This window comes from Lemur catta, chromosome 11, assembly GCF_020740605.2.
Source record: "Lemur catta isolate mLemCat1 chromosome 11, mLemCat1.pri, whole genome shotgun sequence".
NCBI lineage: Eukaryota > Metazoa > Chordata > Mammalia > Primates > Lemuridae > Lemur > Lemur catta.
Window position 1 is genome coordinate 9,972,477 of NC_059138.1, and position 141,220 is coordinate 10,113,696.

The window sequence follows — 141,220 nt, forward strand, 5'->3', positions numbered from 1 at the left end:
CAAGCTCCCCCCCCACGGGCTCAGCACCACAGTCCTGCCTCACACCCTGCTCCCCCTCCTCCAGGGTGCTTTCTCCCCAAACTTGGAAATCACACACACCACACCACACACTCACACACACCCACATTAACACTCACACAAACACACACACACCCCACACACATATACAATCTCACACACTCTCACATATTTACACATCACATTCACACAAACATACACACATACTTACACACATGTAACTCACACCACACCACACACACGCCTCACACATTCACACATATACACACCACACTCACTTTCACACACACAGTCTCTCTCTCACACTCGCACCGTCCCTCCCTCAGTCCCTCTTCTCCTGCCCACGTGTGAGACCAGGCTACACCAGCAGCCCCGTTTCTCACCACCCACTCCTTACATTCTGTCCCCATCACATGGCACAGACGCCACGCCAAGGCCATCTACGATTTCCTAACCATCAAATCTTGGGCCTTATTTGAGTCCTCATTCTCCTCAACCCCCGCCACCACACTCTCTTCTCCAGGACCCACCTGACTCTCTCCCACACTCTTTCCCCCTCCCCTATGTATTCCCTGGGAAGCTCCTCAGCTTTGGGGCCCTACTGTGCACCACTCGCAAGCCACACGCCTCTACTTAGGGGCTTTCCTGAAACCCGGCCCTACATTTCTAACTGAAGGCTGGGTCCAGCTGAAACAAAGTCCTCTGGGAACCTGTTGCTCAACATGTTGACAGCTGGACCCCTCCTCTTCCTGTCCAAACCATTTCCCCTTCTGGACTTCTCTATTTTGTCAGCAACAGTCATCCCCCAACACCCTCTGCTCCAAACCTCCCTGGCTTTTTTTTTTTTCACTCCTCCCTTCCCCTTCCAACTGCTTATCAGTTGCTGAGTCTTGGAGGCTCTTCCTTTGTAAGAGCTCTCATACCAGGGCCTTATTTTTCATTGCAACTAATGCTGCTGCTGCCCAGGAGTGAACTCACTGACCTCCCTACCTACAATACACATCTCTGTTGGAAAAACTTTCCAGAAAGGTTCCAGAAGCACTGCTTTCAGCAGCCCTCCCAACCCGCCACGCACCTACTCAAAAGTCATTACGGACTCCCCAGGACATCTGAATGCCATTCCCTTTCCTGTCTGGATTCTCCAGCTCTGCCCACCCTTCAAGGCACACCAACTCCATAAAGCTTTCCAAACTTGCCGGCCCCAAGTCCACTCTCTGTTCTGAGTTCCTGTAACTCACAAGATTTTGCAAAGCTCATTGGCACTTGGCATTTTTCCTATACTGTGTCTGAGTACATGCAGAAAGCCACGCTGTCAGTGGACTCTGTGGATGGCTGGACTAGATGACCACCAGGGTCCCCGATCTCATATCCCAAATTAGAGGGCAAGAACCATTTTGTAATGACAGCGTTTCTATTTTTAGCATTTATGTGCCAGTTACAGAACCCAGCACTCTCTAGGCATTAGCTCACTTAATCTCCACAGCCACTGTATAAGCAGATAGTGTTACTTTAAAGATGGGGAAACTGAGACTCGAGGTTCACCTAACTCGACTAGGGTGTAATGGCTGTGAGATGCCAAGCCAAGAATTCTATCCCAGGTCCATCTGACCCCTGAAGGCTGAGCTTCTTGGAGAGATCTCTTCCCTCCCGTGTCCCAGCCTCTGGAGCACAGAGCACAGAGCCTGGCACTCAGCTGATGCTGGCTCGGCCAGTGTTTACTGGGGCTGAGACTCTTATCTCCAGATGGCCCTCAGGCGGTGAAAGTGCTCAGAGGAGCAGGGAGATTAACTCAAGACACAAGAATGGGAAAAACCAAGGTTGGACTGCTGATGTCATCCCTCCCCTGTAACATTCTGGGGCAGAGGCACAAGGGAAGGTCCACTAAATCCTCCTAATTCAGAGCTTGTGCTGCTCTGCCCACTCCCAGTCAGGCCCCGCCCAGCCAGGCCCCTCCTCCAGAAGAGCACTCTCCTACCATTGTCCCACCAGCCTAACTGGCAGGATGAAAACTATCCACCCACCCCCACCGCCCACCCCTACTCTCCTGGGTAGCCTTGGATGCTTATTCTCTGGCTCCTGAGCCAGCCCCACTCCAGTCCCTGGCCTCAGCTTGTCCCACAGCAGTCCCTTACCTGATTTTGGTTCTGAGCCGGCGGGGCCACTGGGTGCTGCTTCTCCTGCACTCGGGGCTTCTCTCTCTGCTGAGCATAGGTGAAGCTGGGGGGCTGAGGGGAGCCTTTGCCAGTGGAAGAGGGAGCTTCGGGGGGCCCCAATTTTTGACTGGGCTGTGACCCGGGTCCACCTGGGGCTCCAGGGCTGAACTTGGAAGCCACAGAAGTAAACTTGGGAGTTGCTGGAGAAAACTTAGGAGCTGGAGCTGGAGCTGGAGATGGGGCTGGGGGACCTAGGGGTTGGGTGTTAGCCAAAGACGCAGGCTGGGGCGGGGCCTGGGGTTGGACCTGAAGCTTGGCCTGGGGCTGGGGTTGCACATGGAACTGTGTCTGGCTCTGAGGCTGAGCTGGAGCCAGGGGCGCAGCCTGGGAGCTGGAAGGGGCCTTCCAAGGAGGCAGGGGCGCTGTGCCCCCAGCTGCAGGTTTTGTACTGGACTTGGAAATGAATGGAGTGGCCACTGGTGGGGGTACATATCCAGATGACACCTGCAGGGAGCAAGGGAGGGGAAAGAAGTGCAGTCAGAGGAGGACAGGGCTGTCCACAGTTCTAGCCCCAGCCTCTCCTGCCCTGAGCCCGGCTTTTCCTACTTCCTGGTCCCTTACCCGGGCTTTGAAGGGATCATTCTTGGTCATGTCATCCAGCAGTGAGGACAGAGAGTCGATCTCCAGGTCAATACTGCTCACCTTCTCCCTGGGCTAGAGGGTCAGGGGTCAGAGCACCCATCCCAGGCTTCCCCCAACCCCAAACAGGGCAGAAGGGCAGAGGCGCAGGAGAGGTAAGAGGAAAGGTCCCTCCTCTCCTAGGGGCTGTCCCGGCGCAGCTGGCTCTCCCAGGCCTCCATACCTGTGGTGGGAGCGGTGCGGGGGCCTCAGGCCCTCCCTCCTCCTCCAGGGGAGGCGGCGGGGAAGGGAAGATCTCCTCCTCCAGAGGCACAGGGGGGAATGGTTCTTCGATCGGGGGAGGCGGGGGTGGGAAGGCACCTCCCAGAGCACCCTCGTCGTCGCCATCCCCAAGGAGCGGAGGGGGAGGTAAGGGAAAGTCTGGGGTAGGAAGGAGAGAGAGGGCCTTCAGCAAGGGCCCCTCCTCCCCCGAGCTCCCCTCGGCCTACAGCTCTAGCCCCTGGCCCAAGAACTCTCTCCCGCGTCCCGGAGCGTGTGGGGAAGAAAAGGAGGGGGAGCGCCGGCTCAGGAAAGGCTAGGGGAACCGCCGAGGGTGGTGCAGCTCCCGTTACACTTCGGAAAACGGACACAGAGGGGAAGATTCGCGGCCCACATTCCCGCCTCTCACCCCCAGGCGGGGGACTTGGAACTGTCCCAGGAGCCCTGGCTCCCAGCCATGAGCTCCACGATGAGGTAAGAACATCTGCTCGGGACAGGGTGGCTGCGCCCAGCCCCCTCCGCACCAACCAACCTTTCCAGACACCCCAAATTCCCGAAACCACTGCCCCCACGCCGGCGCCCGCCGGGGTCCAGTGCCCATCCCAGCTGCATACCTTCCGGGGGCGGCAGGGGGATCTCGCCCACCCGGCCCATCTGTGCGCGCTGGGCCCCGGCTGCCGGGGCGGGCTCGCTGTCCCCGGGCCGGAAAGGATTCACTTTGGGCTTTGGGGCCACCACAGGGCCGAACTTCTTCTGCGGGGCGTAAAAAGCCGGAGCCGAGACCGAGACGGAGATGGCGGGAGGCGGGCGGGGGGCCGCCATGGCCTGGCCGGGCTGCTGGGGGTAGGTCGCCAGGTTAGGCGGCGCCGGTCGGCCGAGAGACCCCCCAGGCGGCCGGGGCTCCCCTCGGCTCCCCCCGCCCCGCCCGACGCCCCCTCCCTGTGGCGGCCGCCGGGCCGCTCCCCGCGCCTCACCGCGGGCCGGAGCGTGCGCGCCGCGTCTCGGGTGGCCGCCTCGGCGCCGCGTCCGCGGACTGTGCGTCCCGGTCCCGAGCAGCCTCCAGCCGGGCGGGGAGGGACGCGCGGAAGAGGGACGGAGGGAGGGAGGGGGCGGGGAGAGAGAGGCGCGAGACCATACAAGGAGCGGCCTGGAGAGGGGGCGGGGAGAGCGGGGCAGGGCGGACCAGGCAGGAAACTCCCCCAGGAAGGGGCCCTGGTCCTGCCCCGGGCCGGAGACTCCGCCAAGTCCTTCTGTCCCCGCCCCACTCACCGCCGCCCCCGCCGCCCCGGCCCGGCACAGACCACCTCTCCCCAAGCACAGGCCTCTGATGTCATTTCCTGACCTGCCCCCCCCCACCCGACTGGCGGTGCCGGAGATCTGACTCACCGTCCCTGCTCCCGGCTCAGCCGGCGGGGATCGGGCCAGCGCCCCGAAGGGACCCAGGCAGCCCGGTTGCACCTCCGCCGCGGCCCAGCCCCACCCCAGGGACTGCCGTTACCTAAGGCCGCTCCCGCCACCACCTCCCCAGCCAGCTGCCAGCCCCGCGCCCCAGGTTCCCCCCCACCCCCCTGGTCAAGCTGGGCTGGCAGGACGGATGGATCGGGCTCCAGGCTGGACGCGATGGTGAGGGGGCGTTCTCTCTCCCTGCACCCCGCCCAGGCTCGTCTGTGACCCGGGGGAGCAAGTATGAGCACGAACCTCCAGCGTTTGGGGGGATACTAACTTCCTACACTGGGCAGCCTCTTAAGGCTTCTAGGAATTCTCATCACCCGCGCCCCCGCGGGCGTTTCAGCTGCGGGAGGGACGGTAGGGGCCCTGGGGTCAGGAATGAAGGTGGGAGGGCGGGGCCGGCGGGCTAGGGATCGCGGAGGACGGACGTGGACGCGGGCGACATGTCCGAGGCAGTTCTCCAGCGCCCACCGCGACCCACCCTCTCCAGGAGCCGCTGGGCGACGGCGGGGCTCCCGGGGATTCGGAAACCGCGCCCGGTGGAGCCCCCCACTGGTCAGACCGGATTCCTCGGCCCGAGCCTCTGCCCCTGGCCACGGGAAAGAGACCAGACCTGGGTCTGGTTTAATTGCACTGGGAGAGGTCTCTTGCTGCTGCTGCTTCTTTCTCAGTTGCACTGGGAAACTTCCCAGTCACGGCCCGAATTCTTCCACACTCACTGCCTGCAAACTACTGAGTCACGGCTTTTCGCCTCCTAGCCCAATATCCACCCCCAGGCGCTTCCTTTTCTCTCGTCCTGTCAGCCTTTACTGCCATCTGAGACAGTCCTCAGATGTTCACACCCTACTCAGTTTCCAGTCCTTGGCCCTCCAAATCCGCTACACTGTACTGTCGAGGAGCATCTGAGCCACTCTTTAGAGATCATCCAAACTAATCCATTAAATTTATGATGAAAAAATGGAGGCTGAGCGCTGAAGAGATGGGGCCCGGGTCACACCCAAGTAGCGCAGGTCTAGACTGGCACTGGTGCCAGAGCGCATCCCCGGCACTCTGATGTCAGGTACGGCAACGCTGGGCGAGAGAGAGCAGAGAGAGATCAGAGTGACAAGTCTCTTCCTTCTCGCTGCTCCATCTGTAAGAGTGATGTTATTTAATCTACCCAGCTCATTGCATTATATGGAGAAGTAAATGAAACGCCATAGCTGGAAGCGCTATATAATACTCAGTATTATTAAAGTCTCGGTTCTGCCCAGAATGGAAATTCTGACTCGATTAAAGTAAGACATTTCCCCCCATATGTTCCTTGTTGGGTTGCCAGGCAGATCTCTCATGGGCCTTGGTATATACAATGTCCTCTCCTTCAACTTTACTAAGTCCTCATTATACCTAACACTACATCTCTGGCACCTTCCAGACCTCGCTGATCTTTCTTTTCTCTGGCATCTTGTTTTTGTCACCAGTGTTTCTCACAGCTGCAGCCTGTGTAGCCATATATGACATGGAAAATACACAGTGCACACCTTGCTCTGACGCACTCAAGCCAGTCCTGGGCCTGTCCCTTTGAAGACATGTTAGAAATTTGATACTGGATTTCCTGTGCGTGTTGGAGACTGTGTCTTAGTCTCTACAGACCAAATGTCTCATCACCAATATTTCAAAATATACCCACTTGGAAAAAAAAAAAAAAGTTGAGAAGATGGTTTCCAGATAACTTCCTAGGAGTAGAAGCCATCTACCCTCTAAATGTCTCCTTGAGGAATGTGCATGTGCAAAATAGAGTGTGTGTAATTGTTAGGCAGCTGAGCCTATTTATAAATCAGGAATAGAAGAGCGCGTAGGCAGGCTTAGTTTTACTGACAACTAAGAGCATTTGGGATGCAAAATATTAAAGCTAAGAGTTTTAAGCCAGCCATCCTAAATACAAGTAGAAACACACAGAGTATTTCAGAAGGACAGAGTCACTGGGCCAGGTTGTCTCACGTGGAGCTGAGAGTCACTGCTATTAAAATGCAGACAATGAACTGGAGCAGCCCTAATGATTCTTGGGGATTTTTCTTAGGTAAGCAAAACTCTAATTGATATCCTCAGGTAGTCTGTGTAAAGTGTAACAAATACGTAGATGTCCTTGCCTAAAGCATGTCCAACAGCTTGGGACCAGGTCAGGGAGATGAAGTGAAATATGAGCTCTGACCTTTGCTACACACCTCCCAGGATTTATCTCCACCAGGTACCAGATGTTTTCTTTACAGGAACACAACATAAAGTAGTAAGTTAGAAGCGGTCGAGGAAGAAAAAGGAAGAAACAGCATCATGACAAAAAAGTGAATTTCAAAATGAAAAGAAGAATGCTAGCTATCAGGAGGTTCCTTCCATACGCCGGCTGCAGAGGGACAGAGGATCATCCATGTGCCAGGCACCATGCTAAGCACTCTAGCAACAGCAGCAATAGCACCAGCATGACAGTAACAACAACAACTATAATAACAGCACACACTGAGATAAGGCTTAGGTTGTCTTGTGAGGCACAGTGCTAAGTACTTTAAATAGATTACTCGCTTCCTATGAACTGACCTACCCGGAAAAAAAAGTAAATATATTACCCTCATCTAATCTTGCCCATAAACCCGTGAAGAATATACAGCACCTCATTTTTCAGTTAAGGAAACTGAAGCCAACTAGATGTTGGATTTCTTCCTTGGGAAACTGCAAAATTTTTTGCAACACAAATATTTTATTATTTTACAACACCCCTGCCCAACCTGGGCTAACCTGGCCCCCAACAGCCTCTGCAGTTCTCCCTCCAGCCCAACCTTCTACTCTACATCTCGGGCCACCATTCTATCCGTGGGCCACCTTGAAATTCTATCTATCTGTCTATCAGCTTGTGAATACACACACACAGAGATGTTGTATATGCCAGGTGTATGTATGCAAAAAGACTTCAAAAAGTTCATGGAAAATGGAATTAAAAGATAAAAATGTAAACTTTATTCCTCAACATAAGCTCAATCAAGGTCAAGACACTTTTGTAGGCAACGATACCAGCCACTTAGTGCATCTGTAAGAACTGAGGGTCCTGGGAATTTAACCATGTTGATGCAGTCTTTTTTACATTCTTAACTGAAGAAAAATGGATGCTTCTTGTAGATTTAGATTTTTTAAGATTAGGAAACAAAAAGAAGTCAGAAGGAGCCAAATCAGGACTATAAAGTGGATGCCTAATGATCTCCTGTCAAAACTCCCACAAAATTGCCCTTGTTTGATGAGAGGAATGAGCAGGAACATTGTTGAGGGAGAGAAGGACTTTTCCCAGGTGTTTTTGTGCTAAAGCTTTGGCTAACTTCCTCAAAACACTCTCATAATAAGCAGATGCTTTTGTTCTCTGGCACTCCAGAAAGTCAACAAGCACACTGCCTTGAGCAACCCAAAAAAACTGCTGCCACGACCTTTGCTCTCCACCGGTTCACTTCTGGTTTGAGTAGACCGCTTCCACCTCTTGGTAGCCATTGCTTGGATTGTGTGGTCCTCAGGATTGTACTGGGAAAGCCAAGTTCTGTGTCCTGTTTACAGTTCTTTGGAGAAATGCCTCAGGACCCTGATCGCACTTTTTAAAAATTTCCATCAAAAGCTCTGCTCTTGTCAATCGAGGACAATGGTTTTGGCACCCATCAAATGGAAAGTTTGCTCAACTTTAATTATTCGGTTAGAATTGTGCAAGTGGAACCAATGGAGATGTCCACCATGTTGGTTATTATTTTGTGCTGTTAACCGTCAGTCTTCTTCAATTAAGGCACAAACAAGATCAATTTTTTCCTCACAAATTGAGGTGGATGGTTTGCCACTGCAGGCTTCTTCTTATCCCTTCTTAAAATGTGTTATCTATTTGTAAACTGCTGATTTCTCTGGGGCATTGGCCCTATAAACTTTTTTTTTTTTTTTTTTTTTTTTTGAGATAGGATCTCTCTGTGTTGCCCAGGCTGGTCTTGAACTCCTGGCCTCAAGCGATTCTCCCACCTCAGCCTCCCAAAGTGCTAGGGTTATAGGTGTGAGCCACAGTGCCCAACCCCATAAACTTTTTGTAAAGCATCAATGATTTCACCATTCTTCCACCCAAGCTTCACCATAAATTCGATGTTTATTCTTGCTACAATTTTAGTAGAATTCATGTTGCTCTCATAGCAGCTCTTTTCATACTGATGTCTTCTCTTTAGTACCTCAAACTAGATCCTATTCAGACATGTTATAACAAGTTAGTACGAGTTTATTTTGGTGCAAAAATAAGTTTGAAATCCATGCATAGTTTTTTCGTAATATGCATTTTTCATGAACTTTTTGAAGACCCCTTGTGCATGCCTTGGTATAATAGCACATTTCCAGAAAGCTTCTCAAGAATGGTTAATAGCAGTCAGCGTAAGGGAGTAGAATGGGGAAGGCAGAAGGCTATATACTGTTGTATTTTTCCCCATAAACATGCATTGCTTTTATAATCTAAAAAAAGAAAAGAAAGGAGGGAAGTGAGAGGACCACTGTGTCTTTTTTCCTGACAGCAGAGTGCTTCCCTTGCATGGAGTACTGTGTGCACTTGGCTTGCAGCTCTCCCACCTGCTCCCACATTACTGCCCCTGTCCCTCAGGAATTTTCCCGTCATTACAGAAGAATCTCTCCCTGGTGGAACTGCAGACTTGAGGGACGGGCTGGGTGGGAATGAGGATGTGGTGAGGGTGAAACACTCAGAGAGACCCAGAGATCTTTGCGGTCAAGGCCAAGGATAAGCAGCTTCCTGCTCTTCCCCAGGGCCACTCCCCTAACCGAAGGGTGGGACTGACACCCACAAATGCCCCTTTTTCCTCCTTTCTTCAAGGTCAGCCCAGGAGGCTGACATCAGAGCATCACCCTCCATATACTCCCTCCCATTTTCCAACCTGAGTTCAACTAATATTTACTGAACAACTTCTGTGTCCTAAGGCACTCCAGATATAAAGATAAATAATGCCAGTTCTTGCCTGCAAGAAACTCTTTATCTAGGAAAAAACATTGAAGTAGAGAGTTTTAGTATAATAAGTTTTGAGATTACAAAAAAAATTTTTTTTCTACTCACCCACCCAATAGTCCTTGCTTGGTGCGGCTATGCTAATTACAATAGCTGGGTGCTTCCTCACCAGTAAACCTCTTTATTATCCCTCCAGATCAGAGCGGCAGTGAGGATTCCAGCACCAGGGGAGCAGGATCTGCAAGGGCATCCAGGGAGCAGAGGTCAGAGAAGCAGTAGAAGGCAAGAGTCCTTCCCTCCCAGGGGCTGGGCCAGATGGGCACCCAGAGGCACTGCAGGCATCAGCAAGCCAGAACTGTGTGTGTGTGTGTGTGTGTGTGTGTGTGTGTGTTGGGGCAGGGGGAGAAAGGCAGATGGTCAGATGGCCGAGAGTCAGCAACCGAGGGAGCCGAGAAGGGCAGACAGGAAAAGAGACCCAGGGTACCAACAGCAGCACAGGCAGGTTGCTGGCACCGAGGCAGCCGCTAGTGGAGCATCAGCTGCCTTCCTTCTCCCTGCACCTAGAGGAAGCCAAAATCAGAGGGAGCTTGGCCTCAAAGCTGGAGTGTTTGTCACTGAAAATAGCAGACTAAGTCACTAGAGGGAGTAAACATTTCAGGGAGGGGGCTGAATATAGATAGATAACCTATCTTGCTTGAAATAAAAAGTACAGTCTCTCTAGTTGCGCTGCTGCTTCCACTTCCTTTAATAGGGTGGGCTTAATATGAAGAAACCCACTAGGCTGATCTGACACGGGAAATGGGTACTCCTGGGCAAACCCAGAGCTTGCGCAAGCTTCCTTAGGCTGCCTGTCCTGCCACCCAATTTGTTGTTATTTGTTTCTATGTCATCAAGAATCCTTCATTTGTTTATTCAGCAAATATATTTGTTAAGCACCTACTATATCAGGACACTTTGCTGGGAACATAAAATTGAGCAAACACAGACATGATCTCAGCAGAAAGTTTGTGGACTTGTCCGGGGGGTGGGGTGGTCTGCTAGGGAGAGGAGATAAAGACTAATTAAATAATGACAGACAAATGCAAAACTGCAGCTGTTACAGGGACCTCAAGGGAAAGGTATATGATGCATGTGATAGAGCACATGCGTGGAAAATGTGGCCTGGCTGGGGAGCTCAAGGAAGGGGTGTCCAAGCCGAGATCTGAAGGATTAGGAGTCAACTAGGCAGAGTGGGAAGGAGCAGCATGTGCAAAGTCCTGTGACCCCAAGGCAGGCGTGGCTGGGGTGTCCAAGAGGGAGGTGCAAGCACAGGGTGAGCAAAGGCTGGACAGGTGGGCGTAGGGAGACTGCAGAGCATGTGAAAGAGTTTCAACTGGGTCCTGAGAGCCAATGGGGAACCACTGCAGAGTTGTAGGTTGAAAGGAATAGCATGAAAAGACCTGGGAATTTTCAAAATGTCACCCTAGAGTCAGTGTGGAGAGTAATAGGAGGGGCCAGTACAGATGTGTTTAGGCCAATGAAGAGGCTGTTGTAGAGCTCGAGGTGCAAAGGGGGTCTGTGGACAAAAGTGGATAGATTAGAGATCTTTTTAGGACGTGAACTCATCCCCAGAACCTTGTGATGGATGAAGGGAGGCAGAAATAGACACTGCAGGCCCAGCCCAGCTCCTGGCTGTTCTACGTGGAATGCAGTGCTCCCACTGAGAGGCACAGATCTGTAAGAAGGAATGTGTGTTTCATTCTGGACATACTGAGAACGAGCCAGTACAGAGGGCAGCTGGATATCTGGGTCCAGAGCAGAGAAGAGACGATTATACTGAAGGTCCACATTTATGAGTCATCTGCCTCCAAGTAGGAATTTGAGTAGGAAGTTGAGAAGGCCTAGGTTGATGGGCTTTGATGGAATCCACATCTGAGGACAGGTAGAAGAGGGAGGCATGTGCCCTGAGTAAAAGCCAACCTTCCTCAGCCACCCTTCCCCAGGCCTCCAGGTCTCCTCCAGTAGGAGTGAAGAAAGGATGCCCACTCCTTCCCTCCTCCTACACTCATGGCCTTGCCACCAGTTGCTCTGCCTCAAGACCACTAGAGCCAATTTCATTAAGCCCCTTAACCTTAGTATGTCAGGCACAGAAAGGAACCCAATTCCCAGCTCACCCCTCATCTCCTTCCCCAGCCCAACTCCTGAAACCTGTCCAGGGTGCCCTCTGGAGCAGATGGACCATTCTCAGCAGGTGCTCCTCTTCTCTGAGCATCCTCTTCCCTTCTTGGTCTAACCTGGGTCACCTCTGAGCACATGCCTCCTCTGTAGCCCTCCCAAGTAGCAGCAAAGGTTTTCCCCACAGCCCTGAATGTGGGACAGATAAGTCTTTGGATCCTCATTGCTACATCCAGAGAATTCTCCTTCCCCGTTCCCTAAAGCCCCCTAGCTTTGAATACCGTGTGATCAAACTCTGTATCTACTGCCTGTCCTTGTACAGTCATCTGTCGCCCTGGGTCACATGTCCTCATTTCTCAAACATTGTTATTTTCTAGCTCACTGTCACTCACTCCAAAATGACCCTGCTATTAATTCTTAGTTGTTTTGATATCCACATGGATGCTCCTTCCTTCGACCTGCCCCTCTGTGCCTTGAATGTCTCTCCTTTCATGACTTTACCCTACCTCATCCCCTATCCCCATGGTGACACCCTAAACCAACATGGACCAATAGACATATGATGTGAGCCACGTGTGTAAAGTAAAAAATAAATGAGTGACATTAATTTTAATAACAGACTTTAAACCAGTGTATCCAAAATACTATGATTTTGACACATGACCAATATTTTTGAAAATATTAATAAAAGCAAATTAAATATTAATGAAATATTTTACTTTTTTTGGCACTAAGTCATGGGAATTTGGTGTGTATTTTACACTCATGGCACGTCTCAGTTTGCACTAGTCCCACCACACGTGCTCAAAGGTCACACATTGCTAGTGGCTCCCACATTGCACAGCACAGCTCTAAGTACACATTGTGCCATCTCTTTCCAAACCTAATTTTAAGCCATACTTTCTCCAACCAGCTCCTATTTTTCCAGCCCATTCTCTCTTTTCTTTTTTAACTTAACTCAAACAATCCTGAGACCCACTGGAATCTACAATTCTTTCCCCTCCCCACCCCATCGTGCCCTCCATATTGGTTCACAGTCCCTGAACAGTCACTGGAGTCACTCCCTGGGCCTCTGCTCTCAACTCCCTTGTGCCCTCACTCTGTGATACTCACTTGACAAAACCCCAGCCTGAGTTAAGTGCAGCTCTACCAACTCCCCACCTGCAACCATGCAGCTCAGTGGGACTGAAGAGAAACATGCAGCTCTTTGGACCGGTCTCTTTGTAAAAGTCATAGCAGTGAAGTTCAGGTGCCACCTGAAAATGCTACTTCCTGATAGCCATACCAATTTCCCTTGTCCTTTCACTCTCCCACTCTGTTGGAAGCCTTCTAGACCTTCTCCAACTTCATGTACAGCTGATGCCTTGCTGCCTGTTGCACTGAGAAAATTAAACAAATGGAATAGAACCTTGCCCAGGCTCTGCCCACATCTACCCAAACTAGTCCTCCATGCTCATCTCCCACCATCATTCTGCTCCAGCCACACTGGCTTCCTTGCAGTTGCTCCAGTGTGCAGGCACATTCCCACCTTGCACTTGCCGTGCGCCCTTCTTGGAATGCTCTTCCACCGACATCTGCATGGATCACCCATTATCTCCTTCACACTCTTCCTCATGTGCTGTCTTCTCAGGGAGGCCATCCATGACCACCCTATTTAGAACCACGTAGACCAACCTCCTTTATTTATTATCCACCTCTCCTGCATTTTTCTTCATAGCATTTATCACCTTAAATATATCATTTAGTTTCGGGTTTGGGCGCCAAAAATATATATATTCTATCACCTAATATTTTATTGCTGTCCCATCCTTACTAATTCCCCTAGACTATAAGCCCATGGCAGCATGAATGTTGGCCCCTAGCACTAGAGAGGTGTTGCCACAGAGTAGTGCTCCATAGCTGCTTGTAATGTGGAATGAATGGATGAATGGATGAATGGAATGAACTAGTAAAGAAGACAAAGAAGGAGCAGTCACAAAGGCAGGAGGAAACCAGGAAAGAGTTTAGGAATGAGGAAGTAGTCATGAGTCCCTCCGGAGGGTGTGAAATGCCCCCATGTACCAAGTAAGATTAGAGATGAACAAAGTCTATTGACATGGAGAACAAGGGAGCCCCCCACCATCTGAGCTGAGTCTGTAGCGTGAAGGCACCAGATTGGGGGGGTTGGGAGGGCACGGAGGTGAGGAAATAGAGGAGATGAGCATTGGCAGCTCTTCAAGATCTCTGGCTGTGAAGGAAAATAGGGAAATCAGGGAGAGAAAGATCAAGTGGCAAATTCCAGCTCTCACCTTAGAATGAAGAAATCTTGGGCATTGCATTCCTTTGCCCCACCCCAAAACAGTTTTCCACCATCAGTAATAAAAGTCAACCTGGCTACCACTACCCACCTCATTGCATATACATGTACAAAGAAGTTGGAAAGGAAACACATCAAAATGTTAATAGTGTAAGAAATAGGGTGATGACTTTGATTTTCTTCTTCTTGCTTGTATTTTTACATTTTTCCAAAATGAGTACATATTACTTGTGTAATTTTTCTTTACGTTAAAGAAAGGAGCACACACCCTTCACACGAAGTTCAAAGTTTCTGGTCTCCATTAGACTTGCTCAGCTGGGTAGGTCCATTGGCAGGATAATCATGATTGATTCAGTGGGTGGACAGCCCTAAAGTGGACCCCCACCCAGGACAGTCATACCTTGTCCCCACTAGCTTATCACCGGCACAAAACCTTAACCAAACAATGACCTGAACATACATTCTAGGATGCCACACCCATTCTTAAACATAAAGTCCAAGAGAATAATTAGCTCTGGAACTCCTAGATTACAAAGAACAATGGTGGGTTTTTTTCTTTTAATTTTACTGTGGTAAGAGCACTTAACGTGAGATCTATGCTCTTTAATACATTGTTCTTTTAAACTCATTTTTTTTTCTTTTTTTTGAGACAGAGTCTTGCTCTTTTGCCCTGGCTAGAGTGCCGTGGCATCAGCCTAGCTCACAGCAACCTCAAACTCCTGGGCTTAAGCAATCCTTCTGCCTCAGCCTCCCGAGTAGCTGGGACTACAGGCATGCACCACCATGTCTGGCTAAATTTTTCTATATATATTTTTAGCTGTCCAGATAATTTCTTTCTATTTTTAGTAGAGACGGGGTCTCGCTCTTGCTCAGGCTGGTCTCAAACCCCTGAACTCAAACAATCCACCCGCCTCGGCCTCCCAGAGTGCTAGGATTACAGGCGTGAGCCACAGCACCCGGCCCTTTTTAACTCATTTTATCCACAAGGAGCTGATCAGTCTCCATAAGCAAAAAGAATATGAGGAACAAGCTTATTTCAACAGGGTTTAATGTTATAACAAAAATCATAGAAAAATAATCTAACATAGATTTAGGGAGGCAGAGGACCTGAATTTTGGTTGCAGTTCAGCCACTTACTAGCTATGTGTGACTGCAAAATTCCGAGAGATGGATTTTCCTTGTCTGTGAAAGTACAACAGGAGACTTGACTTCTAAGGACTCATCCAGTTCTAGCAATCGATGATCTGTAATTAATGCCCTACATATCCACTTCTCTTTAATTGCCAGGAAAATGCCTCTGCTGTCTTCTCTCTGGACTTGATTGGCTCACTTAAAGAAGGAGACGGCAGATGGGAGCTACATCTACCCTTTATGCATTAAACACACCATTTAGGAACAGGACCAGGCGCAGGAAAGGGGAAAAGGTTTCAGGCAGTTAGACTTTGCAGCCAAAAGCGATCTTTGCCCAAGTAACCATTTGCAAGAGGAATCCAAGCTGAGATTGCAGGATATCCCAAAAGCTAGGGACGATGGCACAGGGCTAGAGAACCCAGAGGAGAGTATAGTCAGGAATCTAAGAAGTGTGCTGTCAGCTGTCTCCTGGCAACAGAGAAGTCTGACAGGTAGTAATGGAGCTCCAACTACCAGGCCCTGTGTGGTTCACAGGCAGGACCTGGGAAGGAAGCCCTGTAAGCACAAGGCAGGACATCACTCCTAGAAGAGCTGTGCATGCAAGTGGGGGCTAAGGGGTTTCTGCAGGGGAGGTGGGGAGGCTCCAGAGGCAAGATGTGACATCTCCTGCTCTACCCCGAGTTCATAAATACTAGCCGGGCAGCTATGAGTGATGGTGAGGAACAAGCCTTCCAGTTCCAGGTTCTCATTGGTTCTCCCTGCAGGTGGAGCCACTGAGGCCGGAACAGACACCTGCCTTGTGTGGCATATGTGCTCCTTCCCTTGCTTTGCTGATGCACTGGGATTTGTAAACACTCAGTACTTGCTTGACCTTTGAAGTTTCCATCTGTGTCCTCTCTCCAGGATTTATGATCTCCGTATTTGGCTGCTCACCTGGCCTCTGACTCATGGTTGCCCAGACCCTAGGCCCTGCTTGCTTAGTCCCGGCATCCTGCGTGTTCGCTGAGACTGTGGCCTGGTCATGGTGAAGGGACCCTGAGGCCCTGAGTGTGCTTAGGGGCCTGCCCAGGAAACAGCAGGAAAGCACCAACATTCTTCCAGGCTCTCTGGCAGAGATGCGGGATCCCCTCAGCCCAGAACTCCTAGCCTCGTCCTTCACATCAGACTGTTTAGATGGAATCCCCACATCTGAAATAGTTCTCTGCCAGGCTTTCCCACAGACCTACTTCCCAAAGGAAAGACGGGGCAAATGCATCCCCTGGATGATGTGAAGCACAGACTCTATGAGAGTCACCAGCTGTCTGGACACTGTGCTCTGCCAAGGCCATCCAGTGGTGCTGGTCTGCCTATACGGGAGGCTTTGGCTCATGGAGGTGTGTCCCTGGGGACTGCACCAAGGAGAGAGCTTGCCACCACTTTCGTGCTGGTGAGTGTCCCTATCTACTACCAGTTCGAGAGTGCTCACCTTAGATCCCCAATATTTTGCAAAGGTTTCGAACCTCGTCTAAAAGTCAAAGGAGCAATGGCCTATGCTGATCTAACGGGTTTTATCTTCCTCGCTGTTCAACAGATCAGAGATTGGTCAAGTAAGGCCTTTCTGTCCCTGCTGCCAACACTGAAACCAGATAACTTCTGCTACAGACCGTGTAGTCCTCTGTAAGCAGCTGCCCTGAGCCATCCTTCCTTCCTCTGTAAACCTGCTCTGCCCGGGGAAGTGCTCCACCCCAGCACAACGGCCAGGAAGGGGTGAGGAAGAGAACTACACAGACCACCAGGATGGATGCCATGGCCACGTCCCACGCTGTGGGGGCACAGCTTACACACTACAACGTCCCCACTCCTCATGACTTAGCTCGGAGCCTGCCCCTATGTATGAACGGGGTCCCTTGTCAGCAACTGAATGGCTCCCAAACTCCACTCTTGGTCCTCCTGTTCACGGGGTATTGAGGACATTACTCGCATTTTAAAGAATACAGACCTCTATCACTGTTCATTCTCAGACCCTTGTGATTGCTTTCACCAAGGCTCTCCGCCGGCAGCACTCTCTCTCCTGGTGCTTTGAGCAAATGGGGCCTCCGGGGAGCCACTAAGAGCTACCGAAAGCTGCCCCTGAATAGCCTCCTGGGCACCGAGGGTACAGAGGCTCTGACACCATACACAGACAGATAAGCGGTAACTGAGACACTCCTGTCATCAGTACTTCATATAGTACCAAAGACCCATCACAACAAGTCACTCTGAGGAAAGATAATTTTCATCATATTTAGATAGACATATCCCTCTCTTTACCTATAGTTCCACTTTAATTAAAGAGACAAGAGTGAAAGAATGTGTATCAATTAACATTTCCTGAACCAAGCAACTCTAATTATTTGAAAAACAAATGAACAAACACATAAATAAAGCACTTTTCTACAGCATCCAGAATGGATTTTCCATCTGAGGAGCTTAGTTTAAGCTCTAGCTCTTCTCTTCCCTGCTGGCAAGTCTTGGGGGAAAGAAAGTCAATTGGCCTCTAAGCCCAAGTTTTCTCAGCTGCGATGCAAAGATCATGTCTTTCCTATAGGGCTGTAAGAACAGACTGAAAACTCTTTGTTGACTGTAAAGTAATATTTGCATATTATTGAGCTTTATTTTTTTACTCTATCTCTTCTATCCTGACTCTCAATAGATGATCTCGCCTCCTACTTCTCAGAGAAAATAGATGCCATCAGACGGGAATCCCTCATCTTCCCTACAGCAAATATGCAGCCTACTGGCATCCGGCCTCTTCTCCCCGCTGCTAGAATAGAGGAGCCGGGCTCCTCCAGCAAAGCCTGATCCCTCTCCCTGAGCTTTGCTGCCATCCCTTGGGGCTGCCTTAGGAATATCGATTAATCTTCCCGTCCTGTACTTTGAACCTCTCCCTCTCCACTGGATCTTTGTATAGGCCTTTAACTGTCATCTAATGTCTCCCATTAAAGCAAAATAAACACTTTATTAAGCTGTTGTGTTTGGGAGCTGTCTCTCCATTTGTTGGGGCCGGCGTGGAGCTTTGGTGCCATCTTTCAGTCCTGCAGGTAAAAGGGAACCTACTGTTATTCTTGGAGACCCCGGCTTCAAAATAAGGTGTTAAATGTGTTGCTTGACCATTTCATACTGGACTGTTAACAGCATTAAGCCCTCACAGAATCAGAGAATCCTTCAATGAGTAGGTATTGTAAATCCAGAGGTTTTTAAACTTTTTGGTGCCCTGGACCTTTTTGGCAATCTGGAAAGCCCATGGTTTCCCTCTCAGAATAATATTAAATGTGTAAAGTAAAATACATTTGATTACAAAGGAAGCCATTTATATCACAATGTAGTTGTAAAATTGAAGGGAATTCAAAAAGTTCATGGAAAAATATAATTGAAAGATCAAAATAAAAAATATAAACTTTATTCCACAACATAAGCTCCATCAAGATCAAGACACTTTTGTAAGTGACAACACCAGCCACTTAGTCCATCTGTAAGAACTGAGGGTCCTGGCAGTTTGTCCATGACAATGTAGTCTCTTTTACATTGTTAACTGAAGAAAAATGGGCACCTCTTATAGATTTTTTAAGATTAGGAAATAAAAAGAAGTCAGAAGGAGTCAGTTCAGGACTGTAAGGTGCAAGCCTAATGATTTCCCATTGAAACTCTCACAAAATTGCCCTTGTTTGAGGAGAGGAATGGGCAGGGGCATGTCATGGTGGAGTAGGACTCCCTAGTGAAGCTTCCCCAGGTGTTTTTCTGCTAAAGCTTTGGGTGACTTCCTCGAAACACTCTCATAATAAGCAGATGTTATCATTCAATGACACTCCATAAAACCAACAAGCAAAGTGCCTTCAGCATCCCAAAAACTGTTGCCATGACCTTTTTGCTCTTGCCCAGTTTGCTTTTAGTTTGACTGGGTTTTGATTTTACTTGTTTAAGATTTCCACTCTTGTCTGCAGCCGATTTGGCCACAACCGTTTTGGCACCTATCGAGTAGAAAATTTGCTCAACTTTAATTTTTTAGTCGGAACTGTGTAAGCTGAACCAGTTGAGATGTCTATGGTGTTGGCTATTGTTTCTACTGTTAGTCATCAGTCTCCTTCAACAAAGCACAAACAAGATGAATGTTTTCTTCACAAATTGATGTGGATGGTCTGCCTCCATGGGCTTCATCTTCAATACTGTCTTATCCCTTCTTATGAAGAGTTACTCATTTGTAAACTGCTGATTTCTTGGGACATTGTCCCCATAAACTTTTTATAAAATATCAATGATTTCACCATTCTTCCACCCAAGCTTCATCATAAATTTGATGTTTGTTCTTGCTTCAATTTTAGCAGAATTTGTGTTGCTGTGATAGGAGCTGTTTCAAACTGATGTTTATCCTTCTTAGTGCCTCACACTCGATCCTGGTCAGACATCTTATAACAAGTTAGTATGAGTTTGTTCAAGAATGTTTAAAACATTCTTGAGATCCATGCACAATTTTTTCATAATACTCATTTTCCATGAAATTTTTAAAGACCCTTCACATAGCTGCTTCTTTGTAAATGCATTAAATAGGAAAATACAGAGGCGGGTTCAATATTACCATAATTTCAAAGTAGTGATGAACATAAAGGATATTGTAAAAACTCTGCAACAACTTTCATGTATGGTAAACATCTGTGATTTTTATTGGTGGTAGACACAATATAATATTAGTACCTCTACTACTACTGTAACTTGCTGCCTACCTGGATAACTGAAGTAAATGGGGAATCTCAGTTACAAGTTTGTGAATATAAACATGTAAGGTCATGAATTCTCGCTTCTGTCCATGGATCCTGGGAGAATAATCCCTGTTTTAGATCGTACCATCAGTGAACTTGGCTGGTTCCTTCTGTCCAAGAGCTATCCACAGGAGACCAGCAACATGAACCAGCAACAACAGAAAGAATAGAGGGTATAATTTCACCTTGAGGCTGTGTCCCCAAAAGGACCAATTAGGAAGTGCCAATGCCACACTGGGGCATTCTGCCAAAGTCCTATATTTTTAGACCTTAGAAATGAACTGGTTAATATTGTGAATTCATTGAGGGTCAAACTATAACCCTAGGTTTGGAGATTTATAAAATGTAGACTTTCCTCAGGGAGTCCCTTAAATTTCTCAGGATGGAAAGACTGAAAAAAGGCAGGAAGAATACGTGTGTGTGTGTGTGTGTATGTGTGTATGTGTGTACATGTATATAATTTTTAAACAAAAAGTGATATACTCTAATTCTTATAGCCTGATGTTTTACAATGTCACAATAGAGCATGAATAATTTTCCATGTTAACAAATACAGAATATAATTGGTGGCTGCATAGTATTCTATTATAGACATATACCATAATTAATTTAATAAATCTCCAGGATTGAATGTGTGGGTTGTGTACAATCCTCATTATGATGTAAACAGTGCTCTAATGAGTGCTGTAGATTAAATATTTGCCCACATTCTAGTGTTCTTTCCTTAGAATATTTCTGTAAATGGAATAGCTGTATCATAATTTAGTAATAACCACAACAGCAATGCATAATTTAAAGATTCTTTTGATCAGTAATGTCAAATTGTCCTCCAGAAAGGTTGTTCTAGTTGATACCAGAAGTAGGATGTTTGGTCTTGGCTCAGGAGATGAGAAAGAGACTGGGAGAATGCCCCTAACTGGTGAGAGTAACAGGATCTCCGTATAAGAAGCCCTGTAGGGAGCAGGAAGGAAGCTGGCAGGATTGTGCCTGGGATATTCTACTTTTTTTTTTTTTGGTACTGGAAATACCTTCAAGACAGAATGTCAGGTGGGACTGAGTCTCCAAGACCTGGGATCCCTCATGTTAACTTGCTTTAAATCATTTGGACAGATCTAGCCTTATATAGCTGTGCTAAGGAGATCAAGGGAAGGGGCTTGTATCCAAGTATGGACCAAAGTAAGGGATATGTAGTAATATATAAATATATATTACTCAGGGAGCACCCCAAGGAGAGAGCAATTTCAGGTGGAAAGTGTAAGCAGGATGGCCACCTGGTCTGCTACCTCCTCTCCTGGCCAGTCCCCTGTCAGTGTTCGCTCAAATAATGTTGGGGTGGGGGGGCATTGCTACAGTAATGAAGGATTTCTATTCTTCCTTTTTCCTTTTTACCATCTTTCCATTTTCTTTCTTTTGTTGTTAGACAATATATATATTCCACGAGGGCAGAAACCATTTGCTACTTCTCTTGTATAACCAACAATGGTAGATATGAAAAAAGAAAATACTTTCTAATTCTCTCCACTGGTATCAGGGCTTGCGACAAATTATACTGGGTCATTAAAATCTAAGCAGACCTATAACTGATTCTCTTCTCCATCATGGTTTTATAGATGTAGATTTGGTTTATTTCTTCATGTATGTAGACCAAAGATCAGTTGTCTCTCCATAATCTCATCTCCCAAATTTACAATTAGATGGTCAGCGTCTTCTCCCACATCTTCATCTTTGATTCCATAGGATGTAGCTCCCCATACATAATTTAAAGGTTAAAAAGTTGCATCCATCAGACTTGGTCTCCCTCTCTGTTAGGAGCCCACACCAGGGACCCCTGGCCCACTGCCCTCTCCAACTTCGGGAGGGACATAAAGGCAGGTGGCGGCAAACAGACCCCGGATTAACATTTGCTTCTCTGAGCACTAACCTGGCTGCTCTCTGACACTTAGGGCTTTCTGGGTATTGTTTGGACAAAAGGGTCTCCTTGCCCTTTCTTATGCATCTTTTCTGGATTCCACTTTTCGCCTGCTGCAACTGCAGTGTCGACTTAACTTTTGCAGCTTAGATCTCGGCTCCTAACCGTGGGGCCTGCGGTATCTCCCCGACCCGTTCCCAGAGGGCAATCTTCCTCTCTTTACTGTGCCGGGACATCCTCGCTCGCATTTGTCCAAGACCAAGGCTCAGAAAAGTTAAATTGGATTTGAAGCGATGTCTTCTAGCCAGGCTTGGGTCCTGAGATTTTCATTTCAGTGTCGCTGCGACTGAATTATCAGTATACGCTCCCCATCCCCAGTCAGGCCTGGAATTAGATTACCTGCACCATCCCCACACCCACCCCTGCACGTCGGAGCACCGAGCAGGGGAAAGTAGAATACACCATGCACTTGCAGAGACTTCACGATCTGTTTGGGTGGCTAAAATAGCGCCCCTGAGACGCGGAGCAACCAAAGCTGTCTCCAGTCACGCTCCTGCGTGTGTCCCAGATGCGGCCCCAGGAAGAAAACAAGTGTTTGCGGAATTTGATGGCCAAGGCCCTTCAGCCCGGTTTTATTCCCACCCCACCCCACTTTCTCCCAGGGCATCCCCAAGCCCCGGCCCGCAAAATCCATCACCCAGAGCCCAAGGGTGGGCTCTGCTTTCGTGCCTGGCTCCTGAGCCTCGAGCCGGGATGCTCCGAGCGAGAGCCGGGCGGGGACTCGGCGAGGGGCCGGCGCGGGGCTGGGGGTCGCGGGGCGCAGGGACGCGGCCGCCGAGGCCCCGCAGCCCGCCCGGGGGCCCGGGAGCCCGGGGGCAGCGCCGCGGCGCGGTCGGGGGCAGGGGCGGGGAGGCGCCCGGCGCAGCCAATCCCGGGGCCGCCCCCTCCCCGGCCGCGGCGAGCCGAGCCGGGGCGGGGGAGCCAGGCGGCGGCGGCGGCGGCGACGGAGGCTGCCGTGGGGAGGGATGGAGAGGGGCGGGGGGAGCGGAGCCGAGCGGAGACAGCCGCGGCGCTGCAGAGCGGCTGGGGCGGCGGCGCGGCTGCCGGTGCTCCCCCCGGTGCGCGCCCCGAGTCGGTGAGGGCCCGGCCCGGAGGCCCGGAGCCATGGGCTGCATCGGCTCCCGGACTGTGGGTGGGTACCGCGGCCTGGCGGCGGCCCGGCCGGGCGCGCCCCTCCCCCACCCCTCGCGCGCCCCCGGGACCCCTCTCCGCACCCGCCTCGCCCAGCCTCGCTCCCGCACTTTCCCTCCGCCCGCTCGCGCTCCCTCCAGTCCGCCTTCCTCCCGCTCTCCTCGCGCCTCCAGGGCCGCCGTCCCTCCGGGCTCTTTTCCTTCTCTCGGTCGCCCTCCCCCGGGCGCGGTCCCTTGCTCCATCATCTCTCCATCAGCCTCCTTTCCGCTCCTCGGCCGCTCGGCCCTACTCTTGGTCCCCTCATCCCTCCTCCTCCAGGCCATCCGCCTCGACTCCGGTCCCCTGCGCCTCCTCGCCCCCTCTGTCCTGGGGCAGCCCCTCTGCTGGGGACCCCTGCTGAGGGTCCTCGGCCGCTGCCTGTGCCCCGAGTGTCTTTCGCACGCCCCCACCCCACCCCCGCCACCGCCTCCGTCTGGCTCGGGTGTTTTGCCCCGGCCCTTTCCCTCTCCGTTGCCTTTTTCTGTCGCTCCTGCCTCCTCCGATTTGCTTTGTTCACGTGCATTTTCCCTCTGGGGCGGGGGCGGGATGCGCCGTGCCTCGCGGAGGGGCTGGGTTCGGCGCCCGCAGGGAACGGGGCAGGGCTGGGGCGGGAGGAGGAGCGGGGGGAGCTGGAGGAGGCCAGGGTGAGGGACCCGAGGGGTCGGTCGCCAGCCGCCCTGGAGGGTGGGGCTGCACCTGTCGGCAGGGGCCGGCGGGGCGGGGCCAGCTCTTTATTTACCTTTGGCGGGGGGAGGGAAGAGAGGCGCCTCCTAACCCGTGGTCTCCCTGCAGCCTCTGCCTTGCTACCGCCGACCCCCCACCGCGTGCACCCACTCCACTCTCAGCTCAACAAATAGATCCAACCCTCTCCCAAACCCCCCAATTTTTCCCATTGCAACTCCCAATTTCTCCCGCCTACACCTCCCAGTGACCTCAGGCTGAGAGAATAACTCGTATTATTATTACAAACTCTCCAAGCCCGATTTCTGAGACCCGATTTATTTCCATGGATACCCCCTCCTCCTCTGCTGTCACCTCTGCCGTTCTCTTCCCTCCCCCTCCCTGCCCCCCGCGGCTCTGACTCAGCTCTCCCTCTTCCACAAAGGCCACCTCCCCTCTCTCGGGCTCTGCCCTCCCCCGGGGCTCATCTCCTCACATTGTGCTCTGCCGCCCCGTCCCTGCTGTCCGTGTCCAAATGTCCACTTTTCCTCTTCTTCCCCAGCCACGGCTTCTGGCCTGGCCCATCTCACCACTCCCCTGGAGCCCCAAGTGACAGCAGGCCAACTTTAGAGGGCTTCCGTCTCCCTCAGCCCCTTCCTCTGCACCAGCTGTGCTGTTGGGTGCCCAGTGCCTTCTGCCCAAGCTGCCCTTCCGTGCACCGCTTCCCAAGAATGGGCCGTAACCCGAAACTCAGAGTCATAAAGGCACATGTGTGTACAGGACCTGTAAGGGCAGATGGTTCAGGCAGCCATCCCATGCTTGACCCTTTACAACCAATGGCCCCAGGTGCTGCTTCTCCAAGGAGTCTCCCTTCCTGCGAAGCTGACCTTAGCAATGACCATCCATCCTCCAGTTTCCCAGCCAGCTCTCAGACCCCTGACCACCCACTCCCACTGTCTTGTCTTCTCTCTGACTTGAATTCCTATTCTTTTAACTCTTGTTTTAAAAAGTTCTCACCTCTCCTTCTGCTTCTCTCCTTCCTCTCCCCGCTTCCCTCCACTTCAATCCATCACTTGTCTCCCCGCAGTCAGGTGAAATGTCTCCTCTCTCGCTTCACTTCTCTGCTATCACTGCTTCTGGGAGAACACACCCAACTCCCTGCCGTCCCCTCCAAGTCTTCTTCCTGCAGGACTCACCGACTCCTGTGGAGAGCCTGTTAGGGAAGACACATTCCACCCACCCCACACCGAGAGGAGCTTCCCCCTTGAGAAGCTCTGCCCTTATTTGTAGAATGACAGCAGGGGAAAGGCCCGGCTCCCATATAGAAACCCTCAAAGATTCCTCAGGATGGAGTAAGAATTGTTTTCCTGCTAAAACCCAGCCCCCGATCCCTCCATGTAAACAACAACAGATAAGGCCGTAGAAAGAACACTTAGTTTCTGAGTGTGCTATTCTTGGTTGAGCTAAAACTGAATATTTTGGCTCAGCATTATTATTTCTCTCACCAAAAATGTGGGGACAGTGGGGCTGTAAGAGGAAAGGGGCCATCAGCTGGAGGGAAGGGAGGGGTGTGAGGAGCTGGCCCCAGTGTGTGGCCTGGGCATTTTCTGGGGGCCCCAGGAGGTGAGGGCAGAGCAAGTAACCTCTGGCCCCTCCAGGGAACGAGGTGATAGCAGTGGACTGGAAGGGCCTGAAGGATGTCGATCAAATCAACATGGACAGCACCAGCTCGCTGCACGGGAGCAGCCTCCACCGGCCGTCCACCGAGGTGAGGCCCTCCGTGCTCAGCGGCCCCCTGGCCAAGGCCTCTGAGAGACCAAAGAACCACCATGAATAAGGCCCCCTAGCCTCTAGCTGCCTGATCCTTGAATTTTCTTTCTAAACTCCAAGGCAACATCCCAAACACTCCTCCTAACTGACACTTTTACAGAACATTTCTCCTGACCTTCCTCAAAACACATGCTGAACATTCCACACAGACATCCTAATTCCCTATGTTAGGCTCAGGAAAGCCTTCCCCACTCCACACACCCCTGGAAGTCCCTCTGAGGAAGGTGGGGTTACTTGCATTCCTGGGATGCCCATTGCCTTTCCTCTCTCCTCACAGCAAACTCGAACCGATTTCTCCTGGGACGGCATCAATGTGAGTGCAGCTGCCCCCAGACCTCCCCAGTCCTCCCGACTCCTCTTCCTCATACTCTCCCTTAGACCTTACACAGAACATGGTGCTCCCTGACTCCAACAAGCTCTGTGAGCCCTCACATTCTCCACCCGTCCCCAGTTCCCAGGTGGTTGGGGCATACACCTCCTTGGGACTTTTGGGTATAGCAGTTTGCCTTACCACCTGCCCTAGCTCTGATCCTTCTTCCTGGAAATCATGAACTCTCCTCCATATATAAAGCACATCCATACCTTTTTGTTCCTCTGCCGTTCCTGCCATGTTCCCTATCCTAGCTCTCCATGGAGGACACCACTTCCATTCTTCCGAAGCTTAAGCGAAACTCCAACGCCTATGGCATTGGGGCCCTGGCCAAGTCATCATTCTCAGGTGAGACTCCCGACCTAGGGATGGCACCCTGGTGGGAGAATGCCTTCAGGCTCCTGGTCTCAGTCTCCCTGCTCATTCAGACTCAATGAAGACCTTTATCCCCACACCCCTGACCTAGCTGCCCTTTCTGTCAAGCCTCTCCCAAACTCCAGGCTACCCCCATCTGTGCAGTCCTAGGGGCTACCTGTCCCAATGGATAGAGTCCATGGAACTAGGGTGGGGCAGTGGGGAGGGTCTGGTATGGGTATTGTGTGATATTCTGGAGGGTGTGGGAAATGTCTGGCCCTTTAGGGATCTCTCGAAGCATGAAGGACCATGTGACAAAGCCCACAGCTATGGGGCAAGGCCGGGTGGCCCACATGATTGAGTGGCAGGGCTGGGGGAAGACGCCTGCCATTCAGCCACAACACAGCCACGAGGCCGTGCGCAGGGATACAGATGCCTACTCCGACCTCAGCGATGGCGAGAAGGAAGCACGTTTCTTAGCAGGTACTCGTATCTCAGATCCTCAAGAGACACATTTTCAGGTTGGCCAGGGACTGACATTCCAGCCTGGCTCCCTGTGGCAGGATTGTCTCTACCCATATGTTGACCATAGGCTTACATTCCCCAAACAGCTTGAATTTCAAAAATTTTGACTTGTTAATTCTGCTAAGTGCCCTCAATGATATTTTAATAATCATTTCATAAAATGAGGAGAATTAGATGGAATTTGTGGTCCACCTGTCCCAGATGCCTTCTCTTTTCATTGTTGGGACTGTCCAACCCCTGGACTCCCTTAATACAGGAGAAAAATGCAGGGGCCTTGGTCTTTGACAGGCTCTGCTTCTACTCACATTTCTAGAAGTAAATGGAAGAAAGGCCTTGGGGATCTCTTCTAGCCTTTGCCCATCAGCTTTTGCTGTCATGAATTCACTTGCTGGACTCATTACGGTGAAAACAACTAGACAATCAAGAGAAGTGGGTGATGGAACAGGTGTCTGCAGAAGGTTTAGTTCAAGGAAAGCAGTGTATGTCTGATGATAGGCACATAGTGTGCCTGCAAGGGTGCCCTAGCCCTAGTGTCAGGTCTCAATAAGAAGCCTAGGAAGAGGGACAGGTCTGGAAGAGAAGGGAAGTTCTTTGTGTGAGTGACATGGGTGGTAGAAGAAGTATGGGTGCGGAGGGTGACACACTGACAGGGCAGTGGCAGTGGCAGTGTTAAGCTTCAACTCACTCATGGCTTTGACCAGAATCGGGACCCCCAAGTCTATGCATCCCCTCCATGTGCCCTCCATTCTTCCAATCCCTTGAACTTTCAACTTTATGTCACTGTAGACCCACAATCCCACGATGCTCTCTTGGGAGTTCTCTGTTCATGTGGAAACCTACCCTCTACGTTATAATTCCTGAAAACCTCCAAAAATAAATTTCTGGAAATCCCTAATTTTAGTTCCCAAGGATATCTCACCAGAAGACCCCCAACTCTTTCCCCTCAGGAATCCTAAATCTGACGTTTTGGGAAGTCCCCTACGATTTTGCCTTGTTTCAGGGCATATACAAAGGCTGCTGTCCAATACAGCAGCCACTGGCCACAGGTAGCTGTTGAGAACTTGCAGGGTGGCTCGTCTGAATGAGATGTGCTGTAAGTGTAAAATGCCAACAAGACTTCCAAGACTTCGTACAAATAAAAGAATGTAAAATATCCCATTAGTCATTTTTATATTGTTTATATGTTGAGGTGATAATCTTTTTATATATTGGATTAAATAAGATATATTATTCAAATTAATTTTACCTGTTTCTTTTTAATTTTCTTAAATGTAGCTACTAGAAAATTTTAAATTATACCAGTGGCTTGCATTATATTTCTATTGAACGGCGCTGCACTAAGCTGTCCGCCACCCCATGCATGTATCTATGGGTTCCCCAAGGCATTTTGTGGTCACTGCATTTCTTCTCACAGGCGTCATGGAGCAGTTTGCTATCTCCGAGGCCACACTCATGGCCTGGTCTTCCATGGATGGTGAGGACATGAGTGTCAACTCCACACAGGAGCCATTAGGCTGCAACTACAGTGACAACTACCAGGAGCTGATGGAGAGTCAGGGTGAGAATCCAGCCCCTGGGGCCCACAAGGCCTCCCCAGCTATCTAAGCTGTCTCTACTCATCTCTGTTCTTTTGAGACTTCCTTGTCCATCCCTCAGCTTTCCTTCTCTCCCATCTACTCTCTGTGTCCTCTCTGTCTGGCTCTCAATTCTCTGTGCTGTCATTACTGCCTCTGGTATTTCTGTGGCCCCACTTACCTCTGTGATTCTCTTTCCAGATGCCCTGGCTCAAGCGCCCATGGATGGATGGCCTCACTCCTATGTGTCCCAGGGCATGTACTGTCTGGGGTCATCGGATGCCTGGGAAGCAAGCGACCAGTCTCTCATTGCCTCCCCGGCCACAGGATCCTATCTTGGCCCCGCATTTGATGACTCACAGCCCAGCTTGCATGAAATGGGGCCTTCCCAACCTGCTTCCGGATACTCTGCTCAGGAACCTCCGCCTTTGCTGGGGGGAGACACTGACTGGGCTCCAGGGGTGGGCGGGGTGGACCTGGCACGGGGCCCTGCCGAGGAGGAGAAGAGGCCATTGGGCCCCGAGGAGGAAGAGGATGCGGGATGCCGGGACCTGGAGTCACTTTCCCCACGAGAAGACCCTGAGGTGTCCACTGCTCTCAGCCGGAAGGTGTCTGACGTCACATCCTCAGGCGTGCAGTCCTTTGACGAGGAGGAGGGTGAGGCCAACAACTAGTTTCCTCCCCCGACCCCTGCCTTCCACCCCCACCTGAGGGCCGTGCACCCTCCCTTCCCCCGGCGGTACAGCTGACACTCAGCAGCGAAGGTGGGGAAGTGGAGGAGCAGGAGGGGATTGTCCAGGCTTACGCTCTAGAACCACAGGGCCAGGAACTGAGACCCAGGCACCCAGAAGGCTGTGAACTTGGCGTGGCTGCGGGAGAAGGGCCCGGGCGGTGGGCTTCTGGGTCTGTGCCCACGAGCCGCCAGTGCGTGCAGCCTGGGGGCAGGAGCGCAGCGGCCCAGCCGAGACTGGACCTCAGTTCTTCACTCCCCGATTCCGTCTTCCAGGAGTCTTGACTGTGCTGTCTGAATACCTCCTTTCTCCATTTCACTCTTGCTTTTCCCGACTGTTTTCTCTGGCTGTGGCCCCAGCTCATCCCTACTGTGAGGAACAGAGCTCAGGGGCCGCGGGACGCGGCTGGCCGGCGCACAGGGACGGCAGCGACTGCGTGGAGGCCCAGTCTGCCCTCAGCGGGTCATCTGGCTTCTGAGATCGGGAGTGGAGGAGGAGGTGGACGTGGCAGCTGGATTTATGGGGCGCACAGATGTGATTCTTTATGTCAAGGCCTGCCCACAGACGAGTCACCGATGAGACCAAGAACCAACACGGCCACTTGTTCTGGGATCTTGAATATCCCGTGGCTGAAAGGAGTATTCTAAAGGATCTGGGAAAAGACCCTGCCAGGGGCTGGCCGCTCCAGCTCTTGCTTCCCTTCCTGCCTTCTTCCGTCCCTGCTCTGGGAGCCCGTGAAGGCTCTGTCTGCCCCTACCCACCCCTAATTCTCTGGAGCTGTTTACACTTTTCTCTTTGCCTTTTCTACATTTTTATAACTTCTTGGGGACTCAGGGTTGAGTGGGGTGGAGGGAGGAGTCGGTGCTGTCACTTTCCAGGCTGGGCGGGGCTGCTGGCCAAGGGCCAGGGTGGGCGCTCGTCTACTGCCCCTTCGTCAGCTCCTCACGGTGGCTGTCCTCGCCCCCTGCTCAGGCCTCCTGCCCAGGAAGAGAGACACAGCAGCGGATTCTTCCTTCCAGGACAGTTTACCGTGAGGCACAAGCTTGCCCTTCCACACCCACTTGCACCCTGGTGGGGACTCTGAGCAGCATGTGAGCCCCAGCACTACTGTAAGAGCGCATGCCGGCAGGGGACGGGCAGAGGACACAGCAGTGCCGTGGGACTCCCTGGCCTTTGGCGTAGGCAGTTTGGGGAGGAGAGAGAGGCCTAAGAGGTTCATTGCCCTAGTTCCCTGTTTCCCCGTTGCAGGCTCCAGCTCCCAGCCCTGGTATCCTACCCACTCTCAGTCAGGGGTCCTATTACTTGCATCCTCTGCAGGGAAGGGAGCACTGACATCTTCTCCCAGACCCTGGGCACAAACTTCCCCTGACCCCTGGACCCCAGACTTCTATTGCTTTGGAATGAGGAGGTTGAGAGTTGGAGGTGTTTCTGTCCATCTATGACCCCACCCTGCCGCCAAGTTCATACTCATGACGTTCACACACATGCTTCTGAAATGCAGCCAGGGCAGGGGGTCTCGTGTCCTCCAGTGGAGGGAGAATGGTTATCCTGAGGTTGGTTCTTGGAGAAAACATGGGAGTAGGTGTGAGCCAAGGTAGGTGCAATCACCTACTCTCATGCAGCCTGCACAGAGGAGGCCTCTTGTGCTTGGTAACATGTCCTGACTCAACATCCCAGGACCGCATTTCTAGGAGCGCTAGGAAGTGGTCCAGCATGCTCACCCTGGCAGCTGTCCCCTGCCCATCTGCTGCAGGCCCTGGGGTTTTGCATGCTCACCTGACCTTCCTCCCACGGGGTACCCGGTTCCTCACCTTCTCCAACCTGCTCTATCACCACGTCATCTCTTTCTCTCATCTCCTCCCCTCAGTGCCCGTATTCTCCCCCAGACCACGGTGGATGTCTGATCCAGTGAGCCGGTTCATTTGTTACAGTTCCTTTTTGCCCAAGGCCCTGGGAGTAGGAAGGGTAGACTATAGCAGCTTTCCTCCCTCCTTCCCTTTCCCAAGGAACCCAAATGGTCCCTGACAAAAGATGACTAAAGGTCTGAAGGCATCTGGCAGGATTGATAGATAAGCAGAGGCTTGGAGTCCCCAGGGAGTGGGCACGTCACTGTAGACCAGAGGTCAGGTGGGGGCCTGCCTTTTGCAAGGAGCTCCCACTCCACTCTGAAGAGGGAGGAGACCCGAGGAGCTGGCCTGGGACCATCTTGGGACTCTTCTGGACAGAGGGACTGCCTCTCTGGTGCTGGGCACAGGGTGCATGGGGATTTGCTTCTAGCCTATTTGGGGGAGGGGGGGCATGTGCAGGAAGAGGCTATCGGGGGGTGGGAAAGGGTCGCTTTTCCTTTGGGGTTAAAGGCTGTGCAGCACGTTTTACAGCAGTCCTGGAACAGGGCTGTTTTTATATTCTTGTGAATGAAACTGCTCTTGCTAAATGATTTTCTTTTGGGGGGGAGGGGTGCACTTTCATTTTCAATTGACTTTATTAAATGAAAATCCAAATCTTCCATTCCTCCCCTTCCATTGCCCCCTCCCCCCCACACCTTCCTTCTCGTCCTTGTGTTAAGGAGGGGATCTGGGGAATGAGTTTACTGTCTCCTTCCTGTCCCCATCTGTGTACCCCACACTTCGTCTTCCAGGTCTGGGAAATATCCATTTTTATGGCCAGTCTTAGCATGTTTTCTTAATGTGACATTCCCACCCCAGGCCCAAGAGAGATTCTATGACATATATTACAGAGAGAATTCTATATCAATATATATAAATATTATAGATTATGTACACACGGGCTCGGGCTCGAAAGCCCACCGCGAGCCCCCACCCAGGCTTCAGCGTCTCTCTTGGCCTGGGGCGGGGGAGGGATGTGATGTGGAGAGGGCTAGAGGCTGTGTTCAATGACACTAAACAGAATGGTGGCATCCTTTGACTATGCGTGTCTTATTTGGGGGATGGAGGAGGCGGGGCACAGGGGAGGAGAAGGAGGGGAATGTCGGAGAGGAGGCCTGTGGGGTCAGGGCAGGAAAGCCTTGCGTATGGAGCAAGGGTTTGGGGATGCTCACAGCACAACCAGCTCCCGCTGCTGATCTGGGGAGGGTGAGGATGTGATTGTCCCGCATGTGGGCAGCACCAAAGAGGCCGGCCATCTTGACGCTACACTCCCAACCTTCCACCCCTAGGACAGGCACCTGAGGAGCTAGTCTGTGAGGAGGCTGGTGTCTGAGTGACCCAGTGACCTAGCTGCTCTGAGCCTCAGTTCTTGGCAGGAGAGGCGTCAGCCACAGCAGCTCTGGGGCAGAGCTGACCCTTGGCAGGACAAGCCAGTGACTACAGCAGGGAGAGGGAGGATGCTTTTCCCAGGGAGTGACCTGGGCATCACAGGCTGTGCTGTGAGGTAGGAGGACTTTCTGCCAGAGAGAGCCATGTGACACCGTGGGCACTGGTTGTTAGGGAACAGGGTAGCTGCCCCTTCCCCACCGAGCCTTTGGCAACCTTTCCTGACAGGCTGCTGCCCTCGCTAGTCCTTCTAGTCGCATTTCGCTGCTGAAGCGGAGGGGGATGTGGTTGGTCGCTTGCTGCCCTAGTCATGCCCAGCCTGGGCCTGAAGGCAGGCGGCGGGGGCAGGGAGGGCGGAGACAGACTGCTGTGTGCATGTGGCTTGGAGGGAAGCAGCTGTGGCCTGTTCAGAGGCACATTCTGAGGTGGTCAGTCCCTGAGGCCACGACCTGGTCCCATCTCCTCCTCCCATGTGGTGCTTACAGAGCCACATCATTCTGGGCCTCTCTTCACCCACCTCCTGCAGACACAGGAAGGCAGCCAGGCAAGGCCAGCCAGGCGCTGGGACAAGAGCCCTGGGGAGTTGGGGGTGGGGGACGAGGGGAGGCAGAGAGGCAGGGCATTCCCTACCCGCACCGGGAAAACTCAGGAAGCCCCACAGAATAACAGGGGCCTGCCACCAGAGTTAGAACCGCCTGCCTGTCTGGGAATGGGGGAAGCGGTCGAATTGACCACGGCCCCTCCCTGCCCAAGTTCTGACTCCTCCTTTAAGACTATCACTATCACATTTAAAAATCCCTGGGAGGGGCCAAGACTTTGGGTGAGTTCTCCAACTTCAGGACACACCCTGTCCCACACAAGTCCACCCCAAGTCACGGACAGTCTTTATAAGGAGGTCCCAGGAGGTGGTCAAAGGATCAGTTCATCCTCATCCTCCTCATCCGTGGACCGCAGGCTGGGGCCCTGCAAGATGTCGGCCAGCTCCTCTTCTGGCCCCGGACCCTCCACCAGCTCCAGCTCCTCCAGCTCGCCCTCCACCTTGGCTGGGGCCCCGGAGAGAAGGGGCTCTGGGGAGGGGGAGGGCACGGGGCTCTCCGGGGAGGCAGGGGCCACATCCCCTGCTCCGGTGGCCCCTGGTCCGTCCTCGGGTAGGCTCCAGCCCTCTGCAGGAGGGGGTGGTCCCCCAGGACTCTTTCGAGTTGAAGTTGTGTTCCGAAAGCTGGCAAGAGGAGGACGGAGCTGCACTCCAGACTTGGTGTGCCCCTCGATGGCCTTCTGTAGCTGGGAGCAGCAGGAAAGGAAAGAGGGCACAAAATTGGAAAGAGAAGGAAGACGTGGGCAGTGGGAGAGAAGTGGACAGGAAGGAACAGATCCTGCAAAAGCACAAAGGGATGGGGAAGCTACAGAGGGGCAGGACAGAGGCGACACAGAACAATCAAAGGAAGAAGACAGAAGGACAGGAGAAGGGGCAAGACAAAGAGACCTGCCTGCACAGCGGTGAATCCCAAGCCCCTGCTTCAGACCTGGGGTGACCCTTCCTGCCTTCCCCATAGCTCACCACCAGGAACTGTGACTCATGGCCCGAACCCCCATCCAAACCCACACCACCCACGAAGGGCATGTGGGTCCCAGCTGGGGAGAACTGTCTCCTTCAGGACTGTGGCTGCAACAAGCTTGGCAACCCCCTCTACTCCCACTGGCTGCTCACCCCAGGCCCCCATCTCTGCATGAGAAATGGAGAGGGAAATCTGAGGGACTTCCAAGATGCTAACAGCACCCCTTCCCCTCCCGTAGCCCTGATCCTGTGCTCACCCTCCCTCCTGCTGCTCCAATGGGACACATCTGATTACCTCCTCCAGGGCCAGGACGCCTCTGAGCTTCCCCATGCTGGTCACATAAGCAAGGTGGAGGCCGAGGAGTGAGAACAGCGTGTGAGTCTGGAGGGAGAGCACAGGTCAGCGCACGTTTCTTGCCCCACACTCCCCCTGCCCTCCCTGAAGCCCTGAGCTGTCAGCAAGGACTTGCCTTATGCAGGGTCGTCTGCTCCACCAGCTGGAAGGGAGACTGGTCGATACAGCAGCAATCAAAGCAGACAGGCTGGCTCAGCTGCTCCTGCTCCCAGGCCTCGATCTGCCAGGCAGAGGAGGAAAGTCACCCAAATCACAGAGCTTCCTTCAACCCTAGATACCTGAGTGGGACCCCAAATAGCCCTCCTGGACCTGCCCAGGATCCTGAAACATGCAATGACCCATCCTAGATCCTCCAGGTCAGTGGCTCTCCCCTTCTTCCTGGGTGACAGTTCCTGCCCTGTCGTCCCTCATTAGGCCCCCACCCCAACGTGCACCCCTCCCCTGGCACCCAGAATAAGGATCCCTCTTCTAGTCCCCCATCCCTCCCATGCCCTGGTGCCCCAAACACTTGTAATTTCCAGCCTGTCTCTCCTGGTTTATTTTCCACTACTTCTAAAAGATCGGGGCTCCAGGCAAACCAGACTGCTTTCTGCTCTTCAAACATGCCTTCCTCTTTGTCTGGCTGTTCTTGCCACCTGGGGTTCCTGTAGCCGCCCCACCTGCCTGGCCTGTGTGTATTCCCCGCTCTCCCGATCACACGTGCTTCTCTTTTTTGATTCTGTAGTACTTTGCCGGTCTCTTCTTTTTAGAAATGACATTGGTCATGCTCAGTCTTGTGTGGCCATCTGTCTTATCTCTGCCGACTGCATGTGAACTCCTCGAGAGTGCTATGTGGCATCGATTGGTGTATATTCTGGAGAAACCAGCCCGTTCGCCTCTCCCGCCGGAGATCACAGTAAGTATTGGTTAAATCTGAAGAGCTGTACTGGACCTCATGGCACTTAGTTGACTCAAGCAAAGCCAGTTTTTGTTTGTTTTTGTTTTTTTGTCTATGACAGAAGCATTAAGGCACAAAGGCCAACTATCCTTGTGACTTTAGATATGCACTATGAAATCCCCATGATTTCAAATAATCCATTATATCTCTGTCTTTCATAAATTTATCTAAGATTTTCTAAAATTGCTTTTCAGCCAGAACCCTCTAATGATCTAATACTCTGTTTTTCTGTTTGTCCAAATCTACATCTTGTAAGCTTTGGAGAATATCACTAGGCCATTACCTAGTTCTAGGGTCTAGTGCACAGTCCACAGTGACACTGCCTCCACCAGTCCTGTCCTGATATTTCTGGACTGTAGTCACGCCTCTGCTACACTCTCATCTTCCTAACGGATCACGCAGGGTGGAACCAGCTCTCATAGCACAGGATGGACAACCACTTAGAAGGTGTGTTATAGAGAAGCTTTATGTATGGGATGGGGACTAGACCTTGCCAATCCTAATGTGGCAGATCCTGTCCTCTTGGGTCCCTTCTACGATCATCTGTGGACTTCTCAGGTTCCATTTTTACCTTTCCATAACAACACCAGCAGCAACATTTTCAGGGAACATTTATCAAGGACTTCCTCTGTGCCGAGCATTACTGTAATCACTTTACATGTATTAGCTCATTTAATCCTCTCCGACAATTCTATCATCTTCATTGCACAGATGAGGAAACAGAGGCACAGATTGAATAGTTGCCCAAGTTTACACAGTAATTGGTGGAGCTGTGCTTGTAACCTTGACGGCTGATTGTGTTCCAGGTACACCCCTAGCTTTTGTCCAAGGGCAGGAGGATGTTGCTGTGGAGTCTGATGTGTTTCCCTACTTAGAAAGCCCAGCACCAGTTAGAAACCAGAGTGCTGTGCATACCTCAGAGTATGCAGAATTAAACAAATCAAAGCAGGGACTTCTGATGACATATAATTGAATTCTTTCAACATTACCATACTGTCCCCATACTGTTTTTTGTCAATATCAACATCTTGATATTGTCAAGGGTGTCATTTTATCTGGTCCGAAAATATCATGTTCAAAATATCCTGAATTTTGAATTCTATTGCATCTTATCCCTCCAAAATGTCTCCAAGAACTGCAGGAGAGTTGGTAACTTCTTAAAGTCTTCCTTGGAAAAGATATAAGCTAGAAACGTGTGATCTATCTTCTTCTTAACCACGGCTGCACTTGATCTCTGGTTGTCGATAAATAGCCGGATCAAATAGCTGTTTTTCTCTCTTTAATGCATTACAAAACCCTCATTATTATTGTTTTTAGCAACCTAACAAAGTACTCCTTAATTGCAATTATGACCCTTCTGATTCCTGCTTGTGGGCAGAGGAATGGTTTTTCTTTTTCCTCTGTGATCATCTGTTTGATTTTGGCATAAGTCATTTGTCAGAAATGTGTGTGATTTGAGGAGTGGCAAGGGGAGAAAAGAAGGTTTCCTTTCTCTCTTGTCACTCACAACCCCCTCCTCCAACCGCGTAGTGCTTTTAATATTCAACACATATTTATTCTGGATGTCACATAAGATGTTTATTTTAATATAATATCCACTGTGGTTTTGGGGTCAGCTTCATACTTTAAAAAGCTCTACCTTTGCCGCCTTTGCAGTGAGACTCATTCTCTTTTACCATATGGAATAGTTGCTAATTGATTTTCCGTTGTTGTTGTTCCTCTACCCCCGAGGGTGTTTCCTGATCAGGACTGGTTAGTTGCCTGTTCCCAGTGGCTGCTCCACATTCTGCTCCCTCCTCACAACCAAGCGCAGTCCCTATGCTTGATTTTTCTCTCTCCTAGATTTGATAACTATCTCTTTCAGGAAATAAGCATTTGTCCTGACAAGGCACCGTGGTCATTATTTGCCTTGTGTTTGTAGTTCCTCCCAGTCTTGCTGCCTGACATTTTCTAGTCGTCCTTGGTCTCAGGGCCCTGATCAAGGCAGCACTGTAAGCTCTGCCAGGCGCATGTCCCCACCTCCCTTTGATGCTATTCTTCCACACTGCTGTGTTTTAGTGCTGGCCCCCCTGGTGCCATCTTACTTCAGTAGAGCCCTGCCTGGTCCAGGATGTCCCTATTCTCTAAAAGATCCAAGGCTCATATTGGCACCATGGTCCCACTTACACATGGAGGCTCAAAACTTCCTCTTCTGAAACAACCGTGTCCCTCTGAGAACACTGCCAAGTCCTGCCACATGCTCATTACTCTCTCCTTAACTGACCTTATTTCCAACCTCTCAAAATACTTTCCAATCTAGATTCACATTTTATTCTTACGACAACACAATATAGAAGGTAGGAAAAAAAATAGCTATATCATCATTTGCCAGAACAATCCACCCCAGGTTGCTGTTTCCCTTACTTACCTCTTCAGGTGACATGGTATCCACTAAATCCATGGCATCCTAGAGAAGAAAGACATAGATCCTAGTTCTTTATCTTTTCTTCCCCTGGAAGCTGTGATTCCCACCGAAACAACAGCCATTCCTCCCTGGCCAGAGCCACAGATGTCTCCTTGCCAAGTCATCATCCCTTGCACCTGATCAAACGTCTCCTCTGTGGTGGGTCCTCTGCCCCTCTGATTTAAGAACCATGAGTTTCTCCCTTCTCAAAGACTCCCTTTCCCCTGTTCCTCCCGCACCACATCTCCTCTCACCTGGACTGCTTTCTTCTTTGCGGGTCGAGCCCTGCCCAGCAAGCAGCGCAGCAGGGACTGGAAGACGGAGAGTCTTTGACCTGAGGGGAGTGGCAAGCAGATGCAAATGGAAAACAAGCAATGTCCACCCCGTAGGAAACGACCAGGGGTTACCGAATGGTCCCTGACACTTTGTCTCCAAAGAACTGCCCTTCCCAGGGGCCTCCACAGACACCCTCTCTTCTACCCTTCCAAATCACCCTCTGCCCCCACTCCTTGGGAGAGTAGCATGGACAATCAGTGAATGAAAAAGGACCCCTCCCAATGCCCGGCTATCCCCTAGCCTCACACCTCCTCACGGGAGTAGCCCTTAGGTTGAGGTGGGCCCAGTCATAACTCGGGGGCATGAGTTGGGGTGCATGACAGGGGAGCGTCACCTGCAGGCTCTGGTGCCTCTGGCTGCTGTTTGTGGTCGGGCAGGGGCCCGTTGGGCTCTTCTGGGGACAGGCAAGCAGTAGGAAAGGGGTGAGGAGGAGGAGAAGGAGGCAGCTGTAAGAAAGAGCAAGAATTTTCAGTCTCAGAGGCAGAGGCTGCCTGGGGCTTCCCTGCCCTCACTGGTGGGTGTCCAGGGGAATCTGCCTAACTCTGTTCTTCCCCCGTCCCCAGTTCAGAAATCCTATATCCCTTTGAGTTCTCATCCATGCCATCATCCACAACCTATCTCCTTCAGTCCAGGGACCCAGGGGCATTGGTCTTCTAGGCACTGGTCCAGAATTTCTGGCTTTCTCGAGGATCAGCATCTCCCTCCCCTTCCTACTTTTCCTGCACCTGTCCTGGCCCAGCCCAGCCCAGAACCACCCGACGGTGGGACGCGGCGGGCTGGCGACCCCTGCTGACGCCTTTCCTTTAGCCCGTATCCATCTGCTCCCGGACCTTCCCAGCGCGGTCACCTCGATCCTCCCAGAGAAGTCCTCGTCGTCATCCTCATCCACGAAGGCAAAGGACTCGGGCCGGCCGCGATGCGCGCCGGGGAGCGCCCTCCCGTCGTACGGCAGCTCCGACAGCTTCCGCGCCATGTCCTGCGCCGCCCGCAGCCTCCGCTCGGGACACAGGTGGCGCTGCAGGAGTGACTGCAGCTCTGACCGCTCCACGGAGCCCAGCAGGATCATGGAATCTGCGGGGAACCGCGCCCAGCCTGAGGCCCCGTGGACCAGCAGCCCAGCCCCGCGTGGCTTTCCCCGCTCTCTCCCTCTCTTCCTAAAAGCCATGTCAAAGAGCCGCCCGCATCAACCTCACTCAGTCCCTTTTATTTCACCCATTTAGCAGGTGCAGACCATTTGATAGAACACTAATTGGTGCTAATTTGTACTTCTTTTGATGCAGCGCATATATGGACTGTTAGCGGATAGGTGAGTCGGTATTAAAATAGACTAATCAACGCTGTCCAAATGAAAAGAAACCTGAAAAGCCATTCAAACAGGCTGAGATGTGAACACGCTTTAAAGGAAATCTCCAAGCAATATAAACGTTATATCTCTACCCTGCAAGAAGGGAAACAAGGGAACTCTCCCTTTTGTATCTGACGTTTAATCATTAAAGAACCCGGGTTCTTCTAGGATATAAACAAAATGCCTACTTTTCCTGAGAAGGTCTTTTATATGTTTATAAGAATTCTGCTACTATAATTAACATTTTCATTAAGTTTTAAGGCCATGCAATTGTGGCAGTGTTACTGAGATCAATTTTACTGTTAGGTCTCAGTCACTTCTATGAAAACCTTGCACCCTGTTGACTGTGCCCCAGTTCCAGTAAAGAGCCACTCCCGTAGAAGGTACTTCGATGGTATCTGAGATTTGGGGAAACATTTGAACTCATTCAATTTGAGAAATTTGGATGCTCTGATTATCTAAAATCAGAATTAATGCTCTTAATAGCTCCAAATAGCCCTACATTAAGTACACCAATTCAAACACCAGGCAAGTATTTATTTAATATGTAGTAAATACCTGTAAGAAGGTACGCTGGGGATATAAAATGCATAGTCTCTACCCTGAGGGAACACCCAATCTAGTGAGGAAGACAAGATATAGATACACAAACCACAATAAGAAATAATACAAAGCAGGAGGTGCCAAAGGTGGGCAGAAAGGATGGTGAAGACAGAGAAATGTGAAATCACCCTTTACTGAAACGATTCACTCCTCCATATGAGACAATTTCATCTCTCCCTTAAGTCGGGCATTAAAAAACAGGTATGACTTAGTTAAGTGGCAAGGGGACCATATAAGGAGCTGTGAGATTCACAGTTGATCCTCATTATTCATGGAGTCCCTATTTGTGAATTCACCTACTCACTGAAATATACTTGTAACCCAAAATCAATAGAAGAGGTGCTTTCACTGTAATCCACAGACATGAACAGATAGACAAAACACATGAGTTGCCCAATGCCCACATTCCCAGCTGAGATTGAAGAAAGCAGTGCTTAGCCCTCTAGTTTCAGCTTTCACATTGTAAACAAATGTTCTTTTTTCAGTCTATTTAATGCCACCTTTTGTTGTTTGCATTTTTATGCTTTGCATTGGTGATTTTGCTGTTGAAAATGGCCCCCAAGCCTAATGCTTAAGTACTGTCTAGTGTTCCCAAGTGTGAGAAGGAGCATATGAGAAAATATGTATGTTAGGTAAGCTTAATTCAGGAATGAACTATAGTGCTGCTGGCTGTGAGTGCAATGTTAATGAATCAACAATATTGATTAAGTAAGGTGTTCTTCAAAGAAACACACACAAAACCAGATTATGTATTGATTGGATGAAAATGATGTGACCAGAGGCATGCAGGAACCTAGCCCTGTATTTCCTCTAGGAGCAAATTGTTCAGTATGGTGCTCACTAATTCGGTGTTCATGGTGACTTTATGTTAATAGAATGCAACTACTATGAATAATGAGAATCGACTGTATTTTTTAATTAGATTTTTAACTTTTTGTGTATGTGTTATGGCATTATTTTTCCTTCTCAAGGATGATCATGTTCCCCAAGGAGCATAGGCTGGGCCTCTCATAGCAGAATGGATGGCCCTAAAGACAAGCCCATAGCACAGTGCCTCCTCTACCTCTCTGTGACCTTTGTTCAGGTCATCAGCTCAGATGTCTGCTTCCTTCCTTCCCACTGACCTTTTGAGTCAACCAGTGGTAAAGTCTTGACTGTGGTGGTCTGGAGCAGGGTTTGCAACTCCCCATATGTGCAAGAAGCTGAAACAAACTTCACATCACGTACCATGATGTCCTCAACAAAGATTGTGTATTTGCTATGGAGGGAGAAAGCACAGTGGATCAGCCCCACTACATGCCTTCGCTTTGCCATCCCTTCCATTCCTCCCATGAGATTTATCATGCATTCACTCACAGTATTTATTAAGTGCATGGGAACATAAAAATAATTAAAAACAGTGCTTCCAAACATTGACCCTAAGCTCAGTCTCAACCTCAAAACCTCCCACCCCACCAGCAAACCTGAACTAATTCCAGCTAGGGCCCCTGACCTGAGCTGGTTCCAACCAAGGTCAGGCAAGTAGGGTAGCTTCTTGACCTGGATGATGCTGTCATAGAGGGAGGGCTGCAGGCTCTGAGCCACCATGTTGGCCAAGATAACAGCCACCATCATGGGTAGGATGTGAGCAATCTGACCCGTTAATTCGAAGCAAATCACAGCTGTGGAGACTGTGTGAGACACAGCACCAGTCAGTGCTGCTGCTCCTAGAAGAACACAGAAATATAGCTGGGGGTTAGAGCTGCCATTCCTGGCATGGAAAGCACAGGGGGATGTGACAGGAATGACACAGAATGGGAGACATGACCCTGGTGAGTGCCAACATTCCTGAGATAACGATTTGTCAAGAGGAGGAGTTAGAATGCTGAACTCTTAGAAAATCACCATTTTTATCTTATTCCATGACCTTCAGCAAATCACAAAATCTTTAGGTGTGCCCAAATTTTCATTTATAACACGGTAACAGTGATGTCCTATCCATTTCTTGCTATAAAAAGTTTGGATCATTCTTAACTGAGCATTTTAAAACTGTTATGATAGTTTGCCTTGGGCATCGGGTGCTGCTGCCAATAATTAATGAATAAATCGAGTGAAAATCCAAGAATCATGTGTAGACTTGGAGCAATAAGACCTGTGTCAGATGCTGATCCCACTGTTTCTCAACTGTTTGAGGAGAGCTTAATGCCTCTGGAATCCCATGTTCCCCTCTGTAAAGTGAAAGGGGTCGCTAAATGATTTTTTGCAGATCTAAAACTTTATGATTTTACAAGCTCTCTGAATATAGACTCTGTCTTGCTTATTTTTGGTTGTTTTCCCATCTGCCAAAATAGTTCCTTGTACATTAACTATATTTCTTATGTAAATATGGGGGAGATATACTATGGGAAAAATGTTGGGGAAGGCACACAAAAATGTCGTAAGAAAAAGTCACAAAAGGGAAATACGGGGAGGAAAGACACTACTGGATGTTGCACACAATATACTTCAGAACCTAAGCTATCAAGGACTTGAATACTAGGAAACATACACCAGGCAGGATGGGGAGGGATACCTCATGGGCATGAAGATGGGGAATATGAGTAGGTGACTCTCACTGTTGGAAGAGGCTTCTGTAGAGGGACTATGACGGGGCAGTAGGGTACCACAGGAGCTAAGCTGGTCAGCGCTTCTCCATCTGAGGGAGGCATGGCCTTAGATGTTACGAGATTTTGGTGAAGAAGGGTGTCAGGGAGGAACCCTAATAATCCCAGGGATTATATTGGTGTTAGGTATGGCTCTATCTCAGAGGTGATTTTAGAATGAAGAAATTAAGGCTCAGCAAGGCAGCTAACTTGCTCCGTGGTCATCTAGGTCACAAGTGGCAGGGGTAAGTCTAGAACCATGTTTCTTAGCCCCTAGTCCTGTGCTCTTAGTCCCCGTTAATATTAGCACATCTCAGATGGAGTATCTGAGCAAATCATCTGCATTGTTAGTTCCCTGATTCTTAGGAAGGAAAGAAAAAAAACCCTTACCTAACAACCCAGGTGTTTTCATCTTTGTGATCGATCTCCTTTAATCCCCATAATCCCTTTTCCTTATGAGGAAACTAAGGCTCACAGAAGTTCAATAAGAGCTAATGAGAATTAGCACCATGGATTGATTATCTGAATAAAAGTTGAATTAAATAGCATTAAATTAAAACCATATTGTGTAGCCTGGAATGAAGATGTAATAGTAGTGTTGGAGTGTGGGGATTTGGGGTACTCAGTGTTTGGTTATGGGGGGTGGGAATGTGTCTCACCAATTACTGCATAGCCCCCAGGTAGGATCTTGTAGATGATACCATCAAATAAGATTCCATCAGGGAATAGCATGGCCATGATCTCTCCTACCAGCCTTCCAAATGCAGCTCCTAGAGGGAAGATAAAAGGTGGCAAAGTGTTATGAGATGCAAGCTTTTTATCCTCTATGTTTTCAGAGCCAATCTGTCCTTGGGTGCTAAGAGGAAATACAATGCACCCCGCCCCACACTGCATCCTGGGCCTTTCCTTAAGATCTCAGGCTTCCAGCAGAACTTACCCAGCACAAACACAGGCATGAAGCCTCCACAGGGTATGGGCATGGTGGTGGCCACGATGGACATCCAGAACTGGGGTGAAAAGAAGCGTCAGATCATAACACCCTCTCAGCTCTACCCACATACATGCACACACCCAACTCCCTTCCCGCTATCCTCCTCCTTCCTGCAGAAATCCTGGGATAGCTAATCCTCCTGGAAGCCACCTTGTCTGTCACCTTTCCTCTAGATCCAAAAACCATAGTGCTCTCAGCCTAAGAGATCACCAAGGACAACACCATAAGAAAGTTCCTCTGGATGGCTAATCCAAATCCCTCCTACTTTGAGTGACTGTATTTGCCTTTCAGCAGTCTAGAACAAGGAGTGGAGCCCCAGAGAACTCCTCTTTCACTGCCCCAAAAGGACCCTAGGCCACTATACCCATTGAGTCCAGAAAGTTCGCCTCAGTAGAGTAGCCTGAAACTCTTGAAGCTTTTGAATACCTTGAATAGCTTTTCCTAGTCAGGTTATGTTTCTGAAAAGGAGCCTCAGTTATAAATGGCAGAAACCTTAAAGTCTCAGTGACTTCCTATGTGATTAATCTAGCTTCAATATGGTCATTTACAGAGCTGCCTACATGGCAAACCTCACAGGGGAACCTGAAGGGAAAACGGTCCTGCCCGAGCCATTTGCTTTGACACCAAATTACCCTAAACAAGGATCAAAAATTAACCTGGTCACACTGGAAGGGCAAATTGAGAAACCCTGATAAGTCAGCCCATATAATAGAAAAGATTTCCAAGGACAACTTTGTAAGGTCGTATTCCAGTAGAAATTAGGACACTTTTGTCAAAAGCATTATGTACATCATGAGGCAAAGAGTGCAAAAGAATTGAGAAATATAATGGGAAAAGGAATAGTGGTTTGAAACATCTGTAAAGTAAATAAAAGTTTGAGAAATAATATATAAAGTAAATAACAGGTGTATATATCTTCTTCTAAAATAAGTAAGCCAGTCTTAGGAAAAGATCTCAAACTAATTAGGTTCAAGATGGTAGCAGCTAAAAGTCAGGACAAACTACCAGGATCAAAGTTTTCACAACTTTGAAATTGCACCAGTTGTATTGTAAACTAGTGAGAAATAAATTTCTTAATTTTCTACACCTTAGAAAGAATTCCCCTTAGCCAGGGCTGACCTCAAGAGGCAGTGACAAAGACTCTGATAAAGATTCATCCCAGAAGCTCTGACATGAGGCAAACATACTTCTTCATGCCAGAATATGACTATTTAAGACAGTTGAGAATTTCCAAGATAAATGTGCAAAATGAAGAGACTATAGACCGAGAATTCCTTGAGGGCAGAGAGTGTATCCTGTTATTTCTGCCTTCTCTCTGCGCTGGCAGAGTGCTCAGTAAATGTATGTAGGTAAGAAGGAAGGAAAGAAGATAGGCTGGTCAAATATTAATAGTATCCAATGCAAAGCAGAAAAAGCTCCTCAATGATAATATTTGCTAAAACATGTAATAGCAATGTTCACAATGAACTTGTTTACAATACTTATGACCAGACCCTGCTAGAATCTACCAAATCAAATTGTCTGGAGACAGGGTTTTAGGCACTTGTATTAATAGTTTAAGCTTCTTAAGTGAATCTAACATTTAACAAGTTGAAACCCCTTGAGCTGTCTTGTACCATCTCTTTGGAGTAAGTACATAACAGCCATAGGGATTTTGCAGGCTCAGGTTAATCTGAAAGCTCCAGTAATTCAAAAAACAGGGGACCGATAGGTCTGATTTCAGAGGATAAACTTTAGATTATCCTCCAAGATATGTATAAGAACAGTAACAGGATCAGAGGGCACTGAAGTTGTCAGCTGCTACAGCATAAAGAATGACACGTGAGATTAACAAACTTCTTTAGCTATTGGCACATGAAAGAAAAGATCCAGAAGTGGTGTGGAAACAACTCCGAAGATTTCAAACACACAAGTCTAGAGAAATGGGACACTAGAGATGCAGGATCACAGATTCTGCTATATTTAGACTCTTCATAAGGAGGAGTGAGACAAACATCAGCCAGGAAGAATTCTACAGAGTCTCAGGCTGTGCCTAGAACTTGATGATACAAGGTAGCAATGTTAGACTTACTCAAAGGGAACTGAGAAATTGGAATTACATTCATACTAACTGTAAAAGCTCTTGACTTAGAATATTTTCCATGTCTTGAGATTGAGGAAGACAGAAATTCCCTTCATCAATATTATAAAAGAGTTGAATTGGGAATCTTGCCTGCCTATACTGATACTGGCAGAAGACCACATAGACTAAATTTAAATCAGACTGTGGGAAAATACTTTTAGTCATTTTTATATTTTAATTTGGCTATGTATCCTATTTCCCACTTTTCAAAAAAAAAAAATAAGGGTATGGTTATGTGTCCAATGATTAGACAGTGAAAATGCTGGGAAGGAGTGATAATTAATGAATATCATGGATTTGTAACAATGAATAGTTTTATGTTTATAAATATTACAGGCCTGCTGCCAACTGTTGGACTTGAATATAGCCCAGGAAGTATGTGTTTCTTTTCCTGATGCACTTATGATGTAAACATTATCAAGGATCCAATCCAGTGAAAAATTAATGATAGAGACATGTAGTTGAGTCCTCCTATATCATCCAAGTAGGTTTCTCAAAACAAGCTTGAATGTATGAAGTGGAATCCCAGCATATAGCTGAGAATCTGAGGGGATGGGTTGAGGTGTGGGGGAAATGTTGAATAATATATAGTATTTTGTTTCTACAAAACTTTTCAAAATCTTGGCATTTTAAAAGTACATGTGATCCCATAGTTATCATATAGCTCAGTCTAGAATAATATCAGAAAAACACAGTTCTCGTCATTGGACAATAAACTCTAAGATCCATAAAAACTTGGACTTGGTTACTGCCGATGGGTTTGTCTACTCAACAATTAATTACAGGAGGCTGGGATTTATAAAGTAGAGAAGATAAATCCTGTGATGAAAGTCCAAAAATCAAATCCCTAACAAGACACTGACACTTTGTGACAAAAATGTCAAATCTTTTGAGAAAAGAAATAAAAAAGGATTAAATTAATAAAGTAAGCCTGCAAAATATGGATGCTATAGACCCAATTAACCCACGTAGAATGGAATGGGGAAGATCATACATAAATACAGCTTCCAGAAACCCACAGAAAATCCTGAGAATATAAGTTACAGAGAGTTGAAATCTGGTGTGTCAAGCACCTGGTATCTCTAGTCATAAGATCATTGACAAGTACACTAAAGGAGCAGCAAAAAGCAGGAGGAAATTTTAAAATAATTTTTTAAATTGCAAGCATAAGATTAAGGAAAGATGAACAATCAAGTAGGATGTACTTGGCACATAGGAAATGCTTAATAACATTTACTGAATAAATGAACCCACTGTAACCATTACAGTATAAATATGACTTAGTGACTCATATCCTGGGAAAGCGTAGATTCATAAAAGGTATCACATATAAATTATACAGCAAGATATGCAAAAGCCTGGAAGTTCTGTGTGGACAGAGGTATAAATGAGAACACTAATATACAGGGGAAAATGTTGGATTATTCAGGCAAGACATACCATTAGTAAAAAGGCAATCATCAAAAAAGAAAATAAAAGGCAATCAGCGTTGTAATAGATGTCACAACCAGGGGTAGAAATAAAAATACCTTGTGTAAGGTGGTAATTGAGAAGTCTATAAATACATGATCCTTGATGATGGGTGGATATGAAAAAAAAACACTGATGTAAAAGAAATCAGCTTTTGTTTCTTAATTGCAGCTAGGGGAAAATAGTTTGAGAACGCCAAAATCCCCACAGCCTCACTACCTAAATAGAGAATAATAACATTTATAAAAATTATTTATAGTCACTAATAAAATTGATTTAAATATTTTATCTCTTTTGAAATTCTAGAAAAGAGATTACCCACAAGACTAAGGAAAAAATGGATGTGCAAATCATCTAAAAATGAATCATCAGATACATGGAGGATGAAGCACCTTACTAATATGTGGAGGGAGATTTGGGTAATTAATCTGAAGTTTTTACCAAGTTATCTATCAGGCTAAACTCTATTTTGTCCTTGTTTACTCGGCTGTTGTGATGGCTTAATAATGTAACAAGTAGACCCAATAGAAGGGTTGAATAACTGTGCCAAACACCACCAACTATGACATGAATAGAGCAATTAACTCAGATATCGGTTCACTGCTATAGACGAGCAACTTAGGCTGTGGTTTCCAAATGATTTCTCTTTAGCTTGGACAAAGACCAGATGAAGTTCTACCCCCTCCTACACTATGCAAACCCTGGGTTCCCAGACTGAAGGCAGATAGGGATTCGGGGGTCAGTAGTGTGGGGAGCAGTACCTTCATGACAAAGAAGAGAGAGATGACGACGACAACGTTGACTTGGGGGTGAATCCACACAGCCGACCGGCCCAGGCTCTCAGGGTCTCCTGCGTGTTTCACCCACGTGTTGTTGTCAAACAGGGTGCTGATGGCTTCGCGGGGCATGAGCTGGGAGGGGAAGCAGCAGAGGGGTGTGTGTTCCAGGTATGCTGTGCCTCCTCCTCTCAGAGAGCTGATCCGCCAGCCTCATCACTCAGGGTCTCTTTGGCACTTTTCTCAGGGAGAATCTACAAATTCTACCTTTGGCCAAAACTACATATGTTCTGAAGCCTGAGGGGCATCTGTGCTTCTGCTTTTCCACGTGTCCCCAGTCTTGGCTTAATGACCCGACCCGCACCCTTAGACTCCCCCAGAGCTGACCTCTCCAGCCATGAATTGACCCATTCCTGGTGGAAAGGTGAATGAGGCGATGACAAAGGTAACAATTCCAGGATACAGCAGGCGGCTGAAAAAGAAACAGAGTTAACCCTACCCCTACCTTAGCCACCTCACAGTGAGCGCCACACTGAACTTCGGCAAGCGGAAGTTCCCTGCAGTCCTGTAGCCTCAGCTCTTTAAAGAAAGAGCATTCTCTTCGCCAAAAAAACAATCTTCAAAGGGGAGAACTCACGATTCCTACCCACAGTATCAGGGCTTCCTCATATTTTAACACAAGCCACCTAAAGGCATCTAATGTAGTTTATCTTCTACAAAGATAAAACGGGAGGAACTCTTGGAGAAAGCAGAAAGCAAATGTGTAGGGCAAAAGAAGGGCAGTGACTCACTGCTTAGACAGAAACTGGCTGAGGGCCTTGTGCTTTCGGACACCGAGCATGACGTGGCGATGCAGATACACAAATACAGCTCCCAGGAACCCGCAGCAGATCCTGAGGGTGTAAGTTACAGACATGAGAGCCTCATCCCTCAGACCTAGCCTCTGCAGGGAAGCAGACGTCAGGCTCCCACCTTCCCTTTCTACCCGCCCACTCTCAACAATTTCCTCTACCCATGCCCACCCCACCTTCTTCCCAGCTTGGGGCCCTTCCAATCCACAGCCTCACCCCAATCCCTGCCCACCACACCAGAGCAGGAGACCCCACTGACCCGATGACAGCAAAGGCTGGGAGTTCCTGCAGGTCAAAGGGGAAATCCATTCGGAAATTGGTTCTGAACAGAGCAGTGATGGTGACTACAGGATGAAAAGACAAGGATTACAGGGGCAGCTTCACCAAAACCCACAGATAGGGAGACAGAAGTCATCAGTGTTAAGGACTATTTCCTCCTTTCTTCCAATCCCAATTCCTCCTCTTCTATTTCATTTCCCTTTTTCCATGCACAACCACTCCTTGGCTGTACTCTCCTACTCCATGACATATACCCTTGTCCTATACCCTTGGGCCTTGGTCCCACTCCCCGAATAATGCCAACCGTTCCTTCTCTGAACTGCCCTACAGAGCTGCCCTCCGCGCCCTGTCGCCAGCATCTCTATTGCATACAACCTGCACCATGGGCCTCCCCTGTTACCGGCGTCCTTGTTCCACACCGCCAGGACGCGAAACACAAAGGCACTGAAGGTGGCTGCAAAGAATCCTCTCCAGTAGTTCCGAACGGCAAAGTAGGTAGAGGTGACCTCGATGCTAAATAGCACTCCTGTAGGGCACGGAAGCAGGGTCAGGTGCAGACACAAGTGCAAGCTCTCTCCCACACTCCCCTCCCCTGGACCTGAGGAGCTTTTGCTGAAACTTAAATCTGGGCAGAAGCAGCAAAGAGAAGCATACACCTGCTCAAGCCAGAATTATTTATTTATTTGTGTTTTTATTTTTTTGTAGACCAGGGATGTAGTTAAACAAGACACAGAAAAGACGAGAAATGAATGGGCCCTCAACCTCTAAAATGTGAGAATCAAGTGGCCACATCCTCTCCAACCCTAGAATGCAGGGTTGAATAGAGTTCCCAGCTGTTGGATATCCACGGAGACTTAAAGGTAGTTGGAAAAAACCTGCAGAGGGCCGGGCGCAGTGGCTCACGCCTGTAATCCTAGCACCCTGGAAGGCCGAGGCGGGTGGATCATTTGAGTTCAGGAGTTCGAGACCAGCCTGAACAAGAGCGAGACCCCCGTCTCTACCAAAAATAGAAAGAAATTCTATGGGCAACTAAAAATATATTTAGAAAAAATTGGCCGGGCATGGTGGCGCATGCCTGTAGTCCCAGCTACTTGGGAGGCTGAGGCAGGAGGATTGCTTGAGCCCAGGAGTTTGAGGTTGCTGTGAGCTAGGCTGACACCACGGCACTCTAGCCCGGGCAACAGAGCAAGACTCTGTCTCCAAAAAAAAAAAAAAAATCTGCAGAAAATATAAAAGAGGAAACAGCTTCCGGAGCAGGTACTCAGCAGAGCTGGCAACCAGAGGCCAGAATTCAGAGACTCTCCTTAGCATGTCCCTCCCCAGCCTTTCCTGCCTCCCGCCATACACTCTGGGGCAACTTTATAAGGAAGAGATAAGCAAAATAGGCGGGCTTTGTAAGAGCTGGCACTGCCCAATATTTCCAGAAAAGAAAACAGAGGAGTCATACAAATTAAAAAAAAAACCAAAAAACAAAACAACAACATAAAAACCCTGATGTAGAAGGACCATAGCAGGGGAAAAAAACCAAGAGGCCAAAGGAAGATAAAGACAACCATGCTTTCGCAAGGCAGGCATGGTAAAAGAAAGCTAGTTGGTGGTCCTAAGTAGTACTGGTCTGCGAGTAGGTTCTGCAGCAGAAAAGGAGGGGGTAGATCTACAGAAAAGAGAACGAGGGTGGATAGGGGACAAAGTAAGGAACGAGAACAAGGGCATGAAAACAACGTTCAAGAGATACAAAGAAACAATCTTTAAACAGATTAAGAACTAGGGGGTTGGACTTCGATTAGATGCAAAGTAAAAACTGATGACAAGATTTCCTAAAACCTGGCTAAGCCTCAACTTTACCAAACAAGAGAAGGGGGGCGGGGAGAATGCAGCACATGATGACATGAGTGGAGAGGAGGCCTGGCCTCAAGGAAACCAGGAACCCGACAGGTCTCCTCCTCTCCATGGTCTGCCCAAGACCCTCCACCTGCTCCCTCTTGGCGCAGCATCCCACATCCTAGTAATTTTCTTCTCCCTGTTCTATATTCAAAAATCACATCTCTTGACTCCCTCAGGACCTCCACCTTCTCTTTGATAGGTGTCAGTCAACTAGTTCCATTGAGTCATCCGTGCCAAGGAGATGGTGGCCTGACGGTCACTCCCTCATAGAGCAGCTGCCGCACTTGGGCAGAAGGTTTCTAGTGGTCAGCCCCAAGTCACCTTCTCTGGGAAGCCATCCCCGATCCTTCTCTGTAGGCGGAGAATGTCCATCTCTCATCCTGTACTCAGAATTTTAGGTTATTAGAGCACTTAGCATTTTTAGATCTAGTTAGTTGTCGGTTTACATTTCTGAGTTACCCCTAGGATTAAAAATTTCTTGGAAACCAGCACCTCGTACAGTGCCTAGTACATAATCAGGGTCTAGTGCCTATTCTAGGAATGAGCAAGATGAGGAGAGGAGAGGAGAGGATGAGGAAGAAAGAGAACAGAAGAGAACAGACTGGGTGGAATTGCAGAGAACAGAGGAAGGCAAGGGGTAACCTGGGACAGACAGAGCTTTGTCAACTGCCCCTTCTACCCTGCTCTTCAAGTCACCTCAGGTAAAGCAGCTGCCTCTGGGCCTACAAGGAGGATTTTTTTTTTAATAGAGACAGGACCTCACTCTGTCACCCAGGCTGAAGTACAGTGGTGTGATCATAGCTCACTGCAGCCTCAAACTCCAGGCTCAAGCTATCTTTTCACGTCAGCCTCCCGAATAGCTGGGACACAGGTGCATGCCACCATGCCTGGCTAATTTTTTAAATTTTTGTAGAGATGGGGTCTCACTATGTTGCCCAGGCTGGTCTCAAACTCCTGGCCTCAAGCAATCTTCCCACCTTGGCCTCCCAAAGTGCTGGGATTACAGATGTGAGCCACTGCGTCTGGCTAGAAGGATTTGACAGCAGGAATCAAGTAGAGTGAATCTCTCTCCTTTTCTTTACCAGTAACAAAAGCAAAGTTAGCTTTGATTTGCCTGGGTGTAAACTATCCAACTTATGAATATTTTACAACAATTTTTTGAAATCCTGGGCTAGGTTTTGTTTCTGGGACACTTTCCCTAGCAGTCTGTCACTGTATGCTCTGGAATGAGAGCTAATTTTAATATTAGCCTGAGCCAAACATAAAATGTGCTGCTAAAAGGAAACAAAGCATTGAAAACACAAACAGCTTTTGGAAACTCTCTCGTCTCCTAGGCTGTGAAACATCGCTCTCTCCTCCCACTCCGGATTCCTTCCCTGTCTTCTCTGTCGCTCCTGCGCCTCTGCCCAACCCAGGGCTTTGTCTTTGGTCTGCTAATGTCACTACTCATAGGCACACTTTCTCTCGCAATTTCATTTATGCCCCTGGCATCAGCTACACCTACATGCTGCTGAGTAGCGAAGCTGTTTTCTACCCGGTTCCTGAGCTTCAGACTCACCAACCCAGCTGCCCACTTGACATCACCTGGATAAGCCGCAGGAACTTTAAACGCAATATACTCAAAGTAAAATTTATCAATTTCCCCAGGCCTGTTTCACTTTGCATATTCCAGTCTTGGTTACTAACACTATGCGCCCCACTGCCCTTGCTGGAAACCTAGGCGGCAGCCCCTGATCCCTCCTCCTCTCTCATCCCTCACATCCTCACATAAAACCAATCACCAAGTTGCAGCAGTTTTGTTTTCTAACTCTCACATTTATCATCCTCTTCTCTATCTCTTCTGCCTCTGCCCAGTTCAGTCACTTATCATCATGAGGACTGTGACAATTGTCTTCTTGTTAATCTTGGCTTAATCCTGGTAATCCACAGGCCAATTCTATCCTGCACACATCTGCCAAAGGGACGAGATGGACATTTAAAGCTGGTCATGTCACTTCCTTGTTCAAAACTCTTTCCTGGCTTCACTTCACCCATGACAGCATTTCCCTAGATCAGGCCTGTGAGATACTACAAATCCCATGAGACAGACCCTGCAAAAAGGGCCTTATGGGAAATGCTGTGTTGGAGCCAAATTCACAATGCATGTCAGCATAGCCAACGTTCTGGTAACTTCTCCAGTTTAAAAAACTATGTGTTTAGACAAGCATTTCCAACTGATTTGACCTTGGAATCAATTTTACACATTACATCTATTAACACCACAAAGAACTGTGTTCTGCAAAACACATTTGTGCAAATCCTAGCCTAGAGAATAAAAGTTACATTCTTGTGCGTGGCCTATGGGAGCCTTCCTAATTCAGCCCCCATTTACCTGTCCACACTCATTTCCTGCTATTCCTTCCCCTGCGTTCCCTAGTAAAACTCATCTACTGTCATGAGAGTCTGCAGACCTTGACTTTGCAATGCTGTTTCCTCTGTCCAGAATACCTACCCTTATGGTCTTCCTTGCAAATTCCTACTTATTATTTAGGTCTCACATCAAACACTACGTCTTTTGTGAAGCTTCACTGGCTCCCCCAGGCAGCTTAGCAGAAGGTTGTCACCACGCTTTGCCCAGCCTGCCACTGAGACGTGTATCGCAGGGTGTGATGATCTGTTTGCCTGTCTACCCTTTCAGCCACGAGCACCCTGAGTGTGCAGTATCCAGCACCGTGCCTGGCACATAATGGGAACGAGATGTTGGCTGTTTTAGTGGAACATTGAATTATATTCCTTTCATTGGTGTAAGCAATGCTTAATTGTAAGCAATTAAATTGACGACATAGTTAATAATTTTTTTTTTTTTTTTTTTTTTTTGAGACAGAGTCTCGCTGTGTTGCCCGGCTAGAGTGAGTGCCGTGGCGTCAGCCTAGCTCACAGCAACCTCAAACTCCTGGGCTTAAACGATCCTACTGCCTCAGCCTCCCCAGTAGCTGGGACTACAGGCATGCGCCACCATACCCGGCTAATTTTTTCTATATATATATTTTAGTTGACCAGATAATTTCTTTCTATTTTTAGTAGAGACAGGGTCTCGCTCTTGCTGAGGCTGGTCTTGAACTCCTGACCTCAAGCAATCCACCTGCCTCGGCCTCCCAGAGTACTAGGATTACAGGCTTGAGCCACCGCACCCGGCCAATAAATTATTTTAATGCTAATATTTTTCTTTCAGAAAAATCTTTAATATTCATAAAAAGCAAATTAAATAATACCACCTGCAAATACATTTATCATTTAACACTTAATGCAAACAGCCTAAACTGTTAAGGGCTTAACAATGTCTTGTGTCAAGAGCAACGTTTTATCTGTAACTTTCCTATGGTCTTTACTTTTCCCACACTAGACCCAGGACCACAAAGAACCTTCCTAATTCATCTCAGAAATTCCAGTTTTATAAGGAATATGCAAATTCTCCTCACTTTAAAGAATCTGGCTGAGTAAAAACAAAACAAAACAACACAACAAAATTCTTCCTGTCTAAAAATATTCTTTTGACCTTCTGGATTTGGAAGACTAAAGAGTAAATAAAGGCGACAGTGGGTATAAATATAAGTGTGAACGTTTAACATGTGTGGAAATTCAAACACACCATCCTCCCCTGACAGCGACTAATGACTTCAATGACTAGAGCTGAGGACAGAAGTGCAAACAGGACGCTGCCGACGCATTTGCTGACTTGGTCTCCTTATGCCGTGCGCTTGGTCACAGCACTAGCACCAGTTAGCGTGATACATGTTCGTTAACTTCAAACTCTTAGCCATGTATCGTTCCTGAGCCAAGTCATTTAGCTACCTGGAAGACTCCCCTATGAAAAGACTGATTATATTTTCAAAATTGAAAAGAAATCTCTCGCAGCTGGTCATTTAAGAAGCGCATGCCCTTCCCACAATTTTGTTTTTTCAATTGTCAACTTGGGGTCCTTTTTGTCAATGATGAAGCCAGTGAATGATCTATGTAATCCTTACCCTGTTAATCCGGCTACAGCTGATTTTGATGAGTAAATAAACAAATGCAACTGCTTTCTCTGACCACACCCATTTGTTAGTCATCCATGATAAGGAAAATAATCCGATAGATCAGTGTTTTCCTTACACATGTAGAAAGAGCTAAACTCAACTTTAAATTGCTATCAAGGAACAATTATCCTTCAACCCCCCCCACTAAGTATTCCTCATTGAAAGCTTACCATTGATCTGAAGAAAGTCCACCTAAACTCTCACGTCCTTAACAAAGCACAACAAAATGTACATTTTCCCTCAGAGAAGGAAGTTCATAGAGTCCCCTGTTACGAGGTGTAATAAGTGCAGGGCAAAGATATGCAACAGCACAAATAGATTTTAATGTAAGTGGGGGAATCCTGGAGACTGCCTGGGTTTCACTGCCCGGCTCCTCAACTTACTAACAGAATGACCTTGCTCAAGTCACTCACCTCCTCTCTAATTCAGTTCCCTTCTCTTCCTCCTCTGTAATATCTGTCTCACACAGCTTTAGGCAGGAATAGACGTAAAGTGTTTAAATCGTTGCCTGGCACATAGTAAATGCTCACTGAAAGTTAGTATTCTTTCTTCAGTGAGTAACCTGGTGCTGCTAGCACTCGTGGACGCTGACTAGAACAGTTCCGGGAGCCAGGCCCGGCAAGCCGACGGATACGGGAGGGATCCATCACTTGCCTCCGAGAGGTGTCCCGAAACAACAGCCAACTCCGACAGCACAGCCCACAGTCAGGATGTCAGCATAATAGTATGGCTGCTACTGGGGGAGAGACAGAGGCAGGTAGAGGCGAGGAAGGGGGCAGACAGGATAGGAGAACAAGCAGGGAGGGGGAGCAAGGCAGAATAAGAGGCCTAAGTCACAGAGAATCACCTGGTCCCATTGCCCCTGTGATTCCCATTGTCCCCGGCCAGGAGAAACTCAGTGAGTTTGGCAAACAGGAAGTGACCTTGTAGCGCAAGGCCCAAAGTAGAAAATGAAATAACAGTCAGGCAAATATATGACAGGCAAGTAAGTCAATAGATGATGACCAGAGAGGGGCTGGAGATGGGGACATTCATGGTGAGAAGTGGCAACAGCATGAGACAGCAAGGACTCCAGACGGAGCAATACCATTAAGACCTGCACCAAACAGTAACCAGCCTCAAAAGAACACACTGTCCTTTGGTGGAAAAATACAGGTGTCTGAAGCCTGGGGGCTGTGATCCATGGTCACTCCCTGGATGCCCACCCCAAAGCTCGTGGCAGCCACCCAACCCCCTTCCAAGTCTTGCTCAGGCAACCGGGGTAGGGAGGAAGTGAAACTTGCCTCCAACAGGGGCCGCAAAGCAGCATCCCACGCCCACTGCGCAGGCCGACACCAGGAGATCAAGCTGCCCAGGCACGGTCTGCAACAGAGAAGCAGGCAGACCAGACGAGGACAGTGGAGGCAGGGCGGGCAGGGTGGGGTGGGGATCAGGAGCTACAAACGTACGCGGCAGCACAGGAGGGAAACGTGGAGGGAACCGACATGGGGGGTGCTGTGGATTCTCAGGGGTAGTGCAGGAGCAGACAGGGGTCCAGGCTACCATGTAGGGACACAGATCAAGAAGCGGTGGGCATTAGGACAGGCATAGGCTACAGAGGCATTATGTGATTACATGGCGAGGGTAGACGGGTCCGGGGCTGGAGAAGAAGGGAGCGCGGATTAGTGCGATGCCCCCGTCAGCAACACGGCCGGCCCAGAGCAGAGGCAGCCCTCCTGCCCTCCCGACACCCTGCACACACGGCCGATTCCTTCTACCGACCGGCCCCTGCCTCATGTCACCGTCTCCACCTTACCTCATAGACCCCACAGAACATGGACATGAACTTGCTGAGGACGGCAGCACAGATGCTGGCAATGTGGACAAAGGGGCCCTGAGAGGAAGGAGAGTGAGAGGTCAGGAGTCAGAGCTGCCGGGAGGGTTTGCACTGCACTCATGCTCCAGGCACTGTACTAGGCACTGCAAATGCAGAAGACAGACAGACAGACCCTGTCCTCCCAGAGCTCCAGCCCAGCGGGGAGGGAGAAGATATACCAGTATGTTACCCTTTGCTATGAAGAAAATCAGGGCAGAGAGAGGGGGAGGGAGAGGCCTGTGGGTCGCATGTTTAGATAAGAGGGTCTAGGCGCCTCCCAAGCCAGGTACAATTCGGTAGGGCCGTGAATGAAGTGGGGAGTGAACAGCACCTGCAGGAGCCCTGAGCAGAGCCCAACAGAGGGGTTGAGGGTTGAAGAAACGCAGGGGAGAGGGCAGAAGCCTGGAGAGAGAGGAGGAGCCAGAGCCCCAAGGCCTCACAGGCCAGTAAGCAGTTCAGATTTTATTTTAGGTGGGATGGAAGGCCATTAGGAAGTTCCTGACCAGAGGTCAGATGGGGCTGGTTCCAGTTTTAAAAGATGAGTCTGGCTGCCGGGTGGAGGCCGGGCAAGGACTGGCATGAGAGTAGGACTGAAGGAGGCCTGAGTGCGCAACCTTGAAAACAGCAGAGCCTCTTTCTCCGGCTCAGTTTTCTCAGATCTGGGCAAGGGAGCTGGTCTGGAGTCTCGCTAAGGCAGCAGTTCTCAACTAGGGGAGGCTGTGTCCCCAGGGGCCATTTGTCAATGTCTGGAGACATGCTGGTTGTCACAACTGGGGGTGCTACTGGCATCTGGGGGTCAGAGGCTGGGGACGCTGCTAAATATCCCACTGTGCAAGGACAGCCCTCACAGCACAGCTTCCCCCACCCAGCTCGGATGCTTTTGTCATTAGACCCCAAGCCGAGGACGTTCCAAAGCATTTCCCCTCCCTCGTGCCCCCGGCCTGGCCTAGCCCCATGCCCCACAGTGCCCCCACTTCTGCTCCCAGAGCACCCTCTAGATTCGCTCCCGAGTGCCCCTCCCAGCTCACACCTCTTTTCCCACGGGGATGCCACTGCCCAGCCCTGCGGTCAGGGCGACAACCTTGGCCACAAAGGCCTTGAGCGTGAGATATTCCTTCAGGACAACCCCACGAAGTATAGTCTTCATTTCAGGGATTCCAGAGCCTAAAAGGGTTAAAGGATTTTGTGCAGGTTCAAGGTGGAGGTTAATAGGGAGCTGAAAGTGGAAATGGGGACCGGGGAGGGCCGGAGGGGCTGCAGTCGGGGGATGACGGTGAGCAGGGCCAGGGCTGTGAGCGGGGAAGGGGTGGGAGGAGACGGAGTGGACCTTCTCAGGCCCCCTGGATCATGTTGGTCTGGTGGAAAGTTCTCACCAACAGCCTGGGGAGAGATGAGGTGGCAAAAGAGGGCGCTGAAGAGGATGAGGATGAGTGGGAAGGTGACCCAGACCAGGAACTGCAGAGGAAGGCTGGGCTGCATCTGCGCATAGGTCCACTTGTAGGCTGCGGAGACAGGCCTGGGGTCAGGGTGGGCGAGGGGCCACGTGCCCCGTGTGTTCTCGTGCCAGGGTTGCCCTGTTTGCCCCTCCTGAGATGGTACCACTTTCATTTTACACGTGGAAAACCTGAGTCGCAGGAGGTGAAGGGTCCTACAAATGACACTCGAGTGCTGGGGCTACAGGAGCCTGGTTAGAGGCCATCGCGTGACCGGTCTCCCGGCGTGTCCAGAGCTGAGGGGTTCCTGGGACTCAGTACGTTCGGTGCTGAAACTGGGAAAGTCCCAAGAAGACTGGGGAGTTGGTCACTGTACCAGAGGGGCACTCAGCTTGGGTGGCAGCAGGTAGAACGGGCAAGAGAAGTGGATGTGGGTCTGAGTCTAGTCTTGTCTGGGGCTAGAGTCCCGCCTGAGCCCCACCTCGTGCACATCTCCCTCCCCAAACACACCCGAAGTAGAAACTCTAGAAATGGCTGAGAGCAAAGGTCCAGGTTGAACCTACCCTGCAGGCTTTTGGCACTGACGTAGTCCATGCTCCAGCTGACCAGAGCCATCAGCAGTCCCAGCAGCACCAGAAAGATCCAGTCTTCCCCTAACTTTCTTCTCACCACGAGTCCCAGACGGCGGACACAATCTAGGAAGAGAAAGGGGTAAAAAACAAGAGAAAAGCCGCTAACCAGTCACTGCCGTGGGTGCAGGACGCGAGAGCAGAGGGGAGGGGTTGGGCCCTAGGGTCTGTGTGTTCATCTCATTCCCTGCGTTTCCCTTTGCCTCTCTGCCACCTGTGGCCTCTGCAGAAGGCACCAAAGTCCAACTCCCCATGAATACTTGAATCCCTTTCTAAAATTCTTATTTCTTGAGGTTGGGCGAGGGATAGCAGGGAGCAAAGTGTGGAGGTGAGAAGAATCCTTAATACTCAGAGGAGGCTTTTTGGGGGGGGTGTATGTGCAATGGGACACCCAAGTTATTCTCCTAATCCTGGTACCTCCTAGTCCAGATTCCTTTATTGCTCAGTCCCCATCACCTTGACATTTGGAATAGTGATCCTCATCCTTGCTGTCCAGGGTGGAACTGGAGCCCGTCTTCTTGGGCATGCCCGTGTCCCGCGCCCTGTCTGAGACCTGTTCTTTGTGATGGCCATAGATCTGGAGGCAGGGAGAAAGGTCAAGATCCGTCTTGTTGAAGAGTTAAAAAGAGGGCGGTACAGAGACTCACAAACTGAAGAGAAATCACTTCTCTGAACCCTGGCTTTTGGGGACTGCATGCAGGGTTGCCTCGTGGTCATCCCTCATGGTCACCCCTGGCCTCAACTCTCCACTCTCCATCCCTGCAGCTCCCACTCTTCACCTTTGTCCATCCTTCCCACCTTCTTTCCACCCATTCCATGACCCGTCCTCACCTCCGCCCATAGAAAACTTCACCTAAGAGGCCAATTTCTACTTTGAAGCAGAGACACGGAGAACTGTGCTGAGCTGGGACTGCATGAACCTGGTGTTTCATGATTTCTGTGTGTCTCACCCTTTCCCCAGTTCACTCTGCATTGCCCTTCCTGCTAAGGGGCCGAACGTGGACAGCCTGAGGACAGACTGGCCTCACCAACAGGTGACTCTTGGTTGCCCTTTGCCTTGGTGCTTCTGGCCTTCCCTGAGAAACCTCGTGTTCTCTGTCAAGCCTAGGTAAAGCCCATCTTTCTCATCTCCCAGTGCTTGTACGCACAAACAGGAACCAGCCCCGACAAGGCAAGTCCATCTACTTCTTCCCAAAGCGAGATAATCAGCCCCCACCAACACATGAGGAGGGTGGAGCAGCACCCCTCAGGTCTGGTGCCCTCCCCGTGTGTCCCTCCGTAAGGCATGTGTGTTTTCTTGGGCCTGCTCGAGTTCTGCCCGCCGTTGGCTTGCCCCACCCCCACTACGCTCACTGTCCTCTGGGGCCGGGGTCAGGCCAGGCCATGGTGCTGATTCTAGGAGAACCTGAGTAGAAGAGATCTGATTTCACAATACAAGCAGCGGAGTTTTATGCCTCAGTCCCGAACAGGCACACACTAATTGCCCTGCTCACGGTATGTCTTCTGGGTTAGTGACACAGGGAGGCAGCATTTCCCTCCAAACCCCACCTGGAACCCAGACAGAGAAGACACTCCCAGTGGAGGTCAGACAGCGAGGCTATCTCAGCTCGCTGGGGTCCCAGGCCAATGGAAATTGCGGGGGCGGGGCTTCATATTATTATATACCTGGGCTGGGAAAACTCAACAGCAGCCAGATGTGTCCTGGCTGCTTCAGTGCTACCCACTGCGCCAGGGCAGGGACAGGAGAGGGGTATGGAGAAATAAACCTCAAGTTCGCGACTGACACGGTGTCTGGGATTTGTTAAAGGATTCCAGTTTGTGCAGAGGGGAGAAGGAAGGAGAGGAAAGGACAGATGAAACAATATTGACAGAGTGTTGATCACTGTTGGATACCTGGAGGTTCATTATGCCATTCTATTTTTGTGTAAGTCTGGAGTTTTCCATAATAAAAATTAAACAAAGAAAAACTGAAATCCAAACTCCTCTTGTTTGATTTCAAGGCTCTGTGGAAACCAGCCGAACCCTCCTCCCCCAAACTAATCACCATTGCTTTCCAACAGGAAGCTTCATGCTTGCCTGGCCAGTTCACTGTCGCCAGAAAGGGCCACGACTGCACTTTTACTCAAGCTGTCGTTCCACCCATGTTTGTCCACGTGCACGGGTGAGAGTGAGCCAGAGTGTGCAGCCCCCAGTGTTCAAAGGTGTAGGTCAGACCCCACCACCTCCAGGGAGCCTTCCTATTCCGGCCCACTCCGACCTTTATGTCCCCGCTTTCCAACCGAGTCCCTGGTGCTGCCTTTGCAACTGCCCTTGGGAGCCAGGCAGGGACTGAGAGTGGATCCTCTTGACCCGGGTGCTGAGGTCACCTGCATGGCCCACCCCTCAGATTCCAAAGGGGCAATACGCTGCCCATTAGTAAAAACCCTTTCAAACTCTAACCTCCGGCCCCTAGACACATTTCATCCTCTGTCGCACCCTGCGTTCTTTGGTGTGAGAGGCACACTTACTTACTAAATGTGACCTGTACATTTCTGCATGACAATTTCACCTTTGCTTTAGTTGTGTCCATCCCCACTACCCTTTCCTAGGTGTCTGTAACCCACCAATTCCAACCCATGGATGATACTCGTCTCTGAACACCCCTAATTAATTTGCAAGCTCCTGTCACTGGGATCACATCTCTGCACCTTTACAGGTGTCTAACACTCCATAGGTTCTTACTTGATGATCTTGCCACCTGAAAGCTCGAATACGTTTCTCTGCTCATTCTGACATTGGTAGGTCTTTGATCATTGACACGCAATTCAGTCTGTTTTCTCCACTTGTCCCAATTCCTTTCTTCTGCCTGCTGCAGAGGGTTCATTTCTATGTGTGTTCTGCCAAGGGTCTCGGTGGCAATCTGGTGGCGTGTGGGTGAGGGTGAGGGTGTGGGAGACAGCTTGCAGCATGCAGCTGCGTGGGCTCCTGCACAAACCACTGCACGTGGGTTATGTAAGCACGAGCGATTCATGTGTGTGTGGTGCTGCCATTTCCCCCACGACTGGGGATTGTGTTAGTAAGGTTGTATAAAAGTGCACAAATATCCAAGTGCATACTTAGGTGAGCCCAGACCCTTGAAAGATTTTCTTATTTTGAACACATTCCCATGTACTTTTTCTAAGTTAAAAAATAAAAGTAGCACTGCTCCCTCTGTTCATCCAAGTCCTAATTTTCACCAATCTCTGGCCCCACTGTCTGCCCTAATCCACCGCTCCCCCTCCCCTTAAGGACTTTACCTGCGTGGGGTGGACGTTGTGGCGGGGGCCGGCGTCCTTCCGGAGCCTGTGCTGCAGGCCCCCGTTCTCAGAGGGCAGTCCATAGCTGGTGCAGTGCTCGAAGGGCATGTACTGGTACTGGGGGTCACTACCCCACCAGCTTTGCTCCCCCCCACGCTGCTGTGACTTGGATTGCTCCATGCCCCCACCCCCCCAGCCCCGGCCAGGCTTTGGCCTGCTTGCCCCCGTCCTCCCCCCAGTGTAGCTCCTTAAGCCTCTGCTCTTGCTGTCCCCAAGGCGTCTGGGGCAGCATGCCCACCTCCAGCTATTTATAGGCCCCTCTCCGTCACATGACCCCCCCATTGCCACATCTGATCTGCTTGGGGTCGAAGCAGGTGTAAGAGCAGTGCAGGGTGGGGGCTGGGAGAGGACCTGAGGGACAGCCCCACAGGGAATTCCCTCCGCCAGGCCAGCAGCATTGTCCCCCTCCTTAGTCACTAGTAGGCTTCCAGCCCCATGTCACTGGTCCCTCTATAAATATCGCCCAGACGAGGATGGGAAACTGCTGAGTATGCTCTCAAACCTGCGTGCAGAGCTGGGCCTGCTCTGAAGCCCTCCATGTTGCCCCCCTCTCTTTTTCACCATGTAGAAGGGGAGGGTGGGTGCTGGATGGAGCGTTAACTCACCTGGCAAAGTAACTGGTGCCTCTCTGCCATCTCTCTCTGTTGGCTTGTTCCCAGCTCTGTGAACCCCCGGAATTTAGTCCTCATCTGCATCGTAAACTTCTGTCTGGCCAGCTCTCCCAATCCTTCCCGTTTCCAGTTTTCTCCTACAGGTCTCTGCCCTCCTGCTGCCAGAGGCTGCTAATAACACCTGGGGCCACCCCTGGATCCCACCCTTTGCACCCACTGGGTGTGGCAGGCTTGTGGGAAGCAGGGGTGACAGCCCTGGGTTCTGGCATTTCTCCCACTTCCCAGACTGATAAGTGTCAGCCACAACGCAACCTTTGATTTACAGGGAGGGCCTGAGCTTCCACTGAACTGCGGAGCACCCACCATAGCCCCATCAGCACAGGTCAGATAACAGGGGACAGGGGAAGTAGGCCAGTGGCACAGGGACGGTGTGGGTGGCAAGGGAGTGAGGGCTTTTCATGACAAGCTGACAAACAAGAAAGATGATGGGGAAGTACTCTCTGCTATTCTTCCCTTTTCAGGCCAATAAATAATTTTTGGCCGAGGACAAACTATTAATATCCGGCATCACATTTTTTTCAACATTTTTTTCTAAGACATCCCTTCCCTATGAACTCCTCACTATAGAAGAAAAGTTATAAATTGAGCCAAAGTGAAGTTTACTATCCATCACCAAGTGGGGTCTGTCTCAGGACAGTCCAAGTTCAGGGACCAAACATTTTCACCAGGAAAATGCAAACCAAAACCACAATAAGGCATCATTTCACATCTGTTAGGGTGGCTATTATCAAAAAGTCAAAAGGTAAGTGTTGGTGAGAATGCAAAGGGAACCCCTCTGCACTGTTGGTGGGAATGTAAACTGGTACAGTCATTATGGAAAACAGTACGGAAGTTGCTGAAAATTAGAAACAGAATTACTGTATGACCCAGCAATCCCACTTCTGCATATACATCTAAAGGAAAACAAATCAGTATCTCAAAGAGATATCTGCACTCTCCTGTTTATTGCAGCATTATTCATAACAGCCAAGATACGGAGACAACCTAAAAGTCTGCCAACAGATGAATAAAGGTGGAGCACGCACGCGGGCACGCACGCACACACACTATGGAATACTATTCAGCCTTAAAAAAGAAGAAAATTCCACCATTTGCAACAACATGGATGAATCTAGAGGACATTATGCTAAGTGAAATAAAGCATGATCTCACTGTGGAATCTAAAACAGTCAAACTCATAGAAGTAGAATATAAGGGTGGTTGGCAGGGGCTGGGCCGGGGCAAGGATGGGGGATTGGGGAAATATTGGTCAAAGAGTACAAAGTTCCAGTCATGCAAAATGAGTAAGTCCTGGAGATCTAATGTACGTGGTGACTATAGTTAACAGTACTGTATTGTATACCTGAAATTTGCTAAGAGGGTAGATCTTAAGTGTTCTCACCACACACACACACAAACACACACACACACAGTAACTATGTGAGGTGATGGATATGTTAACCAGCTTGATTGTGGTGATCATTTCACAATGTACATCAACACATCAAGTTGTATACCTTAAATATGTACAACTGCTATTTGTCAACAGTACACCAATAAAACTGGAAAAGAAATAAAAGCACATTTTCTAACAATAATCCTGTAAACCTCAAGGCCTACAATATACCCATAAACATTACAGATGTGGGATGGTTTCAGGGACTAAAGGTTCTGTGATGATGCCCACCTTGCCTACAGGCAGAAAATAAGGAAAGACATCTGAGGGACTGCTGTGAAATGAGAGGAATACTTTCTTAATTAAAAAAAGAAAAACATAGTACCAAAGTGAAATTATGTTCTTTGGAGGGTTTCAGAAACAGAAAAGATTTTCACCTATTTGTGCATTATGGTTCTCCTGAAGGTGATCAGTTTCTGTAGAAACTTGATAACCACAAGAAACAAATATGAGATGCAATTACTTCCTTACTATTTGTGAGAAAGTCAGGTCCCTAACACAGAGCAGCCTGGTCCCAGACTCTGAGATTGGAAGGCAGAGACAACTGGGGCTGGCAAAGTGCTCACATGGCCAAGCCGAGTGAAAGCATGAGGTCTAGAAGGAAAGCACCAACCATAATTCTTAAAACCGGATTCTATCAAGAGCACCCACAGGCTGCTAATGCTGGATGGCAAGGATTTGAGTGTAAGTATCCAGTGTTTGAAATTAGGAATGGTGGTTTAAACTATTTAACCATGGGATTTAACCATGAGATATTGTCTTGCGAAAGAACAAGAAAAGAAAATGTAAACTATGCCCACTCGCACCCCAACATCCCATTGGACCTAGTGCTTAGGTTCTTACTTGGAGGGACAAAGATGGACTTCTGGGGATTTCTATGAAGCTCCTAACTGTGGAAGCCAATTCATAAGCATGCATGAATAATATGTATTCTTCCAGGGCTTTAAATAGATTCTCCTAGGATCCATGATATTAAGAGGTTAAAACCTATAGGCTTATGGAATTGCTATTTGAAGGAAGGTTGTATAGTGGCCACAGAGGATACAGCATGGAGGAGAAAAGTGTGTGCTGAGGCTATCTGTAGGTGGCTGTCCCTCTGGCAACCCCAAGCCCATTTGAGCACGCATTTTCTTGCTGGGTTCTACCCTTGTTTTCAGACTCTCACCTCTGGCCTTCCCAGCTTACTGGGCAGTATAACCATCACGCCCTTTAGGGGTGTTTTCAGTCTTCATTTCCCTCTGCACATCTAGGCAGCATGGAATCTGTGCCCAGCTACTTTCTGAAATTTCAGCTAAGCTACTACAACTTCCTTGGAAGACACTTTCTCTTTGTAGCACACATCACTGTGGTTATTTCTTCTCTACTCTTTATTGGGCCTTGTCTTCCCTATCCTTTAAGAATGCTTGGCCTTTTCCCAAGCCCTGTGTATCAGCGCTTGCCTGTGGCACTTGATGGGTCTCTTTCTCCCCCTTCTGGCTTTTCAAACATGATACACTTTTCCCTGAATTCCCACCCAGATAGTGCTAAGATGGAATAAAACTTTTGGGTCTCAGTTTCCTTCTCCCACTCTAATGAGAAGAATCTATAGCTCAAAAAAGGGAGGAGGAAAAAAAAAATCTCATGCCAGGAAAAACGTCACAGAAGCAAGATTGTTAGTTAAGAACATACACTCAAGCTGACAAATATAGTTTCATATCCTGGGCTCAGTTTCCTCAGAAAGCTGTAACTAGAGGGTTATAAAGATAAAAGAACGCACGTAAAAAACTTGCCATAGTGTACGACCTGTAGTAAAGCACTGACTGTTGTATTAAACTGAAACTCATTCTGCTATAGTTAATGTATAGCAAGCATTTTTAATGCATCAACACCATCAGATTTACATGCATCATCACATTTAATTCTCAGAGAGAACTTTCAAGGTAGAAACAATTTTCATTTTTAGATATGGGAAACCAAGGCTCAGTGTTGGCTACCGTGTTCAAGGTCTCTGATATCTTCAAAGGCAAAGCTAGCATTCAAAATCAGAGCTACCTAATTCTAGACTCCATTCCCTTAAAGCTACATTTCTTCCTCTTCTGGTAACTGAAAGTCTCTGAGCCTCATTTCCCTCTTCCATAAAAAAAGGGAAAATGACTGTGGGGAAGATGGAATGGAAGGCTCCATGCTCAGTGCCTACAGCATACCATCACTCAATCAGTTGTAGCTGTTATTAGTGTCTTTTTCCTCCTCAAATTAGACACCTTCCCTCCCCTCCTAATGTCGCAGCTTCAGTCCGATATCCCGCTTCTTCCATTCCTTCCTGTTTTCCTCCCCCCACTAGAGGAAACAGGATGGGAAAGGGCAGCAAGGGCAGCCCCCAGCTCAGGGAGGGGGATAATTTTAGAAAAGAATCCCCTGGCAGAGGTATGCGGGGGAGGGGAAGAGAGCTGTGAAATTCAACCTCATATCCTTATTCCAGGCGGGGGTGAGGACGTGGAATCTAGTCAGAGACAGATGCCGCTTTGTAATTCCCAAACATATCACACCTCCAAAAAGCTTTCCTTTCTTTTAAATGGGTACTTACCTTATTCCTACTATTCTAGTAATTTCTTAACCTGTCCTCTACTTTGTATGCCTCCCTTCAAGCTATGCCACTGTTTTTCCTTGCAGTATCATCGACAAGCTTTATAGTCCATTTTTCACAGCCTTTTGCTCCCAGTATTCTTCTGCACCAAATTCCCCTCCATCTGGTGGTGTGCTTCAGCTCAACTCGACCCCCCCTTGCTCTTCCTCGACAGTCATCCCTCCTCTGTATTCCTCAACAAGCTTCCACAGCTGTTTCGTACCAAAACACTCCTACAGAATTTCCTATCTCTTGCTAAACCTCCACAGCCCATCTGCACCTGCACTTGCCTCTCTAGGAATATACTTTAGATACAATGCATTCCCATAATACCAACTTACAAATAGCCCGTTGTTTTGATCTCTTTTATGCTGCCTGATAATTGTCTTACAATGTGCGCCCACTCTAGAAACCCTTAAATCCAACTTGGACCACGTGAGAAATGAAATTCTATTAATACTATCCCCTCCCTCTCGTCCTCCTATTCTAACCCAATCTGTCACTTCAGCATCCATCCCATAATCTAAATAACACAGAAACAACACTGCTTCCATCTCATGTGGCTGTGAGAAATTCCAGACTATGCCAACAGAGATGGGCCCTCATCTGCCTATTAAAAAATCATGGCAGCAAAATAAGAAGGGGTTTGCAGTTCTAGGTGTGTCTTATGAGCTGGGGAGAAATGCTGCAGCGTGAGGGGCTAAGGAAATGAAAATACGTGGGCTTCACAGGATCGAGCATCTACAGACACAGAGATACCAGGCACACATCAGTAATAAATATGAGCATTTATTTGGCACCTGATGGCAATACAAAATCCTGGCAGTGGGAGTGGAAAGGTTATATCATTCAAATACTTCCATACTATACTGACCCAAAGGCAGGACTGGGCAGCAAGTCTTCAAACCACCTGGCTCGCAGAACAAGTATTTATTGAGCACCCTGGCTACTACAGGCCTATGAGAGATGTGAAGGAAGCTATCTCACACATGATATGTCCTCAAGTAGCTAAAAATACCAGTGGATAAAAACAAAACACATAGAAAAACATAGAGTACAAACACTAAACACGTATATTGTCAAAAGGGAAATTTTATCAAAAAGTGGGATTTTAGCTGGGGTTGGCTTCCTTGCTTCCTTCCTTCGACAAACATTTACTGAAGACTTACTATGTGCCAGGCACTGGGTACATACTGGTGAATAAAAGAGACAAAGTTTCTGCCCTCATTTACAGCCTAGTAGAGAAGAATGAACAAGTAAAACAAGCAAATATATAATTATAAATGGCAATGAAGGTAACAGACAGGATGTAGTGAAAGACACAGGAAAAGAATGCTTAGGAACACAATGACCAAAAACTACACTATTATATGAAAAGAAAGAAGGGGGTAAGAATGGAAGTTAAAAAAGAAGAGTAAAGTTTCAGATAAGCATGAATAAAGAAGGCTTCTAGGCTGAAAGAATAACAACATGTACAGCAACAGCCTCGCTGAAATAAAGGATAAAATCAAAGGGGAGATTAATACCGAAGCAGAAATCAGTAACAAGGTATATTACATCTTGGAGTGGCCAACGATCCAGTGAAGTAGTATTTTGGATAGATTTGGTGGCAGAATTAAACAGGATGAAATGAAGGTAAAGGGGAGAGACATAAAGCAGGGAGCTAACAACCAGGAAGCTTTTCTAGAAACCCAAATATGTTGTATAGGTGGATTGAATGGAAGTGAGAACAATAAGGAAGAGAGAGAGACATTTCAAAGGAAGGAAGAGAGGAGACGGCAAGGTTAGAGTCTGAGGAAGCACACCTGGCCTTCTGTGACACTCCCTACAAGGCTCATTTCAGTAACAAAGGTCAGATAAAGAATGACCAAGGAAAGGTCTTCGGGACTTCTATGGGCAAAGATCAGTAAGGTATAGACGCAAGGCACCCATACCTAACCTATGAGAAAAGGCTGGGTGGCTTGAACCCAGAGGAGCCAAGAGTGTCCTTCCATTGGGTGGCCCTGCAGTACTGAAGGGAATGCACAGGCCACTTCCGCACACGGCAGCAGGGTGTGTCTCCAGTCAGGGCTGCCTCTTCAAAGCCAAATGAAAAATGTCTACATTAAATTTGGACACCTTCCAAACTCTCACTCTGGGACAAATGGGGTCGAGGATATGAAAGAAAGGAAAGATATCAGATGATCTCTGAGACATCTTAACTAATGTAATAAAAGCAATTACTAAAGTGCTACCTACAAAAGCCCTGGGGGCAGGAAGTGAATACAAATATGGAGAAAAACCCACATGCCCTCTCCCCATGACACACCGTGTTTACAACGTCACTTGTCAGGCTCTTTAACTGTAGCCAAAACATTCCTGGCAACAGGTCCAACAAGAGCCGGCTCTACAGGGAAAGAGCTTCACAGAGGAGGAGCTGGGCTGCAGTCCCACACTCGAAGGTGGAGAGGATGGGTACAGGAACCAAGCCTGGGAGATTCCCACATCCCTGAGGGGGAGGAACAGAAATCATGCATCCTGAAGAGAAAAGGCTCTATCACACCTCCTGTGATCCAGTGGCTTCCATCTAGCAGGGATAATGGAGGAGTGGCATCACATGGGAGGGTATCCTGGGAACAGGTAGAGGTGGCGGCACAGAGAGCTACAGTACTCAGACATCTCCTTGCATCGGTGGAACTCCGTGCCAGGGGCATAGCCTTCACGCTCCTTGATAAGTGCATTCACCTGGAAGGGCAGAACAAATGGAGCCAAGTCTGAGAATCTCGTGCTATCATTATAGAAGCACAAAACGGGTAAAGAGACAACAAAAAAGAGTGCACGGGAAGAGGAAGGTAGTACATTGGAGATGCACAGGCTCATGAGCCAGCCTCGGCTGACTTACCTTAACCAGCATGTCGGCCACGTGCATGTCATAGGCTCTCTCAGAGAATACTTGGGTGAGGGCCTCAATGTACCAGGAACCCCGTTTGGTGTTCCGCATGGCAGCAGTCCCTGCAATCAGAAGAGCATGAACCACAGTGTGAAGGTCACCAGGTGACTCTCAAACAGCTGGACTTCCCAAACGAGACTTCCACAGCACCTGCAGCCTCCCCATTCAGAGGACCAAGAGTGAGAAATGCCAAGTCTTGGAGAGAGTATAATCTTTAGGATTACAAGCGCACCTTGGACATATTGTGAGTTCGGTTCCAGACCATGGCAATAGAGTGAATTGCAATAAAGCGAGTTACACAAACTTTTTTGTTTCCCAATGTATATAAAAGTTACATTTACACCGCACTGTAGTGTAATAAGTGTGCAATAACATTTTGTCTAAAAAGACAATATATATCTTAACTAAAAAGTATTTTATTGCAAAAAATTGCTAACAGAGACACAAAGTGAGCACATATTGTTAGAAAAAGGGCACCAATAGACTTGCTTGATGCAGGGTTGCCACAAATCTTTAATTTGTAAAAAAATACAATAGACGTTGAGCATCCCAAATCTGAAAATCCAAAACACTTCAAAACTTGAAAGTTTTTGAGCACAGATGTGATGCTTAAAGGAAGTGCTCACTGGAGCATTTTGGATTTAGAATTTTTGGATTTGCAATGATCAACTGGTTAAGTATAATACAAATATGCCAAAAAAAAAAAAAAAAAAAAAAAAAAAAAAATCCCAAATCGGAAACACTTCCAGTCCCAAGCATTTTAGGTAAGGGATGTTCAACCTGAATCTGTGAAGCACAACAAAATGAGGCAAGACTATCCTCTTTTGGAATGGACAATACCTTTGAGGCAGGCATAGCCGCATATCATGTCTGAGCAGGTGGGCAGTCTAATCCTCAGCAACTCTTCTTTACCGGCGTCACTCTCCTCGCACCCAGGGGAGCCTGCATGGTTCTTTCCATCCTGCTGGTCGACCCCACGATCAGTCTCATCTATACAAAGGCAGACAGAATGGACAAAGATGTTATTTCCTCTCATTTCTCTTGGACCTGTCACAGGAAAGCACAAGTTCCCAAAAACTTTGACCAGGAAGAGCCATTTCCAGCTGTTGTCTCCAACTTTTGGCTGATAAATGGGGGGAAAAAAATCATTACTTTCCCAGCATGCATCCGTTACTCAGGGGGTGCCTACCACAAGCCAGGCACCGTGCTCAAGAACATGCACATATACGTGGTTGGAGCATTTCCCGTACCGTGTAGGGCAGGGAAATGCCAAATCAAATACTCCTTGTAAATGGAACTAAAAATCTAAGTCCATGATTCACTCGTTCAATTAGCAATGTACCTGGGAGTCACAGTGCTTTTTACTGCAGCATACAATAAAAAACACATACATTTAGCTTTATTACATAAATAAGAAAAAAACAAGTTAATAAATCAAAAATATGGTTACTACATGTATGTTATATAAAAATCACAACCTCAAACTATGTATCAATAAAAAATTACAAAACTAAGCATGACCAGCTGTTTCCAAGGTGGTTTTTGTATTTTCAAAGCAATTACTATTTGATTATTATTAATAATTTCATAAGATAAGTGACAGCAGGCATCTAAGATTTTAAAAAAATTTAAAAGAGGAAAAACTTAAAATTAGGACTATTTTCTCCTAAAAAATTGAAAAAGAATGCCATGATTGAATTTTAGCAGTAGTTTCTAAACACACCCTGAGCACATGAGTGAGCTCTTGACCCAAGCCTTATCTACCTTAAGACAGAATCTTATTTTTGATGTTACTGTCTTATTTTGGGAGTGGGCAGGGGTACGAAAGAGTCAGGGAGGACTCTCAGGTCAACACCACAAAGGTAAAGAGCAGGCTCTTCTACAGTACTTCCTGCTGCATGCAACACACAAGAGAGCCTAACAAGGAAGGGAAGCTTGAAGAATTGCGGGGAAAAGGATCAAGATTCACAGAGTAAATAAAAATTTACTGAGCAACCGCCATGTGCCAGGCACTGTTTTATTTTAAGCACTAGTGATATACTGAAGGAAAAAAGTCCCTGCCCTCATGGAGCTTACACTCCAATTTAGGAGCCAACTGGGGCATGGGGTGGTATTTTTACAGACAAATACAGCAGGGACAGGTGAGCTCCAATTTCCAAAGGACCAAATGGCTACTGGTTATCTCTTGAAAGATTTAATTTTAGAGAGAGGGTAGAGAGGCAGAGCAAAACATTATTACCAGAGAAAAATTTCTCCCTATCCAAATACAATATTGTATATATCTCCGAATATAGAAAAGAAAACGTCTACACATCTTTATTTTGCTAATAATGATTCCTAAAGGAAACAGGCCAAGCTGAATGTGTCCCTCAAGAGAAAGGAAACTCTCCTACTTTCCTTCATCTCATAGATCTATCATTCAATAAATGCTATTGGTTCTTTCACCAATATTCCCATATCTGTTCTCTATACCATTGCTACACTTAATCAGGCAGACTAATTTCCATCCATTCATTCAACACTCATAAGTGCTACAACGCATCAGGCAGTGCTCTGAGCCTGGGGACACACGAGTAAATCAATGAACAGTTAAGTTCCTGCACCGCGTGCTCTTTCCTTAGTGCAGCCCCCGCCATGGCAAACCTCCTGGAAAAAAATCTATCACATTTATTTCTTACTTAAGCTCCCAACAGCTCTGTAGTATTACCTGTTGGAGTCCAAAATCTCAGCTATGACTAAAGGCTTATAATCAGCTAGATCTACTTCACATGACCAGCCACATATCACTACATACCTACACAAATGCTCACTTTTTGATTAGATCTGGGCATTTTTGGAGGGGGGGGAAGCTCTTTTAATCTTGTGCTTTTCATGTTGCATTGTCCCTTTTCCTGTGAAAGACTATCTGCTACTCCACAAATACATAAATTGTATTATTCTGAGTCCAAACTAAGCCTTAGCCTATCCACAGAATCTCTTCAAACTAACTTCACTTAAAACGATCTATTCTTACAGCATACTCCTTCAGTTGTATAGGTTGTAGCTCACAAATTTCACCCTTGCTTACATGAGGCCTTTGAACTAGTCGGAAGCTACTTCTTAGATATTTGCTTTGTTTTTCTGGTAGACTCTTCAGAGAAGCTACATTTTCTTTTGCTTTTGTGGTAGTGCCTAGTGCAGTCCTAGTCATCCTGATGACCTCAATAAAATATATTCTATGTAAATACCAGAGTAGGAGGATACAATTAATAATATTAGCCCTTTACATTTGGCCATACAATAGATTTAAAAAAATTATTATTTGAATGTTTGGACAAAGCAACCTTTAAACCAAACTATAAGCCCTTTGAGGGCATTGATCATGTTAATAGGTTGCAGCTACCACTTCTTGTGGATTAACTATGAGGCAGGTATAGTACTAATTAAGTCCTTAAACGCAGAATTAAATTTAGCAATCACAACAACTTTATGAAGTAGGTCCAATGACCATCTATATTTTATATTATGGAAACTGAAGTGGAGGGATGTCACGTAACTTTTAAAACTTCACACAACCAGTAAGTAGTAGAACCAGAATTTGACTCCAAAGTTAGGGCTCTTAATTATTATTATTTTCTCCGGGTTGAGGAGCATGCCTGTATGTCTTCTGGTCCTTGTCCTGTAGTTCTGGCTCTTAAAGAGGTAAAGCAGACTGCATGCAAGAAAGAAGATGGACAGAGGCAGCTCGGGAAAGAGGAAGGGTCAAAGGCTGATGTGGATTCCATACTGCTATCCTGTAAGGTCCACGAATGATAAAGGAGGCAAGAGGGGGAAGTCTAGGTAAACAGAGAAGTAAAAGGAGCAAGTGGAAAGAGGGAAGAGAAAGGAGTAAGAAAAAGAGGAAGGAGATAAAACGAGAGGGACAGGAAAAAGAAAATGAGCAACAAAAGTACAGCAGAGTTAATAAGCACAGACAAAAGTAAGAGTTCTCAGAAAAGAAGGCAAAGACACTGATAAGAGAATCCTGAGATAGGATATGGTGGTGCACAGAGAGCTGACCAGCCGGAGAGCCATGGGCTGCCCAAGTTCCAGCACACCCCATGCATTGGGAGACACTTACAGAGCAAAAGAGGCGGTGGCAGCAGTGAACAGAAGGAGGTGCCCAAGGGATCCAATAGCACCTGAGAGGAGCAAACAGGAAAGTGAGAGCTGGTGGGAGGCTGCCCAGGAGCCACCACCCAGGTGCTGGGCTGCCAGGGCACTCACCTCCACGGCAGGCCTGGATGAAGAACATTTTCGGCTTGTTCTGCAGGCTGGGGCAGTTGGCATTGTCAAAGAGCCGAAAAACCTCTTGTAGCTGCCAGAAAGAAATAAGGAAGAAGGGAATTTAAGTAGTCAGTCAGGCCTCCTGAAGTCCTACACATACAACAGCAGCCATTCCTCGAAAGACAGGCAGCAGGAGGAGAAGCGGCCTCATTTCCACAGCTATCCGCACCTGGAGCAGTTTGCCATCCACACCATAGATGGCGCCCTCCACACCATGCGAGAGGAGGGCCACGATGCAGGAGTCCGTGACACGGTGTGCAGGTAACTGTGCAAAATTCCGGAGTTTCTCTTGCATTTCCTAGAAGAAAGGCAACTTTTAGTGTTGTTCACTGCAGTTAGCACCAATATAAGCACCAATCTTTGGCTTCTATTTGAAACCCTAAGCTATTAGAAGATAAAATATTTTACATGTATTCTGTGGTCAATAAGTCAGAGACCCTTGGAGAGACTAAGGAAAGCTATGGACTCACCAGAAAAATGCACATGACTTCAGATACAGCTCATTGAGACAGGTGAAGAATTCCTGAATTAAAGTAAGTTACTAATGAAGCTAATTATGAACTAGTCAGCTTTCATTCATTCCCTGATCATAACCACATCCTTCATTAGAGCAAGTGCCCTTGTACATAAATGGCACAAGGGAACCACCAGGTAAGCTGTGAATGAATAAGTAACATACCTCTTCAGCTACAAGAAAATAAACCGCTCTGTGACATAGCCTTAAGAGCATCATTACAACAGCGAATAGCGATACTTGTACACCGGTTTCTGTCTGAGATTTTAAGTATCTAAGAGACAGTGATGATGTAAGCATAAAATGCTTTGTTCAGAGAAGAGCACACCATGCAGGAGGATTCTGTTCAGAGCAGTCAATACAAACATAAATTCTGGGCTCAGATCCATCTAGGTTTAAACCTTGGGTTCATAAACTGGAACAAGTTATTTAGCCCCTCAAGGCTCCAATTTCCACCTTATAAAAAAATTACAAGTAAATTTTCTCTAAGTTTGTGAAGATTAAGATAACTGTGTGTAGAAAGGACTTATCACTGTGTCTAGCACATATTGCAAAGATCTGACATTACAATGTACACAGTTAATAAAGGTTTTTGTTTTTTGTTTTCAAAGAAACCTATTACTGGTCAACCTTGTAGTCCACCTTAAGAATCTTATTTATCTTGCACTAAGTTGCCATATATGAATACCACTACCATAAGCATTTGGTCCACTGCACAAAAAGTTATACTGTACTTAAGTAATAGTATAATAATCTGGCACAAATTTTTAAACCTATGCCTTCCTCTACAACTCAAGATGTCTGGGTCTTCTATCTGAGATGAACAGAGAGAAAACAAGTTCATTTTATTTTAAATTTGAATGAAATATAATGAAGATGAATATGCTATCTAGGCAGAACAGTTACATAACACAAATATTCACATTTACCACACACACTCCCAAAATAAAAAGCATAGTTGTATAACATATTGCAGTGGTTCTCAGAGTATGGTCCCTAAAGCAGTACAACGGCATCACCTAGAACTGGTAAATGTGAAATCTTGGGCCTCAGCAAACTGTTTTAACAAGCCCCCCCAGGTGATTCGACATGTTCATGTTTGAGACTTACTACTAATCTATTTGGGATACTTCTGTTTGCAGATAATTGAGAAAGTATAAAAGATGTGAAAGTGTAATATAACTAGAAATGAATAAATGATTTTGTTGGAAAAGCATGTATATTTTCTGGGTAAGTAGAAGCCAATCATAATAATGGAACCCTTAAGGTAACAAAAGATATACAAAATGCATTTGTTTCAAGAATATATAATTTCAAGAGAATATATAATGGTCAATGTTCCTCTGGAGCTGACCATAATAAAATCTAACATATAGCAGTTCAAGAAGTTAATTTTGCTTAAAGAAGTAAATAAAAATTATGTACTTGGGCACCTCATCAAGAGCATTTTGAACTTAGTGAGATTATTAGGCCAGTAAATAGAGAACAACAAAGCCCGAGAAAGAACATACACATTTTGTAACTGAACTTAGTAAGACTAAACCATTCAATAAATGGGGATTACTCATTTGGAGGAATTTTTCCACAAGGAACATAGCTTAAAATAGGATCTGTAGATTTATTTCTGATAAAATTACAGCACTTCTATAAATAGCAGGGTTCTTAACTCTTGCATGTGTTCTGGCTGGTGGTTGGGGGACACATATGAAGAGAACAACCTGTGAATCCTCTGAAATTACATGCAAAACTGTACAGGTAGCTTCATTTTCCAGAGGTGATTCAAAGCTTGTCCCTATATCTTCTAAGCAGTCTGTCACCCAAATGCAAGTTAAAAACAATTGAAAGGAAATCTGCCACATTAAAATGTACTTCATTTCTTAATATATGGTAAATTGTAATCCCAGAACTAGCAACCTCATGAGGTAGATGCAATGAAAATCTAATGACAAAAAAAAAACTGAAAACATTCTGAGCAGTAAGAATAACAGTGTTCTCTCCAGCACCATCAAGGGAAGAGGATTCTCTAAGACTCATGACACTATTTCCTACTTTTAAATGGAATTTATCTCTAAAGTCAACAAGATTTGATAACAGAAAGAAAAAGAGGATCTTCATTTTTTTTTTTGGTTCTGTTTCTTTGCTTACAAAATAATTGTATGATAGAAGAGTCTTGAAAGGTCCCACCAGGAAAAGAGTATTCCGTGCAGATGCCCAACGCACCAAATTATGACACCCATTTTAACTACCTGGTTTATAATGCAAGTTTCTTGTCTATACACCATGCTCCCTGCCTAGGATGCCTTCACCACTTCACTCTGCTTTAGTAACTTCTATCTCTCAAGGCTAGCTCAAGTCCCACTTCCCATTTACCCTTCTGACCACATCTACCCAGGCATTGCTTCTTGGCTACTACAGAAGATACTGGTCTCTAATCTTGTTTGGTCTTAAGGAATGTAAGAGGACATGCTTCCTTTTCTACTGATGTCATGACTCCTCCGTCTAAATGAAATCCCCTGAAATTTAGGTTTACCTTTTAAAAATCTCTGATAGCTCACACACTCCCCATGATAACTCACTCACAATTTAACTCTACTGCAATTCCAGTTACAAAACATAACCACAGAATTAGAATCCAATAGGTCCTTGAATCTGCATCAGGTTTAGCATAAATGGGAATGGCATTTATGAAGTGGGCTCATAAACTCATCAAATCTACAGAATGTCTATGAGAAAACAGCAGTATATAGCTGACTTGTTGACTTAGTACTGTACCTTTAACTATCACGCATATAAGATCACTTATCAACTGCAAAGAATTTGGAGAACCATGACATAAAAGGTTTCTAGTAAAAAGAAATGGCTACACCAAAACCTCTAAGAAAACATACATAGAGTATGTTTTGTTAAGTGACCTGATGTAAGAATTATGGCTGATATCTACCCTCATTCCCTTCAGGCCCATCAGACCTCTGAGGAAAGCATATCACCTACTCAAATACTTGATGACTGAAGAAGCTACTCCTGCCATGGCTTTGAAGCAAGGGTGGGTCTACTACTTTGCATGGCTACTCTTGGGAAGCCAGCAAAAACAGCATGTAAAAGACAATACCCAGGTACCTACTGATGAAACTGGCCTTCCCTAAGGCATAGCAAATACATAATTATTCTCCCAGAAGCAGGACAGCTGAGAAACAAAAATTAAGACCACAGACAATGCTGAATGCAGAATACAAAACAAAGAACCCCTACCTCAACAGATCAAAGTGAACCTCCTAAAAATTTTAATTTCACCATTGACAACTCCAAAGGCAACTTTAAAAAAGTACTATTATTCTCGAATCAAAATAGTTAATATAAATTTACAAATAGGCTACTACTGATTTCAAAACAGAAATCCTTGGCGGAGCGTGATGCTGTAATCCTAGCACTTTGGGAGGCCAAGGTGGGGGGACAGATTGAGGTCAGGAGTTTGAGAACAGCCTGAACAACATAGTGAGATCCCCATCTACAAAAAGTAAAAAAATTAGCCAGGCATCGTGGCACGTGCCTGTAGTCCTAGCTACTAGGAGGGCTGACTCTGTCTCCAAAAAAAAGGGAGGGAAGGAAGGAAGAAAGAGAGGAAGGAATCCTAAAGCTAACAAAGTCAGTTGTGCAGCTCAGTAACTGAAGTTAACCCAAATGACCCAGGTCAGGTGGCACATGCCTGTAATCCCAGCTACTTGGGAGGCTGAGGGGGGAAAATAGCTTGAGCTCAGGAGTTCAAGAGCAGCCTGGGCAACACAGTAAGATTCTGTAACCAAAAACAATGCTACCCAGTAATAACCCATAATGAAAATGCTTATGATTTGTGGGAATCTAACCCAGAGGCAATCTACCCTAAGATATGACTTATGGACATAAAACTGGTAAAGAATTTCCCCATATGTTAATTCATTAGACTGCCACTGAATAGTATCTACAGGGATAATTCTAGCAAACTTTCATTTGCAAGATTTTTATCTGCCAAAGTAATCTTTTAAATAATTGGACTCCTGAGTAGCAGTATCAACCAAGAAGTCAATGTCCTGTGTAGTCCTGGCTTATAAATATCTTTTCTGAGTCGGTTAGGGTGCATCTCAGTGTCCCATCACTTCCTTAGTGATTGGGAATCAAGTTTCCGAGTATGTAAGACTGAGAACCCAACCCTGGACTATTATTACTCTCTGAAAGCACAGCTACCCAAGATGTCAACACTACCAGGCCCTAATTCTTTTTTACTAGATTACAAAGCAAGAGGCATAACAGAGTGAGTAAAAAGGTAAGGAGAGTAAATAACTTCTAAATGACATATCCCAGCAGGCACAGAAGCAACGGATGACTCTGGCCCCAAAGTGTTGCCCAGTTCTAATTTACATGTCAGTTTTTCCTGCCTCAAGTACCTGTGCAGTCTGGTCATGTAGGACATGGACGTCGTAGCCCAAAAGCTTGAAGAGGGTGACTAGAGTACTGTGGTCTACGTCCCCTCCAGAGCGAAATTCCAGGTCTTTTTCTCCAGTGAAGCGCACATTGCTCAGCACCAGTGCCAGGCCACGTGGCCGAGACTGCAACCTATAGGCCTGGGGAGGGGAACGCAGTTAAATCATGAGCTTCCTCATTAGAGATTTCAAGAAAACAAAGACATCATACTCTCCTTCTTAACCCCACCAGGTGAAAATAGAGAAATGCCCATAGAAGGTATTCAATCGGCAATGACTTTCTGACTAGGCAGTAAGGAAATGCATATGCAAAGTAGGTTCAGATGCCCAGGAAGGGCATCTCATTTCCCAACTTCTTTCCTCTTGTCATTATGCAAAACTCACCAGCTGGCAGTGTGTCTGATAAAACTCAGGAGTGCAAGGCTTCACCTGAAGGCAGGGTGGACCATCTCCATTGTCTAAGGAGTGTTCCACAATATCTGTGGTATAGACAGAAAGCCAAAAAGCTAGTATACAATATAAGCATTAATACTAGTATGTCATTATAACTTCAGGCATTCCTTTGAACTGCGGTTTTGATAAATACTGTCTCATTCACTCCCTTAATCTGTAAGCTCCCTGAGGGCAGACTCTGTTGGCGTTAGCTCACCACTGGAGTCCTCTGCACTTAGCCTGCATGTAGTAGGTGCTCAACTCGTTGAATGACTGAAGGGACTATCTGATAAAAGCCTGGTTTTATTCACTAGGCTATGACATAGTCTTTTCTCATTAAGCTTTATAGAGGAGACAGGCCAATCATGTGTAGGAATTTCCTACCCATACAAGTTGCTCAAAGGGCTAATTACCATAAAAAAATAGTATCTGTGATATAAGGGACATGAGCCCCACTAATACTCTATCCATACTGTCCTGCCTGCCCCTAACAAAGTCACTGAGAGAACTGTTGCCAATATAAAATATGTCTCAGGTTAGAGCAAAGCCAGATATCAGTCAAGAAAAGGGAAGTCAATCTGTAGGACCCCTTTTATCTCATCAATTCTCACCTGTCGACAGGCGTAGCTGCTTGTGAGGGGGACAGGATTCACACACCGGGAAAGGGAGACTCAAGTCGTAGTCACAGCTCAACTGTAAGAAATCAGGACTCACCATGACAGACCTTAAGGAGATAGTCTAGTCCAAATAAAATAAAATCTAGTTGCCCCCACCCTGCCTCAAAAATTCCTCTCAAGCCAAATTAACCCTTCCCAACACATTTCTAGCGTTCCATACCGGTGGGAGTACACGCTGAAGACCAGAGAGCGTTGTGAGCAACATATCCTCCAGGTGGCCCTGCTTGGTTTCCCTCAGTGCCGCACAGAAAGCATCAAAAGCCTGGGGACCCCTCTTGGGCAGCAAGTTGAGGAGTTCCACATTCTGGCTGAAACTGCCCCCTTTGGCCTAAGACCGAAGAATAAAACATGAAATCGTATTTACTTATCTAGCTATTAATATAATTCTATTTCTTCCCATGAGCTTCCTTGTAGTGTCCTCATCCATCTCAAGAATTCCTTTTACAAGGTAAATATGTACAGGTGAAGTCCTTGCCATTACTGTTGAACTACGTATCTTTTCTGTCAAATGCTCTGAGGTGGAAGGCATTTCCAATTCCTTAGTAAAGTATATCCTTTCCACACTTTGTCAGGCTCCAGTCCTACCCCACAATCAATTTACATTCTAAAATTCTCTCTTTTGCCTCTAGTTACCTGGATGAGCTCCCTCATTTCCAAGGTGATAATGTCCTTCTCCAGAAGATGTTCTAACAGCTCGCTCAGCAACAGCTGTTTGGCAAGCACCACGCGGTTCTTTTTTAGAGTTTCCTGATGGTCAGGATGCATGCCGCACACGGCCAATACCCTTCAGATAAAAACGTAGAGGGAAAGGCTGTCAAGTACAAGATCTGGCACAGAAGAGTGCAGTGGAAGAGGCACGGGGAGAAAGAACAAAAAGAACAGGACCTATAATAACCAAGATCAGGCACATTTTATTGAATCTGGTTAAGCCAAAGATGTACTAAACAGTAACATGTTGACCACAGGGAAATGATGAAGAATTCTTTATGGAGAATGTCCAACTGAGATCGTTTGAGACAAATGGTCTGACTAGGGAAGGGAAATATCAAACAATACCATCTTAGTTGAAATAATACACACAAGCACATGTATGTTCATGAAAAGGAATACTTTTCTGTTTGATAGGCCAATTTTAATTAAAAGAATTATTGCAGAAAACATTTTATACTATTTATCTAGGCTGCTGAAAATGATGTAAGTTTAAAATAATCTTGGGTGAGGATAAAATAACTCAATATAATGGCAGAAACTCAAGCCAATGGCCAGTTTTAACAGAAAATAAATAAGACAAATAATACTCTCCCTCACTAGCCTACCTATACAAATTATAACTATTTTTTTTAAACTTTAAGTTCTTGTGACAAAATGACACTAGAAATACTCAGAATCCTGTAAGACATGGATAAGTAGAAAGAATGACAGAAAATCACAATAGATAAATACCAATGTTGAACACAATCAACATAAGTTGAAATCATTTAAAGAGTTAAATTAAAGATAAATTTATTTTGGTAATTTAGTTTATTTAGGGATGTCTTTATGTCAAGGATTCCTTTGTTTTGCTATTGGCTTGAAAAGAGATTATCTTCTGGTTATGAACTAAAAGAATCCTATTTTCAATATATGTCATCTACGTGTCTGTCTAGTTTATATAAATCCAGGGCTCTCCAGCCTGCTTAGTCAGTTTCCAAATACTTAACAATAGTAAGGGCCTGACAGCAGTGAGAAAAGGATATAATAATAACTCAGTTTGTAACTTAAAAACCTATTTAAAAATGCACGCTGATTTCAAAAATGTTAAAATGTGTGTGTGGGAAGGGAATTTGCATCTTAGAATCAGTGAAATACCATGCATCTATAGGAAGGATGTATTTGGCTTAGAGATGAACTTGGGTTAGAGTTAAAGTTAGAGGGAAAAGCAGGGACTGAGAGACCCAAGAAGACAGCAAGTGGGATCCTTAGGCAAAGGAAGTGGGATGGAAGCAGCCAACGAATTGCATGTTTGGGACTGTAAGTCTGAAACTTCATTTTAACTTCTTTTTGTTCTACTGTAAGATTTCTGCTACACCAAATCTTCAATAAAATCCTGCTACATCATCATCTACACAAATCAAAAACCCTATTTAAGAATCACTTTAAAACACAACAAAGTAGTAACGATGATATATATGAACTCTGGTAGAAATAAAATAACATTGCAGCTGGGTGCTAAGTATTTCCATAGGATGATACATAGCCAATGGTGGAGCAGATTTTTCCCCTTGGTTTATCAGTAGCATTCTCTTCTTAAAACTTTCTCTTCCCTTGGTTTCCACAACACCATTCCTGACTACTCTCTCTGTCTACCATGTTTCTTTTTACTTTAAAAGGCCTTTGGCCTGCCCTTAAATGTTGATATTCCATTAGGACTCCCCCGCTCAAACAGCCTCTCCCTAGGCAATCTCATCCATACTCACAACTTACTGACTCCCAGTTCTTGAAACCGTCTCAAGTTCCAGACTTGAATTTTCAATCAACAGATACTCTTTAGTTTTAATCTGAAGCATCATAAACTCTCTGCACGTTATGGGGAGAGTCTTAAATGTGAACGTTCCAAAGGTTGCCCATCACTTAGAATTTTAGAACACATCTGGAAGGGAAGGAAGGGGTGGAGAAAAGGACACCAAGCGAGTTCTTAGGTCTTAATTCCGTATCCTGCAGTTTCCTGTTCGGAAGACCTAAATTAATCTTCTGGGTCTATACCAGGAGGCATTAAAATATGTGCTTCTGGGTTAAGTCCGCCATGAAATGGAATGACGGGGGCAGAAGCAGAGACACTTGAAGCCACAGGAACCTCCTTGTCCTCTCAAGGTACTCAACCACCAAAGCCTGTGTTGACTTCTTTGAAAATCTGGTCATTATACGCAAAGCAATGAAGATCATGATACAGTCAATACAAATCAAATGCACATCAGGGAGAGCACCGAGGTCTGCAGGTCTCATCGTTTTCTAGGGGAACAGAGAATAGTTCCTCCTAAGGGAACCAGAGGAAAGGAAGGAAAATCTTTAAGAAAAGCCGAAGCCCAAATCTGGCAGGACTGGCAAGAGCGCCCCTTATTCAGAAGGCCCTGGGCTGCACGAAGGGAGGCTGGGGTAGTCTTTGCCCAAGAGGAACTGGGCCAAGAAGCACGCCCGCGCGCCCCCGCGCGGAGTCAGCTCCGTACGGCTTAGCAAGGCCTCCCACCTTTGGCAGGAAGCGCGGACTCGGCAGCTTTCAGGGGCTCCAAGGGGAGGGGGCGAAGGGGTCCCCGCCAGGGGCCAGCGCTCCTCTTGGGTCCCACGAAGGACCCCTAAGACCCTTCCCCACTCACCTGCGCCCCCTGTCAGCAGCCATTAGCCCCTTCTGTTGGAAGGCGGGCAGGGACCCCGCGCTCGGTGCCGCCATTTCCCGCTTTTCCCGGGCTACGCGTGCACCGCCCACAACCCAAACAAACTGTGGGCAAGCGCTTCCCTCGCATCCCTCTCCCGGCCCGCGATGCACTCAGCGCCTGCGCCCTGTCGCCTCCCCGCCCCTTCCCGGTGCCAGGCCAGCTCCCCGCCCCCTCCGTCGCTGGTGCGTGCGCAGGCGCAGAATTCTCGCGGTGGTCGCGCTGTCCAATGGGGTGCGGGAAGGCGCTCGGCGGAAGGGGAAGGGGCGGGGAAAGAGCGAGGGGCGCGGGCCTGTCCTACCTGGGAATCCGATTGGTTGTAAATTCCCGCGGAAATCACCCCGGCACCTCCTACTCCTCCTGCCCCGCCTATTGCAGTAACTTCACCAAGACAGGCGAGGTCGGCCTTTGCGTTTACTGAAGTTGAACTGTTGGGACTAGGGTGCGGAGATGGTGGAGAGCACCAGGGGGCGCTAGACAAATACCCGCGCGGTGAATGAAGGCCTGCAAGGGGAGTGCGGCGTCAGCGACGGTTTAGTAGCTCTCAGTGGCCGAAACCTGTATCACAGCCGCAGCACATAATGCCAGAAAATCTGGTGTTCTGTACTGGGATCTGAGAAAACACGGCGGGGGACTGGGGTAAAACCCAGCGGCCCAAGCGCGGGGTGAGGCTGAAGCAACCAGAGACACTTTCCAAGTGGTCCGGCACTTCATAATAGGTAAACGAAAGGGAGTCTCCTTAGATACTATCCCTTCACCCCTCGCCAAGAAAGTCGCATGTTGTATTTTTTTTGGCCTTCACATCCACCCGTTGTTAAAACTGGAAGTCCGTCCACCCGGGGCCATTTACTCCACTGCTTCTAGATAAGATGGGGGACCCTGTATTGGGGGCTGCTCTCTAGCCCTGGGCAGGACAGAGGCACAGTAGATGCTACCCGCACGGAGCGGCAGGGCCCTGATATAAGAGCTTTGATTAGCTTTGCTCATCTAGGAGGCTGGGGACATCCCTCTTCACGCTCAGCCCACCCTGTCTGTAGACACATTCTGGCCCATCATTCTGTCTATATGCGGTCTTCCACCCCTTACCAGCAGTTGTCCCAAGACAAAGACTGAAATATGTGCAGGAGGCTTGGCTTCCCATTACCTTGTATTGAAAACACAATAGGCTTTGGAATCAGGAGTTCATTCAAGTTATTTTTATGCAGTGTGCCCTTGTACAAGTTAACAAATTCCTCTGACCCTTGGAATCCTCATTTTTCAATGAGGATAATAATAGCCCACAAGGCCTGGAAGCAAAAGGGAATAGAGGCAAAGCACCTGGATCAGAAGCAACATAGCTGTCACTCAGATGCTACTTCTTTTCTTCCTTCTCCAGCTTCTCTGGATCACCTCCTCACCTCACCTCAATCTAACTCTGGAAATACTGGATATGGGGTAGGTTACTGAATGTTGCCAGAAGGCTCAAATTACACCACCCATATCTCAACTGGGAAGGGCTTACCGTAGCCGAACTCCCCTCTGGGTCCAAGTACCCATTTATGATGTTCAGGCAGAAACACAGCCCCTGACGCATAGAAGGCACTGGGAAATGGTCAAATGAATGCGTGGGTCTGGTATGGGGAGAAAATAAATCCTGGGAGAGCTGTTTAGGGGGGTGACCGGTCGGCTTCACGGAAAACAGAGTCATCATCAGGGTGACCGAAGCAGATATCATAGGCAGGGGGTGGAGTAAGAGGCTCCAATTTGGGGACAGCTGCCAAGCTTCGAAGATCAGGAGCAGTGGACACGGCCCGTGGTCCCTGAAGCCTGATTGGAATTCTTCCAGGGCTTCCTTCCTGGGCTATAGATCCCTCTGAGCCCACTCGCCTTTCCAGTCTTTCTCTGTGCCCCTCCTGTCCCTCCTCAAGTCCTGGGGGGATCACAATACTGCTGTAGGGGGGTGGGTGGTCCATCTCTTGGTGGCGGTACTGTGACTCCAACACTACCACGGCCTCTTCATAGGCTGGCACCTCAAAGGCTGCATTGTCCCTGGGGAGGAGAAAAAAGGTGGCTTCCTGAAAGCTCCTTTTCCCTTTTTTGTCTGCCACCAGCAAAAGATTCCCTCCCGGCACCTGACCCCTTCTCTCACTGTTGCCAGTGACAGAGGAAAGCAGAGACTCTATGCTTCAGAGACTAGAGGGACAAAAGGAGAATGGGCCCAAGGTGTATTCCTCTCATGCTGCCCACCCCTTAACTCACCGTGCATTGCCTGAGGCCCCTGGGCTCTCGGACTGCATTGTTTGGAGCCGGAGCCGGAGCCCCCATTCCAGAGAACAGGCTAGGAGGCAGGCAAACAAGAAGAAGCCACCCAAGGCGAGAAAGAAATAAGCAACAGGGGCGAAGTCCGGCCGTGTGCCCAGCAAAGCCAGCCCCAGGAGGAGGGAGGCGCAGCACAGGAAGATAAGTGGCTTCTCCAGTCTCCCCCACAACTGGCTTGGCACCATGGCCCTCCCCAGGCTCCTGCAAAAAGACACACAGCTGTTGTGTCTAAACTAACAATTGGCATCAGGGCTCTGTCAGATACCAAAGTAACCATATGATACTCTTCTGTTTGGGTTCCAGGTTCTTCAATCTCTATTCAGATAAATAATCCACAGGGTCCCCTCCAGCTCCGCAATTCTCTCTCCGTATCAGTGTGTGTGGAATAGTCAGGAAACCAGCCCGGGAGCCCTGACCCCCGCGCTCACATGAGTTTACTGTGTCATGGCTCTGCCTTCCTTCCTTTCTCTTTCTTCCCTGCAGTCTCCTTTCCAGCTCTGTCCCTCTACACCACCCAGAATCCAGTCCTGGGCGCACCCTGCCTGGGGCCTCAGTGCACACCGGCATCTCTGGAATCCAGGTGATGGGGCAGGCCCTGCCCTTTCCCTGTTATTGCTCCTGCTGGACTTCCACCCCCACCTGCCCAGCCAGGGGCTCTCAGTCCGACAGTGCTGGAGAGAGAAGGGGGGTGCCCTACTTACCCTGTCTGACCTGGTCTTCCCCTTTTCTCCACAGTCAGCCCATGCTCCAGCTGGAGGGAGAAAGTGCACACAAGCATAAGAGAACCACAGGACACAACCGCGTGAGAAAGCATCTTACACACAAAGGCCCAGGGCCACGGCCAGGGCCCCTGGTAAGTCTAGTCCTCTTTGAGACCCCGTATCTGCCAGGGTCCCCTTCCCACCCTCTGCTGATCCTAACCCACTAAACTCAATTTCAAGTTTCCTGCCAGGAGTTAGCCCAGGGTCTGGGAGGGGAAAGGGAAAGCTTCTCTTTCCTCTGAAGCAGCAACAACCCGTGGCAGCCCGTACCCCAAAAGCGGCCTTCGGGAGTCCCCAGAACGCTGTAAAGCAAGGAGCCGCAGACCCTCTCCTCACACCTCTGCCCGGATCCCAGGACCCTCCGCCCCCGCATTAGGCCCAGGAGTTCCTGGCTCACCTGTCTGCACAGACTCCGCAGAAAGTGGGGTGGGGGGGGGAGGAGGGGGAGGTGGAGCCCACGGGCCCGCCCTCTGCTCTGCCCAATCCTTCTGTCCCGGCCCAGTCTGCCTCCGCCCCTTCGTTCCCCAAGGCTGACCTCCTGCGACTGCCGCACCTTGATTTTTTCTGATTTTTGCTTACTCTGCTCTCCCGTACAGTGCTCTAACGACAGTGCTCCTCTCACTCCCAAAGAGCTTTGTACTTAGGACCAGAGTTAGAATTAACCTTTCCTTCGCTTTTCTTCTCAATGCATGTTGTATGTTAATTACGGCCCGGGGCAGTTTGCCTTCTATTTGGGTAATTTATTTTGTGGCCGTCTCTGCCTGGCTTATTGAATCTCCGTAGCTCTCACAGTGCACTGCACACCGTCAGCAGTGGGGTGGGCATGGAATGGTGTGCCCGAGTGCGGTTTCTGCGGCGCCCTGTTTTCTGCACAGGTGTTTGTGTGTACGCTCCTTGGCCCCGCCAACTCTTGGTTTTTCAGTGTCCACCTCGGAGATGATGCCTGCTGCGCAGGCTGTGTCCACAGGGCTTCCACAGCATTCCTCCCTAAATCTGACCCACCACTTACCTGGTTATACAGTAGTTTTCTATTTACCTGTTTCCTTCCAGTATGAGCTTCTCAAGGTGAGTGATCGGTTTCAGTCATCTCTGAATCTTGGAAACTAACATGGTTCCTGACACATAGTAGGTGCCCACTGAGTAGAGTCATGCTTTTATTAGAAGGCTGTCCTGTCACCTGACCTCACCACACCCAGTGGAGATCCAGGAGCCTCGCTTTTTAGTTGTGAGTCAGGCAGTAAGTAGGTGTGAGGTGGAGAGCAGGTGGAGGCACACTTTGTCCTTGAGCCAGAGAAGGTTAGACAGGGCTGGGCTCTTGTTCCTCCAGAGTGTTACTAGCAGACAAACCCAGGATGCTGTGTACAGTGGGCACACAGCCCAGCCAGGCTCCCCAGGGACTGTGTGTGTGTGTGTGGTGTGAGCGTGTGTGTTTCAGAGACAGAGAATGGCAATGAATGTTTCCATACCGGTATGTATGCACCGGTAGTGGTCTGTTGTGGAAAATGATTCTCTGTCCCAGATTAATAGTGGGGAGAGGAAGGAGACCTAGCAGGAAGGCCGTGGTCCTCTATGAAGTAGGAATGGGAATGAGAGAAGAGGGCTGGTTGTTGTTTTGTTTCCACTAATTTCGTTCCTATTCAGCTCATGTGGGGAAAGTATTTGGAATCAGGATTTCCATCTACAGTTCATACATGAATAGAAGGAAATTGGCCAAGGGTCATTGGTATGTATGATAAGTAAGGGGCTCTGTTAAGGAGTGAGTTCTGGGTGTGGGGGTGTAGGCTAAGAGGCAAGGGGCCAGCGTTGTGGCCCTAACGTCTGGGTGTGGGGGACCTTGTGGCTTAAGGCTCTTGGTTGCTGGAAGGAGGCTGTGATGGAGAGATTTGTTAGCTGAGATAAGAACTGGATCCAAATCAGAGAGGGTAGACTGCTGGCTGGCTGTGCCTTTTCATATATTCTCTATTCCAATAATTTAAAATTGATTTTCTAAAAATCGCCTTTGTTTTAAAAAGTTACAAAATGTCAAAAAGCTGAAGAAAATAATGAGCCACAATGTCATTATCCTAACATGGTCATTTAAAATTTTTGCATATTTTTTCCAGGCTGTCCATATACAAACCATAATATGCACTAGTTGGAATCAGTATATTCACCACTTTGTATTGTTAAGAAATTTTAAAATTTATATAGTATATATTTTGCCTGTCGATGCAGTCATTATTGTAGTAATTTCTAACAGCCATATAATATTTTATTGAATGGATATGCCATAATTTGATTAATATACCCTATGTTACTCAATAACATTGAGCTTATTTTATTAATTTTTTTTGGTCATTAAAAAGAATGCTGCAAGAGTCCGAAAGTAGACTAGAGGTTGCTAGGGGATGCTAGAGGGGAGGGAGAAACAGGGAGAATCTGCTAATGGGTTTCTTTTTGGGGTGATGAAAATGTTCTAAAATTAGATAGTGGTGATGTTTGCACAACTCTGAATAATACTAAAACACCCCTCTGAATTGTATGCCTTAAGAGAGTGAATTACGTCTTAACAAAGCCATTTAAAAAAAGAATGCAATGAACATCTTATGTGTAGTTTTTTCCTTTTTTTTTGGATTATTTCCTCAGGATGAATTTTAAGAAATATCAGAGATGCAAACAATATGGAAGTTTTTTATTGCTCTGAATATATATGGCCAACTTGTTTCCAAAGGGTCTTCCTTTCCTTTCTTTTTTTATCAACTTAGTATCCTTAGCAAAACATGAATGTACTACTTAATTCAATTGGCATTCCCCTTCCTACTTGCCTGTCTCTGACAAGCCCTGCTGGAGATTGAATTATTCCTCTCAGCCCATGGTTCCTACCTCATTTTGGGCAATGATGGCAAAGGGAAGTGAGAGAGCAAGGGGAACAAGGGAAAAGCCAAGCTAATGGCCAGAGTCCCACTGAGATCTGGCTGCCTCTTACAGTGTGCTTGTCTCTGTGGCTTTGTATTCTGTAATTTTGTGTTTCTGAATCCGGGTCTGCTTTATAGTTGTAGCCAACATATATAGAATGTTTTCTGTGTACTGCTCACTATGCTAAATACTTTACACAAATTAAGTAATTTAAAATACATACAATATGATAGAAGGTAGTTTCTATAATTATGTCCATTTTATAGATGAGGTCAGAAACTCAAGGAAAGGTGAGTAGCTAATTAAGGGCAGGGTCAGGATTTGAACCCGCAGTCTGACCCCAGAACCTTGGCTCTTAAGCACTGCGTCATTCCACTCTGAACACTCTTTTGGGCTGCCCTCCTAATCATAATTTAACAAAACACCTATGGCTTTCTGAGATTGTTATTCTGGTCTTTTCTGGAGGAGAGGTTAAATTCTATTTCCCCTCACCATTTGGCATCTTAAGAAAAGGCTGGTCTTCAGGCAGCAAGGGCAGCCAAGAAGACCATCAGAAGATAGAATTAAAGTTACCAACAGATGAGGCAGGATAGGGAAATTAAGATTGCAGGCTCTGTATCAGGATGCTTACCTTTTATCTGCTAATTAAGACTGATTATAAAAGATAGAACTTTTAACTGAATAGCCACATAACCCAATGCAGGCGACTTCTAAAAGGATATTGGTGGTCATAGATATGTATATCTCTTTGTGTAGAAACAATTGATTTGGCCCACATAATGATTTCATTTGATCCTTAATAAAAGACCTGTGGGATAAGTCTGATTATCATTTTCATTTTATAGAGGAGGAAACCAGCTTGGAGAAAGTGCATGATTTGTTTAGCTAAAATCAAACTCCCAGAACCTTGACCTTTTAATTCAGCTGGCTGTGTTTTTCTCTTCATTAATTGCCTGAGTCACAGCTCCTCCAAATGCGTAGGGAAGGTGTATAAATGGTTTAATGTGAAGTGAGACAGCAACATTGATATTTCTGAGATGGAAATGCTTCCAATGAATCATAAATCCTCAAGCAGGTAAAGATAAATACATGCTATCACCCTCATCGACTAGTTTCAATGTTGTACAAAGCTCACTAGGAAAGAACTGCGTGAACAGTGGGGCTGAGGCAGTTGCTCTAGCTTAGATACTCAGCACTAAGTCACAAAAAGCTCTTTGGGAATTCGAGAAATTGAGTGTGGCTGCTGCTGAGTAACAACAACAAAAAAGGCATTGTGTTTGATAGAAATGTCTACAGATACTGGCAACAGAGTCCCACATGAAAATGCCCCTAAATATGAGCAAACAGGAGGCTCCACAGTCCAGCCACGTGCTTTGGAGATAGCCAAAGCTGGTTTCAATTCTCAGTTCTACCACTTACTAGCTGTGTGACCTTGGGTGAGTTCCTTAACCTTTCTGAGCTCCAGTTTCCAAGTTTATTACCCCTTCCCCACCCTGCTCCTCCAGCTTGGTGAGCTACAGCCAAAGCCAGAGTTGTGGTTTGAGTATTATATAATGGGTGTGTCTGTGTGGGACCACCAGGGGGCACCTTCTTATCACTGGGACCCGATTTTGTCCTGGAGCATTTGTAACTGCATTGCACATAACACTGTGCTAACCTCTAAGGACATCTACCCAGGAGAGGTAACACATTTGATCTTGGTCTTTAGGATTTTCTGATGTGGACAGAGAGATAAGACACTCATATGAAATAACTAAATAATGATTAAAGATAGTATCTAAGAGAATATCAATGTTTGGATATTTTCACATTTAAAAAAACATAAAGATTTAAGATATGGATTACTAAAATAGAATCATTTTAGTTAATTAAAAATAATGTATACTTCCGGTATAAAGTTTCACAGTCAAAAAAGTTATAGTACAAAAGTAAGTTTCCTTTATACCTCCAAACCTCAGACTCTCAGTCATCTTCCCTAGAGGCAATCTGTTTCCCAGCTTTTTCTGGGTATCCCCACTCCAGAGAGAGACCATAAATATGCAAAAGTAATACATACAGACTCCCTTTCTTTATACACATGGGAGCATGCTATAGCTATTGCTTTATATTTTGCTTTTTCCACCTAACAATATATGTTGGAGATTGTCCAATATCAATATATACAGATCGGGGGATGAACACACTTGAAGCTCTGACTCAGGTGATGTACCTCTGTAATATGCTGAAATAAAAAAAAAATTTAAAAAATATATAGATCAACATATATAGACCATTTTGTTTTGATTTATTAAAAACATACAGAAAATTTTACAGTGAACACCCATGTACCCACTACCTAATTTAATAATTAACATTATAGTATACTTATTTTATTGCATGTATATTCATATATCCATCCCTTTTATCCATCAATACATCTTATTTTTTGATACATTTTAAAGTACGTTGTGAACATCAGTACACTTCTGCCTAAATAGTATACTCAGCATGCAGAGAAGTAATTAGAATTCAATATTTGTTTATAGTTAATTGTTTTCCTTTGAGGTAAAATTTGCCTACAATGAAACACACAGATTTTAGGAGGACAATTGCATGAGTTTTGATAAAGACATACACTTGTGTAACCAAAACTCCAATCAAGATACAAAACAGGCCGGGTGCGGTGGCTCACGCCTGTAATTCTAGCATTCTGGGAGGCCGAGGCAGGTGGATCGCTCGAGGTCAGGAGTTCAAGATCAGCAAGAGCGAGACCCTGTCTCTACTAAAAATAGAAAAAATTATCTGGCCAACTAAAATATATAGAAAAAAAATTAGCTGGGCATGGTGGCGCATGCCTGTAGTCCCAGCTACTTGGGAGGCTGAGGCAGTAGGATCGCTTAAGCCCAGGAGTTTGAGGTTGCTGTGAGCTAGGCTGACGCCATGGCACTCACTCTAGCCCGGGCAACAAAGCGAGACTCTGTCTCAAAAAAAAAAAAAAAAAAAAAGATACAGAACATTAGTAACACCCAGAAAGTTTCCTCATATATCTTCACAGTCAATCCCATATGCAAATATTATTTCTTTATTTCTTTGCATCTATTATACATATATATTTTTCTTTAGAGACAGGGTCTCACTTTGTCACCCAGTCTGGAGTGCAGTGGCAGGATTTCATAGCTCACTGCAACCTCTAATGTCCCATCTGCGCTCAGGCGATCCTCCTGCCTCAGCCTCCCCAGTGGCTGGGACTACAGGTGTGCACTACTGCAGCCAGCTAATTTTTTTATATTTTGTAGAGACGGGGTCTTGCTATGTTGTCAGGTTGGTCTTGAACTGGCCTCAAGCAATCTTCCAGCCTTGGCCTCCCAAAGTACTGGGATTTGCAGGAATGAGCCACCACACCTACCCCCATCTATTATATTCTTTCAAAATATATTTATATATTTTAATATGTCATATAGTTAATTGTGTTTTATTTTATAGAACAATTATTAATTTCTTTAGTGACTTTCCAACTGACAGCCATTTAGATTTTTAAAGGATTTTATAATTAATATCTTTCCATAGGTGTCTTTATTCACGTGTCAGAAAATTCCTAAAAGTGAAGTTTTTGATGGATACTGCCAAATCATCCTCTAAAGAAGTTGTAACAATTCATATTCCCACTGACATTGCAGGAGTGCTTGCTTCTGCACACCCTGAGCAGCAGTGAGTTATCAAGCGTGAATCCAATAAATTTTTATTGTTCACTTGCTGTGCAGACACTGGTGTAGACAATCATAGATCAGATAGGAATCACACTCTCAAGGAGCTTATGGTCCAGAAGAGGGAAGACGTCTGTACAACTAACTGTGAGACAAGGTATAAAGTGACAAATATTGGGCCGGGTCACAAAGTGCTACTGGGGTTCAGAGAGGAGACTTAGTGCTGAGAAGGGTGGGGATCAGGAATGCGTCATGAAGGAGAGGGTTTGTTCACATTCCTTTTGTGTCCATTTCAATATTAGGCATGGAGTAGACAAGAAATATTTGTTGTATTATTTATTGGTCATTAGTGAATAGTTGGTACTTTAATGATTCATGATCTCTTGATCCTCCCTCAATTTCCTACTCCCCGCCTCTGTACCATTTTTCAGTCTGGTACCAACTGGAGCCTGCCACACCCTTGGTTGTGGGCTTGGCTAAGGAGGGAGTTGGTCTCGTGCAAGCCAAGGGTGTTAGTTTCTCCCAAAGACATTGAAGGAACTCTGTGGGGTGGGATTAAAGGATGAGTAAGGAGCAGGGGTCCAGCTGGCCTCCCAGTCTCCACTCTCCTCTTACCCCGAGGGTCTGAGTGTTTACCTTTCTCTGCTTCCACTTTTGCTTGTCCCTGGGAACAGTAGTTGCACAAAGGGCTATGACTCCTCTGAGAAGGAGAATGACAAATCCTGGGCCCCAAACTCCTGTCTTCCACTTGGACTCCTGCATCTCTTTTTCCCTTCTCTCACTCAACTTTCTTCCCGTTTCTTTGTTCCATGTATGAGCATGCTTCGTTTTATTGTACATCACTTTACTGTGCTTTGCAGGTACTATGTTTTTTACAAACTGAAGGTTTGTGGCAACCCTGCATGAGCCCAGTCTATTGATGTCATTTTTCCAACAACAGGTGTTCTCTTCATGTCTCTGTGTCACATTTTCGTAATTCCCACAGTATTTCAAACTTCTGCATTATTATGATGTCTGTTATGGTGATCTGGGATCAATGATCTTTGATGTTACTATTGTAATTGTTTTGGGGCACCACAAATTGCGTCCATGTAACACAATGAACTTAACCGATAAAGGCTGTGTGTGTTCTGAGTGCTCCATCTACTGGCCGTTCCCCCATCTCTCTCCTTCTCCTCGGGCATCCCTATTCCCTGAGACCCTATACTGAGACTAGGCCAATTAATAACCCTACTACAATGGCCTCTAAGTGTTCAAGTGAAAGGAAGAGTCTCACATCTCTCACTTTATGTCAAAAACTAGTAATGACTAAACTTAATGAGGAAGGCATGTTGAAAGCTGAGATAGGCTCAGCTAAGCCTATCACCCAACAGTTAGCTGAGTTGTGAATACAAAGAAAAATTTCTTGAAGGAAATTGAAAGTGCTACTCCAGTGAGTACACAAATGATAAAGCAAAACAGCCTTATTGCTGACATGGAGAAAGTTTTACTGTTCTGTATAGACGATCAAACCAGCCACAGCTTTCCCTTAAGCCAAAGCCTAATCCAGAGCAAAGTTCTAACTTTTTTCAATTCAATGAAGACTGAGAGAAGTGAAGAAGCTGCAGAAGGAAAGTTGGAAGCTAACAGAGGTGGGTTCATGAGATTTAAGTAAAGAAGCCCTCTCCCTAACATAAAAATGCAAGGCAAAGCAGCAAGTGCTGATGCAGAAGCTGCAGCAAGTGATCCAGCAGAGCTAGCTAAGATCATTAGCGAAGGTGGCTGCACTAAACAACAGATTTTCAATGTAGACAAAACAGCCTTTTATAGGAAGAAGATGCCGTCTAGTATTTTCATAGCTATAGAGAAGTCAATGTCTGTCTTCAGAGCTTCAAAGGACAGGCTGACTCTTTTGTGAGTGACTTTAAGTTGAAGGCAGTACTCACCATTTTGAAAAGCCTAGGACCCTTAAGAATGATACTAGATCTACTCTGCCTGTGCTCTATAAATGGAGCATCAAAGCCTGGATGACAGTACATCTGTTTACAACATGGTTTACTGAATCTTTTAAGCTCACCATTGAGGCCTATTGCCCAGAAAAAAGATTCTTTCAAAATATTACTGCTCACTGATAATACACCTAGTCACAAAAGAGCGCTGATGGAGATGTACAAGATTAATGTCATTTTCATGCCTGCTAACACAACATCTATTCTGCAGCCCATGGAGCAAGGAGTGGTTTTGACTTTCAAGTCTTATTATTTAAGAAATACATTTTGCAAGGCTACAGTGGTCACAGAGAATAATTCCTCTGATGGATCTGGGCAAAGTAAACTGAAAACCTTCTGGAAAGGATTCACTATTCTAGATGCCATTAAGAACACCCATTAATCATGGGAGAAGGTCAAAATATCAACATTAACACAATTAACACATTAAAAGAAGTTGATTTCAACCTTCGTGGATGACTTTCAGGGACTCAAGAGTTCAGTGGAGCAAGTAGCTAAAGACGTGGTAAAAATAGCAAAAGGACAAGAATTAGAATTGGAGCCTGAAGATTTGACTGAATTGCTGCAATCTCATGATAAAACCTGAATGGATGAGGAGTTGTTTCTTACAGATGAACAAAGAAAGTGGTTTCTTGAGAAGGAAATTACTGCTGGTGAAGATGCTGTGAACATTGTTGAAATGACAGCAAAGGGTTTAGAATATTACATAAACATAGTTGATAAAGCAGTGGCAGAGTTTAAGAGGATTGACTCCAATTTTGAGAGAAGTTCTGTGGGTAAATTCCTATCAAACAGCATTGAATGCTACAGAAAAATCTTTCATGAAGGGAAGAGTCAATCAATGCGGCAAACTTCCTTGTTGTCTTATTTGAAGAAATTGCCACAGCCACCCCAACCTTCAGCATCCACTACCCTGGTGTACAGTAACATGCTGTACAGGTGTGTAGTCTAGGACCAATAGACTTCCTTCTGCCTCAGCCTCCCGAGTAGCTGGGACTACAGGCATGTGCCACCATGCCCGGCTAATTTTTTTCTGTATATATTTTTAGCTGTCCAGACCATTTCTTTCTATTTTTAGTAGAGACGGGGTCTCGCTCTTGCTCAGGCTGGTCTCGAACTTCTGACCTGGAGCAATCCTCCTGCGTTGGCCTCCCAGAGTGCTAGGATTACAGGCATGAGCCACCTCGCCCGGCCTATTCACAATTTTTGATATCAACAAATAGTGCTGAGATGAGCATATTTATTCATAAAACTGTCTCCACTCACAGTGTTCTGGGCAGCTTTGATTTACAGGAAGTTACGTTTTGTTTTAATTCGTTATGTTGTTTTAAAGATTGGACATCTTTCCATATTTTTATTTTATATTAGCTATACATGTCATGAAACTCCTTTGAAAAGGGGAGTACTTAATTTTGAGATGTACTTTTGACATTGCTTCACAGATAAGCCTAGTGAAGATGATTTTACCCCGAAGGATGCTGGAGTCATGAGAAAGGAGAAAGAGGAGGGTGATAGAAAGTAATGGGGGATGGAAGGGGAAAATGGGATATGAGACGAGAAAGGACCAGAGGGAGGGGTGGAAGGGAAGATGGCATCCACTTCCGAAGCCCCTCTACTCTATCGAAGGCTCTGCATTTGGTTCCCAACAGGTGTCCAAGTGTGGTTTTAGCTTCCAAATAAGAGTATTCTCAAAGAAGTCAAAATACCATTGAAACTCAAGGGACTGTAATTATTGCACAGTGGGCACAGAGCCAGTGACTTTGGGTCACTAGCTGGAGGGATGGGAAAGCTCTAGGGATGTGGGAGGGAACAGGGGTTGTCCTAGTCCAGGGAGAGACGCCTCAGGGTTTTCTCAGGGTCTGCTGTGCAACTTTTTCAGGCCATGGCCACTCCATCCGGACTCCCTGCACTGCCTTGCCTTGGTTCTGCTGGTCCGTGTAGCTAGACCTGGTTTAAATATCTGGGCACAAGCTCAGTCATATGCTAATTCCCTTGCTGTTCACTCCCACTGGGCCTGTGGTCCCAGCCCTGTCTCAGTCACCATGGCTGTCAGAAGACAGTAAATGCCAAACCGGTTACTTGCAGAGTCCATCTGGCTTACTTTTCTGTCCCTGACAGAGAGACCAAGGGGGGACTATTTCTTTCTGTATAAGAAAAGGGGGCACTATTCTCAGTCCTTCTGCACAAGCTGCCCAAGGCTGGCTGTGTGGCTGGGCTGGCTGGAAGTACAGGAAGAGCTCTTCTTCCCCAACCCCTAGAATGGGCATGATGTGTGCACAGGCATGAGAATAAGCCAACAACCCCAGGACAGACACAGACCCGGAAACGTTTGCCTAATAGCATTAGGTTTATTTTGTGGGACAGCAGAATTTAGGGCTCTCCAAAAGGCACATAAGGCACAGAAGTACAGGCTGCCACAGCCTAGCGGTGGACCCCTGCCCAGCATCCCTGGGGGCAGGGGGAAGACAGGATACCTCTACCAGGTAGAGAAACCAGAGCCCCAGTGCCTTATGGTGTGTGTGTGTGGCGGGGAGATGGCCTGCTTTTTTACACCAATAGTTTACTTCCTCCGAGCAGTCTTAAAGTCTGGCATTCATGGCTGGAGGTACGGGGCCCATCCACTTCTCTCCTGGATGAAGAAAATCACACACTCTACACACTGATCTCAGGTGTGTTGGCAGCAGAAGTTAGCCCCACAAGTCCCCAGGAATTTTCTAGAAAGATCCTTCTTGGCTTCAAGGTACAGAAGGTTTCCTTCTCTCCTATGGGGGTGAAGGTGGCCCCTCCCCGTTCAAACGAGCAGCACTATCTGTATAAGGCTCCGTTCTTGGAAGTGCCAAGAATATTTTTTGCTCTGAACCCCTCCTGGTCAACTGATATAATGGAGGTGGGGCTGGGGTCAAAGGCAGCCGCATTGAACCTTTAACTTACCCAGCAGGTATGCCAGCAACTCCATCCGGTCAGAGCCAAATAACATGTGAGTTTGGCCATCCACATGGGCCACAGTGATGGGCAGCCCAAAGGCCTGGAGAAAGCAGTTACAGTGCAGGGAGGAAGGGGATGGAACAGGAATTTGTCAGGTTGGGGTTGAAGGCTTTGACAAGTTGGGGTCACAGAAGCAAAGTAGCCAAAGAGGCATTTGATAAGAGTCCTCATGGCCCCAGGTACCTTCTCTGTTTCTAACCCTCAGATGCTCTCTTTTCTCTCACCACCAATCTCTTTCCCTTCCATCCCTTGAGCTCAGGGAAAGAAAGGGAGAAGATGAGGGTTGCCTTTAGGAGCATCAGGGAAGACTCGTGATGGGGAGGAGGTTTTGGACAGGAGCGTGGGGACCCACACCCAGAGATTCTCAGTCTCTGCCTTTAGGACAGGGGCTGGAAAGACACATAAACAGTTGCTCACCCCATATCTGCAGGCTGCCTCGGTGGTCTCCTTGAGCTGGTTCCTCACCTTTGGTGTTGAAATCTTTTCCAGAATTCCTTGGGCTTGTTCTGTAGTCATACCAGCCTTTTCTGCAGCCTAAAGGGGTGTGGTGGGGAACACAACTGTGTCTGCACTGTGGGAGGTGGGGCTCTCAGGAGAAAACTCTGATCTTTTTATTTTCTGCCCAGGATTTCCTGGCAATGCCTTTACCCACCCACAAGTGGGGATCTGTCATTGCCAAGAGGAATAGTTTCCTTTCTCCCAAGTCTTGAGATGGGTGAAAAGAGCAGGTGGCAGAGTCACAGTCACAGGAATTAATGCTGTGGTATATCTTAGAGTCCAGCTAGCCAGACTTCTTCATTTCACAAATGAGGAGCCTAAAGTCCAGAGGTGCTATACTACTTGCTCAGAGTTACAGAGCTTGTTAGTAGCAGAGCCAATTAAGTCCCCAGAATTCAAGTCCAGGCCTCTTTCCTTCTTACTTCTCAGAATTTCTGAATATCTCATGCTTTATTTGAATCAAGAGATGGGTTCTAATTTCCATACAATTTCCTAAGGACTCAGGAACAACGCACATGGCTGCAGCCACCTACCTGGCTTCCAGATAAGGATAAAGGCTTCAGTTTGTGTTTTGCTGTTGTTTGGGATCTGTGGTTCTCAACCTTGGCTGCACATTTGAATTTCCTGGGGAGCTTTAAAAAAATCTCCATGTGCAGGGTTTTGGGGGGCTGGGGAGGTTAGCGCTGAGGTGCTCCAGGTAATTCTAATGTACAACCGAATTTGATAACCACTGGAACTTGACCTCCTACACCTGAAGCGGATTCATGAAGTCATGCAGTCCATCCTAATGAGGCACTGTCTTTGACTTTTAGAGAATTGTGTTCCAGACCAAATGTTTAACAATAGGGAAATGGTTAAGTAAACAAAAATAAGTCCACTGAATGGAAATGCTATGTGGAAATGAAGAACTATACTCTCAAAGAGTTAAAAATGACATGGAAAATGACTGTTAAATATTAAGTAAAAAAGTTAGCCAGGCATGGTGGTGCATGCCTATAGTCTCAGCAACTCGAGAGGCTGAGGCAGGAGGATCGCTTGAGCTAAGGAGTTTGAGGTTGCTGTGAGCTAGGCTGACACCACAGCACTCTAGCCTGGGCAACAGAGCGAGACTCTGTCTCACAAAAAAATAAAAAATAAAAAAAAAATAAAGTAAAAATCATGCATATACTTTGTAGGAATAAAGACACTAGGAGATATATTGGCTGTTCTTTATACATTTAACTTTTGTGTGACTTGTCATTTTATAAATTAAATTTGAATATGCCTCAATGATGTTTTTGGTAAACTGGAGGGAAAAATCTTGTTTTGAATTTCCTGATTTAATCCTGCAGAAAAACTTAACTTTTTATACGTCTGTCTATGGCTGGCTGGTTTGAATGTTTTGAACTATTTCCATTTGTTCTTTTTTTTTTTTTTGAGACAGAGTCTCACTTTGTTGCCCAGGCTAGAGTGAGTGCCATGGCGTCAGCCTAGCTCACAGCAACCTCAAACTCCTGGGCTTAAGCAATCCTACTGCCTCAGCCTCCCGAGTAGCTGGGACTACAGGCATGCACCACCATGCCCGGCTAATTTTTTTTCTATATATATTTTTAGTTGTCCAGATAATTTATTTCTATTTTTAGTAGAGACGAGGTCTCGCTCAGGCTGGTCTCAAACTCCTGACCTCGAGCAATCCACCTGCCTCGGCCTCCCAGAGTGCTACGATTACAGGCGTGAGCCACCGCGCCGGGCCCCATTTGTTCTTATACAGGCTTTTGTATAATTCTGGCATTAGTCAGTTACTTTTTTAGTTGTTGCTGTTGTTTTTGTGAAGCTTCTTTTTAAAAGTGTCCTGCTTTCCACTCTGGATGTGTTGGTGGGGTTTGTGTTGGAGTCCTTGGAGACTTGCGAATACTCTGTTCCTCCCCATCTGGGGGTTCTACCACTTAACCATCTTTCTCCCTCTGACTTCTTTCATGAAATAAATTCTACCCATGTATTGTTCCTCTTGCACTTTCCCCTTCAACCATAAGATATTCTTTTGAGAATCCTCTTCGTTCCAACTTTTCAGTAATTTGTCCCCTCAAATACAGACATTCTTTTCCCTCAAATAACTATGACCTTTTCCACGCAATAAAAAACAACTGTCCCCTTCACCTCCAAACAACAACGGTTCTCAGATTCCCTGTGAGCGCGGTGGTGGCGGAGCCAGGGCACTTACCGCCAAGATGCTCTGGGGCTCCGTGATGTCCTCATCCTGGGAAGGAGAGAATGCTAAGCAGGAAGGAGGTGGCCAGGAGAGGGATATACCAGATGGAGGGCAGTAGGTCAGTGAATGACAGGGGAGGGCTGGATGATGGCCCTGGAAGGGGGCCTGGGGAGGGTCAGAAAGTCACCCAGGGTCCTCCCAGAGGATTCCCAGAGCCCCGCCCTAACCCGTGACCAGACGCGCATCCACAGCTCCCGGGACACTTTCTCCAGCATCTCTGGGTGCTCCAGGCTCAGGGCGGTGAGGAACCTCATGGCAGACAAACTTCCTGCGGGGCAGAGGCACTCCCGATGGAGGACCAGCTCTTCCTTGCTTCTGACATTCCCCACAGGTCAATCGCCCTCAGCCTGTCTCCTGTTTTTCATAACCGAGTTGCTACTTGCCTGCTCTTCCTCCCTTTCATGCCCGGCAACCTTCAGCTCCCTCAACTCTGACCCTGAGGTGTCCCAAGGCATGCTTCATTTCGGTTAGTTTCCTGAGCCCTCCTTCCTAACCCCCCCAATCTCGGACTTCCCTGCTCTCCACCGGACACCACACCTGCTTCCCACTCTCTTCACCTTTTTCAAGGATCACAGAGAAGAAATCCTTGGGGAACTGGATGGGAATCTGGAAATGCTGTCTCAGGAGCTTAATGTCCTGTCTCAGGTATTGCGCTTTGCGGGGAAGCAGAGCTGGCGGCTTGTTTCCTGCAAGTGGAAGGTGGACACGCTAGTGAGAGAAGACCTAAGCGTCCCGGGTCTTGAGCAGAGGGCATCTTACTAGCTGCCGGTGCCAATATAAAGACCCAGTTGAGGACAGCTCCCCTGGGCCATTGAAATCATCACCCCCCCCCCCCCCCCCCCCCCCCCCCCCCCGCTGCCTGCAGGAAACACCTCTCCCTCTGTACCACTGTCTTTCATGATCCCTGCTATGAGGCTCGGCCGCAACTGCAGCTTGATGTTCCAGATGTTCTGATACCGGCACAGGACCTGCCGGGGCAGAGGTAAGGAACAAGAGCCAGGGTGTAAGATGGCAAAGTGAAACGGCTGAGGGAAAGGGAAGCGCATTTTCATGGCAAGCAACTAGCCAGAGGCTCTAATGCAGAGTTGATGAGGACAACCTAAATTGTTTGGTTTGAAATGGCAGAACTCTCTCCACTTCTATAGCTCGATTCCAGGATTTTTGCTCCAGTGGATGGTTTCCATTCTGTTCTACACCCCGCCCCCCAATTGCCATCGGAGGGCAAAGAGGTGGCTGTGCCATGGATTTCTCCTAGAGTTTTTGGAGTTGCTCCCCCTCTTCTCAACCACTGCGGGAAAAATACTGTCTTAGGATATAAAGGCTCGACTTGGAGCCAGGACTTTATCCCGTTTAAAAGCACAAAGTGACCTTCAGCCTTGGCGCGGGCTCTATTTATCCTAACTCCGTGGGCAGCGCCAGGAATCTCACGAGCCCTATATCCCTGCGCCCAGCGCTCGCCCTTCCCTCTGCCCTCACCCTCCAGGCCCCGCCGAGGCGGCTCCCCCAGCGTCACCTCGAAGCCCAGCCAGGAGTAGGGGGACAGCACGTCGTAGAAGAGCTCCAGGGTGCGCGGTAGGGGCCCCATGCTGCAGCGCTCGGGTGGCGATGGCGAAGCTAGCGCGGCTCCGGAAGAGCGGCGGCGCCAGTGCCTTTCCTGCAGCGCCGCAAGCACCGCCCCGCGCACCGCCCCCGCCTCCGCCCCGCAGCCTTGACCGGGAGACCTGCGCGGGGGCGGGGTGCGGGGAGGAGGGTTCCCTGGGAGCGCGCAGGCGTGGGGCGCAGAGCGCCGCGCACCGCCGGGTCACCGACCTGCTCTGGGTGGAGTCTGGGGCGAAGCTTGTGGTCTGCGAGGCTTGCAGTGCCTGTCACTTAGCTGTGCGCCTTTGACAAGCTCCTCGACCTTTCCGAACCTCAGTTTCCTCATGCCGCATACAAATGGGCGATACGTTATAATAATCCCTACCTCACGTCGAGTTATGAGGAATGAGGGGGCTCCAATAAATGTTAGGTCTTATTATGTTGCTTGGTAGTTGCATGAACCTCGGACTGGAGAGAGTAAGAAGTTCTAACAGGACATGTTTTCTTGTGCTCGCTTTCTCAAGATTAGCACAATGCTTGAAAAAATATTTGACAATCAACACATTTTTTGAGTGAGTGAAAGAAAGCAGGACAGGTTGGGAATGGGGAGTCCTCAATGCAGCGATAGTTGTGGGGGATAATGCGGGAGGACCTGCCCTGTTTGCATTTGCAAATACATAAGTCATATTGGCTTATATTGGGATTACATTTGCTGCAAAGAAACAGAATTTTTTAAAAATCCCATTTAACTTTATTAAAATTATTTTTACCATTACTAATTTTATAAGTTGGAAGACAAATTATAGAAATTCCTTGGGGAAACAGCGCTGGTTTATCAAGAACACAAAGATATAAGATAAACCTCTCCATGGGGTAGAGCATACAAAATGGAATGAGAAATGCTGTTATCTTCACCCACTTGCAAACGTCAACATTCACTGAAACTGAGCAGTTATACTTTTGTTTTTCTTCAGTAATAATAATTTAAAAGTGTCTAAGAGCTAATTCAGCATGGTAATATAAGACTTTATTTTAAAAGTAGATAATCATTTATTTTTAAAAACCTTTATATTTGGAAATAATTTTAAGCTTATAGAAGAGTTATAAAGATAGTATAGTTTCTGATTATGCCTCACACAGTTTCCCCTAATGTGAACATCTTACATAAACATGGTATAATGATCAAAACCAATACATTAACATTAGTGTATTATTATTAACTAAATTACAGACTTTATTCAGATTTCACCAGTTTTTCTACTAATGTCTTTTTACTGTTCCAGAATCCAATCCAGCATACCACACAGCATTTATTAATAGTTGTCCTGTCTCTTTAGTCTCCTGTCTATGCAAGTTTCTTGGCCTTTTCTTGTGTTTCATGACCTTGACACTTGTGAAAAGTATTGATCAGCTATTTTGTGATGTCCCTCCATTTGAGTTTGTTTGATGTCTTCTCAGAATTATACTGCAGTTAGAATTTTTTGTAGAATACCACAGAGGCGAAGTGCCCTTCTCCTCACATCTTGCCAAAGGGTGCATGATATCAATATTACTAATCATGGTAATGTTAACCTTGATCCTCTGGTTAAGGTGGAGCAACTGTCAAGTTTCTCTGCTGTAAAATAATCATTTCCCCCTTTCCATACTCTGTTCCTTGGAAGGGAGTCACTAAGTGAAGCCTATACTGGTGATGAGTGCAAGAGTTGGGTAGACTAAGTCTAACTTCTGGAGGGAAGAATATTAAAGAATTTGTTGACATATGTTAAAATCACCATTAATAATTATTAATTAATATATGTGGGAGAGATACTTTGAAGCTATGCAAATATCCTGTTGCTCTTTAAACTTTCACCCTTCAATTTTATCATCTGTCAGTGGATCTTGCCTGCAGCAATTATTACTGTGGTGTTCTCATGGTGTTTGCTACTTCCCTCATTTCTTTAGGTTTATTAAATGGAATTCTTCTGACAGGAAAATTATCCCTTAGTTCCATTTATTTATTTATTTATTCCATCAGTTATTTATATCAGTATGGACTCATTGTTTTAAGAATCATAGAATTATAAAACACTGATCTGAGTTTCTATACTCTGCCTCCATACACTGTCATGATGGTGATGATGATGATGATGATGTTGGCCCCTGTTGTAAATAATATGGAGTGGGAACAACAATGACAAAAATATATATACTTAGGGCACACAATGGACAGCTAAAAAAATAAAGAACAAAAGAAAAAAATAAGATATATATATATATACTTGTCTGTGTTATTATCTTTATATGTCTGAGAGGAGTATTAAGTGTTAAAAGAAACTTTAGACAAATTAAATTTAACAGAGTTTTTTGAGCAAAGCGCAATTCATGAATCAGGCATCACTCAGAACCAGAAGAGGTTCAGAAAGCTCTGCCAGAGCTCTGCGACTGTAGCAGCGAGTATTCATAGACAGACCAGGGGAAGTAAAGTGCCAGGGATAGCTCGATTGGTTACAGCTAGATGTTTTGCTTTATTTGGATATAGTCTGATCAGTTGGCTGCCTGTGTGGTTGGCTGAAGCTTGGGTGATACCTAGTTATCTGTTATGAAAAATTAGACTCCTAAGATGAGTTTCAGTTTGTGTACTAAGTTAGGTTGCAGTTTCATTCGTAGGAATTCAAAATATGGAGATAGCCTCAGGCCAGTGGTTTCCTGCTTATTTAATTTAACACTAGATACTTATTAGAGCCATTGAAACAAGAAATAGTGGTGTAAATAAATTATTTAAAGTAGCAAAAGTACCCAATAGAGGAACTAAACATGATATAATTATCAAACATTGGAGGAGGGAGAGAAGGGGTGGAGGTTGTAAACCAAATTTGCATCTTCCATAGATGAGCCAATGATATTGTCTACATTTGAAACCTCAATAGAGATTTAATTATGCAATTTGTAATTAAATAATTGATACTGAAAATGCTTTAGATAAGTTGCTTTTTCAAATCAGTAAAAGATGTATTATTTACTAAATGATATTGAGACAACTGGGAAGTTTAAATAAAATGCAGTTGAATCTATATCTCAGATCTTGCACATGGCACATCTCTAAATGGATCAAATATTTTAATGTTAGAAAAAAGAAACTAATCAAATGCCTGAGGTACTTATGGAAAAATTTTTTAAAAATCTGGATCTAGAGATAGCTTTGCTAACTCTAATACTAAATGGAGAAGCCTTGAAAGGATGATACATCCAATTACCTAAAAAATCTGCTTAGCAAACTCCAATAAGTTGAACCATAACTGGGAAAAAATATCTGTCCTCCTTTCACAGTAAAAAAGCTTATTTTAATTATCCTAATGTAGAAAATGCTAAAAATCAATACATTAAAAGAATAAATGCACAACAGAAAAATGAGAAAAATGAAGTGAACAGAACATTCACAGAAATGGACATATAGATGGCTCTCAAATGTTAAAAAAGCTGCTTGTATATACTTACGAAAATTGCCAGTTAAAGCTATGCTACAATATGCTTTTGTCTGTCAAGTTGGCAAAGGTGAACAAGTTTGATGACTCAGTGTTGGCAGGGATTCACGGAGCATCAACCTCTTATGTAACCAGTGGGTGTGTAAATTGGTTCAACCTCTGGGTAGGAAAGTTTACTGTTGTATTTTTCTGCTCTATAAACGCACAAACCACTTGACACAGCATTTTTGAGAATTTATACTATAAATACAGTTGCCAAATGTGATATGATGTCCTATGAGGTTATTTATTTATTATATTATTGTTATTTTAATTGATAAATTGTAATTGTATATATTTATGGGGTACAATGTGATATTTTGATATAGATGTACAATGTGGAATGATTAAATCAAGCTAATTAACATATCCATCATCTCACTTATTTTTTTTTGTGGTGAGATTTGAAATTTGCTCTTAGCAATTTTGAAATGTATGATACATTACTATTAACTGTAGTCACCATGCTGCACAATAGATCTCACAAACTTATTCTTCTGTCTAACTGAAACTTTGTACCCTTTTTACAGTATCTCCCACTGCCCCTCCTGTAGTGCATCCCCTCCTGTAGTGAGTTCTTATAATTTTATGTTGCATTGGCATTAATTTTGAATACAGGTTTAACTTTCTCATACCAAAAGTGCAGGGCTCAGTCACCTTTGACACAGTTTCCAGTTATTCATCACATCCAAATGGCTCGAGCCAGTGGCCAGACATAAGAACTTAGAGCCATCTCTCCTGCCTGGCAGGCTGGGCTCTCCATTTTCCTGCTGCTTTCATTAAACAGGACATTCAGGCATTTGCCAGAGTACTTAAAGTGACCCACACTTTATACTGGTAGTTGCCTTGTGCTTTTCTTTCTCTGCCTGTCTCTTTATTCCTGCCTTGCATAACCCAAGGACAAAGGACTGTCCTCTTGATTCATGACACCCTCCTTGCCCAGGATCTGTCAGTGAAAATCTTTGAACTTGTTTCCTGTTGTGGTGGTATATTGAATTTGCATCTTCCATCTGAAGAAGTAGCAGATACCCCAGGCTGGTTATACTCCCTTCCCCCAAACCCATAAGATGTGAGGAGAACACAAGGTTGGGCCCCCAGCACCAGAGCGATGCGCAGACAGGGATAAATTGGACATGGGTAAGATAAGGTTCACAAAGGCATCTGCCAGTACTAACAGGGAGACCTTCTGTGTGAGGGACCCCTTGGTTGCAGGTTGAACAACTAGGCATTAGGTCATCCACTAGGTAAAATAAATATCCCACGACAAGCACACTGTAAGTACCCATATCTAGTTCCCCTTCATATCCCTTAGGGCAGGGTTGCTAGCCACGCTGTTATTGGAACATCCCAAATTGTTTTCCAAGATGGCTGTACTAATTTACATTCCTACCAACAGTGTACAGGGATTCCCTTCTCTCCACATGCTAGCCAATACTTATTTTTTTGACAATACGCATTCTAACAGGTGTGAGGTGCTATTTCATTGTGTTTTTAATTTGCATCTCTCTAATGATTAGTGATGTTGACCATTTTTTTACATCTGTTGACCATTTGTGTGTCTTCTTTTGAGAAATATCTGTTCAGAATGCCTATTTTAAAATCAGCCTATTTGTTTTCCTGTTATTGTGTTGTTTGAGTTTCTTATATGTTTTGGATATTCACCCCTTATGAGATGTATGGTTTGCAGATATTTTCTCCCATTCTGTGGGTTGTCTCTTCACTCTGTTAAGTTTTTCCTTTGCTATGCAAAAGCTTTTTAGTTTGATGCAATTCCATTTATCTATTTTTGTTTGTGTTTCTAATGCTTTGGAGGCCATATCCAAAAAATCATTACCCAGATCAATGTCATGGAAATTTTCCCCTATATTTTCTTCTAGTAGTTTTACAGTTTCAGGTCTTATACTTAAGTCTTTAATCCATTTTGTGTTGATTTTTTATATTGTATGAGATAAAAATCCAATTTCATTCTTCCACTTGTGACTATCCTGTTTCCCAACATCATCTATTGAATAAATTGTCCTTTCTCTATGGTGTGTTCTTGGCACCTTTATCAAAAAGCAGTTTTCAGCCAGGCATGGTGGCGTGTGCCTGTAGTCACAGTTACTCAGGAGGCTACAGTGGGAGGATCACTTGAGCCCAGGACTTTAAGGCCAGACTTCACAACATAGTAAGACCCTGACTCTCTTAAAAAAAAAAAAGGCAATTGTCTCTTGTCTCTAAATACATTACATGTGCTTATTTCTGGGCTTTCTATCCTATTGCATTGGCCAATATGTCTGTTTGTAAGCCAATATCATGTTCTTTTGATTACTATAGGTTTGTAGTATATTTTGATGTCAGATGGTTTGATGCCTACAGCTTTAATTTTTTGCTCAAGATTGTTTTGGCTATTGGGGGTCCTTTATAGTTCCATATGAATTTAAAGATTGTTTTTCTATTTCTTTGAAAAGTGACACTGGAATTTTGATAGGGATTGCATTGAATCTGTAGATAGCTTTGGGTAGTATGGGCATTTTCACAATATTAATTTTTTTAGTCTGTGAGCATAGGATAACTTTCCACTTATTTGTATCTTCTTCAGTTTTTTCATTAGTATTTTATAGTTTTCAGTATACAGATCTTTCACCTCATTTAACCAATTTTAACCATTTACACCTAAGTATTTGTTGTTGATGTCATTGTTGCTATTGTAAATGGGACTGTCCTCTTAATTTCTTTTACAGATAGTTCGTTGTTAGTACAAAGGAACACTATCAATTTTTGTATATTAATTTCGTATCCTTCCTTCCTTCCTTCCTTCCTTCCTTCCTTCCTTCCTTCCTTCCTTCCTTCCTTCATTCCTTCCTTTCTGTCTTTCTTTCTTTCTTTCTTTTTCTTTCTTTTCTTTCTTTCCTGAATTTGTTTATCAGTTCTAAAGGTTTTTTGGTGGAGTCTTTAGGGTTTTCTATATATAAGATTATACCATCAACAAACAGAGACAATTTTATTTCTTCCTTTGCTATTGGGATGCCCTTTATTTCTCTTGGCTAATTGCTCTGTCAGGGACTTCCAGTACTAGTTGATAAGAAGTGGTGAGAGTAGGCATCCTTGTCTTCTTCCTGATCTTAGAGAAAAATATTTCAACTTTTCACCATTGAGTATGATGTTAGCTGTGGGTTTGTCCTCTATGGCCTTTACTGTGTTGTGGTATATTCCTTCTATACTTGTTGATAGTTTTTATTGTGGGGCTGCTGGCTGTGCTCTGTGTTCAGGCACAGTTGCTGGCTGGGCTCTGCAATCACATCTGACTGAGCAGGGTTGCAGGCTGTATTTCCTGGATGGGTGGTACTGTTGTTTGGAATCTTTCATTGGGAAGGGCTTCAGGCTTGGTTTTGAGACCAGGTCAGTGCATCTCTGGAATCGCTGTTTGGCCACTTGGGATGAGCATGGCCAGAGGCTAAGTTCCACAAATATGTACAATGTTGGGCATTTCCCTGCCCAGGCCTGGAAAGAGCCTTAGGTCAGGTACTGATTCTGGGCAGGGTCACTGCTTGACTACTAGGGTTGTATGCAGCCAGACACTGATCTGCAGGTATGTGGGGACGTGGGTTTGTTTTCCTATGAGGTTATGTATTACAGCATTTAAAAAAAATGCTAATAACAACAGATTGGAAATTACTTAAATATTCATTATGGGACTAATTCAATACATCAATATTTAGAATGTTTTACAACTTTATGAAGAATTTGGAAGCTTTTTTTTTTACATTAATATTGGGAGGTATCCTATATATTAACAAATGATAAAAACCAAAATGTAGAACAGAACATATTATTTTTTGATAGGGTTGAAATACTCTGTAACTGTGTGAGTACATGTGCACATTATATGCTTCTTGATATTGCTGAATGGAGAGACAAAGAACTGACAAAATTGTTTCTGAGGAGGAAAGCTAGGCGACTGAGCGACAGGGTAGGAGGGAGAGTTTTGCTGTGTATAACATTTACTACATTTTTATTTTTGACCTTGTGAGTAAATTATCTGCCCAGAAAGAAAGAAAGATATAAAGCAAGGAAGGAAGGAGGAATAGGGATAGGAAGGATGGAGGCAAGGAGGAAGGAAGAAAAGGTAATAAAGGAAGGAAGAAAGTTGCCTTTAGGTACTTGAACTGGCCAAAGAGGGAGGGCATTAGAAGAAAAGTGTTATTATTTATGTGTTTATTATCATTTGTATATTTTACTTTGCTTTAAGGAAAATGCCAATTATGAAGGCCATGTAACAACATGTGTGACAAGATATAATATTTGCCAAGACACAACTGAGTATTTACATCACTGGTTCTCAATGCCTGACATTTTCCTAAGGATTTCCCAAGCGTTATGGGAAATTCTGTGTGCTAGCTTTCTTACTTAAGAAAACATACCAAAATGTAAGAGAGTGAAGTTGACATTATTATAATTCTAATCTTGTATATGTTATGCTATATAAAAAGAGATAAATGGTGGCAAACTGTGGTACTTTAAATATAATTAATAACAAATTTAGGTGGAACGTCTCACATTTTGTCAGGACATAGCAATGTGACAATATCAAAGCTGAGAACAGCTAATGTATGTTTTAATTATACCCTTATAAAATATATATGCACATGCACAAAAACAAAAGAAAATGAAAAAATGAAAATAGCTGTACTAGATATCATGTACAACTTTTCTTAATTTCTTAGACTCTCTTTAAGGCCTTGATGATGTTTTGTTTCCCCTTCCTTGCTTCCTTTCCTTCCTTCCTTCCTTCCTTCCTTCCTTCCTTCCTTCCTTCCTTCCTTCCTTCCTTCCTTCCTTCCTTCCTTCCTTTCTTTCCAGCTTTAGTGGAGTATAACTGACAAATAAACTGCACATATTTAAAATGTATACCTTGATAAGTTTTGACATGTATATACACCTGTGAAATTGTCACCACAATCAAGATAGTGAAACATTTACACCACCCCCAAAAGTTTCCTTGTGACCCTTGGCAATCTCTTCCAGAGTCATTGTTTTGTACTGTCACCGTTGGGAGGCAGACTCTTGCAGATTAGAGGGGAGGAGCTTCATTAGGGTTTGATTTTATGATCACCACTGGTGAGAAGGAAGAGACAGGAAAGGAAGGGAAGAAGAGGGAGGGGAGAGGGTGAGGCTGAGGGGGAAGCTGTGCTGTGATGCCATGGTGTTGTCTTAAGAAAGGCCTCAGGAGACCCCACATGGAATTCTGAAGCTGGATGGCCCTTCAGAGTTGTTCTGAGTTGGGGTGAGTTGGCTGGGCCTTTGCAGCTGTCTTGAGCCAGTCAGAGGATATGGTCTGCCCTGGGAAAGGGCCCGACCTTGGTCAAGGTGACTCTTCAGCTGAGGGCTGTCCTCTGGCAGCGACCTACTGGCTCGGGTTTATGTCTGAAGGGGACCTGTGCAGAACATCACAGTGCCCCCTGATGTAATAATCCTGATGCTTCTCCCATCCTGAGCAGTTCTTTGAAAGTAATGTTGTTAAACAAGGTTCAAATGTGGGAAGGGCAGGGATATGGACATTTTTTTCACAGACTTTTTTTTTTTAGAATTTGAAAGGACAGTGAGAGCAATCCTTTAACTCAGGTCAAAGAAAGGATTCATTTGTTCATTAGTTCACACTTTCATTCATTCCACTAGTGCAAGATTTCTCAACCTTAGCATTATTGACACATTAGACTGGATGATTCTTGGTTGGGTGGGGCTGTTGTGTTTATTGTAGGAGGTTTTTACAGCATTTCTGGCCTCTCCCCACTGGATGTCAATAGCAACCCCCTGCACCCCAGTCATGACGATCAAATATTATGCTAAATGAAAGAAGGCAGATGCAAAGGACTACATATGATGTGGTTTTATTTATAGGAAATTTCCATAAAAGAAAGAAGGCAGATCAATGGTTTCTCCTGAGGCTGGCAGTAAGAGTGACGATGGACTGAAAATTGACACAAGGAAACTTTTGAGGTGATAAGAGTGCCAAATGTCTCCTGGTGGCATCAAAATCACCCCTGGATGAAAAGCACTGCACTGGTGTTTGTTGACTGTCTCTTCTGACCTATGTACTGTTTTGAGTGCTTGGGGATACAAGAACTCAGTTAATCCTTTGATGTGGGAGTCAAAAGGAAAAGAATTGGTTGGCAAATTCAATATAAAGAGTGTGTGTATGTGTGTGTGTGTGTGAGTGTGTGTGTGTGTGTGTGTGTGTGTGTGTGTTGGGGGGATGATTGGGAGAATGAATCGAGGACAGCTTCTCAGGGGAAGTGACCCTAAATGAAGATTTGCCAGGTAGGTAGGAAGGAGACAATTGACAGTGTCTTAGTCAGGGCTGCCGTTATAGAATACCATAGACTGGATGGCTTATAAACAACAGGAATTTATTTCTCACAGTTCTGGAGGCTGGAAGTCCAAGATCAAGGGGCCAGCATGTTTGGTGTCTGGTGAGAGCTCACCTCCTGGTTTATAAATGGTCATCTTCTTCCTGTGTCCTCACATGGTGGAAGGGACAGAGTGTGCTCCAGAGTCCCTCTTAGAAGGCAAATTATCCCATTTATGAGGCCTCCACCCTCATGACCTAATCACTTTCCAAAGGCCCCACCTGCTAGTACCATCACCTTGGGGGTTAGGATTTCATCCTATGAGTTTTGTGGGACACAACCACTCAGTCTATAGCAGAGAGGGAAAGCTGGTGGATATTCCCATGGAGCCAGCAACATACGCAAAAGTCCCTTGTCTGAGGTTTTGAAGAACTGAGAGAAGTTCTCTCAGAGAGAGAGAGAGAGAAGAGGACTTGAAGGAGGGCGGTGGCAAGGGGTGAGGCTAGAGGCTGGGTCATGTGATAAGTTTCACAATCTCTGCTAGAATGACCTTAAGCTTAGTGTGATTTTAAAAGCATATTTTATAGAAGAGAAGTAATTCCATTGCTTGAGTACTCAGAATTGCTTCCTATGGCATAGAAAAATATACAGGAACTATGAGTAATTTACTTTTGTGATGAATCACATAGCCACAAATATTTATTTTTATTATTTACCAAACACACATATAGCTTACTACATGTCAGACACTGTTCTAAGTGCTTTATAAATATTAATTTAATCCTCATAACAACCTTACAAGGTAGGTACTATCCTTTTTAGCAGCTTTATATATGTGCCATAAAATCCACGCATTGTAAGTGTACTGTTCAGTGATTTTTGGTATATTTACATCATTGTGCAGTGATCACCACAGTGCAGTCTTGGAACAGTTTGATCATTTCAAAAAGTCCCCTGTGCCAGTTTGCAGTTAATCCCTCTCGTACCTCCAATCCTAGGAATCCACTGATCTTCTTTTTGTCTTTATAGATTTAGTTTTTCCTGGAAATTTCATATAAGTGGAATGATACAATACATAGTCTTTTGCATTTGGCTTCTTTCACTTACCATAATGTTTGTGAGGCTCATGCATGTTGTAGCATGTATCAGTAGTTTTTTATACTTTTAATTACTGAATAGTATTCCAATGTATGGATGTACCACATTTTGTTTATCCATTCACCAGCTGATGGACATTTGGGTTGTTCCTAGTTTTTGGCCATTATGAACCGTGCTGCTGTGAATATTTGCATACAAGTCTTGGTGTGGACATACATTTCCATTTCTTTTGGGTAGATACGTAGGAGAAGAATTACTAGGTCTAATGGTAAGTTTATATTTAATTTTTTGAGAAACCAACAAACTGTTCTCCAAAGTGGCTATTCAGGTAGGTGCTATAACCTTCATCTGCCTTTTATTGATGAGGAAACTTGTGCAAGGTCACAAAGCCTATAAATGGTGGCATTAGGAATTGAACCTATGCAATCCACCACAGATCTCTGTAGACTTAACACTAAACATTGGTGGTGGCTACGTCCTTTGTTTGAAATTGTCATCAGTTTCAAAGAATGAACTTTGTCTACTTTCCCTTACCTGATCTTGGTTCCAAAACTGCTAGAGAACATGTCATTCAGTTCTGTCTGAGGAAATTATGCCTGCAGGAATTTGTCATGTTCCTTTCCTTCTTTGCTTCTAAGGTCATTCCCTAAACAAATTGTAGGCCACTCAACGTATTTTTATTTTCATGCTCCCTGTGTGAGAAAAATGAACAAACTAGTGAGTGTTTTGCAACTGGGATTTGTAAACTCTTCAGTGACTAAGTCACCTTTCTTGGACCAAGAACCACTTTCTTAGGACAAAATAACATTCTATTATAACCACTGACAGTCTGCGTGGTTGGTGAATTTCTTTAAACACAGCAGCTGGTAGTCTACAGCTGTGGTCCCCAACCCCCAGGCTGGCCTGGAACTGGTCCATGGCCTGTAAGCAACTGGGCCGCACAGCAGGAGGTGAGCGGCAGGTGAGCAAGCGAAGTGTCATCTGTACTTACAGCTGCTCCCCATCGCTTTCATCACTGCCTGAGCTCCGCCTCCTCCCCTGCCTCCCCCTGTGGAAAAATTGTCTTTCATGAAACTGATCCCTGGTGCCAAAAAGGTTGGGGACTGGTGGCTACACTGCACATGTCAGTGACAGCATGTGGGCTAACTAACTGTCAGGAACTCACGAGGCAATTGCTCAAAGGACCTTTTGCCTCTGGCTGGTAAAATTCATTCTGATTTTAAAGGTCATCACAGTCATCATCCCCTTCTGCTTTCACAATTTGATTTGATCACCACCCTCTGGATCCTGACTTTGCTGAGGATTGCAAAAGAATGAGACAGCCTCCTCTCCAACCTGTTCTGAGGGAACTAGTAAGGAGGTTGAAAGGGAAATTCATTTGTATAGGCAATAGGTTTCTTAGGCCAAACTAAAATAATTGCCGGTGTGTCTTCTGCCGGGCTTCTGGGGAGGCATGAGTTAGCACAGTTATGTAAGCAAGGCCTTATCTCCTATGTGAACCCATGTGATCACACTTTCCCATGGCATGTTGCCACTATTGTTCTGAGCCATATATAAGTGATCGCCATGTTCTCAGTCATGCTCTTGTCGCTGCATCCCTCCGACGATGAAGAACATGTCTCATCTGCCCACTGCTGCCTGTCTCTTCTTTCAACTTCTGGAAGCCTGCTCCTGTGCACTCACTAGCCACAGAGCCCACTCCCCACAGAGGTGCATTTGTGGGCCTTTTGGTTAACACATAGGTGATTGACAATTTGCAGGGGGGATTGTTCTTAAAGAGACAGGAGTTACCTTGAGAGAAGGTTCAATCACATTTAAGGTTATGGGAGATTCCTCTGGGGTCTTTGAGTTCTGGTTAGGGCTTGAGTGTTTTCTAGATGCTGATACTCTGGGATTGTAACCTGCCAAAAATCATAGATGTACAGCTGTGATCCTAACCCAGATCTCAAATCTTAAGCCCTAAACCATGTTGCTCCCCAAGACTCCTTCAGAACTCCTTTGTGAGCCTCCAGGTTAGGCTAAGTGTCCCTTTTATGTTCTTGTGCCATCTGTGCATTCTCTTATCATGGACTTTACCATATTACATTGAAATTATCAGAATCCTCTACCATATTGTAAGCTTCTGCAGGGAGGAAAATGGGTGTGTGTGTTTTTACTCTCAGGCACAGAGAGAGTTGAGTTAATCATTGCCTTAATTCATAGCTCACTGTTACACATAGCAGTTTCCAGCTTTGTTTTTTTTAGCCTTATTTTCCTTTTCACCCTGATCCCCTATTCATATTATTATTGATAATAATAATAGACATAACACATACTGAGCACTTACTGCCAAGCATTATTTTAACACTTTGTATTAATTAATCTTCACAACAACCCCATAGAGTACTTACTATTATTATTAATATTTCCTATTATTCAGACAAACTGATTTACAGAGAGGTTATGAGACTTGTCCAAGGTGACAAAGCAAGTCAGTGGGAGTGCCAGGATTTGAACCCAAGTGGCCTGGCTCCAGAAGACAACCTCTTAACTGCTATGTGACAGGCCTCTCCCAGTTACATGTGCTGTTCTGGTTAACGATGTCCTTGGACAGGAATATCATGTCCTAATATGTATAATGTTGTTTTGTGTCAGGTGTTTTACATAATCCTAAATGGCACTTGGCTACAGGTGTGTGGTATTTTTCACTCGACAGACCCTTTCTCCATGTTGCTTTTGGCGTATCTAGTTCACTGTTTCTGACTGCTGCGTAATATTCTATCTTGGCCAAACATCACACTTCACTGGTACATTCTCTTCATTTTCAGTGACTTCAACTTGCTACCTCCATAAATAACAATGCAGGAAACATCTTTATTTATAGATCCTCATGAACCTGGGCTCTCTGAGTAGAAGGGCATGTGAATATTTCATTCCACCAGATGTTGATGAATTGCTTTCCAGAATGAGGGTACAATTGGACACTCCTGCCAGTAGCACCAGGGTTTTCCTTTCTTCATATCCTTGTCAATACTTGATAATTTATGGCTACTCTGATGAATATATATGGCATCTTGTAGTTTTAATTTGCATATTTCTGGTTACAAGCAAGCATGAACACCTCTTCTGTTTGCTGGCCTTTTTAGTTTCCTGTTCCTATTTGTATTTGTGTGTGTGTATATGTGTGTATGTGCATGCCATTCTTCCTTGTATAGTCTACCTCGTAGTCTCTTGTAGAGTTTATATGTTGTCAATGTCATTTCTCTGGCTATACCTTTCACTGAACAGAAATTCGATTAATTTTTGCCTTATGGTTTGAGTTTTTGGGTTCTTGTTTAATTAGCCATTCTATGTTTTCTTCTATTAGTTTTATAATTTAACCTTCCACATTTATCCATTTGGATTTACCTGATACATAAAGTAAGAGGAAGGGATCCAATTTTATTTTTCTCCAAATATTAAGCCTCATGGCGGGTACCATTTAATAAATATTCTGTTTTTTACCCACTTATATATGATTCATTTTTATCATATTTAAGTTCCCATGAATAAACAAGTCTGTTTTATGCTCATTTCCCTGTTGTATTAGTATAACTATAACTTAGTATGTCTTAATATCTGTTAGGGATATTAGCTATTCAAGAAGCCTATTCCAAGTTTTAGAGTAAGTTGTTGAATTGATCAAAAAATTGTTATTTCTAGTAAGACTTAGATTTGTTGATAGGTAAATTCCTTGCTTCCATATACTCCTTATTTACCTTTATATCCTTACCATCTGGCACGTTATCTCATATGCTCAATAAATATTTATAGAACTGAACCATTGTTGAACTGATTTATGATCTTTCAGTGACTAGCCAGGAAAACAAATTGCATGATAATGGAGGTCAGATTTGAAGCCATCTTGTCTTCTTTTGAGTGAGAGGAGACAGAAGAGGAGAGAAAGCCCAGAGAGTTGACCTCTTCTGTAACAAGGACAACGGTGGCTTTGGTTTTAATGCTTATAATAATTCACTAAGATTAGCAACTCTTGATTGAGAACGACTTCTGCATAGAACTTTAGAGGTGGTTATATGCAAGGACTGGTGGCTGGGTTCCCAGTGGAATTTCAAAGAAAAATATGTGTAGCTTAAACTAGGACATGATGACAGAAGGAAAAATGTTGTCAGTTAATTCATATAATGAATGAATGGTTTGTTGAATATTAAGTTGTAAAGACCTCTGCAGAAAAGGTTTATGCTACAGAAATGAGGAGGCCGCCATCTAGTGGCAGAAAATCTAAACACCACCATTGGAGCTTCAATCCTGAATATTAACAATAAATAGGACACACTGAAAATGCTTTCTATACATTACAACAGTAATCCCATGAGACATAGCTTATTATTACCCCTGTTTTAAAGATGAGTAAATAGAGGATTATAGGAGTTAAGCAACTTGCCAATGTCACATAGCTAATAATGTATTGAAATCTAGATCATGTGGCTCAAGAGTTGGTATGTTCAAGCTTTTTACTATGATGTCTGAAAGGAGGAGAGAGTGGTGTGCTGGAGTCGACCCCTACTAGCTGGAGAGAGTGAATGGTGTGTATTTGCTTCCAACTCCACATTCAGTGACATAACATCGGAAGTTTGAATTCTGTCATGGTGGGAGTATCTACAAAACAGAAATCAGAAAATTCTATGCATTGGGTTTTCCCCCCTTTTTTCCCAGACAGCCAGTTTGCCAGTACACCTTGAGTGAGAACACTAAGAATTAAGAGACACAACCATACACTTTTTTTAGGGAAGCTGGAAAAGAGATTTGGAAAGTACTGAAAACTTGGTTTTTGAAAAAAATCAGATAAAAAGATCTTAAGACTTTTCTTCTGATATTTTGTGGGTATTAGAACGGAAACAGGTAGTTTATGACTAATGTAGAACTCCTTAAACTGAAAAAAGACTTATGGAAGAGTAATGTAAGATTGTCCAATTGCTTTATAAGGAAAGAAAACAAAACAGTTTCAGGGGCTATGCTGCAAAGTACATATAAAAAATGACAAAAGAAACAGATGAATCAGAAAAAACAAGCAGAACCATTTTTTAGAGGCACTTAAGCTAAATACTAAAGATTAGAACCTACTTAAAGATTCTTGAGGTGGGCAAAATTGAATTGGGAGTGTTAAAATTCAGAGAATAAACAAAATGTATACGAATTTGAAGGGAATCAAATCACAGACTGTGAATGGCCATGTATTTAGGGGAAATGACACCAACTTGCTACAACTTCACCCCCTCCCCCTTTCTAAATTCTTGTTAGTGCACACCCCCACTCACACTCCTAATTGGGAGAAGATCTTTATTCTTTTTGACTACTTTGAGGAAACAACATTTTGGAGGGTGTCTTAGGCTGTTTGCTTTGCTACAAAGGAATAGCTGAGGCTGGGTAATTTTTAAAGAAAGGAGGTTTATTTGGCTCACTGTTCTGCAGGCTGTACAAGAAGCATGGCCCCAGCATCTGCTGCTGGTGAGGGCCTCAGGAAGCCTCTACTCATGGTGGCAGAGGAAGGGGAGCAGCAGCACATGTTGAGAGGGAGGACACAAGAGACAGAGGAGGAGGTGCCAGGCTCTTTTCAGCAGAATGGCACCAAACCATTCATGAGGGATCTGCTCCCTTGACCCAAGCACCTCCCACCAGGCCCCACCTCCAACACTGGAATCAAATTTCAACATGAGATTTGGGGGGGACAAACATCCAAACTATATCAGAGGGATATTATAATATTATTATTAGCATAATCATTAACAACCTGCATTTATGTTACATTGTGTAAGAAGAATGCACCTGAGCTTTATTCCTCACACAATTTGTGGTAGAAAGGATGTACTTGGAGTTCCAGCCCATGTGCCCCACTCCCCACCCCTTTTTGGGAAATGCCCCTATAGCTCCTCCTGAAGGAATAGATACAACAAATGATATCATCTGGCATTCTGGCTATAATTCCTTAGAATAAGGGACAATCTCTCACTCAACCTGTGCTACATTATCCTCTGAGAATTTAAAGACAGAAAGCATAATATTGTATCCTAGAGCTTCAAGTTTGTTTAAAGTTGAGGCCATGGCAATCTCAAACTAAAGGAAAACTGGAATTATAACAGATCATGAGACTGATGGACATCCTTTCAGTGGAAAGTGGTTTGAACAGAGGATCCCAGGACAAATGTGCAGAGAGATGCAGAGGTGAGAGCTGTTCAGTGAGAGAGTTGATGGGGAGAGGAAAGAGAATGGAGGAGAGAGGAGAGAGGAAGGAGAAGAGAGAGGGGGACACCTTGATGATTTCCCTGTTTTCATGAAGCCCAGTTATATTTCCTGAAAATGCCTGAAAGCATTTCCACAGGGGCCCCTGAATCATTTTAATAATTTTCCCTTTACTTTTGCTTCTTTGAGTTGATTTCTATTTCTTGCATCAAAACTCTCCATAACTAGGGCTCCATCAAAGCTGAATTAGAGGAGGTAAACGCAGGAATCAGCGGACACCCAGCAGCTGCTGCTCTCGTCCTAGCCAGACTTTCTTGGAGTGTACATTCCAGGGAATTATTTATGTATCTATTTTAAAAATAGCATTAGGTTCTTTCTCTTTGATTATAAAGCTAATGCAGAAAGACATCATCAAGGTGGCTGACTAGAGGTACCTGGCACCTGCCTCTTCCACAAAGAAGGACCAAAACAACAAATAGGTAACCACACATTGAGTAGCGCGTCTAAGCAAGAATACTGGAATTCAGCAAGGAAGTGTCAAAGACCCTCTGAGGCATGGGAACTTGAGATGGCAGCATAAAGAAGAAAACGAAGTAGCCATCTGGGATTGGCTCAGAGACAAAAAGGACTCCCCATTGTGGGAAAAACGTAAGTGAGAGACCCCCAATAGTTCACATTTTCCACAGATGCCTGCAGTCCTGACTACAGGAGGGCCTCTTGGTCCTCTAGGCCCTGAGTATAATATATGGAGCTACATGGAATTGATGCAATTACTATGTCCCAGAGAGGGTATTTGTGCTGTGTGGGGACCCAAACGGCTACAGCATGATGCCATTTGGGAGCAGAGCCACCATCAGACTACATCCTGCTCTGGGGCCCAATAACTCCTGCATCTCCACATGCAGCCATGCAGTACCCTACACCCCAGGGAACAGGTGCTCCAGCAGAGCAGGAAGACTGGCCCCAGGACATATAGAGCTGAAGCATACACTCCCCAGAACCTGAGGGCTGTCTGCCTGGGACTGCTGCCATTGCTGCTGGTGGTCCCACCCCCTCCAGAGGCAGGGCTCCTACATGCCCATGTATACCACTCAGGGGCCCCCAAATTAGCCCACTTGCGGCTCACTGGCAGTGAACCTACCCCCTACAGAGGTAGGGCCATCATACACCTGTATGTGCCCCTCAGGGAGCCCAAGAGCCAGCCTGCCTGGTGTCTTTGTCCCCAGCAAAACCACCTCACAGCCTCTAAAAATAACTGCAGTCTAAGCCACTGAGGACCTCACAGATACCAATAACATTGATTATAGCTGTAAAAGTCATATGGGAACTACACTACTGCATTCATCCTGAACCAAAGCCAAAGCACTAACTGACACTAAAGATAGATCTACAGGAAAAACTCTTTTCCTATGAAAAATCCTCCATAAAATTGGAAGAAGCAAATGTTACACCAGATGTGCAGATATCAACATAGGGACACAAGAAACATAAAAAGCAAGGAAACATGATACCGCCAAAGGAACAGAATAATTTTTCAGTAGAAGATTCCAAAGAAAAGGAAACATGTGAAATGCCTGAAAAAGAATTCAAAATAATGATCTTAAGAAAATCAACTAGATAAAAGAGAACACAATTAAAAGAAATCAGATGAACAATTCAAAATTAGAATGAGAAATTCAAAAAGAGATAGATACTGTAAAAAAAAAAACAAACAAATCTCAGAACTGAAGGATTCAATGAATAAAATAAAAAAATACAATTGAGACCCTAAAAGGGTAGATCAAGCAGAAGAAAGGATTTCTGAACTTGAAGATAGGTCTTTTGAAATAACCTAGTCAGACCAAAAAAAAAAAAATAAAATCAATCAATCAATCAATAAAAAGAGTGAAGAAAGCAAGCCTACATGACATATGAGACATCATTAAGCAAACATATATTTGCATTTTGGGAGTTTCATAAAGAGAAGAGGAAGTAAAAAGCATAGAAAACCCATTTAATGAAATAATAGTTGAAAACTTCCCAAGTCTTGTGAGAGATATGGACATCCAGGTACAGAAATCTTAAAGATTCCCAAGTAGATTCTACTCACAAAACTCATCTCCAAGGCACATTGTAGTTAAACTGTCAAAAGTCATAGACAAAGAGAGAATTCTAAAAACAGCAAGAGAAAAATGTCAAATCACATATAAGGGAATCTCCATCAGACTAACATCAGATTTCTCACCAGAAATCTTACAGACCGGGAGAGAATGAGTTGATGTATTCGAAGTGCTGAAAGAAAAAGCCTGCCATTCAAGAATACTGTGTTCAGCAAAGCTATTCTTGAGAAAAGAAGGAGAAATAAAATCTTTCCTAGGTAAGTAAAAACTGAGGAAATTCATCACCAATAAACTGGCTGTACAAGAAATGCTTAAGGGAGTTCTGCATCTGGAAGTGAAAGAATAATATCTATCATCATGAAAACATACAAAGTATAAAACTCACTGGCAGAACAGATACACAAATAAGAATGAGAAAGGAATCAAATGTTATCGCTACTGAAACGCAATAAACTGAAAAGATAAAAAATTAGGGAAGAAGAAATGAACAAAGGATATACAAAGCAAACAGAAACAATCAGAAAACAGTTAACAAAATGATAGGAGTAAGTCCTCATCTTTCAATAACAACCTTGAATATAAACAGTTTAAATCCCTCAATTAAAATATATAGACTGGTTGGGCTTGGATTAAAATACAAGACTTGACTGTATGTTGTCTATAAGAAAGTCACTTCACCTGTAAAGACATACATACGCTGAAAGTGAAAAGATGAGAAAACATATTCTACAAAAATGGAAACCAAAGATGTGCGGAAGTAGCTACACTTATATCAGACAAAATAGACTTTAAGTCAAAAAACATAAAAAGAGACAAAGAAGGTCATTATATAATGATAAAGTGATCAATTCAGTAAGAGGATATAACAATTCTAAAAATATATGCACCCAAGGCTGGAGCACCCAGATATATAAAGCAAATATTTTTAGAGATAAAGAGAGGGATAGGCCCTGATACAATAATAGTTAAAAACTACAGTACTCCACTTTTAGCATTAGACAAATTGTCTAGATAGAAATTCAACAAAGAAACGTAGTCTTAAACTGCACTATAGACCAAATAAACTTAACATATATTTATAGAATATTTCACCCAACAACCACAGCATACATATTCTTCTCATCAGCACATGCAACATCCTTCAGGGTAGACCATATATTAGGTTATAAAACAAGTCTTAACAAATTTTTAAAAAACTGAAATCACATCAATAGTCTTCTAAGACCACAATAAAATAAAACTAGAAAACACTAATAAGAGGCCTTGGGAAATTGCACAAATATATGAAAATTAAACAATATGCTTCTGAACAATATGAATCTATGAAGAAATTAAGAAGGAAGTGAAAAAAATTTCTTGAAACAAATGAAAATAGAAGCACAGTATGTCAAAACCTATGGGATATAGCAAAAGCAGTACTAAGAGGGAATTTTATTCCAATAAATACCTATATTAAAAAAGTAGAAAGATTTCAAATAAACAACCAAGCGATGCACCTCAAGCAACTAGAAAAGCAAGAACATACCAAACTCAAAATTAGTGGAAGGAAAGAAATAATAAGGATCAGAGCAGAAGAACTAAACAAAATAGAGACAAAAAACAAAGCAAAAGGTCAACAAAACAGAAAGTTGGTTCTTTGAAAATATAAACAAAATCAACAAGCCTTTAGCTAGACTATGAAAAAAAGAGAGAAGACCTAAATGACCAATGACCAATAAATTTTAAAAATATGCTCAACATCACTAATCATCAGGAAAATGCAAAGCAAAACCACAATGAAATATCATCTCACCCTCGTTAGAGCAGCTATTATGAAAAAGACAAAAAATAACACATGCTGGCCAGGATGGGGAGAAAATGGAACTCTGATACACTGTTGGTGAGAATGTAAATTAGTACAGTCACTATGAAAAACAGTATAGAAGTTCCTCAAAAACCTAAAAATAGAACTGCCATATGATCCAGCAATCCAAGAATGGGGTATTTATCCAAAGGAAATGAAATCAGTGTATCAAACAGATATCTGTACCTCCAGGTTTATTGCAGCACTATTCAAAAAAGCCAAGACATGGAATCAACCCAAATGCCCATCAACAGATGAATAGATAAAGAAAATGTGGTATATATACACAATTGAATGCTACACAGCCATAAAATAGAATGAAATCCTGTTATTGACTGAAATATTTATGAGCCTGGAGTATATTATGCTAAATGGAATAAGTCAAGCAAAGAAGGATAAATACTGCATATTCTCATTCATATGTAGGAGATAAAAAAAGTTGAGCTCATAGAAGTAGAGAGTGCAATTGTGGTTACTAAAGTCTGGGAAGGTAGGGAGGGAGGATTAGGGAGAGTTTGGTTAATGGATACAAAAGTATAGCCAGATAGGAGGAATAATTCCTAGTGCTCTATAGCACTGTAGGGTGAATAGAGTTAACAATAATTATTGCATATTTTCAAACTCTAGAAGAGAGGATTTTGAATGTTCCCAACACAAAGAAACAATAAATGTTTGAGGTGATTAATATGCTAATTACTCTGATTTGATCATTACACATTGTATACATGTATGGAAATATCACTCATAAATATGTACAATTATTGCATGTCATCTGAAAAAATCAAAGCAAAAAATTGAATTCCAGGAAATATATAGCTGTTTACTAGAAGAATGATGTATATTTTGGTATATTTCAGATAGTGTGTTTCAAAGATGGATTGGAAATCCTAATTAATTTTAATAGGAATTAAAAATTTAGCTGAAATCAAAATAACCTACAAATCTTTTGGGCTACTAGAAGTCTTTGAATCGTATAATAACCCTCCTCAATAGTCTGTACTGGCAACATGTTGATGGTTGAGGAATGGACATATAGGTGATCAGTGCACTATTTTCTCTACTTTTGTGTATGTGTGAAAATTTCCAAAATTAAAATAAAAAAAGATCCAAACCAGAAGGCCCTTTAAATGATTATATTTAGTAGAGTGAATGTAATAAAGCATCAAGAGCTTTCAGAAAGGGCAGTCTTGAGATGCAGTGTGAAGTGCTTTGCATGCCAGTTGGAAGGTTTATGGGTAATGGGAAGCCTTGGGATGATTTTAAGCAGGCGGAGTGTGTGTGTGAGTGTGTGTATGAGAGTGTGTGAATGTGTGTTTGTGAGAGTGTGTGTGTATATGGTTTAAGTGTCTGTGTGCGTGCGTGTCTCTTGTTCAGAAAGGAATGGAACTGGAATGAATATCACAGCTGTGGGTGAAAGAAAAGTAAAACTTGAAATCTGAATACAGCCTTAGTCATTGTGGTGGTGCTAGGGTGACCAACTGTCCCAGTTTTTCCAGGACAGAAAGGTTTTCTGGGGTGTAGAACTTTCAGTTTTAAAGTCTGGGTGGTTGGTTGCCTTAGTGGCGGCAACAGATAAAGTGTACAAATTGCTAGTGAGTTATATATTTGAAGGGTGCTTGATGGGTAAGGAAGTAGAAGAGAAACCAGGCAGCCGAACAGAGATGGCAGCTAAGGGTGAAGGTCTTCAAATCAGAGTGAGTGGTCAACAGTGCACGTCCCTAGGGGATCAGAGATGATGAAGACTCAGGCCCAGGCTTGACTTTTTAAAAATAACTTCTTCAGATCAGGACTTGCAAGACAGATTTTTTTAGTTTCTTAGCCTTCAAAAACAACAATAGAAAGCAGAACAAAAAATGTCTGCTATTGGGTACAATCAATATGATCAGTGACAAAAATTTGTAAATTAGAATACAGACACAGGAATTAATTAGTGAAAGAACTCATGAAAGATAAAATGCAAAGGCAAAGGTATTCTAGTCATTTAACAATCTGATTAGTTAACAAAGAGGTTAAAGCGATCTCTTGCAGTATTTAGAGATATTTAAATTTTATTATGTTATGATAAATCTCACATAAAGTAAGAACCTTTTGTCAAAAATATAGATATAAAACATAAACATATAGCTAATGTATACTCCAGAGTGAATAATTTCAACCTACTTGCTCATCTTGCTAATCTTAACTGATTGATTCCACCTGGCAATTATTGTGCTATACTATGAGTGAATTCCTGGGCTAAGGACTGAAGGAATAGAAAAATGAGTTAGATGATCTTCCAACATGGTAATGAGTGAGTTCACACTCTTTTGTCTGAAGGCTGTATCAGGCAGCTTGAAGAGCAGATCCCAGGCTGTGTATCCTCTTGGGTTTGCAGCTTGGACTTTGGGGTTTGGGCAGTGACTCTCTGGAGTATTGCCCTGTCTTCTCAAGGGCAACCCAATCAGAGACCCGCAGTCACAGGGCCTTTACTTTCTGGTACCAGAATCATCTATGGCCTGTGCCTACCTTTGACTTTGCCTGTCCCCTGTTGCTATCTTCATATATTCCATGAGTGCAGAGAAATTGCTCCCCCAGTTCCACCACGCAGTGCCATTGCCTGTTGGGAATTGCTCAAGTGGAGAGAGGAATCCTAACAGGTCCACTGCCAGGGCAGGGGCTGGGGGTGAGGAGGTAAGCCCTGGCCTGTCTTGTCTCCAACCTCAGAAATGGCTATAAAACTCAGCTCCCCTCGTCCACACCCCCATAGAATCCTTGTGGCAGATATTCCATTGCTCCTTGAGGAGCCAGGCCATGGCTTTGAGGAAAGGTTGGCAGGTGACTGCAGGGCCGTGTATAGACATGACCTCCAAGTGATTAATCTGAGTTTTCTGAAACATTTTCTGGGCCTTTAAATACAAAGGCAAGTAAATTTTTCTCACTACATTTATGAGTGGAGTGTGAGTGTTTGGTACTTTTCCACTGAGCACTGAGATGAGAGAAGAATGGGCTGTGGGGTCTTGCTCTGTTCCAAGAGTCACACTGCCATGCCCTCCCTGCCAAGCATTTCCATCACTCACAATCCCAGCTGAGTTCAGGACACCAGCCATAATGTATTATCCAGCAACTGGTTTGAATAAACCACGGATTTATTTGCAGTCTCTAAGCGCTCTAGGCAGGAGATGCAAATAGCAGCTTTCCCTAGGGAGGGTGGATGTAATGGGACCCTTTCTATTTTGCATTCTCAGGGTCTGTTGGAGATCTCTAAGGATGCTTTCTGGGAAATTTCTTTTTCTCTCAGCCCCAGTCTCTAACTGGCCCAGTAAGGCTGAGAGGAAAGGATTCTGTCCTGAGTTCTCCCCTCCTTGTGGGGAAGGAGCTAAAAGAGGCAGATCAGGATTTTAAAAATTTTTCAGAGGGTAGGAGTTTTAATTGTGAACATTTGAGGTTTAAGGTACAGTGCTGATCTCACAGTACATAGGCCTCATGGAAGTGTTTCCCACATTCTGATTTAATCAGGTGCTACTTCTCAGACTATTCACTCTTACAGGGTGAAATTTTTGGTTGAGTTGGTCTTTGAATTAATGAATACATATTTGTTGAAAGAATAAATGCACTAATCTTTGTATGGTAGTTTATATTTTATTACATACATATATTATTTCCATCGAGCTTCACTGCAACCCTGTGAAGTGGGTGTTATGATTATCTCTGCTTTCCAGATGGGGAAATTGAGGCTCAGAGAGGTTTAGTGACTTTGCTAAGATCACCTGGAGTGTGGACTCAACTCTAGAGCTTTGACACCAAAGTGTAGTTTCTTTCCACGTGCTACACTGACTCTAGGTCTTTCCCCTCATCATACAATTAACCAGCCTGTTACGTAGTCATCTAAAAAGGATACAAAAATACAAACATTGCCATGCTGGGTCAGATCCATGAAGAGCACCACAGCCTGGTGGTCACCCTTGGCAGAGGTTGTTTAGAGGCCCATGGCTACTTCAAAGCTACAGTCCTCAGACATTCCTAAGGGCTCTATAGGAGCCTATTTACCACTTTTTACTCCATGTTATCGAGCGAGTAGCTTCAAGGTGATCTCTTTCAAAGGTTTAGATAGAAACAAGTTTGGGGCCCAGTGTCTGTCCTCAGTAGGTGGAAGACAGGAGACTAGGACATTAGTATTTTATTTGTTTGTTTGTTTTTTTACAAAGAACTAAAGGATTGTGTTTTAAAGATCACAAAGGGGTGGCGACAAGGTGGAGAAATTGAAAGTGACAAAATGTTGTGAACATTACAATGTTCAAAACATGGCAAAGTTGTCATGATAAATATCCCTGGTTTACAATGAAGTGTAACTAGGATTTGGGGCATCCTCTGCCTCCTGGGGCTGGAGAACACATTGAGTGCAGGGTCTGCAAACTATAGCTTATGGCCAAATCCAACCCACTGATTCTTTGAATCACATTGCAGCTTCTCCAACATAAAAAGCTAATGTCCTGTTACCTCTCCTCTAAAGGCGTCACTTGTCCCTAGAGGGGAGGAGGAAACACAAGAAGGATGAGGGTGGGTCCCCTCTCAGTGTCTCTTCCTCTCCTTCCATGATTGCACTTGATAACTGTCCTTGGTTTCTCTCCCCCAACACAAGACTTGTTTAGGTTGATCGAACTTGTCGTTTCTTTCCCTTATTAAATAGATATTTCTCTGCCTTAAAGCACAAAGTAAAGTATAGTTGAGAGGACAAAAGAAGATATTTCCTGTAAACTCAAAGAAAATGGGAACTGCAATGGAATTTTAGCAGACACTGAGAGAGTTGGAAGAAGATGATGTTGGATGTGGGACAATCTGGTGACCCTCAAGTCACAGCCCTTAGATTGGCTCTGACTACCAGTCTGGCTGTCATTTGCAAAGACTTGAGCAGGTATGGGGAGAGAAGGCAGAGACCCTGCCTCTGCCCGGGGTCTGCCAGATTGGGAGCCCCTGGCAACCAAAATCTCCTGAGCTGCTCCACACGGTAGATGATACTCGGAGTGACTGTGGGTAAAGGAATCCTTCAAACTATAACTTTAGCCTCCTCCAGGTGGTGGGGAGAGGGAGATCAAGTAGAATTTGCAAGGTGGGTACCAGTAAAGACACTGAGACAACACCAAGCCTGGCTTTGCATTTCGTTATGAACTTTAGCCCAGCAGAGTCCAATTTTTGTTTTCATTTGGGACTTCTGATTTGTCTAAAGCCAACCAATTTGAAGACCAGGTATTCTGGTTCTTTCTGGATGCTTAGTTAAGTTTTACATAAAGAAAAAAAGAATTGGAGAGAATTTCATCTAGCTGAAGGCAGGGCAACATACAGTTCTGATGGGATGTTGTCATACCTGAAGCTCATGGTAGCTCTCTACTTGCTGCCTTAGGCCCTTGCAAACAATGAGATGCTATTTCTTCCTAATAAGCATGGAGAGGATTATACATTTTATCCTGCCATGGTTCATGTTAATGTAATGGCAACTTTAAATTAGTTTTATGTTGGTTTTTTTTTGTGATGTTTACAGTACCTTTAGTGGGTACATAAGCCTTTTTATCAGCATATATTATTTGGGTGAAAATATACATTTCTCTATTCCTTAGGAATTGGAATAAAACTTCACAATCTAATTTGTCTTATTGTAACAACTATAGCAGTCTGAAATAGCAACATAAATATCACTTAAGAGAGCTATCAAAAGTGTGTGTTTTTGTACATCTTTTAGTATCCAGTTAAACAAGTACCAAACTCTCTGAACTATAAAGGGATTCATGTGAGTGTGTGTATGGCAGAGTGTGTGTGTGTGTGTGTGTGTGTGTGTGTGTGTGTGATTTTTTGCAATTGTGGATGTAAGGGATTTCCTCTGATATGTATGCTTGAGAGCCCAGGACCTCAGAATTTACACTTTGCTACTGAACATCCACTTTGATTTGGAAGCTATCTAAGCTTGGTCTGATCAATAGCATTCTTTTTATGTTTTCCTTGGTAATTGTGACTTACAAAATACCTAATAAAAGAAAAACACAAATTCCTAACTTTTGAGTTCCTAGATATCCAAGGAGTGGGGTGTCTTATTTTGTGAACAACCCTTTGAGACAATGCTGATAGAATCATTCTGAAGAGTGACAACAAAGAATAATGTTCTCCTTCTTCTCTAGTGGCTACTCCCAGGCAACCTGCTCTTGCCCCATTATTTACTTCCAGGTAACCCAGAGCTGGTAAAGCCAGAGGCACAGGTGCCACTTGCATTGCCACAGAGCCAGGAGCAGAGCAAAACCCATGTTCACTTATGCTGGCCTCTTTCTTTTCTCTTTCTGCTTCTTGCTCACTTTCTCTCATTTGGAGAAATAAGGCATTCAGTTGACCAACCAAGTGTACACCTGCCATCCTATGTCTCATCTTTTTCTCCGAACAACCTCCCTAAATGATCGCTTTTTACATACTCCCTTGCTTTTTGCATTACCTTCTCTGGAAACTCCTGGAATCTAGATGTCACCCTGTCACTCCACTAATAGTATACATGGCCTCCCTTTAGTCAAATCCAAAGCCTTTTTTTTCACCTTCACTTCCCTTGAAACCTCTGCAGCACTTGATAACTTTGGGCAGCCTTTCTTTCCCGAATCCCATTTCTCTGTAGCTACTCTGGTTTCCCTTCTACCTGTTGGACTGCATGCTGGGCTCTTCTTTACTGGCCCCCCCTTTCCCTAACTGTGGGTTACTAGGATGTCTTAAGTGGGGTGACCATATAATTTCTTATCCAGACCAAGACATCCTTGAAAATTAGAGGGTGCTTTCAACTGACAACAGACAACAAATAGAGATCATCCCAGGCCAGCCAAACTGAGATGTCTAGTCACTCTCTCCTTAAGGCTCAGGGAGAGGAGAAATTGGAAAAGAGCAGGATATGAATGAGCATAGATGAAGGAGCTTTCATAAGTCCATCGTTGTATTGCTTAGTTACTTCTGCTTAGAATATCAAGTTAAAAATTTAGCTTCACACTTATGACAGAGTCCAGTAACCTGAGGAGCAGTATCCAAACAAATTTAGGGGAGAAAAGATGAGTGAAAAGAGAGGTCTAGATGAGGCAAAGGCAGGGCTGATGGGACTAGGTCCCCTGGGTCCCAGTCACAAAGTCTGTCTTCTTAGGAGAAGACGAACTCGGTGATGAAACTGCTTCCAGGCTCTTCTCATCCCAGGGTTTCCCAAGATCAGTTGCAAGGAGTGGCCAGCAGGGTAGGCAGCCATGACGAATTTGCACAAAATATTCCAGGGACTGTAAATGTGAAAGATGTTGGACAGGGAAAGAAAGAGAGCAACTGCATTGAAAATGTAGAGAATGAGAAAGTAGCTGGTGCTCTTGATGGCGCCCACGTGAGCCTCCATGCTGGGGTCCCTGGAGCCGGTGGCATTGCCTTCCATGTGTAGGATGTGTCTCTTGAGAGAGAGGATCAGCAGGGTGGCTGCCTGGATGAACATGACCAGAGGAATGAGGATCCCCAGGTTATAGAAGAAAGTCAGGTTGCTCATATTGGTCTCAGAGACAATCATCTTCTCAGTGGAGTTGGAGGAGGGGACAGAAATGGAACTATTCACATACACGTTGAAGACGTTATTACATAAGGGAATGCTGAAGCATATGGAAAACAACACTGACAGCCTCACAAGCCAAGGCAGCAGTGCTAGGATTTTCCTCTTCATCATGAAGAACAAAGGGTGAGTAAAGTTTGCAATTCTAAGACAATAGAAGACATTGAGCCAGGTGGCAAACCAGAGGTTGGCATAGTTCAGAAACATGATGGTTACTCTGAAGAGTAAATACACTGTGTTTTGGTTGTAAATTAATGGGAATAGTAGATTGTAAATATTCTCCAGCATCATCCAAAACTGTAGCAAAAGCCTGGAAAAGCTCAGCATCAACAGAATGCAGTCTCCAGTCGGGAGTCTTTTGGCCCTGACCCACTTAGCCCCATAGACAGCTGTAATGAAGCCATTCCCAACCGTGCCAGTGATGCATTCTATTCCAGAGACCACCAAGGTGAAGATGATCCTCAACTTGGTTGCGTCTTTATCTGTGCCATCTGTGTTCACCACTGCCATTCTCTTCGACCTTGACTTTCAGGTTTCTACACCAAGAACTGGTAACTGCTCTGCAGTCTTCTGACCCTCACTCAATGTTGTTGTAATTCTGTCCCCCTCTAGTTAATGGTTATTTACAATTTTTCTCCATTTGCTTGTCATATGACTGCAAGTTAGAGGCTTGACATGCAAATCATGGGAGGATCTGGTTACTGGTTCTGTCTCCATTTTTCATAAAGATCTATTTGTCTTGGGCTTTCAGGAGCTTGCTGGAAATTTGAGACAGGTTTCTAGCACAGCACCCTCCTACCTTATTTGCTTTAAGTCCATATTCACCTTACAGGGCAAGAATCCCATGTTAGGAATCTTAGTGTCCCCATAGCCTTTCTATTTGTCTCACAAGATTTCCATTACCTCCTAAATTATCTGTGAAAACACATATAGTTTCTTTTATCTGCCTTCCCCAATTATTTTCTTGTCCCTCTTATTTTGGGACAGGTTTTTACTTGGATGGTCATTGTGTTTGCAAATAAGAAATTCCCACCAGCTCATATATAAACATCTTTTACTTAGAATTGAGTTTCTTCCAGAAAGATCTGCTATTATAATGTCCTCAAATAGTGTACAGAAAACCCCAAATTGGATGATATTTGAGTTAATCGGGGACAAGAAAGTCTCCATAACTCCCCACTTTTGTTGTATGAGTGTGTGTCTGTGTCACAATGACAACTTACTGAGGTCCATATGACTATTTGAGCTCAGAATCAGGCAAAGTGAGCCTGAGGAGAATTCAGAGTGTTCTGAACATGGTGTTGAAGTTGGGAAATGTAACAAGACACTGTAACTTGAAATTTAATTTCCTACTTCTTAACTCTGGCTGTGAACCAGAATGAACTCTGGCACTTCAAAAAAATATATAGATGCCCAGGACTCATCCCAAATCTACTAATTCAGAATCTGGGTTAGGGCTTAGGCATGTTCTCGTTTTAAAAAGCTAAAAGGTCATGTTGTTCATAGCCAGGGTCGAGAACCGAAGTCTTAGCTAGAAATCAAGGAGCCTTGGGCCAAATTTGGCCTGCACTTGTGTTTTATCTTGCATTGTCTAATATGCTGGACAGCATTAGTTCATCAGTGCTTAACTTTTTTTTGTTTTATTGGCCACCATTTAAATTTAGAAGATTACATACATACACACAAAAAAATCTGTCTTCTTTTGAAAAATAAGATGATTTCGCAATATCAAGTTTGCTTGGTGAATTGCTTGAAGCTGAGTAGTGGCTGCCCATTTTAAACAAGGCATACACTTTTCAGTTTGTTGACAGTACCCACCAATTTCTAGTGACACCTGAGCTGAGTGCCAGTTGCCACTTTCTGGTGTGCAATAAATGAAGGGATAATAAAAATGGATTTCCATATCCCAAATTAACTTTATTTAACATAAAGTCAGAGATTTGTTATTATTATTGTTATAAAAATGTCTTGTGTTATGAGGTCATATTTGTATAGAAATAGCACCAGGCAAAGCATATTGCAAAGTTAAGAAAACATTGTTTGTAGCAATTAAAACTAATGTCCACCCAGAGACTGCACAAGAACGCTCAGAGTGGCTTTGTTCATAATAGCCAGAAACTGGAAACAATAAGATTCATTGACAAGTTCTGCATTTCCTGTAAGAGACTCGTCAACTTCTGTTATTTCTCTAATTGAGGAGAGCAGGATTTGTCAGCAGCTTTCACATATTCTAAAGCACCAAACTCGTCCTTTGGTTTATTTTGTCCCACCGTGTGCAAGTTTGTAGGGAATAATACCTCTCTAAATTTCTTGCACATAATTATTGATTTCCATTGTTCTGGTACTCTTTTCTATTGGTTTTCATTCATGTTTTTCTCTGATTTTAAGAGGGGGTTGGTGGGAGGGGAGCAGCCAGTGGGTGTGGGACAGGTCCCGAAGCCCCAGGCAGGCTGGTGGTCCAGGCCGCCAACTCCGAGCCACTCCCAGCACCATTGTTTGTAGTGATGTGGGACCAATTCATTTTTAATGCCATGATATTCTCTCATTTGGGAAGCTAGAATGGAGGCATCTCTACTTTAGGGAAGCTCTCATGGAGTCCCTAAAGAACGAAACTTTCAAATTCTTAGCTGTTTAGTTCAAAAGCTTTGGTGCAAGTATAGTATAGAATAGATTTGGGAGAAGGCATGGTCAGGGGGAATATTTTTCTTTCCCTTCTCTCTCAACCACCACCACATAGACTAGAAAACGCTTTTCCCAGTTGGAGAGGAATGAGAGAGAAGGAGGCAGGGAAGAGCTAGCAAAGGTGAGCGTCTCCGTGAGGTGGCTCTCATGTTTTGGCCCACTGCTCACAGCTGCACGGCGATGTCAGAGGCAGACAGGGCTGCAAGAGAGCCCCTGAGCCTCCTGCAGCCCATGCACCATTGGAAGAGCTGCTAGCACCTTGTGCCCACAAAGAGGGTTTGGGGATCTGCTAAGGGAGCCAGTGGATTCTGCTAAGGGGTCTGGCAGCCACGTCGAGGAGAGTTTGCTGTCTCTCTCCTTTCAAGCCCTGGCTGGTGTGGGCGAGGGGACAGGTGGCAGAGTCTCTGTATTTCCCTGGCTGCTGTTGCAAACTTACTCTCTTGTGGGTGCTGCTGCTCCCTGGCCAACACCATCTGGCCATCCATGCCTCTGAGTGCCAGGCCTCCATATGTTGGCTGTCACGTGAGGACAAAGTGTGAGTTCCTGAGAGGGCTCGGCAGCAACTCTTCACTCTGGCGCCCGTCACTACTGTCACTGGCACAACCCGCCCCTTATCTCCTTTCGCTAATCTTTTTATATATACAGACTTCGGTGCTGGCTTGCTGCTGGGATTGTGGTGGTTGCAGCAGGGTGGGTACTGTTGCCTCTTGTTAAGCTTTGCAGGTAGGTGTCTGGCCTCAGTTATTGGCTTCTTTCTTTCTTTCTTTCCTTCTTTCCTTCCTTCCTTCCTTCCTTCCTTCCTTCCTTCCTTCCTTCCTTCCTTCCTTCCTTCCTTCCTTCCTTCCTTCCTTTCTTTTCTCTTTCTTTTCTTTCTTTTTTTTTTTTTTCAGACAGAGTCACACTCTGTTGACCAGGCTAGAATGCCATGGCGTCAGCCTAGCTCACAGCAACCTCAAACTCCCGGGCTCAAGGGATCCTCTTGCCTCAGCCTCCTGAGTAGCTGGGGCTACGGGCCCAGCTGATTTTTTGTTTTTAGTAGAGACAGGCAGGGTCTCACTCTTGCTCAGGCTGGTCTTGAACTCCTGACCTTGAGCGATCCTCCCGCCTCGGCCTCCCAGAGTGCTAGGATTACAGGCGTGAGCCACCGCGCCCGGCCTTGGCTGCTTTCTTTAGATCCGTCCTTCTCAACCCCGTGCACATACTAGAATTACATGAATGACCTGAAGCATTTTTAAAAAGCACCCATACCCATGTCCTACCCTCAAAGATTCTGAATGATTGTTCTAAAGAAAAGCGAAAGCTAAGCATTGGCATTTTCAAAGCTACCCATTGTGGTTCTTATATGGAGCAGAGGAGCACTGAGCATGCCCTCTGGGGGCACTTACCCTTGCAGTTTATAGTAGGGGCTCTAGGGTTAATTCTGGGGGAATAGGAAAAGTGGCACTCACCATACTGTGGAATTGACTGAATGACTTCCCGAGGAAGACTAAGATGTCCTTCATCAGCTGGAAGGAGACCAGATCCAGAGGTTGAATTATAGAAAATAATTATAATATTTTGCAGAACTGAGTTTTTGGCTGGTGGAAGTCACACCCACCATATAGTATTAGAAAAGTGGCATATTTCTTGCACTCATATCTCTATGAAAAGTAGGAAAAAGAAGGTAGATTGAGAAAGTCATATGTTCCACTTCGTAAATTGAGGATCATTCCTATGTGCTTATTTGGTAAAGGGTATAATTAAAGAAAACAGGCTGGATGCCATTATGAAACAAACCACTGTAAGAACAAAGATCAAGGACATGGAAAAGATGTGTAATCAAAACCTAATGGGCTGAAAAGAGAATTGAAATGTCAACAAGGTTTGTCTTGGTTCAGTTTATAGAATAAACAGTCATGTATTTAAATGAAAAATCTGCTTGGGACATCAAATTCTTCACAGATAGCATGTTGTAAAAGAGAATCCACTGAATGTAGCGGAAATTGTGTGTCCTGAAAAGATATAAGCAGGTGCCAATGTAAATGTAACCAGAAATACTGTTGCTCAATGCAATGGAAATATGGCTAAGAAATTAAAAGAAAAATCGGGTGAAAACATTTCAAAATGGTGACATTTGCTATTGCAGCTGAAGATATTAATACATATTTAATAATGGTTAGATGTGATAATTAGTTCTATTAATCATAATGGGGTTGAGAATTTTTATATGACTGAAAATATTTGGACAGTGTGCCCATGACAGACACGACACTAGGAAGTGATTAAAAATTAGTTTTTGTGAATAGAGGAAACTTTCCAACTATACGATGCAGTAGATTTGTGTGCCTGTAGGATGACATTCCTGGGATGGATGGTGTAACTACTGGACTTGCAATAAACTTTACGTTCCATGTGGCAAGTTATGTAAGGACACAGACTTTACACCTTCTCGTTTGCATTATTTAGCAGACATTGCTTTCTGCTAGGGGTTAAAAATTGAAGACACAGGACTCACTACTGTAAGCTGTACCTCCTTGTAGGGCATCAGGCACAGAGTGTTGGATGCACTGTGTGATGAATCGACACACAACACAGCAGTCTGCTCACTAGATGGGGGGGAGGGGTGGCTTAGTCACAGCAGAATGCAAAGGAATATTGTCAAACTGATGGAAGAAATAAACTTATTCGCATCATCTGAGAGAAAAAAGCTTTGCTTAGGCTAAGCAGCAAAGACTGTTACCATACGACTGGCCTTTTGGGTTGACAGAAACTGAATATTTCTCTGCAAAGGCATCCTTGAATAGATATAAAATGTCATGGGGAAACCTATCTGGCACAGAGTTATTTGGTCCTCTTTTCTGTGTTAGAATTAGTTTCTAGAAATATAACTGATGGCCTGAAATCTAGATGAAAATTGTGATACACTGAAAACTGGCTTCCCAAAATGGCTTATTGATTTCAGACTTTGTGATGATAAACTCCCATTGTTCAGTGCACCTTAATCAATTTCTACTTACAGTGTGAAAGATGATCCGTGGTGTGACATAGGATTAGAAATTTAGTATGGTGACACTGGAACATCAAACTCCTACATATATCTTAACAATTGTACAAACACTCAGGTTTGAAAATACCTATGTTTTTGAACATTTGTCTTCCAGTAATAAACTAAGTAAAACTAAATATTACTCCTAGTTAATGGTTCCTAGTTCATGGCTCCTAGTCAAGGCTGAATTCTATGTTCATACTGCAACTTGACACAAGATTTAACAAGGATATGTTGGTACTGAAGAAAAAGTGAACAAACTGTGAAATAATTTCAATTTTGAATTTGAGATACAGTCTTCAATGTCATACACATACGTATACATTATGTGATGTGATTGCAGGCATAGTTGAGAAAAACAAAGAAAGGGATTATTTTCCTGGAAATTGGCTTTTTTTTAAAACTTCTGCCATGGTCACCCATAGACATTTATGTCTGTGTCCTCTGCAGACTCTGGAGTTTTGAATGACCTCTTCAATGCATGTGCACAGGCAATGGATTATGTGATCGCTCTAAAGCTTAGTTAACAGTTTTTACCACAAGATGGAGCTTACAAGTTCCTCTTGGAAAATAGAGCAGTTCTTTAATTCGCCCACTAGTGAGCAGTCATGCTCTTTCTTTCTAAATAGGAGCCTCCTGGGGAAACATTTGAAAACTCTCTTCTACTTTAAGCAGTTGGCTAAGAGCTTTATGGACCCTATTAGTGAGATCTCTGATTCTTGATACGGTCAGAGTTATTTCAGTTTTCATGAGATAACTCATTGTCTCTTAACCAAGCATCCTTTTTACTAACACATATAGTTAGTATTTATTTTTGCAAGGTAAATTGCAAATAAAATCTCTGTTCCTTAAGTAGACTAACTTTAGTTGACAATAGAGCCTATTTCTAAAGAATTCAAAACATCAGAATAATAGAATACTGGTACTGCAAGTGACCTGAGAGCCTGGGTAGCACAGGAGCTGTCCATGCCCAGGTGAGTGAAATGAGGCCTTCAGAAGTGAAGGGAATTGCCTAAGGCCACACACCTGTTGGGGTCATTATTGGAGTATCAAGTAAGGACTCTGTCTCTTTACACTTGCATTTGGATTTCTATAATATTAATATTAAAGTTCTCTGCTGCTCTTTCTTTCCTTTTCTTTTTCTTTTTCCAATTGGTAATTACGTGCCTAGGCTTTTCTCATCCAATCCAGGAAATGGTTGTAAAATCTCACTTAGGCAGTATTCGACAATCTTTTTACCATAAATAAAGTAATTACCTGCACTTGTGTATAGACACATACAATGGCCATTGTTCCTCAATAAAACCAAAGTCTCCTTTATTCATTCACTCAGCAAATATTTATTATGTGCCCGCTATGTCCCTGGAGATAAATAGTAAATGAGACAAGTTTATGTCTTCATAAAATGTACAGTTGAATTTGTATGTGTGTGGGGTGGGGAAAAGGCAGTGAGAAAATTTGGGAAGGGCAAATAATAAACAAGTAAATGATATAATTTTGGTTAGTGATAAGTGTCATAAAGAAATTAAGTATTCAGTTTCAACAAGGGTGTCAATGGGGGAAGGAATAGTTTTCAAAATGGTGCTGGAACTGAATATCCACATGCAAAAGAGTGAGTTTATACCTCTATGTCACACCATATACAAAAATTAACTCAAAAGAGATTAAGGCCTTAAATATAAGAGAACATAGGTGTTAATCTTTGTGACCTAGGATTAGGCAATGATATTTTTAGATAAAAGACCTAAAGCACAAACAATGAAGGAAAAATAGGTAAATTGAGCGCCATCAAAATGAAAAACTTTTGTGCTTCAAAGGGCCCTATCATGAAAGTGAAAACGCAACCAACATAATGAGAAAAAGTATTTACAAATCATACACCTGATGAGAGTATCCAAAATATATAAAGAACTCTTACAACCGAACAGTAAAAGAAAACCTAATTAAAAATGGGTAAAGAATTTGAATATTTTTCCAAAGAAGACATACAAATGGCCAATAAGCACAGGAAAAAATGCTCAGCATCATCAATCATTAGGGAAATGCAAATCAAAACCACAATGAGATACCACACTCACTAGTATGGCAAAAATATACAAGACAATGACAAGTGTTGACAAGGATGTGGAGAAACTGAAGCCCTTAGGCATTGCTGGTGGGAACTTAAAGTGGTGCAGCCACTTTAGAAAACAGCTCAGCAGTTCCTCAAAAAGTAGGTGATAAAGTAGAGTGAGGGGCAGAAGAGAAAGTGGGCATGGGGTAGTGGTGGGGTGATTTTAATCACTGTGGTCAGAGAAGCTTTTGGTAAGAAAGTAACATTTGAGTGGAATACATGTTGGAATCATGACTGGGTAAAGAACTAAAGCTTTGCTCTTAGTTCTCTCTTTTGTTTGTATACAGCCTTTCTCTGATACATACATAATTAGAATGTGTCCTACGTATTTCTGTTCTACAAATATGTGCGAAAGACACTTTCAGGAAATAAAAGTCATCATTATTTGATGAAAATATTGGCCTACAAAACTTCCTGGCAGAATTAGTTAACTGGGAAATCTCTAAGCCCTAACAATGCCCTAGGTGTCTTAAGAAAGGTAAATAACCGCATATTAAGTGGGGCTCTTGAAGGTTTTGCTGAACCATCCAAGTTGAATACAATTAGCAATAAGTGGCCACTTAATCTAGAGAACCTAGAGAGGGGATCCTAAATTCATCTCCCACCTCCAACCTACATAAGAGAGAGGATTATTCAAAGGGAATTTGCATAAGAATGAGCAGCTTTTCCTATCCCTTTCTCTAGAATGCTTTCTTTCCCCCTCCTCCACAAAGATAAATAAGGTTGGGAGCATCCAGAGAAGCACTGGCAGAGTTAGACACTTGGTAGAACCAGCTCCTGGCTCGTAGGCTTCCTATGTTGCTGCCTGAGCAGAGCACAGGAAAGTGCTTGGAGAGCCTAACATGGGTTTCCTTGGGCCAGGTTTCTCAGCCTCAGCATCTCTGACGTTTTGGGCTGGATAAATCTCTGTTGTAGGGGGCTGTTCTGTGCCCTGTAGGATATTTAGCAGCCTCCCTGGCCTCTACCCACTATATGTCAGCACAAACTTCCCTTCCCCCTTGCCCTGCCCAAGTTCTGCCACCCAAAAATGTTTCCAGACATTACCAAATGTGCCCTGGGGGACAAAATTGCTCCTAGTTGAGAACCACTACCCTTGTTTTGGAGAGCAAGATCAGCCTAGAGATTGATGCCTGACTCTTGCCTGGTGGAACCTAAAGGCAAGGGACTTCCTGGCTCTTCCTCTGGTGGCAGAGCAAAAAGAATAAGTGTGTGGGGGCTGCCTGACATTCTGGTGTTTAGAGGAACAAAAAAGGGTAATGCTTTCTCTTCCAGGTACACGCTGTTGAAGTTAACTAGCCTCAAGTTATTTTGCAAGGATCCTCTCAAAGGCAGCTGCTTGTTGGACAGGAAAGAGATTTATAAGAAGTCGAAGAGTTGCCTGTTTTAGAAAAGGTATTTTCAACCTTGGCACTATTGGCATTTTGGACCAGATAGTTTTTGTTGTGGGGGCTTCCTGTGCCTTGTAGGATGTTTAGCAGCATCTCTGGCCTTTACCCACTAGATGCTAGTGCCATTCCTCCAGTCATGATGGTTTTGAATGTCTCTAGACCTTATCAAGTTCCCCCTGGAGGGCAAACATCATCCCTGGTTGAGAAACACAGCTTTTAAGAAAGACGCGTTGCCAAGGATCCTGCTATGGAGCTCTGGAAAACCCATGAAGTGTCTCATGAGGGAGTCAGTGTATCAGTTTTCTATGGCTGCTTTAAAAAAGTACCACAAATTTAACAGTGTAAAACAACACAAATTTATTACCTTATAGTTCTAGAGGGAGGACAGAAGTCCAACAAGAGTGCTGCTGCCGTGCTGTGATGAGGGTGTTGGCAGGGCTGCGTTCCTTCTGGGAGCTCCCCAGAGAGGCCCCTTTCTTCCCCCTTCCCGCTTTTCCAGCTGCCCTCACTCGGCTGGCAGCTCCCAGCCAGCTATGGCGTCGCTGGGACCTCCAATTCCACTGCTACGTTATTCTCTGACTCTGACCTTCCTGCCTCCTTCTTATAAAGGCCCTTTGGATTAGATTGGGCCCAGGTGGACAATCCAGAATCCTCTTTATCCCAAGTTCTAAACCTTAGGAGGTGGACATCTTGGGGGCATTATTCTGTCTGTGACAGTCAGTATCTGGGCACATGTCTGCCAGAGGGCGTTGAGTAGCCACATACATCACATCACCACTAGCTAAGTTATTCCCTACG

At 45.4% G+C, this 141,220-nt stretch overlaps 7 protein-coding genes across 14 annotated transcripts in view; 1 reads left to right on the forward strand and 6 right to left on the reverse strand.

Annotated features, from left to right (window-relative positions):
- The window catches only part of ZYX (zyxin), an 8,770-nt gene extending 4,570 nt beyond the window's left edge, over positions 1-4,200 (reverse strand). Inside the window, exons 1-5 of one of the 2 annotated variants that reach the window (XM_045565178.1) lie at positions 4,043-4,200; positions 3,683-3,902; positions 3,034-3,230; positions 2,793-2,885; positions 2,151-2,675 (exon numbers count right to left, since the gene is read on the reverse strand). In XM_045565178.1, coding sequence (XP_045421134.1) covers positions 2,151-2,675; positions 2,793-2,885; positions 3,034-3,230; positions 3,683-3,890 — 1,023 coding nt within the window. In that variant the 5' untranslated portion in view covers positions 3,891-3,902; positions 4,043-4,200. Of the gene's footprint in view, positions 1-2,150; positions 2,676-2,792; positions 2,886-3,033; positions 3,231-3,682; positions 3,906-4,042 lie in introns of both variants that reach the window. The other variant, XM_045565179.1, reaches the window with a different exon arrangement.
- Positions 4,201-22,779: 18,579 nt separating this feature from the next.
- FAM131B (family with sequence similarity 131 member B) lies at positions 22,780-31,960 on the forward strand. 2 transcript variants are annotated; one of them, XM_045565180.1, is made up of 8 exons: positions 22,780-22,961; positions 25,318-25,427; positions 25,767-25,802; positions 26,114-26,207; positions 26,499-26,696; positions 28,153-28,296; positions 28,514-28,969; positions 30,016-31,960. In XM_045565180.1, the coding sequence occupies exons 1-8, from the start codon at positions 22,934-22,936 to the stop codon at positions 30,075-30,077; spliced, it is 1,128 nt and encodes a 375-aa protein (XP_045421136.1). In that variant the 5' UTR covers positions 22,780-22,933; the 3' UTR covers positions 30,078-31,960. The 2 variants fall into 2 exon arrangements, with proteins under 2 accessions (XP_045421136.1, XP_045421137.1); XM_045565181.1 differs by having other exon boundaries at positions 22,869-22,961; positions 28,514-31,960.
- A 1,072-nt stretch (positions 31,961-33,032) lies between these two features.
- Positions 33,033-62,412, reverse strand: CLCN1 (chloride voltage-gated channel 1). Its single transcript, XM_045564051.1, has 23 exons — positions 62,131-62,412; positions 59,312-59,432; positions 58,790-58,921; positions 58,167-58,295; positions 57,824-57,957; positions 56,734-56,811; positions 55,593-55,671; positions 49,400-49,525; positions 48,980-49,064; positions 48,661-48,762; positions 48,257-48,341; positions 47,855-48,004; positions 43,448-43,517; positions 43,170-43,280; positions 41,382-41,595; positions 41,014-41,147; positions 38,789-39,012; positions 38,276-38,387; positions 37,860-37,939; positions 37,570-37,608; positions 34,341-34,445; positions 34,166-34,252; positions 33,033-33,596 (listed from the first exon to the last, which is right to left on the reverse strand). The coding sequence occupies exons 1-23, from the start codon at positions 62,308-62,310 to the stop codon at positions 33,225-33,227; spliced, it is 2,949 nt and encodes a 982-aa protein (XP_045420007.1). The 5' UTR covers positions 62,311-62,412; the 3' UTR covers positions 33,033-33,224.
- Positions 62,413-67,667: 5,255 nt separating this feature from the next.
- CASP2 (caspase 2) lies at positions 67,668-84,022 on the reverse strand. 3 transcript variants are annotated; one of them, XM_045565157.1, is made up of 11 exons: positions 83,560-83,994; positions 80,843-80,993; positions 80,370-80,537; positions 80,144-80,225; positions 79,485-79,579; positions 79,065-79,241; positions 74,302-74,430; positions 74,073-74,163; positions 70,668-70,817; positions 69,780-69,889; positions 67,668-69,622 (listed from the first exon to the last, which is right to left on the reverse strand). In XM_045565157.1, exons 1-11 carry the CDS (start codon positions 83,631-83,633, stop codon positions 69,491-69,493), a joined length of 1,359 nt encoding a protein of 452 aa, XP_045421113.1. In that variant the 5' UTR covers positions 83,634-83,994; the 3' UTR covers positions 67,668-69,490. The 3 variants fall into 3 exon arrangements, with proteins under 3 accessions (XP_045421113.1, XP_045421114.1, XP_045421116.1); XM_045565158.1 differs by lacking the exon at positions 83,560-83,994 and adding an exon at positions 82,666-83,514; XM_045565160.1 differs by lacking the exons at positions 67,668-69,622; positions 69,780-69,889 and adding an exon at positions 73,927-73,987 and having other exon boundaries at positions 70,743-70,817; positions 83,560-84,022.
- A 723-nt stretch (positions 84,023-84,745) lies between these two features.
- On the reverse strand, positions 84,746-87,847 carry TMEM139 (transmembrane protein 139). 3 transcript variants are annotated; one of them, XM_045565163.1, is made up of 4 exons: positions 87,712-87,847; positions 86,616-86,665; positions 85,855-86,115; positions 84,746-85,644 (listed from the first exon to the last, which is right to left on the reverse strand). In XM_045565163.1, exons 3-4 carry the CDS (start codon positions 86,097-86,099, stop codon positions 85,263-85,265), a joined length of 627 nt encoding a protein of 208 aa, XP_045421119.1. In that variant the 5' UTR covers positions 86,100-86,115; positions 86,616-86,665; positions 87,712-87,847; the 3' UTR covers positions 84,746-85,262. The 3 variants fall into 3 exon arrangements, with proteins under 3 accessions (XP_045421119.1, XP_045421118.1, XP_045421117.1); XM_045565162.1 differs by lacking the exon at positions 87,712-87,847 and adding an exon at positions 87,073-87,101; XM_045565161.1 differs by lacking the exon at positions 87,712-87,847 and adding an exon at positions 86,946-87,052.
- A 9,722-nt stretch (positions 87,848-97,569) lies between these two features.
- GSTK1 (glutathione S-transferase kappa 1) lies at positions 97,570-102,656 on the reverse strand. 2 transcript variants are annotated; one of them, XM_045565165.1, is made up of 8 exons: positions 102,486-102,656; positions 101,859-101,940; positions 101,530-101,658; positions 101,140-101,240; positions 100,925-100,960; positions 98,692-98,760; positions 98,173-98,266; positions 97,570-97,870 (listed from the first exon to the last, which is right to left on the reverse strand). In XM_045565165.1, exons 1-8 carry the CDS (start codon positions 102,555-102,557, stop codon positions 97,821-97,823), a joined length of 633 nt encoding a protein of 210 aa, XP_045421121.1. In that variant the 5' UTR covers positions 102,558-102,656; the 3' UTR covers positions 97,570-97,820. The 2 variants fall into 2 exon arrangements, with proteins under 2 accessions (XP_045421121.1, XP_045421120.1); XM_045565164.1 differs by having other exon boundaries at positions 98,644-98,760; positions 102,486-102,654.
- Positions 102,657-130,745: 28,089 nt separating this feature from the next.
- Positions 130,746-131,762, reverse strand: TAS2R40 (taste 2 receptor member 40). The gene has a single exon (XM_045564501.1). The coding sequence runs from the start codon at positions 131,722-131,724 to the stop codon at positions 130,753-130,755; it is 972 nt and encodes a 323-aa protein (XP_045420457.1). The 5' UTR covers positions 131,725-131,762; the 3' UTR covers positions 130,746-130,752.
- Positions 131,763-141,220: the final 9,458 nt, after the last annotated feature.

What these genes read in the sequence shown, in the direction of transcription:
- FAM131B (XM_045565180.1), top strand. Translation starts at nt 22,934, where the DNA reads ATGGGCTGCATCGGCTCCCGGACTGTGG. An exon ending in TCCACCGGCCGTCCACCGAG is followed by an intron (nt 25,428 to 25,766) that starts GTGAGGCCCTCC and finishes CTCTCCTCACAG; the next exon opens with CAAACTCGAACCGATTTCTC. An exon ending in TCTCCTGGGACGGCATCAAT is followed by an intron (nt 25,803 to 26,113) that starts GTGAGTGCAGCT and finishes TCCCTATCCTAG; the next exon opens with CTCTCCATGGAGGACACCAC.
- CLCN1 (XM_045564051.1), bottom strand. Translation starts at nt 62,310, where the DNA reads ATGGAGCAATCCAAGTCACAGCAGCGTGGGGGGGAGCAAAGCTGGTGG. An exon ending in CTTGGTTGGAACCAGCTCAG is followed by an intron (nt 41,148 to 41,381) that starts GTCAGGGGCCCT and finishes CTCCCTCCATAG; the next exon opens with CAAATACACAATCTTTGTTG. An exon ending in AGAGGCACCAGAGCCTGCAG is followed by an intron (nt 37,940 to 38,275) that starts GTGACGCTCCCC and finishes CACTCCCCTCAG; the next exon opens with GTCAAAGACTCTCCGTCTTC.
- CASP2 (XM_045565157.1), bottom strand. Translation starts at nt 83,633, where the DNA reads ATGGCGGCACCGAGCGCGGGGTCCCTGCCCGCCTTCCAACAGAAGGGG. An exon ending in ATCAGACACACTGCCAGCTG is followed by an intron (nt 79,242 to 79,484) that starts GTGAGTTTTGCA and finishes TCCCCTCCCCAG; the next exon opens with GCCTATAGGTTGCAGTCTCG. An exon ending in CGGCTATGCCTGCCTCAAAG is followed by an intron (nt 69,890 to 70,667) that starts GTATTGTCCATT and finishes TTCTGATTGCAG; the next exon opens with GGACTGCTGCCATGCGGAAC.
- TMEM139 (XM_045565163.1), bottom strand. Translation starts at nt 86,099, where the DNA reads ATGGTGCCAAGCCAGTTGTGGGGGAGACTGGAGAAGCCACTTATCTTC. An exon ending in GGGGCCTCAGGCAATGCACG is followed by an intron (nt 85,645 to 85,854) that starts GTGAGTTAAGGG and finishes TCTCCTCCCCAG; the next exon opens with GGACAATGCAGCCTTTGAGG.
- GSTK1 (XM_045565164.1), bottom strand. Translation starts at nt 102,557, where the DNA reads ATGGGGCCCCTACCGCGCACCCTGGAGCTCTTCTACGACGTGCTGTCC. An exon ending in ACTCCTGGCTGGGCTTCGAG is followed by an intron (nt 101,941 to 102,485) that starts GTGACGCTGGGG and finishes CTGCCCCGGCAG; the next exon opens with GTCCTGTGCCGGTATCAGAA. An exon ending in GTTGCTGGCATACCTGCTGG is followed by an intron (nt 97,871 to 98,172) that starts GTAAGTTAAAGG and finishes TTCTTCATCCAG; the next exon opens with GAGAGAAGTGGATGGGCCCC.
- TAS2R40 (XM_045564501.1), bottom strand. Translation starts at nt 131,724, where the DNA reads ATGGCAGTGGTGAACACAGATGGCACAGATAAAGACGCAACCAAGTTG.